The sequence below is a fragment of the Aulostomus chinensis genome, chromosome 6 (genome assembly GCF_037954235.1).
Source record: "Aulostomus chinensis isolate RoL2024-O1b breed Wild chromosome 6, RoL_Achi_v1.0, whole genome shotgun sequence".
Taxonomy (NCBI): Eukaryota; Metazoa; Chordata; class Actinopteri; order Syngnathiformes; family Aulostomidae; genus Aulostomus; species Aulostomus chinensis.
This window is the reverse complement of record NC_141325.1, coordinates 15,529,404-15,673,582: the sequence shown is the minus strand read 5'-3', so window position 1 is coordinate 15,673,582 and position 144,179 is coordinate 15,529,404. Positions and strand designations below refer to the sequence as shown.

The 144,179-nt window shown below is 40.4% G+C and overlaps 5 protein-coding genes across 6 annotated transcripts; 3 read left to right on the top strand and 2 right to left on the bottom strand.

Moving 5' to 3' along the window:
- Nucleotides 1-42,450: 42,450 nt before the first annotated feature.
- On the bottom strand, nt 42,451-49,560 carry hscb (HscB mitochondrial iron-sulfur cluster cochaperone). The gene is made up of 6 exons (XM_086206792.1): nt 48,799-49,560; nt 48,399-48,495; nt 44,543-44,632; nt 43,652-43,796; nt 42,874-42,921; nt 42,451-42,711 (listed from the first exon to the last, which is right to left on the bottom strand). The coding sequence occupies exons 1-6, from the start codon at nt 49,161-49,163 to the stop codon at nt 42,617-42,619; spliced, it is 840 nt and encodes a 279-aa protein (XP_086062918.1). The 5' UTR covers nt 49,164-49,560; the 3' UTR covers nt 42,451-42,616.
- Nucleotides 49,335-62,243, top strand: lrrc8ab (leucine rich repeat containing 8 VRAC subunit Ab). 2 transcript variants are annotated; one of them, XM_086206791.1, is made up of 5 exons: nt 49,335-49,464; nt 50,106-50,230; nt 50,469-50,557; nt 53,670-55,788; nt 55,936-62,243. In XM_086206791.1, exons 4-5 carry the CDS (start codon nt 53,677-53,679, stop codon nt 56,209-56,211), a joined length of 2,388 nt encoding a protein of 795 aa, XP_086062917.1. In that variant the 5' UTR covers nt 49,335-49,464; nt 50,106-50,230; nt 50,469-50,557; nt 53,670-53,676; the 3' UTR covers nt 56,212-62,243. The 2 variants fall into 2 exon arrangements, with proteins under 2 accessions (XP_086062917.1, XP_086062916.1); XM_086206790.1 differs by lacking the exon at nt 50,469-50,557.
- Nucleotides 62,244-63,588: 1,345 nt separating this feature from the next.
- ppil3 (peptidylprolyl isomerase (cyclophilin)-like 3) lies at nt 63,589-65,783 on the top strand. The gene is made up of 6 exons (XM_086205401.1): nt 63,589-63,666; nt 63,923-63,997; nt 64,641-64,734; nt 64,826-64,893; nt 64,969-65,087; nt 65,195-65,783. Exons 1-6 carry the CDS (start codon nt 63,607-63,609, stop codon nt 65,319-65,321), a joined length of 543 nt encoding a protein of 180 aa, XP_086061527.1. The 5' UTR covers nt 63,589-63,606; the 3' UTR covers nt 65,322-65,783.
- A 467-nt stretch (nt 65,784-66,250) lies between these two features.
- On the top strand, nt 66,251-71,437 carry LOC147260277 (uncharacterized). Its single transcript, XM_086206789.1, has 8 exons — nt 66,251-66,326; nt 66,434-66,604; nt 67,208-67,386; nt 69,376-69,469; nt 69,555-69,624; nt 69,710-69,746; nt 69,840-69,903; nt 70,450-71,437. Exons 1-8 carry the CDS (start codon nt 66,303-66,305, stop codon nt 70,606-70,608), a joined length of 798 nt encoding a protein of 265 aa, XP_086062915.1. The 5' UTR covers nt 66,251-66,302; the 3' UTR covers nt 70,609-71,437.
- Nucleotides 71,043-143,475, bottom strand: col27a1b (collagen, type XXVII, alpha 1b). Its single transcript, XM_086206788.1, has 61 exons — nt 142,965-143,475; nt 140,440-140,504; nt 132,124-133,400; nt 127,830-127,883; nt 123,036-123,089; nt 118,361-118,414; nt 118,225-118,278; nt 110,915-110,959; nt 106,784-106,837; nt 105,489-105,533; nt 104,674-104,727; nt 103,596-103,640; nt 101,644-101,697; nt 100,557-100,601; nt 100,249-100,302; nt 100,042-100,086; nt 99,793-99,846; nt 99,500-99,553; nt 98,183-98,236; nt 98,021-98,074; nt 97,898-97,951; nt 97,755-97,799; nt 95,988-96,041; nt 95,640-95,684; nt 95,406-95,459; nt 94,313-94,366; nt 93,772-93,825; nt 91,955-92,008; nt 91,319-91,372; nt 90,762-90,806; nt 89,381-89,425; nt 89,155-89,208; nt 88,526-88,579; nt 88,382-88,435; nt 88,212-88,265; nt 87,315-87,368; nt 85,289-85,396; nt 85,144-85,197; nt 84,805-84,912; nt 84,667-84,720; nt 83,115-83,168; nt 81,450-81,506; nt 81,298-81,351; nt 81,149-81,202; nt 80,699-80,752; nt 80,496-80,549; nt 80,278-80,385; nt 80,080-80,187; nt 78,061-78,168; nt 77,908-77,961; nt 76,441-76,503; nt 76,225-76,278; nt 76,088-76,123; nt 75,607-75,624; nt 75,419-75,454; nt 74,257-74,283; nt 74,066-74,131; nt 73,780-73,951; nt 73,582-73,691; nt 72,537-72,755; nt 71,043-72,099 (listed from the first exon to the last, which is right to left on the bottom strand). Exons 1-61 carry the CDS (start codon nt 143,015-143,017, stop codon nt 71,953-71,955), a joined length of 5,073 nt encoding a protein of 1,690 aa, XP_086062914.1. The 5' UTR covers nt 143,018-143,475; the 3' UTR covers nt 71,043-71,952.
- Nucleotides 143,476-144,179: the final 704 nt, after the last annotated feature.

The following is a 144,179-nucleotide window of genomic DNA, read 5'->3' as shown; positions in this document are numbered from 1 at the left end:
AGTCATCCGATTATAACATTCCCTCTCTGATATCCCTTCTCTAATTAAATTCAAACACGAGTACTTTTCATTCTCACACAAATGAAGATACCATTACCTCCCACGACCTACGGGTTGGAGTTACTGCTGCTCTAAATTTCTCTGTCAGCGAACATCTCACTCACCCTGAGAATATTTGTGACCATCTGAATGAATTTTTAACCTCTGGTCCTGGAGAGGAACATTTATTCCAAACAAGCCCTCGAAGCTGTCTTCTCTGGCACTCTCGCTGGCTGCCACCACTAATCACAATACCAATACGATGTGGACGGCTACATTTCCTGCTGTGCAGACTGAGTGTGAGAATGTGATTCAGTGACAGACAGTGTTTCAATGTGAATATGTCCTTGACTGTCTGTGCCTAAGGTCTCTTTGAACACATAGTGCATCTACTTCTTTGTGGCCTTGTGAAAAGAACTTTAATTCTCTGTTTATCAGAAAGTTGCAAGAAGTGAAATTGAGACAGAGGCAACACGGCCGACTCCCTTATTATTTAAGACATGTCTGTTGAATATGCAATGATCCCTCGGGCCACATTCAATCAAATTGCCTCCTTGAATCGCAAGTGATGTCAAGACTTATTTCTCTTCTTTTACAAGAGTGAACTGGAAATTGTATGCATCTTTTACATATGAAGCTTAGGAGGTATATATACATTCACAGAACATTTCAAAGCAGTGCAGGGCTTGGGCTTATTGAGAACCCTGACCTATTGTTCATGGCAATTTTTTTTTCAGAGGCAATTAAAGTGAGGCCTGATAAATTATAGCAAGGGTCTATTGTTGATTGTATTTTGACTTTCTAACAAGGCACAGGCTTTCAGACGGCTGGGCATTTTCATTAAGTCTGTTTTAAAACAGAATGGGAATGGAGGAGCAAGTCTTTAACACTCACCCACATAATTGACTGGAAAGAACCTCAACATTTAAGAAATTTTTCATTGGCCACCTCTACCAAATGTTTGGTCAGGGAGGCAATGCCTAGTAATTAAGAAACAGTGATTGCTGTTTTAATGACTTCCTTCTAGTGCTCAATATACTGGCATTGAGTGACAGACACAGCGGTGTGTGTGTGTGTGTGTGTGTGTGTGTGTGTGTGTGTGTGTGTGTGTGTGTGAAGAAGTCTGACTATGAAGCAGCCATTGTGACAGGCTCTCTGGGGAGTCGAGATGTCATTCTCGGCCCATTATCAAACTGGATCCTTTTTATTTCCAGCTCTATTTCTGTTATTTCTCTCTCTCTCTCTCACTCTCTCTCAGACACACACACCTCATAAATTCTGAGAGTACATTTTGGCAAAATGCTACCTGTCTATACAATCAATCCAAAGAACGAGAAATGAAAATGAGGCTGTATAGCATGTTTATCGAAAGCTCCCGAGATTGCAGCAAAACACAAAAACTACAAATGCTATGGAGCAAGATCTAAAAATAAAGATAACGCAGTTTATTTTTCCAGAGGAGGATGAAGTCCTTCATCAGCTGGTTGCTGCAGATATTCTATAAGTCGGCAGGCGTCTTTACCATCATGTGCTTGGGTTGCATCATCAGAGGAGGTGATGCTGAAAGGCTCAACAAGCCGGTGAGAAAGAGCGGCTTTGCTGTTGGGCTTGAAGGAGGCTGAGGGTGAAGATCATTCTGAAGAACTCCACTGTGTACCATATAAGCACAGCAAACTGCACATGGCACACACTGCGACTGCACGTTAATATCACTGCACATTAAGCCTCATACACGAATGATATTTTAATTCCTTGTATTTGCCCCAGCAGTGCACAGTAAACCAAGAAAAATCTGCATGGGAATTATGGAATATGAGAAATAGCCACCGGCATATTTGATGAACTGCTTTTGATCTTAAATTGGAAGTGTGTGAATTACTATAAGGAAACCCAGCCAATAAATGTATATCTAAAGCTTGCTGCGGCAAACCACAACTTAAGAAAACAAAAGAAAAAATGAAGGGGAGCAGAAAGAAATACGAATTTCTTCTCAAATTATTTTTTTCTTGATGAAACTGCATAATTTTGCAGGGTCAGTAGTGGTCCAGAAAGTGAAAAGCACAGTCAAAGGATAAATAGACTGCCTGCTGCTGGTGGGAGGGGACAGAACAAAACCACACACATTGATGTAGGTATGGAGTCATTATTGGAGAGTTGTCTTTGTCCATAGTGTAGCCTTGACAGCTAGGAAACCCCTTGTCATTAGCAAACAGCGTACAAACAGCGTACGTCAGGAGCAATTACCTGAAGATAATGGTGAACATTTATCTCCAGTACAAATATTCATATTTTGCAAACCATTTTTGTGATTGAAATTTGGCAAACTTCTGCTTTGACAGCCTTTGTATTTGCACATTGTATACCACTGAGTGAGTGTATGTCAGTTCCTGGTTATGGCTCTCCCTGATGCTGGTGCTAAAGGTTAGTTTGTGGGGTAAAAAATGCTCTAAAAACCAAACTACACGTACCGTTGGGTTCTTTGGGAAGTGCCCTAGAACAGAAGACTGCCATAGGCTACCAAAGAGATGTGTTTTTGTTAACAAACCTGAAAGTTAACAATGCATTGAGATTCCTCGATAAAATCTGACGTCAAAATTCCCATTGGCATGTTCATGATTTCTGAAAAAAGGCTCTGTCACAAAGGTTTTTGTTGTTGTTATTGTTTTATCTTCACAAATGAATGCAATGGATACTCTAAATTGACCGTAGGTGTGACTGTGAGTGTGAATGGTTGTCTGTCTCTATGTGTTGGCCCTGCGATGGGTGAACCCTGCCTCTCACACGTAGCTGCTGGGATAGGCTCCACCCCGTGACCCTTTACAGGATAAGCAGAAGAAAATGGATGGAATGCAGATGCAACCCCTAGCTAACGTTATATATGCTTCTAACAGATGCATGACTTCAACGTCCCCACAAGTAAGGTTTATGCTTCTTCTGTGCGCTATAACAAGATGTCACAGTCCTTATTTTAGGAATTCAACTACCCATTCTAAAAAACTCACTGACTTTCAGACAAGGGAACCAGACCTTTAAAAATACGAACTTATTTCTTGGTTTTGGGACTCCTTTCTACACCATTCTATAAACAAAACCCCTCACTATCTCTTCCAGTTGCCAGGAAACAGATAGCAACGAGCACTTGCCGCTGAGGTGGAGTGGGATTTGATCATTTTTGTCTCCGATCTCCAAGAGGCGATGCTTCAGAAAGTGACAGGTTTTGAAAAATCTGCCTAGGTAATCGAAAAACAGCTTATGAGCAACTGAATTCATCATCGGGGACTACTGCTACCGTATTATCTAACGAATGTTTCTCCATCATTCCTGATTTATGTCTCAATCACAATGGCTACTCTTAAATCTTAACCTGGAGAAGCTAACACCTCTCCCTCCCCTCATCCCAAAATAAGACCCCTCTGGGTGCTGAGCCAGTGTGTCTTATAATTGTTGTTAGACCGGCAACAAGGTAGCTTGAAACTCACGAGTCTATTTTGCACCAATTATGTGAAGAAAACAAGTACCGTTTGACTCATGGGTTTAATTGTTAAAAGATCAACATGGAATATATAAAAATAGATAAAAGAATCACTTGAATGTTTTATTTGCTTGTTAAACATCGTCTATTTCTTCTCACACTGAGGTTGCATTTATGAGTGTCACTGTTCTTTAAATGTAACCTCTTTCTTTAGGCATCACTGCACATTTTGAAGGATTAACCAAAAAAAATGTAATTATTTTGCTGTTTGCACAAAGCTGTCACATGTTCTAAGACTGAATGACAATGGTAAAAAAAAAAAAAAGTCTTGACAGATTTACCTAGGCAGAAGGTGAAAAGTGATTTTCACTCTAATTACCTCCACCGTGGACGTCATCTTTTCATTGTTGTTTGTTGATTAGTTTTTTTGTTTCTTTTTATCATTTGTTTTACTGTTTGTCAGCAGGATTATGTAAAACATACCGAGATGATTTTCATGAAGCTTAGTGATGCATGCAGCCGAGGAAGAACGCATTAAACTTTTGGGCAAACCCTGATCATATACAAGCCCTTTTTTTTTTTCTTTCTTCAACACTGCAAGATATTGTTCTTAAGCTGTATTCATTGACATCCACATATCTACAGAAAGTAATGTGCTATAACTCACAATTGAACTACTGTGAGCTAGGAGATATCAGGTCTTTTGCAGCATGATGTCAAGTCAAGTCAATTTTATTTGTATAGCGCCAAATCACAACCAAAGTTATCTCATGATACTTTACAAGTAGAGCAGGTCTAGTACCACACTCCTTCAATGAATTTACACCCAACAATTCTCCATCAGCAAGCACATCAGGCAACAGCAGTGACAAAAACCTTCCTTTTAACTGGCAGGAATGTCAAACAGATCCAGGCTCAATGGGGACGGCCTTCTGCTTCGACCGGTTGGGGGGAAAGAGAGCAGGAGAGCGGGGCAGAGACAAAGACAGATAATGGAGGAAGACAGATATACAGAAGGAAAGAGAGGTACAGAGATTAAGACAGAGAGAAAGGGAAGAGACTGATGGACAGACGTAGACGTGAGCCATCATGACAGACGTTAGGTCCAGCAGCACCAGGATCTGGGATGAGGGGAGCCCGAAGGCTCCAGAGAAGAGGGCGAGTTCGTAACACGTATGAGTATGATTTATATATGACAAATATAGGAGGACAGAGAGGAGTAGAGAGAAGCCCAGTGCACTATGGGAGATCCCCCAGCAGCCTAAGCCTATAGCAGCATATCTAAGGGCCAGCCTAAGCAGCCCAACTATAAGCCTGATCAAGAAGGAAGGTCTTAAGTCTGCTCTTAAAGGTAGAGAGGGTGTCTGCATCCTGGACCGAAACTGGGAGACGGTTCCACAGGAGGGGAGCCTGATAGCTGAAGGCTCTGGCTCCCATTCTACTTTTAGAAACTCTAGGAACCACCAGTAACCCTGCATCCTGGGAGCGCAGGGTTCTAGCTGGATAATAGGGGACTATGAGCTCTGTCAAATATGAAGGTGCCTGACTGTTGAGGACTTTGTATGTTAGAAGAAGAATTTTGAGTTCTGTTCTGAATTTGACAGGGAGCCAATGCAGAGAAGCCAGTACAGGAGAGACATGGTCTCTTCTACTAGTTCCAGTCAACACACAGGCAGCAGCGTTCTGGACCAGCTGGAGAGTCTTTAGGGACCTACTGGTACAGCCTGATAGGAGGGAATTGCAGTAATCCAGCCTGGAAGTGACAAAAGCATGGACTAGTTTTTCTGCATCCTTTTGAGACAGGATGTGCCTGATCTTAGCAATGTTTCGAAAATGAAAGAAAGCAGTCCTAGAGATTTGCTTCATGTGGGAGTTAAAGGACCGATCTAGCAACAAAACTGTATGTTTGTTTTTTTCTTGTTTTGTTCTTTTTCTGAGATGTTAATATACATATGTAATTGACTTTTATTCAACTGACTCTTATTCAAGACACAGGAAGGTCCATAAAAACTCAATGTAACAATTCTTTTGAGAATAAAAGGAATGTCCAGTGCTTGTGTTTGTTCTCACTGCAGCTGCACTGAAATGGATATATGATCAAAATTACAATAAAAAAGGGCATGCATCATTTATCCAGTGTAGCAATAATATTTAGTATTGATTTTGAGAAGCTGGAACACATGACATAGAAGCTTTTGAAGAATGAATTCCAGTGATGTATTTATATAAGGCGGCACGGTGGTGCAGTGGTCAGCACTGTCGCCTCACAGCAAGAAGGTTCCAGGTTTGAGTCCCGGCTCCAGCACGGGATCTTTCTGTGTGGAGTCTGCATGTTCTCCCTGTTCCTGTGTGGGTTCTCTCTGGTACTCCGGCTTCCTCCCACAGTCCAAAGACATCAAGAGGGGACGAGGCTGACTGATACTCTAAATTGACTGTAGCTGTGACTGTGAATGGTTGTCTGTCCATACGTGTTGACCCTGTCCAGGGTGAACCCCACCTCTTGCCTGTGGCCGCTGGGATAGGCTCCAGCCCCACCCTTAACAGGAATAAGCGGAAGAAAATGGATGGTATTTATATAAAATTAAAATTAAAAAAAGAGGTGTCTCTAATTTGTCTAGTGATAAAATGTTTTATTGAAAATTTATAATTTTGAGTGATAAATAACACATACATATTAATAGGTAAGAAAATATCTGGTACAGCAGTTTCAAAGTAGCTATTTAAAAGAAGACAATTAATTTTCTTGTAAAATGTTCATATAATATCGAAATACCAGTAAAATTGCAATAAAACAGGTAGGGTGGCCATTTTTGGAATTATGCATAAAATTTAGTGCATAATCCCAAACATCACCACCCCCTTATTTATATATATATATATATATATATATATATATATATATATATATATATATATATATATATATATATATTCAGGCATAAGTGAAAGTTCAGTTGTGGCTTTTGATATACAGTTAGAGATAAGTGGTCTTGATATCTGCACTCTACAAATGCCCTTCTGCATAATGAACACAGCTTTGGAGCCTTGTATACTTCTGACAGGAAATCTTTTAATGACTCATCTGCAAACTAATTTATTCAAATGCTACAATTATTTGCTTAAATGTGCTGAAGCTTAAATGGGACCATGAGCCAGTTATCTCACCGGAGATCATGCTGCTTTTAGCCATGTACTGCTGTACTGCATGTTCCAGGTTTTCTGTTGATCCCACCTGTGAAACAAAGATGATTTAATGAATTAATTAGGCTTACAACACAACGATGATCTAAATACTAAATATAAACCTATTAAAAAAACAACAACGCATGAACAGCTTGTCACACAGAGGTGGGACACTCGCTCAGTTCAACTGAAACGTCTCTAGCTTCCTTTAAGAAGTACAGCAGCAGATATTTACTGTAAACGGAAGTGCAAACAATCCCCAAAACAGGTTGTGTTCCTCTTCACACAGTACATGACATTAGCCTTGATGAGCAAGGTTACAGGGAGATTTGCCAAAAGAGGCACTGGGTGGATCAGACCCAATTTCAAGGCATTATCTGTTTTATCTTCATTATCCCGCCTGTATCACCACTGTTTCCTGGCGAGTGTTGCGTGCTGCTCAGTGGTGTTAGCTTATTCCAATAAATGTGCAGCTGAGGCAGATAATGCTGCAGGTCTGTTGAAAATTAACTGCCTCCTGTAGACTGTCAGAGGTTTTAATGCACTGTGCTGTATCATCCGTCATCTCCTCTCAGGTCAATGCTGTGTGTACTCAGCTGGGATTATTTTGCTCTAAAAATGTTCTGAGAATATTGGATGCAATGTTCTAGTAAAGTTTTCAGCTGGAAGTTCTCAGAATGTTCCTCTTCAAGGTTGGATAACATCAGCGTAATCATTGGTAATAACCGTTTTAAAATGTTAGAACACCATCATTCTTTTTTCGAACGACCACTCTGCTACTGCGTCACGCTATGCCTTCCCCTGTTACTTCTAAAATCATTTCAGGTGCATGTTTTTTTTCAAAATGTAGAGTAAATATATATATTTAAAAAAAAAAAAAACAGACATTACTATAACAAAATTTAAAAATTCTTCTTTGACCCAACATATTCAATTCAGAGCTGCGACACTTGTCACACTGCCGGGACGTTCCTGCAACACTAGTTATTGCACAAGTTCTAATCATGTTTTAAAGAAAGAGTTTTAATCTTATGAGCATTTTGATGATGTTCATCATGACAAACGATTAGAGATATTGTGTTTTTTTTTCATATTATCTTCAAAAACATTCATTATGAACATATTCTGCATCATACAATCGTAGCCGAGTGGCTTCAACTCCGCGCAGGCCTCCATGTGGAGAGTAAAACCAAGCAGCATCTTTTTAAGTTTGCCTGCATTCACATGTTGTGCCTTACAACTATTGTTATAGATCACTAACCATTTGGAGCTGCCAAACTGACCTACTTTTTATTTGACCAGCAACAATGCAGTCCTCCAGGCGTATATGTCAGAATCAACGAAGAACTGTGTCAAAGACTTCATTCAAATTCAAAATGAACACCTGATGTGACAGAGCAAATGTGTCATAGCAGAGAAACCTTGTGGGTTCCTTCTATATATGTATGATCAAATGGTACATGCAGACCGGCTCACAATGTCCTTCAAGGTTCAGTCCTTGGACATCTCCTCTTCACCGTTCGTATCCTTGGACAGATACTCCTCCATCATGGCCTCCGCTTTCTCTATTGTACAGACAACATTCAGCTTTACCTCTCTGCCGAGACTATCAATGCAGATACTCATTCCCTCCATCGCCCTCAGCCATTAAAATCTGTATGTAAAAGAACTTTTTTTCAAATCTAACAGTGATAAATCAGAATTCTCATCCTTGGACCAAACTGCTTCAACCATTACTCAAAAGATTTTTCTTTTTTTTCTTTTTGTATTTAATAGCTCCACTGTCCCGCCTCATGTCCTCAACCAATCTTCCCCGACCTCACTCTCTCTTTCCTCCCACCCTTTCTGTCGTTTTCTGCCTTTTAAACATTGATCTATAAATAGATGACATCTGAATTATTGTAACATCACTGTATATCTCCACCGAAAAATGTCCTCCAAATTTCCATCCTCCGTCACCACGCCATTATCCATCGCCTCAGGTCTGCTGGTAGTAATACACTTCAAAAACGGGACTAAGTACCCGACCTGGGGTGACAGCGCCTTCCCTGCTACTGCTCTCCTGGGTGAGGTTTGTGAATCCATACCCCTCTACACCCAAAAACCTTTCTGATAGCTATCTTGGCTGTTAATGCATATTTGTATTATTATTATTGTTGTTGTTGTTTTTAATGGCTGTGGAAAATACTGACAGCACTGGGTATCCTGCTTGATATCTCCTTAGAAAACTTCTTGGCAAGGCTGCAACAAGCAACACGAGCTGGTGCAGCAGGTAAAAAGTCTTGCTCCGCTCTTCCAATGTGATACTGGTGTATTTTAAGCATAAAGCTGTGAAAAACAATCCAGTCATAGATGCCGTCTTTCAACTCCATTTTCCCATCTCAAGCTGCTAATTGGACCATAAACAATGAATGGGGGCAGAGAAAGTCTTGGCCTAGATATCTGCTGGTCATACCGGAAGAAGAGATTGTTTCCCATATAAGAGGAAAACATCACAACCAATCATGTCATAGGTGCTGGTCCCCCAGATAACCTCCAACTTCTTTACCCTGTCTATAGCCCTGAGCCCTAAGCCCAGCCAGCATTTCCTAGGAATATATGGGGCAATTTTATCAAGTTCTCTTTAAACATCCATGACCCACAGTACCCCTACTGGTTTTCTGACCCGGGCTAAGACCTTCCTCCCTCTGCCTTGAATCCAGAGAACGAGAACCCCGAGACCCTGAATGTGATTAAACCAAAGCAACGCAGCTTCACATAGAGAGTCGAGTGTTTGTATTGGAATTAGTACACATATTACACATCTGGAGACAGGACTGCTTCAGTCCAGTCTTTGAAGATGCAAGAGAGCATTTGGAATCATTTGACCTAAACAAGAAACTACATTGCAGGCACAGAATACTTGTAAAATGAAAACATACAGAGTGGATTTTACCCTTTTCACATATGTATGAATAAACAATGCACCACAGCTGAAAATGACCTGATATTTTATTGAGGTTTCACACCTGTAACACCTAACACTAATTCCATGAAATTTCTAACATATATGAAACATACACCAGATGAAACCCATCATCCGCTGGAGAAAATAATACTCTTGACAGTGAAATATTTTTGAATTAGGTCAGTTGTGGAGTCAGTTTATAACAACAGGATCTTTGAAGGTTACCCTGATTTGTTCATGTAGGGCAGATAAAGTGCTGGGCTTTATTTCCAGAGCTGACTGGCAGATACAGTACAATGCTTCATTGCGCTCAGAGCACTTTACTCTGGGCCCGAGCATGTGGCCTTGATTTAGGTGAATGAGCACATCCCATTTATATTCAAGCAATCAGCAATCGCTCAGAAAGACAGAATCACGTCGCCTCTCACTCTTTCTCTCTCCTCTCCAACCAGCCAGCAATGCTCATTACACACTGAGACGAGTAAGAGGAGAAAGGCAGAGACAGAGAGACACCAGGCACAGGGGAGATCTACTCCCACAACGGGCTGTTCACTCCACACCAGCAGTCAGAGAGTCAGTGATCCTGGCAGCAGCATCCTTTCCTCATTGCCATGGAGGTCTGAGGTAGCAGGACTCCAGACAAGCCAGCCCGCCTGCTTGTGCTGTCCACAACAGCTGCAGGATAGAGAAGGTAACAAGGAGCGGTATCATTCCTCCAAGGGTGGTTGAATTAAATCCTTCTGTGCTTGATTGTAGATACTTGAAGATCTTCTAATGCAAGATGCATCTTCAGTTGACTGTGTGAAGGGGAGTCCCATTTAGCCTCTGTAGAGTTGTTATCAAGATAATTGATACCACTTGGTTTGTTTCTGCTCCAGGCTGTTGTAGAGAGTCGTTGGAGTCTCCTGAGGCCGACTGTAAATGACAGACATAGCACTTCTTTGAGATGTGAATGTTTGTTACATTTCTGGGCAAGGAAAGGAACAGCATCAAAGTAGGTTGACCTCTACATCTGGTGGGAGAAGCATGTACTGTATCGTTAACAGATGTCCCAAACTACTGCATTTGTAGCTTTAGCAAATTGGCAATATAACAAGGCTGAACAAGAAATCCACATGTAGAACACAACAGTACTCAAAACAACAAATCCAAACTTAAAACTCCAACAGACTGAACCTAACAAGACACTGACTGACTGTTAAGACTGCATTATGAAATTATTTACCTAAAAAATGTAAATTTGAGGTTAATTCTTGACTGTGAAGTGGTTTTCTGTCTGCAAAAAATTAGCCTCCAAAATCTTATTAATTCCAAATATCAGCCTCTGACAAACGTCAGTCCAAAATTCCCTCTCTGTTTGCCCTCTATACCAACTCTTGAGCTAAATGTTGGTTAACCAGCATCTTTACTGCTGACTGCAGTGGTGGAGACATTCTATTTTGTACAGACTGCTGAGCGCTCCAGCTGCCAGGGATGTGGTGGGTGATGCCCTGTGAATCAGCAGTGCTTGGCTTTGGCTTGACTGATTTCAACAAGGCTGTCAGGCCACAGGTAACTTATTTTACAGCTACACATACAGTACACTAAAATGTGTTTCTGAAAATCTTGCTTCATATTGGAGTAACATCTTCTCCGGTACTTGGTAAAAGACAGAAATCATAAAATGTCAGGACGGTGACATGATTGTAATGTGAAATCCCGCCACTCAGCAGGAACGTGTATTGTTTCAAGGCTGTGGATTGGAGGGTCAGCGTGACACTTGAAGTAGATGAGAAAGCAAAGTTTTATCGCTTCGATCTCTGGAGTTTTTCTACATTTAAACCTGAGCCACTTCATGCAAGAAAGATAACATCTCATTAATTTTGTTTTTTGTTTTTTACAGACTGGTTTCAGTGCGTGGCATCAACAGATATGCAAGTTCACGTCAGAATCCGTATTGGGAGGAAAATGACCGGAACATCTCAACATTTACATGAAGCAGAGATTGAGTTGTGATTATTTAAACTCCGCAGCGCCTGCTCTCAGTAGGAAAAGACAACCTCACATCAGCTGTCATGCTCACTGGTCGGCACCATAACATCTGGACGTTGGTAGGTCCAGATGTTGGACAAGTGTAAATGCCATGTTGGCAACACTCTAACAAGAGTAACGACAGTCAATCCAATGGCACAGAATCTCTTTTAGACTTATTAAAGAAATCTAATCCTTCTGTGCCACTGCTGAGTTGTTGCTATAATTATTTTCTGGTAAAATTTGATAGCAGTAGGATCAGAATTTTTTTTCCTTCTTTTGACTCACTCCAATTCCTGCAGCTGTCTTTCAAGATGGGCACTTCACTCAAAGAGACAGGATTATTATAGGGAGCTGTCATTATGGAGGATTATGTTAACAGCTTAATTAGACTATTTGCTTGCCATGTTGATAATAGTGGTGTGTGCGTGGGTGTGGGTGTGGGTGTGTGTGTGTGTGTGTGTAATTGTATCCGATGATCAATTCAATCATCTATTATTTGGTTTCACAGAATCACACTTATTCCATTTCTTTTGGAAATCACTGGCGTGTTGCACTGATAACAATTATATCACATCAGATGTAATAATAACTGCAATATATATGTCCAACCATGACACAAATTATAGGTAAAGCAATAAGGATGGCAAAGAATGGATACACAGGCAGGGATTGGAAGAGATGATAAACCCATCAGTGGGAAGTCAAGGCTGCATGTGGCCTGAGGGTCTTATCTAACCTTCAATATGCGCTTGTTTGCCATTCAAAGACGCAACACACAATGACACAATACCTGACAATACTGCAGTTCAGACAAAACAAAAAAGCACAATGATTCGATGATTAGAAATTGTAATTCTTTCTCTGAAACCCGGGATTTTGTTTCGATCTTCCTATGTGAACACGGGGACGTTAACATCTTTAAGGATATTTAAGCAGAGGAGAAAAAAATTGAAAATAACGTATTATTTTTAAAATTAGATTGAATTAACTGACATGATGATTTCAATTGACTCCATTGCATTTGCTGATTTTTTTTTTTCTTTAAAATGTCCTTGGACTGCTGCCATCGTCGGAGAGCTCCAGAACGACCCTGATCTGCAAGATTGTTGAAGTGTGCAAGTGGAAGACTGATTAATACAGCTGAAGAAAACAGATATTCCGTCTTGAAGACTGCAAACACTCATCTGTGATAACAGACATCCAGAGGACATGCAGCTCTCACGTATTCTGGTCCCTGCGGCCCTCCTGCTGTTGCCTATGCAGACGTACTGGTGAGCAAGTGGCATCTCCTATCAACATGCTAACACATGTCAGCACGTCAGTAAAGGCTGTCAGCAGCAATACTACGGTCTCATGGTGTACCGATGAGTGTCAGAGGAAATGGAAAATATCATCAAGACCATCCTAACTGTCTGCATGCCGAAACACCCAGCAACATGTTAGCAGGACAGATGACAATGCAACAAGGATTTCTTGTAAAATAGAAATGAGACTAATTTTGAGAATCCTATGTTTTATCAGATTTTATTTTTTTGGTGCTTTTTTTGTTTGTTTGTTTGTTTTGGGGGGGGGGGTTTTGGCCCTGGAAAGTTCATGGAGGGTCTTGGAAAAACTTTTCACAGAGCTGCAGTTCTAATCTGCACTGTCACATCGATGTACAGCCTGGAGCTGCTCCATTAACTATGATAACAGGGAGCGACAAACTCTTTCCTCTTGTTTCTGTCTATGTAAGACAGCACTCACTCTACAGGCTGAACTCTCTCAGGGCGACGGGATGACATATTTCAAACATCAATCCAGTGGTTCTCCACTTTGTATTTCTACCTCTGAGGATTTAACACGTTCACTATGGAATATTGTTTCAGGTTTTAATCACATAGTGAGATTTCCAGGGAAAACCATTCTAGTTAATGCCTATAATTTATGAGTGTGCTTTTTTAAAGAGCATTCAAAGTAAGCTCTCCTGCCCAGACTGGCAGCTTATATAGTAAGATCTTGTGTCTAATCTTCTGTCCCAGCGGCTCCTCAGAGAAATGACTCAGCAAAGCAACCTTTTCCTCAACTCTCTGCTTTAAGTTGTCTCCTATTTTCTTTAGCCTACTCTCATTCCACGGGCACAAAGCTTTATCCAAAAATGTCTGGCAATTCTCTAAGACATTCTGCATTGATATTTACTGCAAAGGTATTTCATAAAATAAACTCTCTGCTGTAACAGTTAAAAATGTGAGTCCATACTGTCTAAAATCCATCCATCCATCCATTTTCTACCACTTATCCTGATAAGGGTCACGGGGGCTGGAGTCTATCCTAGCTAACTTGCGTAGGGTGAGAGGCAGGGTTCTCCCTGGACAGGTCACCAGTCCATCACAGGGCCAACACATAGAGACAGACAACCATTCACACTCACAGTCACACCTACGGTCAGTTTAGAGCAGGGGTGTCCAAACTGGTCCAGTAAGGGCCGGTGTGGCTGCAGGTTTTCATTCCAACCAAGCAAAAGCAACACCTGATCCAACAAATGAGCTGTGTGGACACAGCTTAGTTGATTTAAGTGGAATCAGGTGTTGCTTTTGCTCGGCTGGAATGTAAACCTGCAGCCACACCGGCCCTTACTGGACCAGTTTGGACACCCCTGGTTTAGAGTATCAATCAGCCTCGTCCCCTCTTGATGTAAAGTTACAGACCAGCTGTTTCCGTTATTGCCATCTCCCCAAACTATTACTAAATTCTGTTGTCATTTTCTCTGGATAACATGCAACATGACCAAGAAAATATGGCACAAAAGAATAATTAAAATTACCCAACTGTAAGCGTTTCATTAGTCTTTTTTGCAGGCACCACATACAGAACAGTAACTGCCAAAGTGCCAAACATAAACAGTGCAATACGTGCAATATGTACAAGATCCATAATTGGGTATTCTATCAGGGAAATATGTATTGTGGAACCAGTTTTTGCTCCAAAGCAGTAAGTAGAAACTTAGAAATCATGTTTTCCTTTTTCTGCTCCATTTTCCTAATTTGCTTAAAATTGGCTCAACAATTACGTGGAAAGATGTTTATTGATCTCCTCTTGTTCTCCAACAGCGACACAAAAAGATTAGATGTGCGTCAATCACGACATGATGTCTTTCAACAGATTCTGCATATAAATACAGAATCACCAGGTAAGTGAAAAAACATGTCGAGACAAGGATTGCATTTTCGGTTGGAGTAGCTTTGACCAAGTCACATCTGAGCGGGCCTTGGTTGCGTCCACGGAAAAACAATCCATGTGGAGTGTAAAAGAGACAGTGGCCAAAATGCAAGGTCAGAAAAACGGCTGTAGCGGTGCTGATGTGCAGCACCAATGCTGTGAACATACCAGCAGATTTCACAGTCACAACACACACGACTCGTGCTTTTAACCGAGACCTTCTGTTTAAAGAGAGCAGCCAATACATGCTCTGTGTCTGATGTTATCCTCCCCTCCCCCCTTTTCTCTGTCCAACTCTGCTTCTCTCCACACACTAACACCCATCCCTTTATCTCCTTTTCCGGCTTGTTGTGCTGTTTCCCTTAGCTTATGCCTTTCCTCTTTCCATCTCTTTCTTCTTTTATCTTCCTCAATCTCCTTCTCCTTCTCCTTCTCCTTTACCTCTGCCTCACCTGTCAATCTCTCCCTCAGTCATCACACTTCTAGTCTTGAGCAAAATTCCAGGCTTCCATCTTATCTCCAGCCTCTCTGTAGCAACGCCAGCCATGACCACTAAACAGTGAAGACTTACATTACCTTGGCTGGTTGCCATCTTCTCTGCCCCTCTCCTTCCCCACAGCTTCAACTGAGTTATGTATTTGCCTGCCAGCGAGTGCAGGGTTGCAAGAGGGAGGAAAAAAAAAACTACAGGGAAAGAGTTTGCTTTACTTCGCCCTGAGTTGGTAAATTAGCACTTTCAACACCTTATCTCTTCAGAAGTTTCAGCAGTTGAATATAAAAAAGTACAGCCCGGCTTTTGGTGACCTGGGGACAAATTCCAAAAAAGTATTTTTGTTTTCTTCGTGTTCTTTAGAATTCCACGAATATTTAAAAGAATACTACTACTACTACTACTACAACTACTATTACTATTACTACTACTACTACTACAACAAAATAAGAGTTTCCTTTTTTCAAACTTTACCTCAAAATCCAAAGAAATCCAGGGCAAAGGCAGAGTAAAAGGTTTACCTTGTTACCATGGATGACAATCGTGTTTCTTCATGCTGTTATCATGACAACAGTATGCACTGACAGACTCAGAACAAATAGTAGCACAGGCATAAGAAATTTAGAAAAACAAAAGGATGAGACATTATCAAATGACAATAACATCACAGTATGGTCTATTTCCTCATCAAAAATAATGTTGAGCCAAAAGTCATTCTTCCACTGAATTATCAAATAGTTTGAAAACACTGCAAAAAGGGAAGTGGGAATCCACCATGTTCCTGTCAACTAGTGTGGGGCAAATAAAGTAAGCTATACAGCATTGCCATTTAGCAGTACAGGCAACATTACGCACAGAGTGAAAGAAGGCACAGGACTTGAAAACGACCAAGTTACAACTGTTTTTTTGTGCCGACTATTTGGCATGTCAAGCGCTGTCATGAGATAGAGACAAATTAGGGAATATCATGAGAGATGGCAGCAAAAAGTTTAAGATTTCATCGTATCGAAGCTTTTAAAAAATAAAAAATCCCTTTCCGTTCCGCATGTGCTCATTTTTTTTAGGCAAAAACCATCTTGACGGACTTATTTTACAGCTTCTGTCCAAACTTTTGCAAAGCCATCTTCAAAATGTGTCTCGAAATAAGTTGATTAAAACATGATGATTGATATGCAAGTACGATAAAGGTTTTGATCCTTACTTGCTTTGTCACTAAACACAAATGGCACTTTGCTTTTTTTAAGTGGTAAAGAAAGCTGTCAAACATAAGACGTGATGAGATATGAATATCCTTTATTAGTTCCAAGACTAGGAAATGTATGATGCTGCTGCAGCAGCAGTAATAAATAATTTAACAAGCACTATAAAAGGATTAAAAAATTATAATAAGAATAATGATCGCCGCGGAGAGATATGTAAATATGTAGATTTTCTCCCAGTGGTTTATATACAGTATGTGAGGGGTTCCATATTGGACAGGTATAAACTATTGCAAGGGTTTGTTAATAATCCTCAATTTGTTCACATGCCAGTCACACAATTTAGAGGATTTTAGTGATCCTGCAGCCAGCATACTTCAGTTTAAGCATTGGATGAAATATCTATCCCAATTTTGCTGAGAATGATAAAAAAAAAAATTCTGAATGGATCAAAATGGATCAATCAACCAAGAGCAGAAGTTATAAATAAAAGCTATTCATTTACAAAAAAAAAAAAAAAGAAAGAGGCGCCAATAACATTAATTTTAATTTGACCAAAGGAATCAGAAACACTCCAACTGGCTTCAACCTCATATAGGAGGTATTGATCTTCATCTGAGTCTTCTTCATCTAACTATTGACAAGAAAGCAATTTACCATTCTTGCAAGAACGTCGAACTATTCCTTGAAATTGCTTACACATTAATCTTTCCTTTCGCGACCTTATTACACCCACAGAAGCCACCTTTGGGACACTTTGTGCTTCGTGTTCAATGATTTTTTTTTTTTTGTGCCTTTTTAAATCATTATTTTTCACAGATTTAAAAGCTGCATTTAATGCATATATAAAATTCCTTCCCAAAAACTTTAGTCTCAAAATTGGAACGGACATGCTTATTATTTTAAGAGTTATTTCTCAATTGCTCAATGACTATCTACAGCAAGAACCTGAAAAATAAGACCAAATCCTAGCAACACTAAAAGCTAACACAAAGCTTCTTAGCTCCGACGATGGCTCCTAAGGTGAAAAACTTGTTAAAAGCAAGAAGGATTCCTATGAAGCTAAAGAGTTTCTTAAGCAAATCTCTACAGGAAGCGGAGACGAGAGTAAAGAACTCAAAACTCTGGAAAACGGGGAGTTTGAGATGTCATTGGAGATATGTTTGCGCTACTCAGACGCTGAGGTAAGCCGATCATTTCATTAGAAACTATTTTAGCCCCAGTTTCACCTGACAGGAGTAAATTCTGAACAAAATACTATAAATGGTTGGAACTTCCCGCTCTTACGTTACTGGGGTCAGTGATGGGACACATTTACATCATCACAAATCTGCAGCCCTGTTTATTGAGCTTTTTTAAACCAACATTCATTATACCCTTTGATTTTTACATATTAGAGCATCACAATTCAATATGCCTGTAGTCTAAATTGTGATACTATAGGATTTCTCTAATATTGGGGTTTTAAGGTACCCCAAAACACGTTAGTCAAACTAAAACCGTCCTTTGTTCATCTTTTTTGCTGGACTAACATACCTAAATGTTCCAGTTGGGGATCAATTTACTCATGCTTGTTGTTATGTTTCAAACTGCTTGAAACTGGCTTCCACGTTTGGAAATGTTCCTTAGGTTCTGCCGTGGTATTTCACCTAGAAGCCGCACAGTCAAGGAGGAACTTGCAGTGCTGTAAGGTCATATACATTTCTGCTTTTGCAATGGGGAGAGCTTGAGGCTGAACGAGTTGTGTTTTTAGGTTGTCCATCCACATGTGCCATTCTCTGCTCAATATCTTTACAACGCCACGAAGGAATTCTTTCAAATTTGGCTCAAATGTCCACTGGTTCTCGAGAATGAACTGCACAGATTTGGGGGTTTCAAAGGTCAACGTCACCGCATATAAACACAATATCTCAGGAGTTCATTGAGGAAATATCAATATCACTTACACAAAATAATGAGTAGTTTCTGTGGAAGAAATAAGAACAAGCAAATTAAGAGCTTACTGCTACTTTCTCATGAGTTAAAGAGTAACTCCTACTCATAATTTTTAAGAGTAGTTCATGATTAGTTAATTAAGAAACAGAGTAAACTACAAATCAGGACCAACTTGATATTTGATGATTTGTTAATGAGTTCTTCACTAGTATTTATACCTCATACACTGGGGCTTGTTACAGGCTAATCACAAGGCTTTGGAGAAAATAATGAAGTAATGTTTTGTTAAAATCTGATCTCTCAGTTTCCTCTCCATTAACTCATCATCATCAACTCTTTCATCCTCCATTAGGAAAGATTAGGGAACAGCTTACTTATGAGTCATCAAATATCAAGTATTTCCTGATTCCTTTCATACCATGTTTCTCTGTTAACTATTTATTGAAAAATCATTAGCTTCTGTTAGAAACTTTTATGAAAGTTACTCATTAACTGATGATAGCAGTTCGTTTAATTCTTGCAAACTTTTTTATGGATCGTGAAGCGTTACTGAAATGTCTTAGAACATAGCACAGACATCCACTGAGTCTCAAGGATAACCTGAACAAACTTTGGCGATCAAAGGTGAAGGTCACTGTGATAGCCACACCTCATCGAGGCATACAACCACAATGCTTTATTCCTAGTTATTTAATAGTCTTCGTATTAACTTGTTGGTATCTGATGCAAACCATGAGAAAGTGATCGCATCCAGCTATAAGGGTGCAAGCCACCACCCGCTGTCCTGGAGGCAGACATATCATCATCAATAAGTCATTTTTCCCCCCTAGTTATTGTAAACTGGAATGACAGTATTCCAATTAAATTGCCTGATTTGCATTAAACATATCCTCTATTGCAAATGCGCACGTAAGCCCACTGACTCATACACTGGGACTCAGCAAACTGACAAACTGGCATCATGTTTCTATTCCCTATTAGTACTCAAAGCAATGACAAACATTCCTCTGGCGGCATGCGGAAAGCATCATTCGTCTTCACCATGGAGATCCCTGGCAGGCCGTAATGATCAATATATGTATTTACTATGGGTGCTGAGTGACTCACGCACTTAGCATAGATAGAACGTTCCTTCCTAAAGTCAATATGTCATTATGAATAATTCTTTGCAATTGAAATCTTCCTCTCTCTCCCTCTCTCTCAAAAAAAAAGCATGAATGGAAGGTAATATGAATCTGTAGCCTGGTGGACTGGGAACATGTTGGATAATATATTGACAGATGTCCATTCCAAGCAGGCCACTGACAGATATAGTATTAAAGATTCTGTCAGTTATCGGTGAAATAATGCAATGTGCAGCCTGGCTATCATAGCCTCGACACACTGCAAACAAATGTGTGGAATTCAAGAGCACAAACTGCAACACACAGCCAATACCTTTTCTGTGTGTTTGTATCAGAACATAATTATGACACCCACACACACATTATTGCTACCCAGGTCTCTATTCTAACCAAACATTGTGAGTCTCAGCATTATAAATAATAAACAAAACTGTGAGGGGAAAAAAAAGAAGAGACATAGAAAAGCCAAACCATATTTGCACTGGAAATGATGAATAATTGAATCTGGGAGGCATACACAGATGCAGACACAGACGTGTTTGCATGCATGCACACAGATGCAGACACAGACGTGTTTGCATGCATGCACGCACGCTCCCTCTCACACACACACACACACACACACACACACACGGGGGAATAATCTACTGTGTCTCCAGTGCCATCTAGGGTTGGTTTGCAGAAAATTTTTTTTTTAAATGTATTAACATTCCAATATTGTCATTATCATTATGTAAGTAATGATTGGGGCTCACTGCAAGAAGATGAAGCATGAGAGCATTTTCCCTGTTTGTGTCTGTGTTTTCCTCTCACATATACGAGTTATTCATCATCAATTATTTGCATGTAAATGTGTGAATAATGGATTAGTGGCAGTTGTTTCTTCCATGATCTAAAGCTGTAGCCATTTATGGTCCTGAGGAGAAAAAGGAACATGTTGAAAAGTGTTTTGAAAAAAGAAAAAAAAGATATATATATATATATATATGTAAATATATATATTTTTTTTTTTTTTTTGAACAATCCTTGTTCAACCTTTGTGCTCGACACAGAGTTGTGTTGTTGCTCAGCCTCAGCTTTGGCCCTGCAGAGGACTTGTCGAGAGCAACCATACACCGGCCTTGTGTCTGGCAGCTTCACATTCTCCCATATGTTCTCCACAATAATGAGTAAATGTGTCAGTCTTCCAGCTGGCTGCTACTGACAAAGCAAGAAGCCATGCATTTTATCAGCGTGTCGACACCAGCAAAGTGATTATCCCTTAGTGCATTGGTGATGTTACACGGATTTACTTTCTCTGCTCCTTTTTTTTTTTCTTTTTTCTTTTTTGAGGGTGGCAGCAGCCTCCACTAGCATCATTTGACACTGTGCTGGATTTATACTGTCTCTCAGCACTTGTCTCTCTCCAGTTGTCTCTGCAAAAGCATGTCTCTTTCTCCTGAATCTTATCAAAATGAACTGTGCGTGGCAGGGAAATGTTCCCTTCATTTCAAATGTTATTTCAGTTTCTGATCATTATTTTTTGTGTTGAAAGTATTTTTACTGTTGAATAGCTTATAGAAACATCATGGCATTGTGTACTTAAAGGGATAGGCCATCCAAAACAATTCAGTCATTATCTTCTCGCCCCTATGCTGACTGAAAACTTCTCCTGACCTTCCATCAGCATGAGAATGAGTAAATAATGACTGAATTTTCATTTTTGGATGAACTATCCGTTTAAGTAGCTGAATATTCACATGTAGTAATGCAGAAAATCAAGAGGGAAGTTAGATGTTGCTAAAAAAGTCTAAATATAAGACAGTGAATTCAAAAATCTGGTTAGAATGACACATTAACCTTATAATACACAATATATGAAGCATGAAAATGCCAATCCAAACATATCGTCAAGTCCAAACTCATATAACAAAAAAGAACTCTTAATATGGTGATACACAATAATATAAATTCACTGTAACACTTTCATCACACTAAACTGTGTACTGCATCTTCCACCGCTGTTGTCTGGACTGTGATTAATGGACTGCATTTCACATTTTTCTAGTCTATCGACCTCTCAAAGCCCTTTACACACTCACATGCACCCATTCAGACACACTAATGTTCATACAGTGTTGTCAGAAGCTGCTATACAAGGTGGCAAGTCGCTAACACATGCACACGTTTATACACTTATGGCGAAGACAGCAAGAGCAGGTTCAGGGTCTTATTCGAGGACTCTTTAACACAGCTTCTAGAGGAGCACTCCAGCCACCCCATATATGTGTCTATTAGCACACATAAACACGTTTCATAAGCCCACACCATATCTGACATTTCCCTGTGGGTATTGGCACAGGAACATACAATACGAGCAGCTGTTGTTCTTTTCACCGCTATAGTCATTAATGTTGTGATTCCCATTGGTTGAACTTCAGATGCCACTGGCAGAACCAGTGCTCTGAACATGGCTCCACTCCAGATGCTTTCCATCCCCCTCCCTTGTCATTTACTGCACTCCCAGGTCAGGGTCATTTGTCCCTCACAGGGGATCGACTCCACTGCAGAGTAGAGTAGGTGCAGGAGTTTGTTAAATAAAATCGCTGATGCCTTGCTTTGGATGTTCTCCTCTATCTTCTGATCCTTTTTCTTGCAAAGAAGTGTCGAAGCTGTAAAAAAATAAAAAATAAAAAAACAGCCGATACTGAGAGGCAAAGAGGTGGAAGGGAAACTTTTAATTGGCCACACAGAACACAGCTGTGTTTTGTTGTTCCATTTCCAAATTCCATTTGTCAGAAGTGCAGGACACTGTAATAGGGAAGCAGCACCTGAAACGAATATTTACTGTAAACACTGGTGACAGAATTTATAGGAAGGAGTCATCTTCCGCTGGTATCCATCCAGTTTTCTGTGTAAGCTAATTAACCAATATCGTATGAGAGCAGTTATTCAAATTGTAATTCTGAAAATGACAGGGAATATGTAACTGCTGAATGTTTGAAGGAGACCGGCCCTAGATATCAGCACAGGCAGCGTTCCACAGTAACATTTATCAAGTCTCCATGGCAGTGACAGTCACAAGGCCGAAGGCATTATGTTTTCAAGTTGTCTGCCTTGTCCGTCCCATTCTCGCTGATGCAATATCTCGGGAACGCCTCGAGGGAATTTCCTCAGATTCAGCACAAACATCCACTGGGACGCGAGGATGAAATGATGAGAATTTGCTCGTCAAAGGTTAAGGTTACCTCGCATGAATACTTCAAAGAATTCTTCAAGAACATCTTAAGGGAATAACTTCAAATGTGATGAAGCCAAGTTTTCACTGGACTAGATAGTGGAAGATATTGGTGGTAAAAGGTCAAAGGTCATTGTGACTACATAAATAATGTGTCTACATAACTGTAAAACACACACACACACACACCATACTCCATACTACACACACCAACATCTCTGACCAAGTTTAGCTTTGCCTTGATGTGCTACCTACTGTCTCCCATGGACAGCAAGTCCTTTGGCTGACGTTTCTCTCTGTTGTTCTGAAGCTGTTTTCTCACACGTCCAATTGGACACTTTACAATCATCGCTTGTGTTCACAAATGTCTAATAGCATGAAGTGATGAAAAATCCTGTTGGGTATAAAATGATACATTACGTCTTAAAGGTCAAAGTTTAATTCCAGCCATAAACATTCCACTTATCATCACTAAAATGAGATTGATTTTCTTCTCTGACCCTCACCTATTACGATGGTTTACAGCGGAGCCTCAGAGAAGGATCTGTATCACACAGCCTGCTGAATAACAGTTGAAGAGTCCCCAAGTTCTTAACAATAAACTCATGAATACTGAAGAAGTATTTTATTTTTCTCTGCCTACCTCTATTCTAGTCACTGTCATAAAAGAAATGAAATACACTTGAAAAGGAGGTCTTTTGGATCATTTGCATGCAAGCTTGGACTCAGTAATGGAATGAAATATGACACACCAATTTAATTACTGCTTGAGAATTGTCTCACCTCACAGTCTAAATATTGATTCAGGCATCTCCTTCCTCGCTGTCCCTTCCACTATCCCTCTCACTTCCCCTTTCCAATATTTTCTCCTTCTAAAACATTCCCTCCCTTTTTTCTTTGTGACAACTATTCAGAGCTGCAGCCTCCCCCTCAAATTTCCCTCTCAGTCCATCCACCTTTCATCTCCTTTCCCCAGCTGCCTGCCCCCAGTCTGTCCATTCCTTATTCTGCTACCATCAGGTGATGCATGTCATGTTGTAAAGACAGATTCTGCCCTGGGTGATCTTCTGCTCCACTGTGATGATACTAGCGCTCTATATGCATGCCAGAACTCTCACCGTTAACGGTCCCTGAAATTACACACAATTTCCATAGCAATAGACTTTATAGAAGGCAAATGGTTCCTGAGGGAGACGCAGACACGCCTTTACAGGGCAAGACAGCACAAGAAAAGTGAAGATAGGCAGCGTGTACAAAAGCACAGACAAGGAGTAGAAGAGATAATTTCAGTGCAGTCATTTCCCATGTTAACTTCAACAAACTCTGGCCCCATCGCTTCTCCTCCAGTGTGTGATGGGTCAGCCTCATGGCAATCCTCAGAGCTCCCAGCGGGAGTGATACCAACCCAGAGATGTGGCCCTGACTGTAAATTCATGGCTTGTGTTGTAGCTGTCTGCCCAGCCAACCGGTGCCATGAGGCAGCAGAAGAAAGAAGTCGAAAAATGGTGTTAAAGTCAAACATAAAGGGAGGCTCTAATGAATTAAACACATCAAGCTAAAGATGCCCTTTAAAGCATTTAAATGGAGAAGATCAGAGAGTGGTGCTCTAAGCTCCTTGGACCTATTTTCCCCAAAGCTTTTTTGAGTCAAAAGAAAAAAGACACAGCATCCTTAAAAGCCCAGGCATTTTGTAAACAACACATCCCTCCTCACAAGGACTAAGTGTTTTCACAGAGCTCTTAACAGGCTGAATGCCTAACAGGGATGTCCAAACACGAGATGGAGAATTGAATCCTTGTCTGAGGGTTGAGCCGTGAAAAGTGAAGCATCAATATCCTTGTAACAGCTCTCTTATTTATAGTAAATGGATTTCATTTTTACAAGTCACCGTAAAGACATACACGTTTTCAATAAGTCAGTCGCAAATAAAAGTCTAACGACAATTAAGGAGATGGGTCCGTCAGAATGTTAATGTACGATATGCGCCTGACACGCATACAGTGGCGAGGGTATATGGGCTATTAGGACGCCTGCCTTTCAGAAAGCCTGCACTTTCAACCCACTCGCTCTCCTCCTCACAGGGACATGAAAACATCAATTTCCTAATGGCCCACTCATGTGAATCATCGCAATACAGCCTAAAGAAATTGTGACAGTGCTGCTCAGGCTGATGCATCGTTAACATTGTAGAGCAAAAGGGAAGGCAGAGACATGACCAGCCGGCACATTAATCCCACCAAACAATGAAGCCTCAGACACAAGCACCACTAATCACTGGTTCTGACAGGCAAACATAATATGACTAGAGTTGTTGTTTGTGTGAAATGAAAAGGTTTTAGCAATACCGGTGTGAAAACAGGGGAACGTGAAGTCACAGCAGATGTTTGGCTGCTTTGATTAACTGTCTAAATCTGCAGGGATCTCACCAGTAATGATTATGTAATGACTGCACGGCAGTCCCTGATTTTTGTCTTCCTGTCAGCTTATTAGGTCTCAGGTTGATGTGTTGCATTTGATCTTTCAATTAGCTTTTCCGCATGTGCAATTAGCTCATGAAATTGGAACCGAGGTATATTTTTCAACAATTCGATGAGCCAAATCTAATGCGCCACACAAACACAAAAAGTCCTTGCAGCAGGGACACCTCGGTACTCCTTAAGCAGGGACATGGAAACTTTAGTAATACGATTTTCTGCATTCTGCTGGATTTTTAGTGCGTATGAATCATGAAGTAATGACCCGACAACTGAAGCTCTGGTTCTTTTTTGTCATGTGTTTGATATTCATGAGTTCATGAGGAAATTCAAACAGACTTTTCTCGCTATTACTTTGTTGCACAAACAAACGACTAGAATCATTAGAAAGCTCAGGTTGTGATTTTTTCATTTCATACACTATGGGCTGCACTTTGTAAAGTGGGCTGAATAAAAAGACGGGGTGTGAATTTTGAGGCAAATTCCGCCTGTTAGGCTCTTCTGTAATTGGTCTTTTGACATAGGATGATAATGTGGCATCAGTGACATTCACTATGTTAGTCTGCTAGCATTTTTATTTTCATAACTGACTAACATGGAAGTACCTTGTATGAAAACAGTCAGTTTTGGTATTTGGCAGCTTCTGCAAAGACCTTTACTCTCTTGTTTCTCCTTCTCTGATCTACCTTTTCTTTTTTTTCCCTCCATTACTCATACACCACCCAGTAATGCTTGAGTCTTTCAGGCCTCTGTGTCTGACTGTGAAGTTCCTTGTTTCTATTGTAAGTATGTGTCATAGCAGTCACGATACGGAACTCAAAAATGTTCTTATTTTTTTGGCCATATATGCAGGCCAGGCCGCCAGAAAAACTCTGTGTGTACCTGATGGGCGGTCTGGGCCGTCCATTGCAGTCCATTTGTAAGGCACTTGTATTTATTTTTCCTCATTAAAGTATTGAAATTGTATCTACAGCGTGTGCGCGATTCATGTTTGTTGTGCACAATTGACAAAAATCTGTATTTTTTTTCATTCTTTTTTCCAAAATAGACCTTCACTTATCTCAGCTGCTGCTACGGAGAATTCATACTGGCCAGAAAAGAATCCTAGCTCGTGAAAAATAAATACTGTCCTATCCCACAAATCATGCATATCTGCAAAGGGTTAAAAACACCAGGTTTTCTGGCTTATTTTTGAAGTATCCTGAGATTTCATTTTCTCAAACTATCATTATTTCCACTGGTTAATTTTTATTGCAATATCTTAAAGCAGTGCATGTTGTTTCTGTGGAACACAAAAATTACCTAGCTTACAGGAATGAATGTTTGTGTCTATTCAAGATGAATCCCCCAAAGGGTTTGAGATAGATTTTCGGGAGTGGGTGTCCCATCAAGTACTAGACTGTGTTCTCTTAAGCAGTTTTTAGCGTCTGATGAAATCCACATTTGGAACAAGATCAAGCCAATCAAATTTCAACAGTGCCAATAACACGCTCGTGCAAATACGGATGGAAATAGCTTGTTACAGATTATTCCCCGAGGTAAAGATCTCATGAATTTGTGTGTGAAAAGAATGTTAAAGTCTTACGAACATCAGTGCATTGTTTACCAAATCTTTCCAAATGTTTTGTGGCTCCAGTCTTAAAAACAGCTGCATGAACAGAAGGCTAGTAAATATGCTGGCCAGCCATGAGTCAGGACACTCTTTGGGTCTCTGTGCGTCTATTGCACTCAATCTTGTTAGTTATAGCGGAATGTAAAAGCTGAATACACGCTATTGTGTGATTTAAGTAAACATGCGTATAATAAAATTGAGGATTTCTGCCCAGCCACATTGTAAAATTGCTAATTCATATTTTCCATACAGTCCAGTGGGATGCAATAAATAAAAATGTGTTCAATCATTTGCATTTTAATAGAGCAGAGGTGAGGCGTTGCATCATTTTGTTCAGTCCCAGAAGAGCAGAGAGAAAGAGAGCAGAGAGCAAATATTTAAAGTCCATAAACTGAAACAAATTCTCTTTATTCACATTGAGACATAGGGCACCTTAACCCTAATGAATATTTAATTTTTCTATTCAGATTTATTAGCGGACTTGCTGCGAAGAATAATAAATAAGTATTGGTTTAAAAACTCGCAGGTGGAAGGAACAACTTACCAGGACATTCCTAGTAATTTCACACGTAGGAAATACATCTTGCAGCATACGGAGTAGCAAGTTTTTTTATTGATTATGATGAAACCTGTGCAGAATAATATCCACAGCAGGGTCTGCAGGAATGGTTGATCTATGTGGACAGCATATCCTCATCTTGGTAGACGGTATATGTCTCAGTCAAACCCTTAGCCCTGAAACCTGCCAAGGAGTATTAAATATTTGATTAAATGTCTCCGTGTTGACTTTGTGACTTGTTTCTCACTTCTGTAACATATTGTCTTATCAATTTTCAAAATTTGACAACCCACCATCCAGTGTGTGATGAAAAGTTTTCGTTGTAATTCAGGTTTTTCTATATCTTATTTGTGCTCTTATTAGATGCTCCTAAATTGACAGTAAGACTGGCTGAGGTCAACCCAGGCAGTCAAACTCTGCAGGTCTGATAGACTGTCACACCCGAACAAACCAATACTCTGTCTTTAAAATGTGTGAGCACTGGGTAGAAAATATACTTTGGCAAGCAAGTCAGAAAGCTTGTCTGGGACATAATGAAGCAGGCAACATTCTTAAGCCTCCTAGTTACCAGTGCAGAGCAGTTCTCTCTCTCTCTCTCTGAACAGCATGTTGTCCCGTGCAGGCTAAGGCTGTTACATCTGCCCAGGCTCTCCAAATCTCCTCTTTAATTCATTCAGCAGACAGACAAGGTGATATGCCAAGGAGCGGGCGATAGCCTCACAGTCATTCAAAAACCCTGCATATATTTTCCAAAAGTCGCCAGCTCCACAATAAAGTCTCATTTGTAACTCATTTTTAAAAAATGATTCTCTGTTCAGTAATATATAAAAGGCCACTATCTGAGATTTTAATGGTTATTGCATATCTTTGTAAGAATGTGTGAAGGATATGCTGGCTACAGCACTTGCATTTACTCTGCCAGGGGGACGAGCCAGCATCAGAAAATACATCAGTGGAGGAACGTTTAAGAGATTTCAGGGAGAGCTGTGAAGATAAGGGTAATGGCTGTAATAGTACACTAATCCAATTACAGATATTACATTACATTAAATTACAAAACTTCCCTTTTATATTGAGGTATTACCGAGGCAGGGGTCACAGTGCAGCTGGGTTGCCATGGCTACAAAATGCCACAGTTAAATGAAACGCAGAGTGAAATGTAAGACCCACACGTACATCACAGCTACAAGCCCGAAATATTTCCTCCATCATCAGACATGTGATAGTCAGGCTGAGAGAGCAGATGGAGTCACGCTGATCAGAAGCACAGCACAAGCTCATGACTGTTGATGGATAGGTACATGATGAGATGTGTCTAAACAGGCAGGTATTAACTGAACAGCTAGATAAAGGAAATGAAGTCACACTTTGCTGTCATGTTCTTGTGGAGGGAGGGATGCAGTAAGCAACCTGATCTCATGGAAAAATGCAGGATTACCACAAAACTTACCACGAACACTACACATCAAGAGGCAGCATGGTGGTGCAGTGGTCAGCACTGTCACCTCACAGCAAGGAGGTTCCGGGTTGGAGTCCCAGCTCGGGCACGGGATCTTTCTGTGTGGAGTCTCCATGTTCTCCCTGTTCCTGCGTGGGTTCTCTCTGGTACTCCAGCTTCCTCCCACAGTCCAAAGACATCAAGAGGGGACGAGGCTGATTGATACTCTAAATTGACTGTAGGTGTGACTGTGAGTGTGAATGGTTGTCTGTCTCTATGTGTTGGCCCTGCGATGGACTGGCGACCTGTCCAGGGTGAACCCCGCCTCTCGCCCGTAGCCGCTGGGATAGGCTCCAGCCCCCTGTGACCCTTAACAGGAATAAAAGTGGATGGATGGATGGATGGATGGACTACACATCACATTATGCAGATATTCGTAGTTTTATTTTATCTCTGTCACTGCCAATTGCATCTTGTAGTCACAATGGTCTAGTTAGGTTAAGAACACTTGCATTAGGAGGGCTAATGTTCCTCTTGCTTTATTCATTTTCTCAATGTGTCCTCTGGACTGAGTGGTGAGAAGGGGTGTGGCGAAACTTTTTTTGGTCAAATGGGCATCACCAGGAAGTTTATGTGTGCTTGGCTGCAGCTATTAACTACTGACGAGGCTCAGGTGTGTCAGGGGGGCTAATGTTGATGTCAGTGAGACCCCTTTATGTATCATCACCTGAGAACTCCTGTCAGCCATTCAGACAAACTCTCTAACCACGATGAACTGGTCTTGTTTTAGCACAAACCTTTAGCCTGAACTGAAACCCGTGTACAGACTCAAGTCTCCCAGGAGCAGCGACCTTTTTACTCAGCAGGGGAGTGACAACGCCACCAGTGGGCTAAACCCCACTCTCTTGTCACTCATTTTGTCCACTTTTCACTTCAACAGTGCACCAGTCCATCGGTGCAGCACCAATCGACTTTCATACAGGATTTTAGGATTCACCATTCCGCTGTCTGTTTTATAGTCTGCATCAGTTTGCACTCTGTTGAGCCAGTAGGTACAAAAATGTGTGAGCAGGCAAGTGTGTGTAGAGGCAGATGTTCAGCATGTTTGTTAACTCTGCAAGCTTGCATTCTAGCAAGTTTTTTTGTGAGAGTTTGCATTCACTTCACAGTTTTTGAACCATCTTTATAAAAAAAAAAAAAATCTGTTGAAGCCTGACATTTAGTGTGTTCACGCAGTGTTTTCAGGTTATTTCATGTATTCACAGCTTCACTTGAACTGTGCTGCCACCTTGGAATGTGGTTTTGAGACACCATGGTCATGACACATATTTCTATGAAAATGGATGGGCAGAATGCGAAAGAAAGATCCAATAACAAAACACGTAAAAAATTTCTGTAAGATACACAAAACAAACCAGCTTCATTTACTTAAATTCCCTGGGATGTGAATGACTTCTATTCTGCTTTTTATTGGGTCCAGTTCCTCCTTCCACCATATTTTGAGACCAATTAAATTCAATAGCTTGCAGAAACTGAGCTTGAATTTTGACAGGTTGACAAGGTTTAGTATTTCTTTTTTCAAAAAAATAAAAATTTGAATACAACCAAATTAATGAAGCAATGATTTTTACTGCATTTCTTTTAATGAGTTCCACAAAAAAATGTATTCAGTCAATTAAAATAAATATGTGAAGGTCACATCACTAAAACAAGGTATTTTAAGACATGTACTGTATTGTTATACACTGAAAATGGAAAAAAAAAATGAAAAAAAGAGTCCATCATACATCTCGTTTTCCTTTTTCATTGACATTTCAATATACTATTAACACAATTCTTCATCTCAATATTTTCCTCAGTTAAGATAATAACACATTTGTGTCTAAGTTAAGATTCAATTGTTTCAGCCTCATAGATTCAACTGTGAGGAAGATAGCAGTCACTGATTGCTCAGCATGGTGAAAAGATGTCATGTGGAGAGATGTGCAAAGACAACACCCTGGAAAGCAGTATTTCATTCTGAGCTGTCAAATAAAAAATGTGTTGTTTGCCTTGATATAAACATTACATTTACGCCTCCAAAAAAAAAAGGCAAAACAAAACAACATATCAGGTGAAGGGTGCAACATGTGGAACGACACCTTGTGATAGTCTTTTTCAGGTGGAACTTTTTGGATGTGCGCCGCAACATTGTTAGCTTGAGATACGTCAGCGGTTTTGCTCTAGCAGCATGACTGAAGCTGATCTGAGCACACAGTCAGCCTGCGCTGGCAAAACAAAAACAACGGGGAAAAAAAAAAAAACTAATCTTCAATCAGTTACACCTTCCGAAAACACAGAGGGTGCAGCAAAAATCTGTTGTTTAAGCTGACAGTGCAGCTTGGTGGACAGGTCCGTGCTCAAACAGTGATATATCACCACAGTCATGGCTATGCCACTAAGCTGTATTGTCTTTTTTACAGGAGCCTAATCATTGTAAAGTTTGAGAGCCAAGGAATTACAGGATACAAGCATAATCAATCTGTCAAACTCTCTGAACCCCTGCTCTCCTGGCAGAGATTCAGGCAGTGAATTAATCAAAGGAACCTTTATTGCCAAATTACTGACGTGGGTTTACAGATAAATTTCTCCTGGCTGATGCCAAACGACAACCCTGAGAGTGATTAATTTCACTCTACTCTGGTGATTGGCAAGACACTCCAACTGAGGATGGCGTATTACCATTGTGCCACGCACCATCACGTGTTGCTCATTTCTCGGGAGTACAGAAATTCTTCCTTTTCCAGCTGAGGCAGAAGGGGGAGGCGATGACATCGTCTTGGGTGATTCTAACTGAAAGAGGCACTGAGTGACGCCCCAAGGGTCGGTGGCCCAGTAAAGCCCTCAATTTGAGCAGGTGACAGGATTGAGTTATGTGGTCACTGTCCTGTCAAATGCAATAAGAAAAGCAAGGGAGAGAAAAGCCCGAGGTTTACTTGTGTCTGACCCAAGCTTCATGTAACACAGAGATCCAATAGCTGCTTCAGGAAATAATGCAGCCATGTTGGAATTAAATGAAAGGCTGGTATATATCCCCTCCTTAGCTGAATATGTGCTTGGAGCTCCCTGCAAATATTCTAATGCACATCCACTGCAATAGGAAAGATAATCATAATCCTACCACACTGCTCAAAAACTGCTACAAATTTGTAAGTGGAGCTCAAACATTACTACCTTTTGATCTTTGCCTGTTAGCCTAAACACCCTTATCACGCTTGATATCAGTCCCGCGGAGAGAAGCGAGATCAATCAAATCCATTATCTGGCTTTTGTGTTTATCACTCTTTAAAGTTGCAGCAGGGGCTGGTGTTGTCATAGAAACCGCTGCAGTGGGGAAAAAAAGGTTAGATTGTTGTTGAACCTGGTAGGATGCATGGAGTAATGAGAGTCATCATTATGTGAGATACCAGCAGCAAAGGAGAAGAGACCATTGTTTATTTTGTTTGCTTGAAAAGCAAGGCCTTATAAATTAATGTGCAGCGGTGACTGCAAATTGTCTTAATCCTCTATGAAAATGCAGGGGACGATGTTGAGGCTCACCGGTAATATTGAGCTAAGGCAATATACTGCCACAGGTGCAGGGATTTGGCTGAATTCCTGCATAGTAATAATAGTCAATGACAGAATTTTGTTTTCAGAGAGCGGCATTGGTTTATACCCACACCACAATACAATCATCCTGCCTTCCTTCAATTGAGTCTGGCCCACCTGCAGTAAAGCTGAGGCACGGTGTGATGTTTCTTGAGGACTGCACATTAGCTTTCACACCAACCGGGGAGCTTACTGAGCATCCCCAATAGTGCTTACAAGCTCTAAGACATCAGGCTATTTGTAACAAGTGTTTGCACTCCAATTTTACAGAGACGTGACCATGAGAGATCTCCTATGTGCAGAGCCATTTTCATGCGTTGGTTTTTTTTGTTTGTTTGGTTTTTTTTTTTGGTACATTTATCAGGGAAAGGAAGGACTTTTTGTTGATGAAAAAACAAATATTCCTTTCCGTTGTTCATGGTGTGTTTTGTAGAAATTCTTAAAGCTATAAAATTGCATACTTCCCAGGGGTGAGTGGAGTATAAAGCATAAAGTATTGAATCCATGACAAGTGGAGAGGGCTGGGGGGTGCTTCCTCAGAGGAATGTAAAAAGAAAATAACAATGCAAATAACCTGACTTCTGGTGAAATTTTATTGAATACATTACTGCCTTAGAGTATGATATAAACTTGTTCCCACTGATAATTGTCAATGAAAACCAAAATTCACTGCTACAAAATACATAGGACATTCACATGAAGGGGTGAATTCGTCAAATGTTGTTGTTGTTCTGAACAGTTTTAGTGGATTTGTTCGCCCCATAGCAGGTGAAGATAACCCGACCCCCTGGTCCAGATTTCGGGGCTGCAGGGTTCTGGCTAACTTGTGCTTATGCAGTGTTTAGCTTAGAGAAAGGGTGGTAATCCTGTCAGCCATATTGATGGAGATCCTTATCGCAATCTCTCTCATTTTTGTCGTAGTTTAGTTGTTTTAATCCATGGAATATCAAGTAAACCTGTACTACTAAATGGGGGCCCACAGTGTCGTGACTGAACATTTTATTTTACCAGGCCTACTCAAGCATCTTTACATGTGAATGAATGTGCAAGGACACAAATAATTTGAGGCAATATTCACACTATTTGACATCGGGCCAATGGGGGACACATTTTTCATGTTCTAGACCCCCAAGTTGACTTTCAAGAAGCAACAGATGCACGCGAGATGAGGTTTTAGCCAATCGGGCCCTTTGTGGCTGGAGACATTTAGTTTGAGGCTGCAATCAGATTCCCTTCACTAAGAGCTCTGATCAATCATCATGCTTGATGCAATTTTAAATGATTTCATGATTTTTTTTTTGGTTTTAAGGTTTGTTTTTTTTGTTTGTTTTGTCTTTTGTTTTTTGTTTGCATTTTTACAAATTTCCACAAATCCACAATTTAAGTGGCCTGCAGGAACTGTGACATCACAGGTATAGAAAGACAATCCTGACCCAATCTTCAGCACTTACTGTGTGACGCCAAAGTGTCTGATGCACTGAAAATGGACTTTATATTAAAGCTCCATGCATTCCATGTGCAGCAGTCAAACTTATGATATGAAAATATTTGCATATTTATATATTCCAGAATTTTTTAACTAGGGAGAAGGAGTACGTGGGATTTTTAGGAATTTAATGTGGCTGTTATGATTTTTTTTCCCCCCATAAAATCCATGTCAGACACATTATAGACATTATTAAATATTTTTATGAGTGGGACATGTGTGTGGAGAGTGGGGGGAACTTTAAGTGCAGCACAGTGAAAGAGATTTAAATTGTCATCGGCAGCACACACAGACAGGCATCAGTCGTCCCTACATCACCATAAAAGATTAAATCATGGAGCAGGAGGACAGTGAGAAATGGCTCTCTTTATTCTGTCTTAGTAGCTGGATTGACTATTTTTAATAACAAATTTACTACTACTTTTTATTATTATCATTAATGTTACAACTAAGAAGTTAATGGAAGTTTCTTTTCAGTAGTTTTCAGATGTTTTTGAGGTATTCTGATGTGACGAGATGAGGCACCAACAGTGGACCGGGGGTTATTACTGTGAGATCATCGGCCGCTGGGAAGGCTAGTGGTTTGTACTCAGCTGAAACTGAGCGGCTTTGTTCTTGAAAACTGGTTCTCCTTTGAAAGTTTTTCCAAACTCAAGAACCACAAACATGTCCTTAGAAGTAATATTGGGTTTCAATGGGACAAAAAAAATATCCCTCTTAAAATACAAATAGACCAACAGCCTGCGGCTTCACAGCTATACTTAATTAAAACTGGACTGTTCGCTCTCCTGAGGGATTACTCCTCGGAGCAGAGAAATAGTAAACATTGCCGATTTTTGTTCTTATTGGATTATTTGAGTTTGTAGATGCACACATCAATTTGCCACATATCTTTTTTGTTTGAGTCTCTTGATAGCCAAAAGCAATAACAAGAAATAGCAGCTGTAAAATGTTACATCTTTTTGTTTGTTTTGTTTCAAATATGTTCCTTGTACAGTTCTGGACTGTTAGGTTTAAATTTGTTTTTGTATCTGGGGGTACTCAGACATTTGACATGGCTGTGGGGGAGGGGGTATTAAGTAGGCGTACTTTAAATCCTGACGAACATTGAGTGGGATGAAAGAAGTACACGGGTAATGTGACTTCATGCTGACATTAAAAATCATGTATCAAAACCTAAAATGGCCACAGGTGGTGAGTGTCACTGTTTTTTTCAAAGTTGATCATACTTTAACATGAATTTGTTTTGGAAAATATTGTTTTTTTATGGACATATTAAAGAAAGTAGCTAGGTAATTGTTTTAGATTATGTTATTTTTGTCTTTTCTTCAAATTTGTCAGTAATTTATTTTTCCAAAATTTGCCCATATAAGGGCTAGGTTTGTGGAATTAATTATTAAAAAACATCCTATATATATATATGGAGAGAGAGAGAGAGAGAGAGAGAGAGAGAGAGAGAGAGAGAGAGAGAGACTAAAAAGCTGCATTATGGTTTGTTTTTCTGAATAGTATTAGAAGTGGCATCGAGTGGCAAACCAGTTAAAATGACTGGAATAAAAATATAAAGACAGACAGCCAAAACCACCTCCCACACTCCTGAAGTATGCATCTGGCTGCAGGACACAATACATGAATGCTGTACACAAGCAGGTATTTTAATTGGTACAGTGTTCCAGATCAAAACCACTTGGAGCAAAAAGTGATAAAATGTTCAAGGAAAGGATTATTTTAGTCCTTACTGGTGGGCCGATTTCTCGTTCTGAAATGACGAAAGGATCTGAAGATGCCCCTCGATACTGGTCACAATCAAATCATGAGTACACCCACCCCAAAACACGCTGTGTCTTCGTACGCAGGTCTTTTGCACATTTTGCTGACAAGCAGAGATTCCACCCAGAAATCTCTCAGCAGGGTCCGTATCAAAGAGGAAGGACGGGCCTCCCGCAGCGAAGCACACACCTCTTTTGAACCTTCCCGTGCACATGTATACAACGAACACGGTCTGATGTCAAAGTGCTTCATTTTGACTCGCAGTTATTGTTATCGCTGACGTTCGTAATATTTACATGTAACAAATGAAAAAGAAGGCAATCTGAAGGGCATTAGACATCCAGTTCCATAGCTTTGATAATTCTCCAATCTGTTTTATGCTGCTCACCTTGAATCCCCAGTATGCACATTGTATCACATCAGCAGACATATGGCATGTGTTGTTGTCACAGTCAATGTAAATAACACATTTGTTAGTTCTCATGTTAGAGGAGCGTCAATTGGAATTACCAAGTTATGTTTAAATCCTCTGAAAAAGCTTTATTTCCAAAAAAAAAAAGACTCTTTTTTTTTTTTTTTTTTTTACCTGAAACATGAGAATTTAGCTTTTCATGTTCTAATTCATGTTTAAACTATGTAGCGACGTCGACAGATGCATACACTTTGCTTCAAGAGTATCCAACTACCCCACAGATCCTGTTAGGTGAGATTTTCAAGAGTGAAACCAAAAAGGTTTTAGATTTAAAACCCCCGACAGCATCATCACAGGTATTTGCTGATGAGGGAGCTAGCAACACTGCAATGGCTCCCTTTTTACTTTTGTTTAGTGTTCAGTTATTTTTTTCTAGTCTTTTGATAGATTCAGTATGTGGCTGTATGAACATTTATTCCCATGACACCTTTTTCCGACACCCAAGGGGGCCCACTTCTGCTTTCACCCGCCTGAGTGCGGTGTTTCTGTTAGTGCCCCGCATCGTGACCCATGATGTAAGATTTTGTCTTCTGGGAAAATATAACATTTCTTTCATTTTTGACACAAAAAAATTATATGGCTATATCCTGCGGAGTCTTCTGACTTTCAAACCTTGCTTTTGGGCTGGAGCGAGTAACAAATATGTCTTCTTTCATACAAAAGAACAAAAAACCTTTTTCGTAGGGGCGTAACCTCAAACTGCCCACAGATTCACTCCCAAAATGAGGAAGGGATTTTCAGGAAGAACACTACAAAAGAACTGTATCCATCACAGACAATACCGCAAATAATTGATGTCACTGGTCAATGGTCTTTCAAGATGTAAAACTAAAACTTGTGGTCAGGGGTTTCTCAGGTTACTCATTTTTATCTCAATGATGGCACCTTTACCCTGTGAATGAAGATATTGCTGCTCCTCTCGTTAAAACACCGGGTCATAATCTGATGATGTATTCAATATGTAATGACTCTTGGTGGAGGTCAGTTCTCTCCAAGTGCACTAAGAACTGTCAGGATCTTTTTCTTTTTTTTTTTAACCCATGATATTTACCAAAGAATCTCACAGAAAGCCAAAATGATTATACAATTCCACCATATACACCAAAAAAATATAAATGGTTTAATTCACCTTGACGGACGAATGCAGGGCGCAAATCAAACCTTTATTAACCATGCATGCATCGGTTGAATAAGTAACTTGTATGAAAAGACTGAATTAATGAGGAATTGTAAAAGCAGAGCCACAAAAACAGCAACTACAAACACTGCAAACAACAGTTCGAGCCACAGAAATTATGCACGGGAGAGGAGAGCGATTACCACTTTCAGATTATTTGCAGTTTGTGATCAATTACATGATCTGCTTAATATCCGAATGCTAAATTTCATTGCACTCATAAATGGAAATAAAGATTCTAATCACAGGTTTTTCAGAGAAGAGTTTTAAAAGACACTAGAGACGCCTTGTCAGCTTGTTTGATCTCTATAGGGAATGTGTTCCACAGTTTGTGAGCTGTAACAGTAAAAGCCAGGTCACCTTTGATCACTAGTCAAGACCGCATAATCACCAGAACACCATCCGCCAATCTAACAACACCCCGGCACATGGGGGGGAGGGATTAATACGTCCTTGATGTAATTTAGAGCAAGGCCATTTAATGCTTCAAAAGGTGATAAGTTGAATTTTAAAGTTAATGTAACAGGCAGCGAGTGTAACTTGGCAAATGCAGGATTTATATGTTCATATTTCTTAGTGCCAATTAAAATCTGGGCAGTGGTGTTGTGTTGGAGTCGGGCGAAGGGAACTCTGACTGATGCTGGCATCAAGTCTACTGCAGTAGTCAAGTTGGGAGAAAACAAATGCATGTATGACCTTATGTAAATGAGATTGCTCTCAACGTGCATTTATTCAACAAGAATCGTGGGCCACAATAAACAATAAAACTAAATTACTTTCTCTCACAAAAGATTAACCTTTTGCAAATACTATACATTTATTTCTGCTCTGAGGTAGAATGCTAAATATGATTGTTCTGGAACTACAACGACAGGCACAATATCTCCCCCTCTAATTACACTCCCATATCACCCACTGCAGTGGTTCTAAAGTCCTGTACAGCCTGAAACCTTCTGAGTTTGCAATATATTTGTTTGCCTGCTACAAATTAAAGAGGTAATAAACATAAAGAAGGCCTATTATATGAAGACACCAGTGCTGACAGTGTAGTGCAAGCTTGGTTAGTACCGCTAACATTGATGCTCTGTCAGGCGCCACTGGAAACTGAGATAGTTTCAACTTTTGGAGCTCTTCAGCTGAAGCGTTGCATCCACTGATAGCTGCTCCCATGGATGTGGGGCGAGAGCTGTTCAAACATGAAGCATAGTTACATAGTTAAGCCGGTAAGGCAACATTTTGATTGCTAAATGAACTTAATTTTACCAAGGAGGAAATAGACATACTGGGGATGTATCCCAGAAGACCTGCCCGCAGCTCTAATTGGCTTGTACTTGGTGTCTGGTTCAGGCTCTGAGTGAGATCTCACTCCTCACTCCTCAGAAAGTTGATGGGATAAAACTTAAAACTCAGGTTTGTTTTTGATGGTGGATTGTGACAGGATACTGCAGGATTTTTTTTTTTGACGTAACTGTGCATACCCCTATGGCTAAGCAGATCTCCGTTCGGAAATCACAGATCTACTGAATATCCATGCAAATGTCTTAATGTTGACACCGGGTAATACAATTTAAATGTTAGAGTACTACGAGATTCACTTTTTTAAACTAAATATGACCCAAATATTCAAACAAGCCAGAAAATTCAAATAAAATACATCCCACATTGCTTATCAAAGCTTGTGTGCTCGGGGAGATAAATACGACAATGGATGCTTTTCAACACTGAGGGTTGTGCAGCCTTACAGCAGTTCAGTAACTCACTGTCCTTTACTGTGCAAATCAGCTGATGAAACTGCTACTTGGCAATGTTACGGGTAAAAATGTAGTTCCCTCCAGGACGGAGATTCTCCTGTCACCGGCGTTGCTCTCTGTCAGTCTCTCCTGATACCACATGTTCTCAAAAAGGTGCTAACAGCTGTCGCATGGTAGCAAGTTTGCGTAAGCATCCAAGTTTGATTACACTCCGGTAAGAAGGTCATGTGATGCAATGGTTCGTCTGTTAGCAGTTGAACGCATAGAATGATGCATGGACTTGAATAATGACTTGCTGAAACTTGATAAGATTCTAGAATTTAGATTGTGGAAAAAATCGATACGATTTGGGACGTTATCCAGATCTGAAGACATTACACTGCCTTAAAAGAAGCATGTGCTGGAAATAATGCACACATGTAAAACCACATCCCTCATACACAGTTTGAGGATTTCAGGCATATCGATAATTGGTGAAGGATGCATGAGTGATTTCAACCTTTAAACTGTATCAAAATATATGTAACTATGCAGAGGGATGGCAAGAAGAAAACATTCAGAGAGCGTAGTTGTAAAGCTGCAGATCTCCGTTAAAGAGATGAAGTAAACAACATAAAAAAACAAGGATTAGGGGATGTGAGAGAGCCTAATAGTAGTCGATTATAATGGCATTAGTACCTGGTGTGACATGAGTCCACACCGCATGCATGCAGCCTTGAGATGTTTGTGGGATGATGGCAGTGACTCAGGGTTGAATCACACAGGCTGAGCACAGGGCTAAAGATCATTAAGAGCGCTACTCCACTGTGAGGGGAAAAAGACCTCCACTCCAGTAAATCATTTTCCATTAGTTTTGACCTTTGTCAATCAGATCGTTCACTGGCTAGAGCTTATATCCATTAGGTGGTGTTGCTGATCCTTCATTAAAAGCATAAGAGCCCATAATGAGGTATTTTTCCATTAGGTTTCTGTCAAGAGCACTTCAATATTGTTTCAGTGGCCCACCAGCAGTCTTAATGTTATTATGGAAACATTATGATTAAGACATGGGTCACAAGAAGGAATTAATCTCATTATGATATTTATGTTAAAACCATATGAAGATTATTAAAACTGCACATATTACATGCACCATTAGTCACACTGGTGGAGACATATTGACACCCTAATCCAGGTGAAGTAGTTCCTGGCAATTTTCCAGTTTACAGCACTAATACTCAACATTCCTTGAATGGTGTAATTACTTCCAGACCTATGTGTCCACTTTTCATAGAAACGTTGTTTGCTCATTTTGGTACATGTGAAACAAATGGCGTGATTTATTTTGTGAGATTTACAAGCGCTGTCTTTACATGATGACACTAGATATTATGGAAGTTCCACCCTGACAGAAAAAAAAAGGATTCAATGCATCCTTGATAATTAAGGAAAAACATGAGGAAAGAACTCATACTGGTGAAATAAGAAATCTAAGTTGTGAGAGTCAAATCCGAAAGAAGAAATGTTCAAATTATGAGACAAAAAGTCAAAATTGATAAAAAAAACATCCAAATTAAAAGTTGTACTTAAAAGTCATTATTCAATTCAAATATTTCATAGCTTCAACTTTCCCTCAAATTAGGATTTCACTGAAGGGAAATTTTGAATAGCAAAGAGACACATTTTATGCATTCCTGCAGAAATGGACTTCCATAAATCTCTGCTCTCAAGCTTCATACTTAGAGACAGGAGAAGCAGCATCAATCCCTCTTCTCTCTTTCTCTCTTCAGGACATGAAAAGGTAGGTATTTCTTCTAAATGCTGGATTCAGCAATTGTTTGCTCAGAAAAAAAATGGAGAAATCCTGTTTACTGAGTCATAGATCTTTGAAAAAAAAGAGAGAATTAACTCAGCACATCTTGACTGGTAAACCAAAGTAAACACTCTTAACAGTAGCAGTAGATTGCATGGTGTTCCAGAAGCAACATGGTAGTCACATGTACCGACTTCATTTGCCAGACTTTCTCATCCAAGTCAATTTCACAGACTGGTTGAAGTGAGTTTTTTTTTTTTTTCCCTTTGTGTCTTTCAAATTCTATTTCAAAGAGCCGTGGAAGAAAGCAGCGGCCTAAGTGTTGGTCGATCACATTTTCTCATTAGTTTAAGGGTGCCGGAAATGCCTTGTGATTAACACATGAATAATAAATAGGCCTGCTAGCCTCCTTGTGGTGGGAGAATCCCTGTTTAATTCAGGAGGTGCTTTTCCACAGTGAAACTGCCACAGAGACATGACATTGTTGTTCCAGACTTCATAAACAACCAGTCAGGATGTGTTACAGTGGAATGCTACAATGTACCTGACAGCACACAGAAATGTACTGCAGTGTAAAACTACAGGTAAACACCATGGGCTTCATTCAGGAAATGTGTTCAACTTTAACCCTCAATTTACCCTCACAGATGTGAAGCAAAGCCTGATTTGTAACTCCTTGCTTCTGACAACTATTGTGTTCCTCTCGTAACAGGCAATCACTCAGGCTTGCAATGACTTTATACTTATATTTTCAAGCAATATGATGCTTTCCTTTCAGATTAAGTGACACCACTCCTGACACTTTGGTGAGATTATACCTGTATCGGTTACTCGCATCAAAAGCCTCGATGCGATTCCACCTCCAATTTGCAAAGTAATTAAATTTTTGTAATTATTGGAAGTTTCCTCAACGGTATTGGGTGGAGAAAAAAATGTGGATTAATTTACATTCTGCTGCATGCGTCATTGTGCTGCGGGCACAGGTTTACTGAGGGTCAATCAATTTATGAGCTACAAATTACACAGACCACAGATCTTTGACTCATCAAGTCATCGCCATTCAGCGGTGTCTTCCTGATTATCATAGCATTAATGCTACATATGAAGGAGCCAATATAAATAATTCAAAAGGATGTCTACCTTAACAAAAAGGACTTCCTCCTGGACTCCACTGTGTACAACATGTCTTGTTCCCCTTCCTGAGAATTGTCTAGGAGTAATGTCTCCACCTAAAGGAGACCAGAGGTACTGCGGTGTCTGTGTGAGAGGCCTGCGTGACAAAATGCTGAACTGATAGGCAGGCTAATCATATAAACACTCTGAGCAGCATTTTAATCAGAAGCAATTACAGGTCTCTGTCATACTTAATAATACATTAGGTACAAGTGGGTGTTATTAGGCTTGTGAAATTAGTGGAATATAAGGAGATGGCATATGTGTTCAATTAAAATCTAATATCGATACAGTTATTCATCAAACACAAAAGATTAAGAACAGACCAAGACTTTATTTATTCTGAAAATTACATTATATAAGACAAATACATATCCATTATGGTTAATCTTGTACAAAACTTGGGTTTTTAAAGTGGCTTAAAATATAAAGTGATCCAAAAATTGAGGGGTGGGGAGCCGGGTAGAATTACATAAATTCAGACAGTTTTTCTTTCACTTTCTCTTCAATGTTTGCAAAGTATTTCATTTGGGCGAGAAGTGCTTTAGCAGCTTGGAGCTCTCCTGATAAAAAAAAAGAAGAAGAAGAAAAGAGTGCAAAAAGAAGTTCAATCAGTGACTCATTCTGCGACTTAAAGGAAAGCTTCAGAGTAGATTAGACAACAAACAATAGAATGAGTGGGAGGAGTAGAGAAAGTTTCAATCCAAAGTCTGGATATATAATACCTTTACGAAGGGCAGCATCTATCTCCGCCGTCAAGTCTGACAGTTTCTCTGCAAGTGAGGAAAGTTCATACACCCCACACATTAATACATCAGAAAAGAGACCAGAAACTTAAAAGCATCAGAGAGAAATTGCATGATTTGAAGTTGAAAACACTGCAAAGAAAACATTTACATGAAAGACATTTATTGTGTTAGTGTGGTTTGATGTGCATCCAATCCATCGCGTGGAGAAAATTAAATATTGTCCTGATTCGTTTTTCATGTCATTGTGCAGGTACAAGCAGAAAAATCACAAACAATGCACGCTGTTGAACTTGTGCTTGTATAACTGTGCTGAATTAGTGCTTGCCATTCCTGAGCACCCACACAACGCCACAAGGACGTCTCAACAGGACATTCTGTAAGCACCAGGTTGTGTTTCTGATTAGAATTAACTGCTTTTCACGTCACGTGTATAAACACAGTTGTAAGTGCACTGAGGGGCACGCAGGCGAAGGAGAAATTACTGCATCTGTGTGTGTGTGTGTGTGTGCGTGTTTGTATTTATGTGTGTGTTGCGTCTTGCTCTAGCAGTAAATTCACTGTTGCAAAGAGATTTACTTGTCTGAATCCTCTGCTAAATGGCCTGGCAAAGAAGTTGCCATGACAGATCGTAAAGGAAAATATAAGCCTCTGTTTTACACAACTACCAATAAACAAGTGGCATCCATATTAACTCGTGATCAAATCCCTCATGAGACTTTCACTCAATAAACTGAGACATACAGTATTCATTTACCTTTTGTGTTCTGGCCAATCTTACTGGCCTCCTCTGGAGTCTGGGCTTCGTCAAGGGCTTCATTGATCTCCATCAGCTCCATTAGAAACTCCGAGTCAGTGCCGGAGTCAGTGCCATCTTCGATAGTCACCCCCTTCAGCTCAAGCTGCAACGTACACAATAGGACTTCTATTTGTAAGACGGTGCATCTATAAAGTGATCCTCCCCTCACAAAGCTTGTTTTGCCTTTCAAGAACTCACAAGTAAGTATGTTGTGCTCAAAAGGACACCCCCCCCCCACTGATGCATCTCCTTTCTGTGACTCTAGAATGCAGAAAGAGCTAGCCACGTATATTTGGCTTGAATCTTATGGTAACCAATGACAGACAACACCAAAACTAACCAGAATTGGCCAATTATACACCCAAGTGTATCCACTGGTACAATCCATTACCTCTGTATTCAGCCATATGCTCAGTAATCCACAAACACCTGGATTTAATCTAAAAAAACAAACAAACAAAAAACTACAACCATTCTGGCTCGATGCTCATTCACAACTGCTCAAAACAAGAAACGTTATAGTTTGATGGTTTTTGGCTGAAATGAAAGTGAAGAGGAGGTGAATTACACTGAATGATGCACTTCTGGGACAGGTTTGTAGTTGATAGCCATGAGGCACCTTTAGCCTCAAGCTAATTATACGTGGCTGGCTCTTACTACATTCTGAGGAAACAAACCAGCAATGCTGAAGTAAGAAAAAGTCTTTGTGAGCTCCAGACAACTATTTCAGTACTTGAAAGGCAAAATACAATTTTTGGATGAAGTATTGCTTTAAAACAAATGATCATACAGACAGTGTGCAGTTAGGGAAATAAACCATTCATTACAAGTTGGGGAGTACAAACTCACCATATAAAGACCACGACTCAAAGGCTTAAGCAGAGTCTTGTAGGCTTTGTTCACAAGAGCTGACTGATGTTCAGAATACTCCCGTTCTCTCTGCAAAAGAAGATTTTCTTTTAGGTTTCCGTCTAACGATGCCAGGTTTAATCCATATCCATTCATTGGATATGGAAAAACAAATCTGTGTTGTTGTGACTTTTGACTAACACCCTGTGCTTCAGCATTGCAGCACAAAGGGGGGGGGGGTTAACATCTGAGGTGTTTTGCACCTTGCCATTCCAATCTATATCTCCGTCAATTTGTAAAACAGCAAGTCCTTGTGGAGATGCTGAAAATTAGGTGTACGACATCCAGCTACTCTTTTGTTGTCGAGCAAGCTGGGACCCTGAGAGGGAATGCAGGTGTAGTTTTGACACAGCAGATGCGTAGAAACAAGACGGGGAAGAAAATATCTTGGCAGATCTGAGCACATTTTTGCAGCCATCAAGTCTGTCAACTCCTGTGAAAATCAATAATCTCAAGGACTAGCCCACGGGCCCATCGTGCGGAACCATTTCTGTAATAACCAGTGCAATAGGTGGCTGCCTTGTAGCCCTGTATAAGTAATGAGTTTTCAGTATATGCTGAAAACCCCTGAGGCTAGAGGATGTCTAATTAAGAAAAAAAAGGCCAGAGGTGCTGATAAATAAAACAGAGTCAGTACAATATTAGACAGGTTCTGTTGTAGAAACCATTTAAGCTTCCTCTCCTCCCTCACATTCTGCTGAATGACTTAAGCTTTCATTTTATATCACGACAACTTTCTGCATTATGCGTTTCCACCTGAGTGTACACAATAAATGACGCTCTGAGCAACACTCCTCCCCTGCTCCACGTACTCATAATGCCTATTCTTCTGCCATGACATTTCCTTTAATCAGCTAAAGGGGAGGGAAACTGGATAATTTGGACACTTTTGTCAACAGTTTACCATTCTCCTACAAAAACCCATAGGCACATTCAACTTTAAACTCCTCAATACTTTGAGACAAGACATTTTTGTGACATTTTTAAAGCTTCACAAGTCACTGATTTTGATGTAAAAATGTAGGCTGGCTGTCTCCTCAACCTAACGGTGCTTTGGGCTGATTCATCTTGTAGCTCAAACTTTTTTTTTTTTTTTCCAGTGAAAATTCTGAACGCTAGAAAAACAAAGTACACTCGACTGTCAGCGAGAAGTGACAAATAAAGGGTGAAGAGGAAGAAAAGGCCAAATATATTTCCATAACAGCAGTAAGAGAGGGCTCAATCAAAGACGAGTGGATTAACCAATATTAGGCGGATTTCCTCTCCCTAAACCATCACGCTGAGTTTGAGTTTATTTGAAGGATGTCATGCAATAAAAGTTTCTTTGCATTAGAGGTCAGTTAAAGGAACAGAGTTTCTTTTGGAAATGGATCCCCCTTCTCCTCTCTGTATGAAAATAAGGGAGCTGAGACTGGCTGACCGCTAGCTAGCTTAGCACACTAAATGCAAGTGAATGGGACGGTTAGCATACCTCCATCAAATGTCAAATGACATGAGATTTTAATTTAAGAATCAGAAAACATGTCTGGTTCTAGCGATGGATGGCAAATAAGCATATTTCCCAAAAAGGTTTCCTTGATTCTACAGTAGTTGGATTCTTCTTGCATGACCATACCTGACTGTAAGTCCTGTTTTATGACTTCACCATGCACACTTTGCTCTGCTAGTTCCTGACTGTATATCAATAACCATATGTAGATATGTCCGCTTGAGCCATATCCAGTATTTTTTATTTTTACCATATTTGCATTTTATCTTAGTTTATTCTTAAAATTCCTATTCATTGAGAGTTTTATGTGAGCAAACTGTAGTGACATGATTACACCCTGGGATCAGTAAAGTTAGTTCTATTCTATTCATTTGTCAGTTTATGCTAAGTACAGTTTTCACACGATTTATTTTCTACCGCAGTTCATTCATTAAGCAAAATCGATTACACTGGCATATCCACTGTTTATAATAAGCATAAGAATACTTTTTTAATCCCACACAGGGGAGATTTAAATAGTATCAGCAGCATTTACAGAGGGAAGAAGACAGGAAAATATAAATGAAGAGAGAGAAACTATTTATGAAATAAGAAAAGAACAAAAGTAAAATAAAGGAATATTAACATTGATATTGGCCAATTTACATCAAGTATTTATATGAAGTATGAAAAATAGGAATATGTCATTGCACCATTAATTGCACAACTATGCAAGTCTTCGAGTTGATTTGGTCAAGTTTCTGGTCAAATCTAAACTTGGATTTCCAATTTCACCACATAATTTGTCTGGAGAGCAATTTTATTTAATATCATACATCATTCAGGTGAGTAATTAATCTGCATGGATGATGCAACACATGGGAAACTATTGTATTTTCACCCTGCTCCACTTACTTAACCCTGCAGCAAAAAAATTACATCTAGAACTTCTCAGAGGCAAGATAAGAATCCAATCAGCCTCGTCCCCTCTTGATGTCTTTGGACTGTGGGAGGAAGCTGGAGTACCAGAGAGAACCCACACAGGAACAGGGAGAACATGCAGACTCCACACAGAAAGATCCCTGTGCTTGAGCTTGAACCCACAACGTCATTGCTGTGAGGCGACAGTGCTAACCACTGTAGCACCGTGCTGCCCTTCGGAAATGACATAAACCAGGAAAAAAAGCACCTACCGGTACTTGCATTAGAGCAGCTACAACCAGACCACTACTTTTATTGATGATTGATTGAAACAGTTTATAGTTTATCAAAACTGCTACTAATGAATTTGTCAAAAATGTGCTTAATTAACATAATTGTGCAGTTTGTACTCAAAACTATATTTGCAAGGGTTTCAATAGTACCAGAAGTCACATTTGAAATCGTAATATAATGCATTCATTACAACAGATAAGGATATACAGTATTTTAAACATGTCTTCCAAATGACTGTTATCATTCACACACAGAGGAAAAGAGGAGGGATGATTCATGTTGGATGGGTTCTATTTATACTGTGCCTCCTCACCTTGATGGCACTCAAAGAGCTTTACAATGCCTCATTCACACTCACACAATGGAGGCGGAGGCTGCCATCTAAGGTGCCAACCTGCTCAACAGGACCACTGAAAGCTCGGCAGCTTCTTCAAGGACACTTGGACATGGTTGCTGAAGGTGCTGGGAATCAAACCAGTACCTTCTGATTACTAAACTGCCACTCTAGCTGTTGCACCATGATGGCCATTAATAACATCAGTGACCCGAGCCAGTTCCTCTCCTGATCTGTGGTTGGCTCACTAGAATTAATGAAACAGACCTGTATATAGTGTTCATGTAGTTCAAGATGTAGTACTCATGTAGTCCAGCATGCATTACTTGTGTGGTCCTGCATGTAGGAGGCAGTCTTGCATGTAGTACCCAAATAGCAGCTATGTACTACGATGTGTAGTACCCAGGTTGCCCACCATGTTCTACTCATGGAGTCCTGCATGCAGCAGTTGTGTAATCTGACATCTCGTACTCCTGCATGTAGGACTTATCTAGTCCAACATGTAGTACCAATGAAGTCTTGTATGTAGCATTAATGTACTATTTAGTACTTATGTGGTCCTAAATGTACTTAAGCATGTAAAAGTCATGAAGTCCTGTTTATGGTGTGCATGTGGCCCTACATTCAGGACTCATTTAGTCCTGCATATAGTAGTCATGTAATCCAGCATAGAAGTCATTTTGCCCTACAGGAAGTAATTATGTTTCCTGAATGTAATATTCATGTGGTCCTGACTGTAGTCCAACGTGTTCAGATTTGACTTATAAACCACTGCTTACCACAGATCTTTGGCTGAAGTTGTCCGGATGCAGAGACCGTTGGAGCTGTAAGTATCTTTTCTGCAGTTTTTGAGTGTCCAGTGCGAATGTGCAGTCACTGAAGGACACGATACATAGGAATATGATACATTTGCTCACAGACATATTAGATATATAAATTAGCCAAACCATTAAAACCACTATCAGTTTTTGTATATATTATAATGCAAAAGCCCTGGAATAAATCCCTCTTCATGACAGGGAAGCTGATCTGAAGGGCTTTCATTATAGGTGCTGAACTTTACTGCTGGGCTATTGTACATTACTCAAAACAAAACAATTGTTAGTGGTGTTAATTATTTAGCTGAGTGGTGTTTGTTTATACATCGTAGTAGACACTGGGCAACAGAGAGATACTTACCAATCCATAATCTTGAAGTAGGACGTTCCTTCATCAGAGGGCTGCACTACTTTACATGACAAGCAGAAGAATGCTAGTGTTTTTTCAAGAGGCTCCTTGCAGTTCCAGCAGTTCAGTGCGACTGTGCCAGCACAGAAACTCCTATTTGAATTAATCCGTCTGGCACAACAAATCAGCTCTCGTTCCTTTCCCAGTGTTCCGAGTTTAATGTGGTTAAACCATGTGTCCTCCTTTGGGAAGCTGACGGACATCCAACGTGATGAACAGTTAACAGCCTTAAAACAAGGCTGTCGGTTCGTCAACTGCCAGTTTGGGTGCAGCACTGCCCGAAATGAGCACCCTATCCGCAAAAGGTTCACTGGCATAATTTCTGAATTCAAAATAAACCACTTTGTTCTTTTTGCAATAGCGACATACAACTGCGTTCCTCACATGACATTTCTTACAAAACAGACTCACATTCATGAAGGAGAAGAAGACATCTTCCTCTACGTTTGTTGATAAAAACACAGCGCCACTGCTCGGCCTGGTGGAGAATGGTCTCAAATGTGTATAATGTGTTGTGAAAAACAACAGCTAGCATGATGAGCTGCTAGCAGCTAACTACCACAACTAAGCAAATATACGTTTTACAGTACCGCTGGATTCAGTTACTGCTCACCAAAGGTAGTAAGTTGAACATTCTAGGACTTTGACAAAGGTTGCCAATGTACCACTGTCATATTAATGTCGGTGTTTGCCAGAATGTAACGTTAAGTTAAACTTAAGATGACACAAAGCCGGTGGACAACGTGTAGCTAACGAGCTAACGGGACCCTAGCTTAGTTTGCTAACGGTATTTGTGATAGTAAACGGTCTTGCCAAGTAGTTAATTATTTCTTTATTTATAGCTCTCGTGTCTACATATAATTGTGTAAAACGTGGACGTATGCTTTAATTAATGAACGATGTCAGGTGAAAAATACGTACTTAGTAAGTTCAGAAGCTTGCTTAGATATCAAGTCAATTGACAAAGACATCCCATATTATTGTTACCACTGATTATCTGGAGTCGGTGGTACAGACATATACCGTCAGTACAGTCAAAATAACAGTCGTCTTGATGTATCACAATGCTTAATATGATAAGTATTTAATATAAATGTATTTTTCCCGAGTTACGATTTTTTTAATACGTAAGTTGGATTAGTTAACGCTCATCACGTTGCAAATGAACTTGTAGTGTTGCTTGCGAACCTATGCTATTCACTGCCATGTCAGAAAACAGCTCCAAACATGATTCAGATTACCCACTTTGTGTCTTTCAGATATCATATTCAACTCATGGCAAAGAGTGGGGCAGTGGTCCATGAAGACTCATGGACACACAGAAAGTGGCTTGTCCACCAGTTACAGCATCAGGCATTGGAGCACAGATAACGCTTTCACCTCGGTTAGTATTTTTTATTTACTTGTTCTAAGACAATGGCAAGACACACTTTTGGTGAAGCAGTTATGTGTGCAATAAGTGCTCTGATGTTGAGCCAGTCTAAATATGCTCGTTTGGCCGAGGATCAGACTGGGCGTCCTCCCCTTAACAATTTCCTAACAAAGTACAAGCAGTGATGAATGCCAACTCCCCATTCTTGTGGTGTGTGTGCGTGCATATGTGTGTGTGTGTGTGTGTGTAGGTGTGTGATCTGGGGGGAGGTGGGGGTACAAAAGGTGACGGTTGAGTATTCCAGAGAGACAACTGGTTGGAGACAGCAGCTTCTATAAGGTAAACAGGATCTCCTCCTGAAGGTCAAGGGAGGTGCTTCTCAAGGCCCCCACAGACAATACTCTGGGTATTATTAACGGAAATGGCTAAGAATAGAGAGCCATAGAGCAAGGTGGCTCCTCTGGTGGTTGTGTTGTTTGGGTTAAACAAGCCAAAACGGAACATCATCTTTAGAAGAGTGACTTCTCAAGCTACATGCTGGGTGTGTCTCACACACACAAGGTTACTGGTTTATTTGGAAGGCTTTATCTGGCGCTGATGAACAGCGACAGAGTAGCTGTGGATTCCTCTTCACTGTTTATGTATGAAGCTACTAAATTTTACCATTGGGATGTGTAAGTATAACCCTTTTCAGTTCTATTTTATAGAGCATGTTACTTATCTTTGCACACTAATTGAGATTTATCTGCATTTTTAGTCACGTTATATTTCATGGGAATGAACAACTACTTTGTTGGATCTTATTACCTGTGTGTCAGTTGTAGAGCTGTGATCATATAGATACATAAAAGACAAGGCCCTACTTAAGCAATGCAGAAAAAAGTATGAAGCTGTTTCACAGTATATATTAATAGCGTGTTGTTTTTGAATCATTTGAATATTAAGATTTAAGTTATAAGACACTGTAATGCACTACCAATATTCTTACCAAAAAAAAATCAACATACACCACCAGTCAAAAAGTTGGGCCTACCTTCTCATTCAAAGTTTTTTCTTTATTTATTACTTTCTACATTGTAGATTCATACTGAAGGCATCAAATATATGAAGCAAGATATGTGGAATTATGTAGCAAAGAAAAAAATGTTGCTAAATTTGCAAATGCAACTAAATATGTCCTATATTTTAGATTCCTCAAAGTAGCCACCCTTTTCTTTGATGACAGCGCTGCAAACCCTCAGCCTTCTCTCAATGAACTTCATGATGTCATCACCTGAGATGGTTTTCACTTCGCAGGTTCACCTTGTCAGTGTTCATTTGTGGAATTTCTTGCCTTCTTAATGGGGTTGGGACCATCAGTTGTGTTGTGCAGAAGTCAGGTTGGTACACAGCTGACAGCTCTATTTACAACTGGTAGAATTCATATTCTGGTAAGAACCAATCAGCTGAGCAAAGAGAAACAACAGTCCATCATTACTTTAAGAACTGAGGGTCAGTCAGTCAGCAAAATTGGGAATGTGTCCCCAAGTGCAGTCACAAAAACCATCAAGTGCTACATCGAAACTGGCTCACATGAGGACCTCCCCAGGAAAGGAAGACCAAGACTCTCCTCTGCTGGTGAGGATAAGTTCATCCAATTCATCCATTCTAGTAGCAGACACATCTCTGCATCAACTGTTCAGAGGAGACTCCACCAATCAGGCCTTTATGGTTGAATAGCTGCTAAGAAACCACTACTAAGGAAAAGCAACCAGCAGAAGAGATTTGTTTGGGCCAAGAAAAACAAGGAATGGACATTAAACCAGTAGAAATCTGTGCTTTGGTCTGATGAGTCCAAATTTGAGATCTTTGGTTCCACCCGCCGTGTCTTGGTGTGACACAGAAAAGGTGAACGGATGGTCTCTACTGCATGGTTCCCACCATGAAGCATGGAGGAGGGGTGATGGTGTGGGGGTGCTTTGCTGGTGACAGTGTTGGGGATTTATTCAAAACTGAAGGCACACTGAACCAGCATGGCTCCCACAGCGTCCTGCAGCGACATGTCATCCCATCCGGTTTGCATTTGCACCTCCAGGCTGTGTAAAGGCTATTTGACCAAGAAGGAGAGTGATGGTGTGCTGCACCAGATGACCTGGCCTCTGCTGTCACCTGACCTAAACCCAATCCAGATGGTTTGGGATGAGATGAACTGTAGAATGAAGACAAAAGGGCCAACAAGTGCTTTGTATCTCTGGGAACTCCTTCAAGACTGTTGGAAAACCATTTGTCTTCATGAAGCTCATCAAGAGAATGTCAAGAGTGTGAAAAGCAGTAATCAAAGCAAAGGGTGGCTGTTTTGAAGAATCTAAAATATAAAACATGTTTTGAGTTATTTCACACTTTTTTGTGTACTATATAATTCCAAATGTTTTCACTCATAGTTTTGATGCCTTCAGTGAGAATCTACAATGTGAATAGTAATGAAAAAAATAAAGAAAAAACATTAAATGAGAAGGTGTGTCCAAACTTTTGACTGGTAGTGTACATATATAAACAAGTCAAAAGAGACAAACTAAGCCTGAACATTTAATTGAAATGTGCAATACACTGTAATATCCAAGAAATCCCAGCATGTTCCATCTTTCCAAATTATTCAGTCCTATTGTAAACCAGGTTATTTCTTTGTGCAAGACTCTTCAAAAATTCCAATTTTTCCATGAATGTGTTCTCTATGTTGATATTTACCATGGCCTGTTACAATTGTGGCTATTAAGCAACTGTCACATCAATTTCTTGGTAGCCCATCCAGTGAAGTCCAGCAGGGCATCTTTATTTTATTACTTGGCAGCTATATCAACCATCATGAATATGCCCAAATGTGTGTCCTGGTTTGTTAGCTACATAGTGTTTATTTTATTTGTTAGCTTTGGAGGCAGTAATAGGGTGGTCCTTTTTGTGTGTTGTAACTTCTATTTTTTGTAGAGAAGGTCACCTGATGTTGGTTTATCGCAGACAAGATCCATGTATGCATTTATCAGGAAATATTTTCTGGTGTCTGTCTGTCCGTCTGTGTGTTTTATTGAAGTGACATGCAGTAAGAGATGTTTGAGGTAGTTTAACTATGCTGTTGTCACAAAGTTGAGTCCAGCAGATGCAAATGCACTTTTTACACCAGTGTGTCCAGAAATGTAACAGCCCCCTCACTAGATGAGTACAAACATAACAAATGGTAGCATAACTATGAACAGCATTACCATGTAGTCTTCAAAGATGGGTGAATTTCAAAATATAAAGAATGTTGTCTGATACTGATACATGGATTTCTTCACTATAAAACCAACACTGGATTGGTATCATAAGTTCAGTATTGATTAGGCTTAATCATGTAACGATTCACTATCTCACTGTACTTGACTGTGATTATTTTGTCAAATCTGATTTTTTTTTTTTTTGATGTGTTGTTTTTCTTCAGATAAACCATGATCCCCATCACTGAGCTGCGGTACTTTGTGGACACACAGCCAGCTTACCGCATCCTGAAACCTTGGTGGGACGTATTCACAGACTACATCTCCATTGTTATGCTCATGATTTCTGTGTTCGGGGGAACACTTCAGGTCACCCAGGACAAGATGATCTGCCTGCCCTGCAAATGGGTAGTCAACCAGACCTGCAAGAAGAGCTTAAATTCCACCTCGTCCGCATCTCTCTTCTTGGAGCCCAAAGGGATCCAGTACGATCTGGATCGTCACCAATACAACTACGTGGATGCTGTGTGCTATGAAAATAGATTGCACTGGTTTGCCAAATATTTCCCTTACCTAGTACTACTTCACACCCTTATTTTCCTAGCATGCAGCAACTTTTGGTTCAAGTTCCCTCGGACTAGCTCCAAATTAGAGCACTTTGTATCCATTTTGCTGAAATGTTTTGACTCCCCTTGGACCACCAGAGCACTGTCAGAGACAGTGGTTGAAGAAAGTGATCCAAAACCAATGAAAATGAATGGTTCAATGGAGCACAAGGAGTCTGTTATCAGTGAGGATGTTGAAGCAAGTGTTCCTATGCTTCAAAGGACAAAGACACGCTTTGAGCAGGGCATTGTAGATCGAACAGAAACAGGGGTTTTAGACAAGAAAGAGGGTGAACAAGCAAAAGCTCTGTTTGAAAAAGTGAAGAAATTCCGAATACATGTGGAAGAAGGAGACATTGTGTACAGGCTGTACATTCGTCAGACTATCATCAAGGTCATCAAATTCATTTTGATAATCTGCTATACAGGGTATTATGTACACGATATTAAGTTCAGCGTTGACTGTTCTGTAGATATAGAGAGTCTGACAGGATACAGTGTTTACCGTTGTGCTCATCCGCTGGCTACACTTTTTAAAATCTTGGCCTGTTTTTACATTAGCTTAGTAGTGGTATACGGTTTGATCTGTATGTACACGCTTTGCTGGATGCTTCGACGCTCTCTGAAGAAGTACTCCTTTGAGTCAATACGGGAAGAGAGCAGCTACAGTGACATACCAGATGTTAAGAATGACTTTGCATTTATGTTGCACATGATAGACCAGTATGACCCTCTGTACTCAAAGCGCTTCGCTGTGTTCCTCTCAGAAGTAAGCGAAAATAAGCTAAGGCAGCTCAACCTCAATAATGAGTGGACACTGGACAAGCTCAGGCAGAGGATAACCAAGAACTCTCAGGAGAAGTTGGAGTTGCACCTTTTCATGCTAAGTGGCATTCCGGATACAGTATTTGATCTTATGGAGCTGGAGGTTCTTAAACTGGAGCTTATCCCCGATGTAACCATCCCCCCGATCATCGCTCAGCTGGTCAACCTCCGAGAGATGTGGCTTTACCACACTCCAGCCAAAATAGAAGCTCCAGCATTGGCTTTTTTGCGGGAGAATTTGAAATCTCTACACATCAAGTTCACTGACATTAAAGAGATTCCCTTGTGGATTTACAGTCTGAAGAATCTCAGTGAGCTTCACCTAACAGGGAACCTCAGCGCCGAGAACAACCGTTACATTGTTATTGACGGGCTCCGCGAGCTCAAGAGGCTCAAGGTTCTACGTCTGAAGAGCAATCTCACCAAGCTACCTCAGGTTGTGACTGATGTGGGTATGCACCTCCAGAAGCTTTCCATCAATAATGAAGGCACCAAGCTGATCGTGCTCAACAGCCTGAAGAAGATGGTCAATCTGACAGAACTGGAGCTCATTCGCTGCGATCTTGAACGCATACCTCACTCAATCTTCAGCTTACACAACTTGCAGGAGATTGATCTGAAGGACAACAATCTGAAGACGATTGAGGAGATCATCAGTTTCCAGCACCTTCATAGGCTGGTTTGCCTTAAGCTCTGGTACAACCAGATTGCCTACATTCCCATCCAGATCGGCACACTGACCAACTTGGAGAAACTGTACCTGAACAGAAACAAGATTGAGAAGATTCCCAGCCAGTTGTTTTATTGTCGCAAGCTTCGTTTCCTGGATCTGAGCCATAACAACCTAACCTATATCCCTGCCGACATTGGCTTCCTTCAGAATCTTCAGTACCTGGCAGTAACAGCCAATAGAGTGAGTACCTGGAGCTTAAATTTTTGTAGTTGTGATTCATGCGTAATCTGTGTGGTTTGTTTAAAACACATTTAATGAAATATTTTAAACCTGCAAATCCTAACGTGTCTCCTTTTTGTTCCCCATACTACCTCCCTTATAACAAAGATCGAGAGCCTGCCCAATGAGCTGTTCCAGTGCAAGAAACTTCGCACTTTGAACTTAGGAAACAATTGCCTGCAGTCAGTGCCATCACGCTTTGGGGAGCTGACCGGGCTGACCCAGCTAGAGCTTCGAGGCAACCGTCTGGAGTGTCTACCAGTAGAGCTAGGCGAGTGCCGACAGCTGAAGAGAACTGGCCTCGTGGTGGAAGAGGACCTCTTCAGCACCCTGCCTACAGAGGTTAAGGAACAGTTATGGAAGGCTGACAAAGAACAGGCTTGAGCAGACCTGTAGCTGTGAGTAGAACCAGATACTCACCAACTGGGCCCTGACACAGGAGGAATTCACCTGCTATCACAGATGGTTTGTGGATGCAAGCTTCTGCAGTGTAAGCCTGGGTATCATAGACCAGTGCCAGTCCGGCAGAACCACAATCACTCATGAGCCACTAATTGTTCTCATAGTTCTAAAATTGTCTGGCTGGTTTTCCAGTCTTCAGAAACACCTTATCAGATCTTTCCATTATGACCCAACAATCATGCTTTGTAGCAATAATGAAACAGTGCCATAGTGATCAGCAATGTGTGTTTACATTTAATGCTTTTCAAATATGGTTAAGAACAGGGATGTTTGTTTTGTTCAGTTTGCATTCAATAGCGTGACACTCATTAACATGTTAAAAAAATATATATTGGGACGTGAGAGAGGTGCTTCCAGTCCAATGGGCATGCGTGACAGAGTTTGATCTTGGATGTGGGCCTCAGTACGGCTGCAGCAGTCAGCTTCTTAGCGAGGTTTTCAGAGTGACTAGCACACTGGGCTGCATCTTGTGCTCGGCATGGATGAAGCCACAGCTAGTTGTGTGCCAGCAATCGGGTCAGAGCTAGCTTGCGCTGGCTAACCTGACTTTAATTCACCCTCCTTGTAGCACTTTTGAGTTTAGTCACAGTAGCTCTTGATGACAGCATGTAGTTGGATTCCAGGTACCAAACTTGCTCTTTGAATCCCCCACCATCACCACACTAATTGGCAGCACAGACAGACAGCGCTGGGTGTTTTTTCCTAATGTATTACACCATAGTGCTAGTACTACACTAAGCTGAAGAGAAGCAGCACCAAAAAAAATTGACATTTGACTTTGATGCCTTTCAGGATGAAATGGTTCCGTATCAAGTTTCTCTACATTTTTACCTCAGGCTGCTCACGAGCGACGCCTCGAGCGGAGTGTTTGCAGTTTAAATAATCAACTGACTGCATAACCAGTCAAAAATTCTCCTTGCAGCTAACCCTTGACACCCTAGTAGAGAACTTATTTAAGCATGCACAAATATGTGCCAACCTCGCTTCATGCCAGACTTCAGTAGATTTTGAGCAGTTGTTGTCTAACGCAAAAACTATTATTTTGTTGGCACAAATTCAATAGCAAGGTGACCTGCAGGGTCTCATTTATTATTTTCTCTCTGTAGAGAAAACCCAAACCACCACAATGGCTTGCACCAGTCGTGTAGGTTTGTATTTAACTCCCAGTTATAACATTGAATAGAATTTTATCAATAAATCATGACAGGCAAAAGCAGGTAAGGCTGTCTTTGTTTTTGAGGACAAAATCATTTAAAGGCTCATGTAAACAGCTTATCATATCCTTTATAAGAGAGCATGCAACAGATGTCATTTAACGGGCAGTGAAATGAGACCAAGTTTTATGATTTAGTTTTCAAGCTGGTAGCCATTCAGAAAACTTTCCTGAGAACTGTAAATAGAAGTCAGTAATTTTTTTCTTACGTCATATCCTGCATTGGAATGGGAATTGTTCAGAAATGGTAAATCAGCCATTCCAACAAACTTGATTTCGAAGGCACCTTTTTTCACAAAATTGCAATGCAAGATGCTTCAAACAAAACAACAACACATAAAAGAATACAGCAATACAGTGAAAATATTCAAGGAAAAGTGTAACAGAGGCCCTTGTACATCAGTAGGGTTGATCACAATTAAATGGGTGTTAAGCTAAAAAGGTATGTTTGAAGGTTTCTTTTAAAAGACTGGTATTGGAGGATTTGAATAAGCAAGAGGGAAGCGTACATTGAAAGCACGTCTGACAAATATTCAGCCTCTCGTTCGTGGACTGGAGGGATTTAAACACAAAGAATCTTAATATCATGTTTGGAACTGACAAGAGCGGCAATGCAGAGATCTTACCTTGGTCACTTCATCTGCAGCTCTATTGAATGATCGGTAACTCATCAGAAGTTCATTACCTTCTTACTGCCGTTAATTACAAAAGCATGCATACGTCGTTTAGTATCTACCTGGAAGAGAAATAGTTGAACTTAGGAAACATTTCTTAGGTGATGAAAGGCAGTTTTGGTGACATTGCAGATTGAAAATTCAGTTTGAGGAACATGCTGTTGTCACCTGACGTATAGTGCCAGGGGTTTTAAACTAGTGCCCAGTATTTGCACACATAATTAAACCTCAGTCTTACCTTTGTTTAAATACTGGAAGTGATTTGACATCAGTGACACTGACATTGGCTCTCTTTTTTTTTTTTTTTCCTTTTTCACTTCCCCCTTTGTTTTTAATCAGATTTTTTTTTCGTGGAAGGTTTGCGTCATGCCCACACCTCACCTCTTTGTCATGTTCATGATTTCTGAGTCTGAACACTGTAAAAACCAGGCCTGCATGTGAGACAAAGCAACATAGCCTGAGTCGTTGTCATCTATTCATTTGCTTTTAGGTTTTCAAAATCGACAAAAAACAACTAAGCTAACTCTGTTAGCGCAGCACTGATGTTATAGGATATTTAAGAAGCTTTGACACCGAGTTAATGGCGTTCCATTTTGAAAGATGTTACAGCATGTTGATGGCCTTTCCTATGTACTTGAAATGATCATTTTACAGATATTACAATAAGCACTCGCAGCCACACTTCAGACTGTTTTCTTTCTGCCTGCCAATATGTCTGGTATGTGCAAGTTTCCAGGAGTGTAGACATGAGTTTGATGTCATTGTTTTGCAGCGCCGTCTGATAAACATGCCGGCATTGGTAAAAGGAAATGATACACTCAGGGGCAAACTGTTCCAATGAATTGGGCAATTAGAAAGGGGGTTCTCAGCTTGAGCTGCTTGATGATCCCCAACATTTATGGTGCATGCTTGATTTGAAACTGAAAAGCTTGTGAAAATACGATTCAAAATTACAAAAAGTCTGGGACAATCACTGAGAAGGAGCAGAGTTGTCTCTGGTAGTCTTGGACACGTCTCGTATCGGACAAGAGAATGCAATAAATCCTCATATAGAACCTGTCTGACAGAATGAGATATACATTTTGCTTTTGAGCAAAACCAATTGATATAATTGAATTGATTAACTGGAATTCTGTTCAGTGGATAAACATTACAAATCAACAGTCCATCCTTGTAAACTGGAGAATCTTCTTTTTTTTAAATCAGTGCTGATTGTGAGTTTACTATCCAGTGGGCCAGTAAACCATTAAGCAGCTTAAATCTATCACACGTCCATGCTGCATTCACATTATTGTTTGCAATGACTTGCACCAAAAAAAACCACAGCTTTCTGAGAAAATGCTGTTAGTATTCAGAATGGTGCGATTCTTGTCAGCATTTGACAGAAGTTTATGTCGAAGACAATGCTGTTGATATGAAAATGTCGGTAATTTGTCCTTCAAAGGAAACATTCTGCAAACAGGCTGCTCACGCTCTTTAGACCTAGAGGCTTTTCTGGAATGCTACATTTGTTTGCTGAAGTGAATAAGAAGTATTTCATTTGAATTCCCTAATAGTTGAGTTGTTATTGTTTGTCACCAGTTAATGGAACAAAAAAAAAAGTCAATTTCTCAGTGGCAAAACGGATTAGGGATTAGGAGGTGTGTCTATATTTGAGAGAGACGCGTCTGTCAGGCCAGTTGCCTTAACCACAGTTCTTCACTATGTTTTTGTATTTATGTTCTGTTGTTAATATTTTTGTGGTTGTACTCTCTGTGGGCAGTTTAGTTAGGGTGGTCTGGTGTATCCTGGAGGGAAAAGTCTCGGCAGAGATGGCAAGGTTTCTGTCCCATTTTATGTTCTGCTTCATTTCATCTTCACTTTTTAGCCGAGTGATCATAGTTGACACCGGTAATTTAATTTGGATGACTATGTGAGTGACTGTGATGGCGGAGACGTGCTGGTTTGTTCTGATGTTAGCTGTGCTAACTTGGGTTTTTAACAGGGCCGTGTCAAGCCCCTGTCCCAGTTTCTTATTTTCATCGTAGTGATCTTTTTACCAACGTGAGTGTGTATATATGTATGTATGTAAGATCTCTCCTAGCCCCGCCTCTACAGGTTATGAACCCCCGCCACTTTACTAAGTCGCTCTCAGAAACCGACTGTTTGTGTCTCCCCACCACCTTCACAACAAAGACCCATTTGATGTGTGTGTGTGTGTGTGTGTGGCCAGCTGCTGTGTGTTGGAAATGTCACACCCCCCTAGTTTACCCTCAACATGGACTCATAAAACATGCAGAGGTTGTTACAGGTTCAGTGAAGCCCCTCGTGGTGTTTTAAGGGGCCTCCGATCTGAAAAATGTAAGGTCCTCTAAGTCTGTTATTTTAGAGCAATAAATCACACTATGAGAGATCCAAACTTTTGGACTGTTCTTATTAAATATCAATCATAAAGTTTGACTTAGTCAAATTGTGACAAAATATGATACTATTTATTATCCTTTTTCAAAGTCATCGATGAACTTTCAGGAATGAAACAGACATTTTTCAGGTCAGGTCCTCTCATTGTTGTGATTTATCTCTGGAAAGTGGAGAGAGAAAGATTTAATACTTCTTGCACTCCGGTGACTTCTCTGTACTTGTGTTTTGCTACAGTAAGCAGCCCAGTGCTAAAGATGTGGACCTCTGAGTTCAAGATCGATGCGCAGCTCTGACGCAGCACAACACACAATACCGGTATTGGTGTTTATCTTCAGAAATACTTACATAGCAATATGTAGTACAGGAACTGTGTAGAGAAGCATAGGAATACTGACTGAGTTTAAACTATGTACATTTATTTCAGTACCATAATATCTATGCTATATTGTGCAATATCGCCTTTATTTAAACTATGTTTAAGGGTAGCAGTGATTTAGTTCTAATGTGCATGGGCATTTTTTTATTTTTTTTGTCACATTCAGTTATAAAAACTGGGATTTTGATCCAAGTTGCTTGGTTTTGGGAGGAATGCTTTTGCACTATAGCTCCTTTTCCAGATTTTTTTTTTTTTTTTTTAACGGCAGTAACGTTACACACTTTGATGAATACGTTAAATGAACCAGTATGGAAACTGAATGAGTGCGAGCTATGAGATTAGAAGGTTCTAGTAATTTTCACAATTTCATGTGAAGACACAAAAATATTGGTCCTACGTTCAGTTTCACCTGGAACATCTCAGCAATACGATCAAGACAATCAACTGTTCTAATTAAGAGTGACGGAGGAATCTGTTCAGCATTGCGGCGTGCTCGAATGGTCAGTACATAGCAGTAGATTGTTATCTCCTCAGTATTTTATGTTGTCCAACAGTATTGTGTTTTTTTTATATTTCCTTTTGTTATTTTGATCTCTTATTTGTTTCCATTTGGACAGCTCTTAGTAGTACTACTAAATTTCTCAGGAAAACAAGTACTCCCTTTTTTTTTAGTTGATCGCCTTTTTTTTTTTTTATTACTCCTGGTATATTTTTTTTATTGATAATTTAAACAGTTGTGATAACACTTTTATATGCATTTCTAGACCTTATTTTTCTAGTTTAATGTATGAATATTGAGTGCTGGTTATAATTGTTGGGGTTTTTTTGTGCTTTTAAAGGAACTGCTTGGTTTTTACCTTGATTCTGTGTTTTCATCAATGATCTAAAAAAAATAATTGTCCGTCTCCTTTGTGATTAGCTCAGATTAGGTGTGTGTCGATGTTTGATGCAGTGTGTGTCCGCACGATGGGATTTTCTCCCCCTTTGATGTTCATTTTTATTGTTCCTTGTCTTGGGTACAATTTAAAAAAAAAACAAAAAAAACAAAAACCATTTCCCTCCTCAAATCTAACCACAAGTGATGAACAATTTTGGTCACATGCAGTGTTTCTTTCTTTTTGTTCTTGTTTTTTTTTGTTTGTTTGTTTGTTTTGCCAAATGTTCAAAATTCACCAAATAGGAAATCAACAGCACATCAGTATTGACGTGGATGAAGTGAGTGGGTGTTCAGTTTCAGTATGTGTTAGTCTCATCCTCATTGTACACCCTCCATTAAAGAGAAAAATAAACTTGGTTGATCAAATACATTTGGTTTTGTCTTCCTGCTTTTGGATGTATGTCATGTTCTCTGCTCACTTAGAAAAAGGCCGTCATTCTGTTCAACCCTGACAATTTTTTAGCAGGATGTCAATGTAGAGTTACATGAAGAATAGAAGATTTTAAATCTTCCACAACTGTAGGCCACACCTCCAGCCTGCTACCTCTCAGATTTTGTCATTCCTGAATGTCTCATCAGTGTTCATTTAGACTGACATGAAGGTTTCCAACCAGCCCTTAAAAAGAAACATGACTTTTAGATGACATAAGAGCAAGAGTCATGCTGAATGATGTCAGTGTCGCTCATTCAGCTGAAGCATACATTCTGCTCTTTTATAAAATGGTGCATCTTCTCTTAATAAATGATATGTCAAGGCAAATTATATCAGTTACCAGTGGTGATTTTAAAAAAAACTTACCAAAAGGTTATTTTTGTTTCCAAAGAACTATTTGGTGATCCCTAGAGAGTAATCTTGAAAACTGCAAGTTAAGTGGTAAGTGCCATTCCAAAATATCCCATTTGTGTTAAATTAGACTGACATTAACGTCTCCAACCATCGCTTGAAATACGAATGCATTGAGTTTTAAAGACTCTAAGACTTGCCACTTGACAGCTGATGTGCTTTTTCATGTTCTTGTTTTTTTTTCCAATTTAGGGTAAATATTATTTGCATCTCACATAACAAGGAAGCTAATGGAAAAATTAAGTATCTTGCAATACATGAAAAAGGAAAACATTTGGCAAAAATTATATATATAATAAAATTCTGTCTAGTACAAATATTTAGCTAATTTTGGAGTCTCCAGGTCATATCCAATGGAAGATACTGAAATTATGAAAATAATAACACACTAAAATATGATATATCCAAAACTGGCTATAAATTTTGGACCATAAATTCATATAGACAATGGGAGGCAATAAAATCCATCAAAAGATGTGTGTCCTACATTTACAGTTTAGAACTCAGTGATTAATAGCATTGATTTGCAGAGTCACCTTGTCACTTGACTGCTGATGCCTTTCCAAAACAATAAACTGAGTATTTCCTTACATTTACCAGTCAGGTTTCATGGATGACTTCATTGGAAGACACTGAAAATCTTAGGGATTGGGCAATTTATTACCAGGAGTCAAGAGAATTTTACATACCATTTTGCTCACCCTCCATCATTTTTTCTAGCAACAAAACCTCAAGGTTTTGTTATAGCATTTTAACAGCAAATTGCACTGCCTCTATAATATCTTTTGAATCAGTAAATTGATCTTCTTTGACGGTAGCAAATGTAGCTGTACGGCGACTGTACAATTTGCGGAACCCTTCAGCGTCCGGTAAATGTTTCTTGACGGGCGTAGGAGTCCTACGCCCTCGTTCGCTGACGCACCATTTGAAATGGTAAAGTTTATTCATTGTTACCATATCGTACAGGGGACTGTCATCATTAAATAGGGCATGGGTTATTTATTCATTTTTCTAATGTAATAGATTCACGTAGCTGATCTATTTATCTGTTTGTTCCGTTAGCTTCCGGTTTATTATGCGCTAACTACTGGATGTTTTCCATCGGGGCTAACAGGCTAAGCTAACACGAAGGGACTTTCTTTGACGTGAATCTTCAATGTTTTTTATTCTTCGTCTCCCATTTGTGTAGGCTGTTACCCTTCACACAGACGTAGGAGACTTCAAAATAGAGCTGTTTTGTGAACGAGCACCTAAAACGTGTGAGGTGAGTGCGATTCGTTATGAATGAATTTCGTTGCAGAACTTAAAATATGTTAGCAATTGTGTGTTCCATTATTTTCAAATGTTGTAACTTTAGTTATCAACTTAAAGGGACTTCACCCACTTTATTGTAATGGCTTAACTGTATTCAGGGGAAAATCAATCCATGTATTCATTCAAAATCAATCCCTGCAAATACCCTACAAAAATAATTTGTAAAACAAAAATGACAAAGACGTGTAAAAGCAATAACGTTATGTAGCATAGAAAAGACACTGTTTAGTGAACGAAATAAGAAAAAAGGATAACTCTCTGATGATCTAAGTTATAACAGAAACTTAAAATGTTATAAGTTTAAAATTAGTGTAGCCTAAGAGAGTCTTGAAACACATTTCACCAGAGGATTACAAGATGTAAATGCAGCTTTTCATATCCTAAAAAATGAAATAGATTTCATACAATGACTTGATCAAATAAAAAAGGCAGTGTTCCCTCTGAATAAAAAGCAATTCCACCCTGACCTACTCAATGGTGGGATTAGAAAACTGTCATCAACAGCATCACAGGGCTTGAAGGTATAAACAGCAGCATGCATGTACATTAGTCTGTCCAATATTGAGAAAAGTAATGTGTTTTATTTTTTTCAGAACTTCCTCGCCTTGTGTGCCAGTGGGTTTTACAAAGGATGCATCTTCCACCGTAATATTAAAGGCTTCATGGTTCAGACTGGAGACCCTACAGGTACAATATTGTGGTATTTAATGATGCCAGAAACTACAGAATTCACCCCATCTCACTTCTGCCTTTCCTGTGTTCTGATTAAATCGCTTAGGCACAGGCAAGGGGGGGACAAGTATATGGGGTCGGAAATTTGAAGACGAATTCAGTGAACATTTAAAAGTGAGTGGTGTAAATTTTACACAAGTGATTTAACAGGGTTCTGTGTTTAAACTTTCAACTTTTTCTTTCCCCCAGCATAATGTTAGAGGAGTGGTCTCCATGGCAAACAATGGCCCCAACACCAATGGCTCACAGTTTTTCTTCACTTATGCCAAACAACCGCATCTTGACATGAAGTATACAGTGTTTGGAAAGTATGCAGCTTTTGTTCACACACAAGTGTAAAGTTATATGAAAGAGATGATGCGTTCGATTTTGCTTTGAGAGTATCAGCTCTAATGTCTTTCATCTTTGTGCGTAGAATCATCGACGGCTTGGAAGCTCTGGATGAACTGGAGAAACTGCCTGTAAATGAGAAAAATTTTCGGCCACTGACTGAAACCCGGATTAAAGATGTGACCCTCCATGCAAACCCTTTTGCTGGATAGTGAGCTCAGGCAAAACGACAAAAAGGTCACGGGTTCATTATTTGACACCTTGGTCGAGTCTGAGATCATCCTGGCGTGATCATATCGGTCACGCTCGTGCGATGCTACAAATGTCAAATTGAAAAAGTGATTTATAAGATGTAATTTGTTTTTTTTAATTTAGGTTTTGAATGTCTTTTTGTTATAAAGAAAAAAAAACTAAGGAGTCCAAGTGTTATTACCACCATAACCCATATTCAGCCTTCATTTGTTCAATTCAGTGCTTTCCATTTAAATTCAGTCCAGCAATAAAGCGTCTTATTACAGCATTGCTTCACAGATTGTTTTTTTTTTTTTGTTTTTGTTTGGTAAGCCATGTAAATAATTTGTCAATGTTTTTGTACTAAATAAAACTTTTGTTATAATTTTGTTTTACGTTTCTTCCTTTCTTTCTTTCTTTCTTTTTTACATGATTTTTCTAGAAGTAAATCCCTCAGTTGTAGAAAGAACCCACTGAAGTTGTGGAGTCTAGAAAACCAGCGTCTTGATATATGAAGCCCAGGAATGAAACATTAAAGAAATATTAAATACATGTAGTTCATTCCACTGACAGGAACTTTGACTCATTAAAAGAAAAATAATAATAAATTGAATTTATCTGCTTGTAGTAATTAAGAAAATCTGGCTGGAACAATGAAACTATACTCAATACTATACTCCATGTTGGAAAAAGAGTCTATTACACCCTCATATCCTGCTGAGATGTCACTCATTAAACATTTCTGTTGTATTCAGTATAATTCAAAAAGATTATTATAATGTGGGCAAATATACTGGCAAGATTGGATTTCATAATTCATTTTTAATGAGTGCGAATTGCACAGTAATAATCAAATTGTCAGAGCAGGAAAGTAAATCAGGCCTGCCTACGTCATCACTAGTGGCCCGTGTGTAGACCAGTGTTTTTTGGACTTGCCAGTCCAGACTACACGACTATCAGTCATGGCTTCGGATGATGCTTTTAAAGTGAGTCTCCTTGCATGCCTCGTTTGATTCTCGCGTTACACTGGAAGGAAATGACCGGCAGGATCATTTGTTAAAGACAATGTGGATGTTTCATTTGGTGGCTGTAGGTTTCTGCCCTGAAGGGGAAAGTGACCCTGATTACGGGTGCTAGCTCCGGGATCGGGGCAGGTACGAGCGTCCTGTTCGCTAAACTTGGAGCCCTGCTGGCTCTCAACGGCCGAGACGTGGACAACCTGGAGAAAGTAGCCCAGCAGTGTCGAGAGAGCGGGGCTGCAGAGGTACGAAGGGCTCTGAGAAGCCTGGCTGTAGCCGGGCTGGTGGGAGGAATGTGGGAGAGTGTGCCTGCTGTTGGTCTGAAACAGATGGACGGAGAGGAAACAGCGTTGTGGTCGCGACCCGTTCTCTCAGTTTAGTTCGTTTGTTGTGATGTAATACACTGTTGTTCCCTCAGCGTATTTATTTCAGGGTCGCAAGGTCTAACTTTCTTTCTTCATTTAATTTTTAGATATATTTGAGTTATTTCAGACCTATAAAAATGTATTTAACACAGCCCAGTTTGAAATTATTATGAACGTTAAAGTTTGGACAGGGTTGCTCGTTTGGAATGAATTCAAAGAAAACTCCAGTTGGTTCGGTCAAAGTTGACTTCATATTGTCACAATAATGTACATTCGAGTCAAAACTTTCACAATATTTGTTGGAGATATAAAACTGCCTTTTATTTTCACTTACACGTCCAAGCTCATCGGTCATTTTAGGCCACTCCTATAATGAAGTAGAATTCTTATAGTTTATCATTGTCTTATATCTTCCTATGGTCGAGCGATCAGATGAATTTTTAAAATAATCCTGAGTGGTAAATATATGTCTGACATGTGCAGCCCTTGCTGGTCCCTGGAGACTTGACGGACGAGGACAAAGTAAAGACGACTGTGGACCAGATCGTCAGCCACTTTGGCCGACTGGATGTCCTGGTGAACAGCGCCGGTATCCTGGCCATGGGCAGCATCGAGACCGCAGACCTGGCCCAGTACGACCGGGTCATGAACATCAATGTGAGGTTGGTGTCCGAATAATGTAGACTTGACTGCTGCCGGGAGTCCGAAGAGATTTTCTGGAATACAGTTTCAGATATGAAGAAGATAACAAAACAAACAAACAAAAAAAAAACAACCAACACACTTAAGTTGACGTTACATGCGGACTGAATGAAATCCTTTATTTCTACCAAAACTAAAATTATTCATTTTTTTACTTTTCGATTCCAACATATTCTTGTTACGTCTGTAGCATCAATGAGCGCTTAAGCGGATGGACTGCATAGTAGCCCAGTATGCTAGCTAAAGCGTTTTTGCAGTCATAAGCCTGGTTTTCATCTCAATTTGAAGCAAATCTTTTGAAAGTTTGCACAAAAAAATAAAGAAGTAAAAAATAAGGTACGTTTCCATCAAGTGGTTTGAGTGGATAAACTACACCCATTTTGCCAGAAGGTGGCGGTACAGGCAACGCACCTCAACATGGCTGTAAACAACTATCGAAGAAGTGGAAGTTACACACTGGGAAAACACCCAATTAGTTTCCCTGGCAATGTTCGAATTTTTATTTTTATTTTTTTCCACGTATGGAACCAAGCAGTATTTTGGTCTCCTCTTCAGTCCGCATGTATCTGTTGTCGTTAGCAGCCATGTTGTCATGTGTTTTGGGGAAACCAGAAAGACGCCGTCAGCACAAACAGTCACAACAGTCAAAACTTACTTGACAAATGTTTTCGACTCCTTGTTTCACACTCTGTTCTGGTGTTGTCACGATACTGGATTTCACACTTCGATACGATATTTTGAAAAATATTGATATTCAATTCGATTTTCGATACTACGCAACCGCGCAAAAACGTTTTTTTAATTTAAAGAAAAATGAAGAACTTTATTCTCCAGGTAGAGAACTTTTTCAAGTTATTCTTTACACATTAACAGCATGCAAAGAAGTTTTAATATATGTAACCTACCGTCCATGAGCTTTAGCTACCGCTCGCTAACAAGACGACACGTTACAGTAAACACTGATAGATGTGATAACTCTAGGGAAAACATACTTCAAGTTCTACTGTTACCAACCTCTATACCTCTAAATCTACACAGGTCCGGTGTCTGTCTTACAGGTGCTTTGCTACATTCGTCGTGTCCACTCCTTTTGTCGGCACAGTTCTGTTGCATCTCTTGCACATCGGCTTGCTGCTCTCCTTTGGCTTTCCTTGTTCATCTGACTCAAATCCAAAGAACCTCCAAACAGCAGTGTGTGTGTGTGTGTGTGTGTGTGTTGGCAGCGGCGCATGTGTAAACTAAGGAGGCAGGTATCGATACTATGGAAAAGTCATTAAGTGCCGTTTTATTTTTCAAAATCGATATTTAATCGATAAATCGATAGTTTTGACAACCCTACTCAGGTTTATAGAGGTCAAAACCACCTCGGGTGAGAGCAAAAACATTTTTGCAAATAAGAGGATTTTTTTTTCTTCTTTTTAATATTGTAGTTTCCATCTCTCTTTTCTTTTCTGATGAAGTATTTCAAAATCTGCATTAAAAACAGGATGCCGGAACCCCAGCGATCGTATTCTGGGAAAATATTGAAAAGAATGATTGACCTGCGGTGCTTATCAGTGATTGTGATCGAAAGACATTGGTTAGCAAGGCCCCAGGTTGTGAAACACCAGCATTTTCTTTTGCAGTTAAAAAAAAAACAAACAGTTGAAACTGTCAAAATATTTCTTGACATTGTTGTAAGAGAAATTTCTATCTTTACCTGTAAGAAGAGAAGTGTATGAAGTCACTGGAATGTTAGTTATAGCATTTACTGTCACTGCCCAGCGATGCATTTGTTGGACTCACTTGGACATGAGTGCAGGTGAGTGAACATCAGGCTACGTCGTTATGAATCCACTTCATGAAGACTGAATGTGTTGGTGAAATGTGCAGAATCCAGCACTGATTTTCGGATGGAATTGTTCAACCGCGTGAAAGCAGAATTCTAATGGCTCTCTCCTCGACGACAGGTCCGTCTACCACCTGACTCAGCTCTGCGTGCCCCACCTGATCAAGACCAAAGGCTCCATCGTCAATGTTTCCAGCGTCAACGGACAGAGATCGGTGCGATATTACGGATCCACTCATTATTTTGTAAGAGCCTTCCACAAACGGGAGCTTAATTCACATCAGTCTTCACTCGCCATAGTTCCCTGGAGTCCTGCCCTACTGTATGTCCAAGGCTGCAATTGACCAGTTCACAAAGTGCATAGCGCTGGGTGAGTCAGCACTTTTCCCTATGTTCATCATTTCTGAAAGAAAAATACACGAAAGCACAAGAAATGCTCTGGTTTGTCATTTCAGAACTAGCACCGAAGCAAGTCAGAGTGAACTCGGTCTGGTAACGAAACATTTACCTGTTTTAATTTTCTTCAGCGATTAACCTACGGAACAGGAACATTTTATAGATTTTCTTTTTTTTTTTGCTACTTAGCCCTGGCGTGATCATCACCGACGTCCACAAGCGAGCAGGACTGGATGAGGATCAGTATACCCAGGTAGGTCATCACTAGAAGTCCCGCAGTGCTGGATGGAACGTGGCGGAATAATCCACTCTGAGGCTGCCGACAGATGTGAGCCCAGCTGAAGGAACTTGCAAGCTGGGTTGTCGACGCGCGGTTCTACGTTCCTGTTTCAAATTCTCATCAGCAGCATATCATCGCTGCACAATCAATCAAACAGAAATGACCACACCAGCCTTTAAACTTACACAACCACTCAAAACAACTAGTATTTTCCGGGATGCTGCGTAAATGTTGCAGAAATTGCTTTGTTCTTTGTAAGATGTTTTTTTTTTTTGTCATTGCTATTTCTTATTTGAAGTGGTTGTAATTCAAATGTTAAATCAACATGTCTACCGTATGTCTTCATTTAAAAAAAAGCTGCCCTATTTTCCATTTTATAGGTCAGCTGTTGCGCAACTTGTTTATTATTTAAACTTCATTTATGAAGATGAAGTACATTTCATACAGTTGGTGTGAGAACAGACCAAAACACAACTAAAGGTGCGTCCACAAATAAATGAATATTTGTTTCTCCACCAGTTTCTCTCGAGGTGTAAGCAGACACACGCCCTCGGTCGACCGGGTGAGGTGGACGAGGTGGCCCGCAGCATCGCCTTTCTGGCATCGGACGCTGCCAGCTTCATTACTGGAGTCAACCTACCGATTGATGGGGGCCGCCACGCCATGTGCCCCCGATAAGACAATGATTGTGCACGAAGAGGGGGCTGTAAACACAAGCTCTTTTCAAAGTACAAGTCTATTACCTTTGACAGAGCTATGATAACACTTCCTGCTCACTACCTTGAATAATGCTAAGCTAACGAGTGCTCAGCTGTTCTCATGTGGGTCTTAACTCCCTAATGCAGCACAGAGGAGAGAAGAGAATTTATCATCTTGTCTGGCTCTCAGGAGATTGCAAATACACGTCTTTCCCCAAAAGTTGGTGTGTTCCTTTTAGACGGGATTTAAAAATGTTCATATAATTAAATGTGTGCTAAAAGCAACTTATTCGGAATCTTAAAATAATCCACCGCAGTGAATAAAGCATAATTAAAAACAAGTACAACTGCACTCATACAAAGAATACTGAAAGCATTAAAAGCGCTACATTGAAAATATAATTTAATGAGTAGGTTTGGCCCGCGTGTACATATTTTATAATATTCCCTTTAAAGTAAAGAACAGACAGCTTGACTGAGAACTGGCAAGAGTTTTATCATGAGTGTCAACGGTTGCAGCACCAGGTTTCACCTCCCAGTAATTACAGATTGTAGCAGGTAACGTCTTGTTTGACGTGAGATGGGAGGTGCAGTACGAGGTAGTATCTTGACACACTTTTCTCAGTTCACACTGTGGAAACCGCACAGCAGTTGTTTGAAGATAAACATGGAGTCTCAGGACTGGACAGGTACTCAAGGCTCAAAAAAAAAAAAAAAAAGACTTACCTGCACCTGAAGGCGTACTGGATACCTGAATGAGTGATATACTGTAAGGGCTGCGACACAATAACTATTGCACTTTATATTACAATATACAGTACATATACATGTATAAATAAAACATTAAAACTGTAGTTATTGCATTTGTAAGTGTAACTATTCCTTATTTCTGTACACATCACCTCTATAAAATGATTTATGGTTTTTGCAAAACTCGACCGTGCAGGGAATATGATACAACATGGTCAGAAGAGATGACACAAATGACATATTACTTCCTTCCGTTCAGGAAATTCAGATCTTGTATCACACAAGTCTCTGAGGGGTGGGGGGTGGGTGGGGGGGGGAGCTTATTTATATATCCATAGGCTGATTAGTGCCACAAGTCTTTTCTCTGCATTTTCGATGGGCCATCCCTCTGCGGCACCCGCTCCTGTAGCTGCAGTCCAAGCATATTTTGTGGAGAGAAAATAAGCGTCTCTGCTGATGAGGGAGTCGCCAAAGCACCAGTCTCCCCTGTCCTTTATCTTCCTTGCAGTTACTCCTTTGAGGAGCACCGCACACGCACGCACGCACGCACACACATACGTTCACACACGCAGCCCTACAAGAAGCACACCAATCCAACCTCAAGGTGATAATGTGAACCAGCTTCTGTACTCGGTAGGTTGGACACATCCACGATGGGGAGTAGGTTTGGATCCTGGGTCTGAAAGATGAATTGGGTTTGATGCCAGCGGCCATCTTTGATCTGAAAGTCAAGTTTGAATAGGACCACACAATATCAATGTATATCAAAGGGTACAAATGGCAAAACCTGGACACATAAAAAAATAAAATAAATACTAGCTGGATTTGATCATTTGGAGGAGGCAAAATCATCTCATCCGCATTACCGTTTAACATAGTAATGTGATATATCAATGCAAATGCAAAAATGTTTTTCAAGGATACATGCAACACTCCAGGAAGTTACAAGCCAAGAAGCAGTTGCAGCGTGTAACTATGCTCAAAACTATGACTAACAACAATGACCAATAATTCCTTACTTATTATTGCTGCCTGGTCTTATTTTGAATCTTAATGCAGAGTTAATTACCCCATCGACCTGATTTTTATACCACACAAAAAGATTAAACTCTTCATTTTTTTTTACATAGTTTTATTATATAACACCGGTGTGCGTACCCAGCAGTCATCTCTGGGTATGAGCGGCTCCAGGAGATCTCCAGCCTGAATCTTGTCCCCTGTCCAGGTCTTGAAGCTCACAGCTTGGTTGGATGGCTGTAAGGAGGGTCCGGCTGCCCACACGGGTGTGTTGAGACAGTGAATGGTGATGTGCTGCACAGCCTCGGTGCTCAGAAGGTGGATGAAGTTCATCTGGATACGACCCACTCCTATCTCCAACTGTAAAGAAAGAGGAGTTTGTTTGTTTGTTTGTTTTATCTCATTCTGTTCATAGATTGAGTTCAATCCCCAGCTCCATCTGTCAATCTAGTGAACCGTGTGTGTGTGTGTGTGTGTGTGTGTGTGTGTGTGTGTGTATAAACAGTACAACACTTAAGATATAAGTGCAACATAAATGCAAGCTATTTACAAGCCACACTCGTGCGCTTACTAGTCACAAGTGTGTCATTTAGAACCAAGTCGCCATGGTTCCCATTTCATTACTGCAGTCATATTACATTTGGAACACATGATTGTTCCCTAAATTATAGATCAGTAAGGAAAAAACAAATCAATCATGCCTTCTCATATGCACTTTTACAGCAGAGATACATACATATACATGTATTGTGTGTGTGCTATAATAATTTTAGCGGTAGAGCTTGAACGTCTCCTCCTCATTGACTGTGTTGAAGTGTCCTTGAGCAAGCGACTGAAGACCCTAACTTGTCCACCATCATTGAGTGTGTGTGAGGCAACAATGTAAAAGCTTTGAGTGTTGCTTGAGTATAATATCCATTCCATCTTTTAAAAAAAACAAACGTTTTACCTATACAGATGCGTGCACATGCACACACACACACACACACACACACACACACACAACGTGATCACAGCCTGTACTTTTACAGTATATCCTTTCTGGATTTTTTCTCCTGTTATTGTATTTTCTGCAGGCTGCATTTGTGCTACATTAAGGTATTGTATGGAGCATTTAAACAATATGTTTGGGTTTCTTTTTCCTCAATTAGTCGAAGCAAATGGTTCATATCAAAGCAATCCTAACCTTGGACACTGTGACGGGTTTCAGGCAAGTCTGTCCTCCACCAGTGAAGTTACACGTCACCTCAATAGTGTCGGTGGAACAGCCCAGATTTGGATCAATCCAGTAAGTGCCTGCCACAGGACAGAATAAGACTACAGTGAGTGTGGTTGCAAACATGATGCAGCAGTGTCGCTGTGTGTTTTGATATTGCGTCCTCACCATCATGCATCCTTTGCTCACAGTTGTAAAGGTCTCGGCAGATTCTGGCGGGGTTATCGCGGGTTCCCAGCGGGTTCTTAAGACTCCTGATCAGAGTGCTGAGATACTGCAAGGTCTTAAATATCTCTGTGCCCTGATCCAAGATGGGAAGGTCCATACTCTGATAACTCAGCTGTAATCATAATAAGTTTAGTTGTTGATAAATCTATCAATACCTTTAGATTGTATCCAGTTCATACAACTTCACTCATACTGATGATCGCCGTTAAGACCCCCACAATCTCACCTCTGGCCTCAATGCAGCATGTGAATCGACAATGACTTGAAAAGCAGCACCAATAGCCTCATTTTTCTACCATAAAATTAAGGAAAGGGATAAGCGACCATCACCAAACTCATGTCCATGTTGCAGTTTGTAATATAACGTCATCATCATTACTAAGTCACTGAATTTAAAGTAAAAATAAATATACTTACAAATGAAATGGAAGAACTGGGTAGACCCTGGAAATGAAAAGTGACAAAAACAACATTATTAGCATCTTGTCCTGTGTAAAAATGTTTCTAATCAACACTTTTTGCTATGTTATTTTCATCCAACATGTAGATGCAAACAATCACAAATGCAACGGAATGAAGCATGAAAACACTTGTGACATCGAAGATGGATGAAAACTTCTTTATATAGATTAATACTGATGAAATCAGGTATGTTTTAAATTGAAACGGTATTTGTAAACTAGAGCAATCAGAGTCTACAGCCCATCAGAAAGGCTAATTTAAGAAAGGTTGTAATTTGCTTTCTTTAAAGCTACAGTGTGGCGCTTTTGTCTCCATCTACTGGCAGTGGGAGGTATTGAAAGTAACTGTTGACATGTTGCGGCCTACAATTCTACAATTTCATTTAGCAGACGCTTTTGTCCAAAGCGACGTACAACACAAGCAAGAATTTAGACTTAATTAAGGAAAAGTCCATAGGAAGCGCAAAAGTGCTTCAGTTGTGATTTGGTCACAGGTACTGCCATCTAGTGGCAGAAGAAGTGTCGCCTCCCCCCCCCCCCCTTTTTTTTTTTGACAGACATACAACATCACACGACACAGTTAGTGCTACATATCACTAAGTGCTGGGTCTTGGACCCTCTGACTTATTCTACCCCACAGGACAAAGAGGAGAAGAGTCAGGTTAAGTGCCTAGGTGCTCTCTGAACAATTGAGTCTTCAATTGTCTCTTAAAAGTAGAAAGGGACTCAGCAGAACGCACAGAGTTGGGTAGTTCGTTCCACCATTTGGGAACAACAGAAGAGAAGGTCTAACTTACTCAGCCAAAATTGAGCGATATTTAACTGCCTGTATGTGATTTCATCGTATGTTTAAATGTCGAAACTGTTGCTGCTGCTGCTGCAGAATATAAAAAAAAAACCAACATAAAAATTACCTGATGTGATGAACATTGTGTGACCCTGTTTGCAATGGCTTGAATATGAGAAACCTTCATTTATAAAAATGCTGCTCTGTAGCTTTAAATTCACAATGGGCCTGGTAGTCTGTGTGTAATCCCAGTCAGGCAAACAATCTCCACTGGCAACCGTATAGATAGATAGCGTATAGATGAAGTAAAGATATAAAATGAGCAACTTACTGGAGGTCCAGGTGGACCAAGAGGACCTGGAGAGCCCTGAAAAAATTGCATTGACACATTAGACTGATATTTATAAATTGACCTTTATAGAGGATGATTAAGTAGTTAATTTATTCTGCTAGTACTGAGCACACCACAGGTCCAAGTAGAGAATAATGATTAAGCTGCAGAGGTGGATAATTACTCACCCTTGGTCCTTGTAACCCCTGTTGGGGATAAAAGGAAAAAAAAAAGATTTAGTATTCGGAAATGAACAATCCCACACTAACAGTACGGATGGAACGCTATACTTGTGCTGGCCTGCTGAATTTCTATTCCACTCCTTACTTCTTATTAAATCTTATTCACAAAGAAAATCCTGTTTTCATACGCAAACTTTTATATGAAGATTTGTGTAGCAAGCTTGTGAATTACACCTGAGTATATGAGCACTCTTCAAACCTTTTAAGATGCTTGAGATGAGCATGTAACCATCATTTATCACTCTTACATGAATTCTGCAGAAGCTAAGTGTCGCTGTGAGTGTTACAACAAATAGTGGAGTACAATAGGAAATGGAAAGAGCTGAGGGAAAAGGAGGCCAGCTGGTGCACTGTCTCCATACTAAGTGTTTTCTACTGTGTTCACAGTAGAGAGAGGAAAAGGATTCATCACAACTGTGTCACGCACCGTCTCCCCCCGACTTCCTTTGTCACCCTGGGGTCCCTTATGGAGAGAAAGGAGACAGAGGATCACTCCATAACTGCCCCAAAAGCAGAGAGACGTCATATAAACTTGGCAGATAGGATGAGATATGAGGTACATACAGGATGCCCGCTGGGGCCAATGATGCCAACAGGGCCCAGAGCCCCCTCCATACCCTGGAAAGCAGAGGCGTGTTAGTGATGGAGGACACACATGATGGAGCAGCTGAAGAAGCGCTGCTTATTTTTCATGGGAAATGTGAAGTTTGGGAGAGTTTAGTGGCCTGGCACTGACTGAAATATGGCGCCATGTGACTTGTCCATTAATCTTCATCTTACCATCAAACCACGTGGTCCTTTTGGTCCCTGTATCCCTGCAGGGCCAATGTCTCCTGGGGGTCCCTGGAAAGAAACACAAATTTTGTATTTATTATGGAAGTTTAGTTTTAAGATTGAAGTTAAGTAATAAATTACATATTTGACAAATTACATATTATTTTAATCTGACAGATGATTCTGGTGTTTGTAAAGTGGCAGCTCGAGTTGAATGATGACCAGTGGAGATATGCCTCAAACTGTAATTCCACTAATGGCCACTAGGTGATGGATTCTTGAAAAAACTGAAAATGTCATGCACAAATTTGTTCTTACACACCACAGGATTTTTTTTAACCCTCAATTTAGTCTTTATCTTTTAGCAAAACTTGATGGCTATTTGTTAAGCCTGCTGATAGACCTGTGAACCCATGTCTGTGGGATAGGAACAAGTCTACAGATGATTATGGACTCACTCAAGCTCCATCGTACTACAACTGAGCTACGCTGTGTTGGCGTCCAGTGCAACCTGAACTACTGTCTATTTGGGGTGCCAGTATAACACCACGCCATTTGTCAATCATCAGAAAAATCGTAAAGGTCTTTGACCGACCTTACACTGACCCAAGCAGACATGCAAATTATTACTATTATGATCTTTTTGTAAAATTAAAGTCTTTGTAAGCCAGGGTGATCAGACTGACAGGAAGTACAAAGCAGATGTAAGGAGCAAGGAGTTACAAATGACCACCAGGCTTTGCTTCCTGTCTGTAAGACTAAACTGAGGGTTAAAAAAGTCCTAGAGAGACCACTTCATGATTGAGGCTCACTATGTCTCAATTTCACACTACATTAATACTGGAACAGTGTGTGGGCTTTATGCATAGTGTGATTTTCGCAGTTCAAATGTAAATGGGCAGCATTTGTAAACTTGCCTCTCTGTTTTAGTTTGACATTCACACCCACTTTCATCCACTGATGGTGGAGGCTGCAGTGTAATATGCAAACCAGCGAGAGAATATTAACCTTCTAATTCCCAGATAACCTCATTCTCAATACAGTCTACATCATTACCATGTTGGGTTGCTTTTTCTGTTAATGCTATAACTGATATTTACATCTTAAATACCTCATATAGGCCTGGCTGGATTTAAGAGCAACTAGTAAATCCGGCTCTCTCTCCACAGCTGGCTATTGTATATGATGCAGCAGCAGTGCAAGTAAATCAGACTAAAAGGATATATAGCAGATGTCATCACAGGGCATGTTACTATAAGTCCTAAAAGCTTTCCAGACAATACATTGTACAGAGACACTTCAATATGAATATAAATACAATATAAATGTAACTGAGATACCTTAAAAGTTGAGTCTGATTTGGGGTTATTCTGTCATTGTAAGTCTGGTCTAAGACGCAGGGATGGGATTCTGTCTGGAAAACGAATTCTGTACGATTGACCTGAATGTGAATGGACCTCGATGGGGTCTTACCTTTGGTCCAAAGAGACCCAACACCCCTGGAAATCCTGTTTCACCAGTATCCCCCTGAAAGAAAGTGAGAAGGGAAGCACAGACGTCTTATAAACTGCATCATTAAGGACGCAGCAGTGTAGATGAAGTTTAATTACAAAAATCACAGCTCACTGGTTGTCCTTTGGAACCCTGGTCTCCTTGTTTCCCCAGTAATCCCATCCCACCGAGGAAGCCTCTCTTTCCTGCGGGACCACTTTGGCCTGGGAGCCCCCTTTCACCCTAGAAGAGACACAAAAACCTGAAAATGTATGCCAATCTTGTTCTCATCCCACTCAACAACGGACACCCAGGTGATCCAGTTGAGGCTGACACTGCAGTGACACGCTCATGATCCCTCACTGGCTTCTCACCAGCAAACCCTGCCAAATTCATTCATGGGTGGTGGGGGAGAGGTGTGTGTGTGTGTGTGTGTGTGTGTGTGTGTGTGTGTGTGTGTGTGTGTGTGTGTGTGTGTGTGTGTGTGTGTGTGTGTGTGTGTGTGCGTGTGTGTGTGTGGTGGGGGGGCGCCTACTGTCTGGAACTGAAGTTTTTCAAAGATTTAAAAGTTGAGTGTCACAAAAGAAAACTCCAAAAATCCTCCCTGTTACACTTATGAACATTTTTATAGTACTGAGGTGGTTGTGAGGACCATTGTGTCAGCTCATTGCAACAGCGGCTTGTGAAAACTGCTGCTGCGAGGTCTGTTGAGAGATCCTGTAAAGACTCAATGCAGAGTTTGGCCTTTGAGATCAGAAAATGCTTGATATATTAAGGTAGAATTATGGTACCAGAGGACGCAGCTCTGAAAATTAGTCAAAGTTTTCACTTAATATTGATGTTTGCTTGATGGACAGCAACTGGTACCAGCAGGCCGGCAGGAGACAAAGCAGATGAACTTGTGCAAACAATGTGTTCGTAGCAGCGGTATGGAGTCTAACAATTTGAAACCAAAATAGGCAGGTTTTTTTTTTTTAATGTAGGTAAAACTACAAAAAATAGACAATTTACTAATTTCCTATTGCCAGTGTTTGAGTTTGTCTTTCTGTTTTTTCCCTGGTATGTCACATTGTGTGGCTCTTCCGCCATGAGCCTGTGTGGTGGCTAGCAGCTACTTAGCATAACATTAGCATTACTGGGCAGTGCCTTGAGTAGCAGTAGATAAAATAAGGGATGGCTGGCTTTAATCTTTTAACAGCGATGGTGAAAGGTGATGAGTGTGTTTACGGTGTTTGTTGGCATGATGTTGAAATGAGCGTGTCTGCCACTCAGGTGTCGCGATCGCATCACGGGGCCCTTTTAGGTGTGACCAATAAATGTATGTAGTGTTGTAACGGTATGGGATTTTCCCAGTTCGTTAATTGAATTGAAATTCCCAGAATAAATAGTGAAAGTAGATGCCAAAAGTAGATTCACAATTCTAACAACAATACATTCTATAAATCCATACAAGTACACAATCTATATGATGTTTGTGTATTCCAGTGCTTGGGGGTGTTTGGTCATGTGGAGTCATTTGACTTATAAATGTCATGTTCAAGGAGTGTATGTTCCAGCTGTGCAGCTTCAAATTTCAAAGTATAAAATCTTTATCATGTTTTCTGTGGAAAAAAAACCTTCCTCTTTAAAGTAACTAATGGGTTCAGATGAATGTAATGGAGTAAAAAAGTGGAATATGTCCTTTTAAAGGTAGTGGAATGAAGGGAAAATATCTCCAAAAATATAAAAAGTTACCAGGACATTTTATTTAGTACAGTACTTGAGTAAAACTACTTATACTCCACTAGTGGAAAAGGGTACAGCTGAACTGATTTAACTGCAGTAAGTTTTGTTCATAGTTATGTTTTACTTTTCCCAATTAATATTTGTTTTTCATAGTTCTTTCAGCAAGCTAAGGTACAGAATAAGACGTGTTATGCAATAATTCAATTAGATAAGAAGCAGACTGTAGCAAGAAAGTGAATGTGGGTTGTTGATCAAGGTCTGTCTGGCTCAGTGCGACCGTCTGCTCTGCCTACAGAACACCGACTTCACTGCTCAAGCTCACTTTGATTGGCTGTATAAAGAAAAATAATACATGTATCTGAAAGGAGAACACGGAGAAAGCATAGAATTCTACACTCAAGCAACTGTATTCACTTCCTTCAGATTCACCTTTGGTCCAAAGAATCCTTGAGCACCAGGAAGTCCTGTCTCACCAGTATTACCTCGCTGCCCAAGTTTGCCAGGCAAGCCCAACTCTCCATCATCTCCTTGCTCCCCCTATAAACACAAGAATGGGATTATTGGACAATAATCAAAGCTGAAATTTATGTCTCAGAGCAAAATCTGCACCACTGAACGTGTCCTCACCTTCACTCCTTTACTTCCATCTTTACCAGGAAGTCCATCCATTCCAGGTAACCCCTCAAAACCCTCCCTGCCCACAACGCCCCGTGGACCAGGAGGACCCTCCGGAGCCTTACAAATAAAAAAAAATAAAATATATTAAAAAAAAAAAACCTTAAAAATGCCATTACAATTAAGCAATAACATGTGAACTATTAAGGATAAAAATCTATCCAACTCACTGGTGGTCCTTTGGTTCCAGGTGCCCCTCTCAGACCTGATTTTCCTTTCTGACCCTGGAGCACAAACAGTTCATGTTCCAGAGCTCTAACATGGGTGCATGACAGGAAATACAGTCCCAACATACTGCATGAAATACTATAGAGAGAAAATGTAAAAACAACAAGAAAAGAAACACTCGTGCTGCTTTGATTTATGTCCTTACTTGATCACCTTTGGATCCTTTCAGCCCTGGTTGTCCCTTTGGCCCGGGATGTCCCTGAAATGATTTGATTAGAATCAAAGTGATTTCTAATTATCTTTCATAATCTCCCTCAAGCGTGACAAGTGTTAACTTAAAAAAAAAAAAAAAAATCACCAGTTGCATTTTTGTAAGCGACCTGAAGGTTTCTAGAAAACTTCCTGAAATTGTCATTGTCAACATAAATCTTTTTTCTCTGCTATTTTTCTGTGCAGATAGAAACAGCCGATAAAAACAAAACAAAATAACAGATTAGACCTTTGGCATTTGTGTAAATTGACTTGCCTTTGGCCAACTGTTCATGAAATATTCTCCAAAAAAAAAAAATCAATAAGAAACACCTAAACTTACATGGATCAGGTCTTAAAAGGAGAACAACCCATAAATGTTGCATCAGATAAATTCGGTACTTACAGGAATCCCCAGGCCTCCAGCTTCACCTCTTTCTCCATCGGCACCTATTTGACCCTAGAAAATGTCATTTTCTGCATTACAATGTACGGCGCATCACTAAATGGAAAAAAAAATAATCAAGAATCGCATTTGTTTGTTATTTCACTCACAAGGTATCCAAGGTCGCCTGGCTCTCCTCTGTCTCCTCTGTTTCCAGGAGGACCCTGGATTCACATGGGAATAAATAACAAATGCATCAAATGATTCTGGGCTGACAATGAGAAACAGCTCAGAAAGAATCAGGAACATGTCAGATACTCACTCTGTCACCTTGGGGACCTGGGGGACCTTCTACCTTGCTGTCTTCTCCCGGTTCACCCTAAAAAAGACAGCCGTAAATAGACATCCCCTCACACCCAATGATCCGTGCAAAAAAATCAATCCTTGTTTTGGTTGAGAGAATATAACCAAACACATTCATCCGCTTTATATGAAAAGTAAATCGTTACGTGGGCTATAACCCACAATGATCCCATTTCACATAAATGGAGCCAATCTCTTTTTAAGGGTCTTTATGGGAATCATTAAACAATCATCATAGATGTGTGTAGGGTTTTAATAGTCATGTGCTGCCCATGTGTCAGGGGAAATAAATAAGTGAAGAGGACAACAGGATTCGAAAATAAAAAATAATTAGCAGTGGCCACAGGCCCAGAAAAACTGACACTTACATGGAGGGAAATTAGTATATTGAAGCATTTATTCTATTATCACATCTGCACGGATCTGTTTTTATCAGCTATGTGTTAGCACTAGCATTACCTCTGTTGACAATCATGCACTTTTGCAGCAACCCATGTGATGGCATTACATTGATTTAATTAGAGAACCAGTGTTTCAGAGAAAATCACAAATATTCACATCCAGATGGCTCCTGTGCCCGCCAAAAAAACGACAACAACTACAACAACAAAAAAAACAGGCTACACTTTGATGTATTGTGTTGTGTGGTGTGCTGCTCCTGACAAATAAACACAAGTTATGGTTTTAATATCCCAGAATAAAGAGTAAAAAGGTCCAGGTGCTTGGCTTATTTTTCATATGTGACAACACAAGGTTGAAGCGATGGGTCTTAGTTCACATCAGTCACAAACAAACTGGCCAAAAATGCATCGAAATATCGAAAAATTAAGATATAATCGATAGTAATGTGGTGCACATTAGTTTAAAAAATGTAAAAGTGGAAAACAGACATTGTTTAGACTGCACACGGTTACTCTGACTGCTCTCATAGGATAGATAGATAGATAGATAGATAGATAGATAGATAGATAGATAGATAGATAGATAGATAGATAGATAGATAGATAGATAGATAGATAGATAGATAGATAGATAGATAGATAGATAGATAGATAGATAGATAGATTTTAGACCAGATTGTTGGTGTTGACAATATAATCAAAACAAAATAAAGAATGGCCCATATTTGTAATGATTCCTCAAAAGGATGCAGGATATTTTACAATTGCAATTTTTTGTCTTTTTGTCCAAAATGACATCAGTTTCTATCATTAATTGGGTATTTAATCCTGACCTCAAATCTTTTTTTGGGATGATTTTACATAGAAAAAGAAAGGTTTTCACACCATCATATATGCTGGTAACGATATATGAGTGAGAGGCCGATATAAGCCAGTATCATTCTATTACTTTGAGCACGCACCTGTACAGTACCTGAGCAGCACCAGTGTGAGTACTGTACTCACATTCACCAGATGGACAGAAAAAAAGAAAAATGAATGATAATGCTGCTTTCTAATAGGTCATGTGTACATGTAAATAAGTGACCACTTATGTGTAAAATCAAGGTGTTGAGTTCTTGCAGGTTTAAGCGATGAATTCATCACAGTGGACCAGACTTCATCAGACCGAATGTCTAGTAATGAACTGTAATGATTCACAGCAAATGAGATTGGGAATGTACCTTTTCACCTTTTGGCCCAGGGGGTCCCAGTGAGCCCTGTGGTCCCATGTGACCCTACAACAAGAAAAAGAGTTTGTTTCATTTTAGGACAGAAGACGAACAGTCCTCACTGTGTGACATATGTTCCTGATGTAGGGAAGCTGATTCATTGTGAAGACATTCTTTGGTTGCCATGAAGACAATAGTGTGATTCATTAGTCGAAGAAAGATTGTGTGTTTGAAATGTGTGCTGTGGTCTTAAATGTCCAATGAACGATTCCTCGTCTCATTTTATCCTGATATCTCACAGCGAGTGTACAGATTGCATTTTGTACACACTGTGAAGCCCCTGGAGGCGTAGTTTGAGTTGTAATTTTGGGCTTTAAACATACAATTTGATTTACTCAGTTTCAGTATTGTATCAGTAAAACCGATGGTTTGCCTTCAACATATTTGTTTTTTGATAATGTGAAATTTGTTGTATGAAATGAATCGGTGTAACAATGCATCGTAACGCTTCCTCTTTCCAGTGCTTGGTTTGTTTTTTTTTTCATTTTCACAGACACACTGTTGATACCTGTAAAATATATAACTGGAACAAAGAATGATGACTACAAACTTAATTTAGTGTCTAATTTCTGCCCTCTAGTGGCTACGTAAGCTATGAAACAAAATCAATTTCACTGGTCTTTGTCAGTAAGATCTCAAAAACTATCGGCTATGAAAGCCTCTGCAGGCAACAGCCAAAATTCTGGGGCTTCTGGTGTAGCTGGCAGATATTCAAGCCAATATTTCCTCTTCTGTTTGTTACCTCAGCCAAGGAGGTCATGTTTGTGGTGTTGTTTCTCTCGGTCTGTCTGACAGCAGGACCTGTACGGTTTGATTTAACACTTGAGACGTGAGGAGAGAGCGAATCCGTGATTGGATTGTTGAACACATTAAATGCTACATGAATTATGAAGCATTTTTACATGAATAGGTTTTGTGTCTTCTCCTCTGCGTACAAACTGTTTACCTGCATGGGGTCGAAGCTTGCTCAAACATTATTTCATCGATAGCCAATAACTCTGGTCGCGAATGTAAACCGGGTCAGGTCTGGTTTCAAAACGTGCCATTAACATGTAGTACCTGTAGATTGGTGGCAAAACTAACATTAAACATAAAGTGGTATTTTTCAAAGTTTTCTGGCCTGAGACACTGTGAGAGGGACAATGATTGAACTTATTTGACCCTGCAACACTGTGAACCAGTACTAGAGGGGATTCCCATGACTGCAGAGTGAATAGTCAGCACAAAACCAGCGGCCAGAGAGACTCAGCAGGAGATTCATCAACTCCTGAACAAACATAGCGCCCACTTACATCTCCATATTGTAATTCGATTAAATTCTGCATGAAATTCAAGCTGTTTTTGAAACTGAAGCTGGTGTGAAAACAAATGTGTTGTAAAAAAAAAAATTCAAAGCCTTCTTGAGGTTCAGAAAGAAAGATGGTTGTGTTCTGAAACAGGATGGATGGGAAGTACTTGGTGTGGTGTTACAGTTTCATTACACCATTACACCACAAGTGTTTACCTCATAGCCTGGTATGCCTGGATCTCCTTGTTGGCCCATTCTCCCTGGAGCACCCTTGGGAAATAAATATAAATTTTACCCTCATTCACCAAAACCCAATTAAGTCTCAGTCCTTAAGTACTTCAGTGAAAGACTTACCACCGGCCCAATTGTTCCCCTCGCTCCCTTGAGTCCAACAAACCCCGGTTCTCCCTGCTCGCCGATTGGCCCGGTCTCACCCAGGTGACCTTGGTGACCCTTGCTCCCCTGGAGAGAGGCCGTCAATAAGCAGGTATGTAGTGTACAAGCTGCCCTCTGTAATCAACAGCTGTGAGGCTAGTTTGACAATTCAACCATTTCATATTATCTCCTTCAAGGTTACCGACCCGGCTCATTGTTTGCTTCTACAGCAGAGAAAACTACTCCAACACGGGAGAGTAAACTGACAGACAGGAAAAGGGAGGTGGTTTTTAGCCTCCAGCAAGTTCACCGACAAACCTTTTCTCCCGGTTTTCCTCTTTCACCAATTTGTCCGGGTTTACCCTCCTGACCCTTTCAACAGAAAATTGAACAGGATGTTAAGTGGACTAAAAGAGATGTATTTTCATGGGAATTGAATGATATTAGCAGCAAAGACACACACCCTAACACCCGACAGTCCAGGAGGCCCCAGAGGTCCTTCTTTTCCTTTCTGGCCGATTTCCCCCCTTTCACCTTTAGCACCCTCAGGACCAGCATCCCCCTTTTCACCCTAAACAAAAAAAAAAAAATCAAACAGAAATTAAATACTTATCTCACATGCAGCTGGAATTTCATTCAAATCAAGTATTGTTGAATCACCGGGAAAAAAATATTTATGCGAGAAAGGATTAGAGCTGTGACCTTGAAGTAAACAAACTGAGAATGGTTTAGAGGTTATTATTGCTGAGGCTTGGCTGACTTTTGACAGCATGACCACCACTGAGGTCTGGTCAGATGTCCTAAAACAGATTGAGAATAGGAACTCAGTTGGGTTGAGTATCCAAGTAGCGTAACTACTGTACAGCACGCCAAAGAAGAATTGATTGAGATGTCACACGAGCCAGTGATAAGGCAATATTTTACACTGAAAATCTAACCAAAAAAACATGCACGTGTAGAGTATCAAGACAGTAGTTTGGAGTGGTGACTAACAAAGCAGTCATGCTTTATAACCTTTGTGTAGTTCCAAAACAATGATGAAATCATATCAGTTTCAATTGTTAAATAACAATAATCGTGTTTATTTCAACACACTGGAATCCGATTGGCGTTGGCCAAAAATGAAATCAGGACTCGTATCACAATAGCTGTCAAAAATAATCACAATATCATTGTATCTACGAAAAAAATAAGTCAGCCATCATTTCTAGTGAGGACTGTTTTGTCTTTCCAAAGTCGCGCTTTTGAATTTAAAAGTCATTTTTAAGCTACATCCAAAAAAAATGGGGTGAGGGGGCAGGACTAAAATGAATCGTACATTTTGAAATGAATGCGTTATTTTTGCCCAGCTTTATTTTATACACTGTTTCATTTGCCAAACAACATTCTCATCATGATTATTCTCCTAAACAATTATATGCCTACATCTCCACAAAAACCTACGAGCACAACTTTCTTATGTTCTGATTACACGTCTCGATGTATGTACATGTTGCATGCGATGGTGTTTTGAGCCACATTCTCAGAAGCTTCTTTTTTTTCCTTCCTGTAAACAAGTTTGTTAGTTTCCATATGCTCCTCCCCCCAGGGCTCCTTATTTGTCTGATACAGCCTCATGAGTTCTAGTGTACCGAGTGCTTTCTGATGCAACTGCAGATACATTACTTGATAGTCGAACGATGGCCTGACGACAGGAGTTTGGTATTTATCGAACCACAGGCTGCTGGGAAGGAGAATTGGAATTATGTCTGAATCCCTTTGACTATTTGCTGATTTTCTAATTCCGTTTCATGAAAGCGGACGACAATGAACCGTGACAGTGGACTGATTTTCATTCCTTTAACAGTCAACGGCACAAGAAGCAAATCCCTCTCGAGCTGCTGTTTCTATCCAAGCGCGTTGCAGTGGCCAAGACGCCCTCCAAGTAGTTTACTCTCCTGACTAACAGAAAATGTTGTGTACTGCGCAGAGCTGAAAAGACTCTCAGGTTGACTCACTTCTAATCCTCACTGTTCTCTGAGCTCATATTTTACCAATCTCTCAAAGCCAAAGTGGGTCTGTCAGCCATAATTCCAGCACTTTGGCTCTGGTGAATAGGTTTCTTTTTTAGCTTTCCATCTTCTTTTTCCTGTCACAATACTTGCCAGACAGTAGAGCTCTAGAAATTGCACCACTATCTGTTTCCACTAAGTATCAACACAGTGCAGCTCCAAATGTAGAAAAGGCCAGTACTTCACAAAAAATACTCGCCTTGCTCTAATTACAATAAGCTGCTACAGTAAAGCGGAGAGTTCAGTGGGTTCGGAGACGCACGGCTTTGGGACACAATTAATCCACGTTGGAATTATTGATAGTAATGGGATTACTGGCCAAAGTCTTGAATCCATCAGTCTTTCCATTTATTGTCAGTTTATCTTGTTAAAAACATATAACAAAGTGACAAATAATAAAAACTTTATATATGTGATGTCAAATATTTTCATATTTACCTTCACTCCATCATCTCCGCTTGGACCAGCCTCTCCGTGAATGCCTTGCTCACCCTGATAGATAAATGATTCAGATATTTGCGGTGTGTTTTCACTGTTAGGAAACAGTGTTTTCGTACTTTTTAAAGTTGAGCTCAAAATAAAAAAATCGTCCTTTATAACCCTTTCAGTTCAGATCCGCGGTTATACTGGTCATCCTAACAACAATACATGCTAAAATAAATGGCACAAAATTAATTTATTTGTATTTTCTATATCATTCTAATAGTATCCAAAGTTAATCTTTTTTCCCTTCCGACTACGCAAAATGTGATGCAGTAAGCCTGTAACAACCAATTTTAACCAACAATATAATGAAATCCACCTGTCAATCAATCTATGGTATACGTAACTGCATTGATTCGCTTGCTAGCAAAAATGGTATGCAGTGTCTTCAGCTCTTAACCACCTCAAACTCCCCAAAAATACAGGAAGTCAAATTTGTTAATGGCAAGGAAAGTTGTGACAACTCAAGGTACCTTATAAAGGACCGCAACAGCAACTAGATGGAGCATAAGATGGGCTATCTCGCTCTCTCTTTCTCTCTCCCTGACAGCGTATACCATCGATGCCTCATCTAACTTTATGTTATGACACGTTCTGGATATGCCCACTTTTCAGCATTCCTTCCAACAGTATTTCCCACCTATCTATCCTGTTTCTCGAAGAAATATGTCACGATACAGCAGTTACAGACTCTCGCAATGCCATTCCAGCTGGACTATAAAACCATTTTACCACTCAGTTAACTCTAAATTGCAAGCGACATGTTCCCTTTTCTACATTTTTTAAGGTTTGTCAAGTTAAATTGAATGTTCTTTCACTCAATCAGGCTGAACAGAAAGAAAATATTCTCACTCTGGGGCCAATCAAACCCTGCTCCCCGAAGATGCCGGGAGGGCCGACGCTACCCTGCGATTTAAAGAAACATAAATCCTCAATCAAAAGTCAAAAAAAAAATGTTTGATATCTTAAAGATAGATGTTTAGCACAAACTGTCTATCGTATTAATCAATCAACAACATTACCTTCTCTCCAGGTTCACCAGGCAGTCCTCTCTCTCCAGGTTTCCCTGGCAACCCCTGTCAGAAAAACAGACAACCTTCAGCATCAAGTGCTAATGCTAATGCTACAAGTCACAGTTCTTAGCCCAGCTGTTTTATCCGCCTCACCCTCTGACCCATCTCCCCCAGTGGCCCAACAGTTCCTGGTGGCCCTGCCGGTCCCTACAGAGACAAAGAAAGGCTTCAATAAAGAAAAAGTTTAAGAGTACTTTGTAATCTTGGTCAAACACCTCCGAATGTGACAGTGAAGGAAGAAAATTGCGAAAAGAAATAGGAACTGGGCAGAACGTGTGTGGATTTGTGGAGACAAGTTAATCTGCCGGGCAAAGAGCTTTCAAAACAGTGAGCCAGAGCTTCTGTCAGTGATGGAAATGGGCTTGCCGACACAGTCGGCCCTCTCCAGGAAGGAGATGGTGTAAATCAAATTGTCTCAAACTCACAACCTCTCTAATTGTGTCTGTGAGACTCACACAGGAGGAGAATTAAGTTGTTCAAGACTTTTGGACCATGATATAGGTTTCTAGGAAGCATTAAATAAAAAGGTGACAAAAAGGAATTTTATGAAACGAGGAGAAGGACTAAAGAACCACAGCTCATCTAACAGCAGGTGGTGCGATATTAGCTTCTGACGAATTCATTTAACCGAACCAGAAGACTACATAGCAAAAATAAAGCAATAAAGTTCTTTGTATTTGGGATTCTTCTCAAAATACCAACCTATGAAAATAACAACTCACTATGTCTCCTGCAATTCCTTTGGCCCCTGGAGGTCCGGAGGGTCCTTGGATACCCTAAAAATAACACAATTGTTTACGGCACACAAATCATAGCAAAATACGGCAACACTAAAGTAAGAGAGCACTGCCTGAGTCCTTTTTAACCACTACTGTTCCTCAAAATGTTTCCACCCCACAAAAAGTAAGAGGGATCTCAATGGGACCTCTGTTTGCCCCGATCACTTACTGGAAATCCCTTATAGCCAGCTTCACCGGGCTCGCCAAGCTTTCCCTGCGGCAACACGACACAAGCAGACAAATGAGTCCTTTTATTATAGGAGAACAGCAAGTTGACTTTTTACTGGTGTTGTGTGTGTTGAGGACTGAAGCAGTTACTTTCACTTTGTGCTGACTTTTTCGGCCCCTCTGGCCAAAAGCAGCAGGGTTTACCAGAATCTGACAGAATTTCTCATGTCCTCAAGATGGGTTTTTTTTGTTTGGTTTTTTTTTTTGCTTGGCTCAAGTCGTGCATTTAATTTTGATGTGAGTGAGTGACGAGACGAGCTTAAATGATAATAAAACATTAGCCAGATCGCGTACACGATGCATGTTTACTCTGTACAACGGTATTCTTAAGTGTGACTCTGGGGCCTGCATCCCCTCATGAGAAGGTATATGCCCTGTAACATAATCAAATATCAAATACATTACCAACATTCAACTGCAAACTAAATATCAGAGCTTTGAAAAACCGCAAGAATGACGAGAAAATAGAAAACAATATAAAACTAGAAGTACTGCATTCAAATTGTACGCCTGTCATAGCGACCTTTGCCCACCAAAATGGTTTAGTCCCAGTGGATGCTTGTACCAGATTTAAAGCCTCACGGTGTTCTGAGATTTTAGTGTTCTTGTGAGATGACAGCGATCTTTGATACTCGGTAGTCATTTAGTACATCCTTGAGTCCCACTGCCTGTATGTTGCAAATTTGGTTAAAACACCATTAAGCCGTTCTTGATCGCAGAAAACGTAAAGGGGACATGCCATTAGGGTTTCAATCACCGTACGGATTGCTATTGGGATTTTGTACTTGTGTCACTGTTCATTGAATGAATATATTGCTGCATGGCGATGCAATTTTCATCTCGAGACAAATTTACACTCATGGAAATGCTGTTTCCTACTGTTTTGTTCTTCTTTAGCGCCAATAAAAATCTCCTCTCTTTTATTCACAGTAGACAAGCAAATGTAAAGGCCTGCACTCAATGATAACCCCCGATGTACCACGCAGCCTGAATTAAAGCACCGTCATCATCATCCACAGCTCAGTTCTACAAGATTAAGAATTGTCCTATTCGATCTTGCATAGACTGCAAAATCAAGTGCAAAGTTAAAACTAAATGTAAAAAAAAAAAAGAAGTCATTCAGTGCATTTTTTATGAGACATAAGAAACCTCTTTTCACCAAGAAACAAGTTTATGACCCTTATTGACCTTTGATACTCCGGGGGTTTGAAAGGCCTCATGACCAAAAGTACTTAGATTTGTTACTAATCCCATTATAATCCCGCCACTACTCTTAGGCAAAGTACCGCTAAGTAAAGACCCTGATTGCTCTTTTTCCTTACCACATCCCCGGGGAGACCCAGTTTTCCTGGTGGACCATCGGGGCCCTGCAAAAAATAAATAAATAAATAAAAAATAAAAATAAAAAAAACATCCATTGCAGTTAACTGAGCTTTCGAAAATCCCTCCAGACTTAAAATGTTCCTGACTGCCAAACACTGCCAGCACCATCAATATTTTAGACCTCTTTGATGAAAGGTTCTGTTTTGTTGGATTTTCATTTAACAAATCAGTGTCCTCTAAAGATTCTTTAGATGTTAAAAATAGTGAATTAAAGATGGAAGAGCAAATAGCCGCTCGTAAAACTTCTCCTGGTTTTTTTCGTCTTTTTTTTTTTTTTTTTTGGAAATAGTTCAAGATTTATTATAAACACGTTGTTTGTCCTTGCTTTCTGCAGCGGTGCAGATTTGATGTGTGCAATTAAAAAGCTGGAGGCAAAATTAGGCATGAAAAGTAATCGACAAAAAAGCCTCACACTTGAATCGACATAAGCCTAGGAGTATGTTTTATTAACTCCTTGTAATTTTAATGGTTTTTGTCTGTTTGACCTTGGACTCACCTTTGCTCCGATAGACCCCTTCCCCCCTGCAGGGCCGTCAGGACCCCTCGGACCCTAAAGAGTGAGGGAAACTTGTGATTGATGAAGAGTTGTGGAAAACCTGGCCTTTCTCAGTCTCCGGGCATGTGTTGTTTAGCATATTAAGTCAATGAATTAGAGCAATTCATCTCCATTATTGTCATCCTGGTTTAGTAGAGCATAGAAGGTAGTTCTCCTGGATTTATTTGGTACTACAGTCAATCCCACACTAGAGACAAACAGTTGGCATGTGAAAATTAGCTCTGCACTAGACCTTTATATCCGCATCCCTCTCTGATCACACACTGTGATATTTGATTCTTGTACACTGGGTTCATTGTAAAGAATCACTGGGAGAACTTCAAAATCCTGAGTCATCCTGCCTTATTTAGTGTTCACTCATGGGAAATATTAAAGTACATCCTTTGTGGGTTGCTCATGTAAGTATTCCATGTAATTAGAACAAGAACCGCCGCAGAAATGGGTGGTTTTCAGCTACTGCTTCGTAATTACTTCGAAATTCATTCAGTTGGTCACTTATTTGTGTTATGTTGACTCAGTGAGAAGCAACTGACACTAATTCTGCTGACTTACTTTCCTACACTTTATTTTACTTACCCTCCTGCCTTTAGGTCCTCTGATGCCGTAAGATCCTCTGGAACCAGGTGGCCCCTGGTTGTGTGTGGGGAGAAAAAAAAATATTGGATTCCCTGCAGGTTGTGACATTGCACGGAGGAATTGCTTTGGGAGAGTGTTTCTTTCATACATTCATTCTCAGAAATCAGTTTTTTTTTTGTTGACATAAAAAGAAAATCTGCTTAACACTGATGTGTATTCAGGAAGTACAGTAGGGTCCTCGGGGCATGCTGACAGACAGGATGGACACTGCTTTATTGCACTGAGGAAACTATGAAAAAGAGGCTGCTGAACTGAACGATCTGGCAGGAGCTTCAGTCCTGCAGTGACCTATCGACTCACTTATCTAGCAACAAAGACAAACGTTGTAATAAAGAATGAAAGAAGCCAATAATCCATGATGCCTAAAATCACTCTGCGAATGCCCTGATCTATTGCTGTACATGGCTTATTGACAGAAGATAGCTACACCGACAAGCAGGGCACTGTTATACACAAATTTACTTTTACCATGCAGCAAAGACATGACTGGACTCCTTGCAGCATTGGAAATACCATCTATCCATCCTTCCATCCATCCATTTTCTTCTGCTTATCCTTTTAAGGGGGGTGGGGGGGTGGGGTGCATGCAGGCTCAGGAAGAACATGCAGACTCCACACAGAAAGATCCAGTGCCCGAGCCAGGACTCAAACCCGGAACCTTCTTGCTGTGAGGCAACAGCGCTGACCACTGCACCACCGTGTCACCCATTAGAAATACCATTCGTTAGAAATCAGTTTTTCAAGAATTTTCCTAAACTTAAAATTGCACGACTTTGCGGGGAATTAGAGAGTGATAGAAAAATACTGTTTCTGGTTGACATAATGAATCTGTTTCTCCTTCTCTCTCTCCCTTGCACACTTTCACGCCATCCGGTCAAGGCCATGGAGCAGCAAGTTCCCAAACCTGGAAGTAAGTTAACGTTGTATAACAACCAGTTGTATCAAAGTCTATGGGAGCGTTGAATTGGTTTTTGATTAAAAGCCTAATCAGTAGTTTAAATCAGGTTAACATATTTAACACATCTCGCTTTATGTTTTGTTCTGCTGCATAAAATTCAGCCACAGCAGATGGCATTTATGTGTCTTTGTAACAGGGCTTGCTAACAAGTGGCTGAACAAAACTAGAAAAGTCATCACGCTTAAAGCAGAAGAGCGTCAGAGTGTAGTCAGCATGTAGTTTATCCATAGCATAACGTTAGCTCTTTACTGCTAAAAGTTGCAATGAAATGAAATAAAAAATAAATAAAAGTGTTCATTTGTGAGGATTACCCTTATGAACAGAAGATATCAGTCTCATAAACCTCTGTTGGCAATACGATCGACCATCCTTTCAGTAATATTTGAAAATCCGATGTAAATATCTCACCGATGCTACCTTCTGTCTTGAAAAACTATGGTACTTGTAGATAACTTTTGTTGTTACTTGGCTTTATCGAAATAAAATTGACTTGTAGTTTTTTTTTTTCCATTGAAAAGCAAAATCACCTCAACTGAAAATCAAACATTGTCAAATTTAATTGGTTTATCTTTCATTTTTGCTGAGGCGACAGAGAACTGTCGTCACTGTTTGATGTGTTTTTGTGGTGCTTACTTGGCCAGTATGGGGAATTCTTGGAAACCCTTTAAGTGTCTCTTCAAGTTCCCAACTAGCCACTGTAGTCTCTCGGTTTCTTTTCTCCTCATACATCACATTTATAACAGAGCGCCCAGTAGTTTGACTGCACACAAAGTTATGAGGATGATAACAGTAAACTTACTGGGATGCCTTGCAGGCCAGGAAGTCCTGTCTCTCCAGGTATGCCAGTGTGACCCTGAAAGATAAAACTGTTACTCAAATGACACACATATATAGATTTTTATCAAATAAATAAAACAAAAGTGAAGAAAGGATGAATATTTTTACTATGCACATTTTTCAAACACTCATATTGGTCTCCCCAAACACACGACACGCCAGTGCCCTGCCTACCTACAGGTGGATGACAAATTGAATGACTAGCCTGACTGAATACATTAGTGAAGAATGGATTGATGGGTATGAAAATGATGTGAATAATAATCTATGGCTTTTGCAACAAGGATGAACAGCTATGGGAGACTATCAAAAAACTCAGGGAATATTTTTTTGGTAGAATGGTGTTCGTCCCTTGGGACCTGCAGAATCTATGCTGAAGCTGTTCTGATGGCTCATGATGGCCCAACACCTTATTACAGTATATTCCTTTAGTCTGTCACCCCTCTGTATAAATAGTAGAATGCCCCCTGGTGTGAGAGACGGGGTCCCGACTTACTCCTTACCATCGGACCCGGTTCCCCCGGCGGCCCAGGAGCGCCTGTTTTCCCACGATCCCCCTGGAGAAGCACACATAATTACAACATCACAAGCAGAGCTCTGATTGAAGCTTTTTTTTTTCCTTTTTCTTACATCAGTGATGAATGAATTCTCTTCCACATCAAATATGAGGCTTATTTACATGTATTTTGAAGCCAGTATATTTTCTCCGCCTCATGCCGCTACTTATTTACCTGCTTTTAATCACACGATAATCCAGACGGATTGAGGGAGGAGTATGAATATTACAATGCACACACTTGCATGATACCAGGCATGAGTGACTCAGACACATAGTGCAACCTTGCTTACAACCTGCATACAAAAACACATTGCTTCACTGTGAAAGCAATGATCGAAACTCCAACTGTATCAAAACATCAAAAAAAAATTGTCAATGTCCACCATATTGCATTCAGATTTCTTGTTTTGTCTAACAATGGTTAGTAGTTAGTATTTTGTTTAAAAAATGACCTGCAATCTTTATCAAATTTTAAACTTGTTCACTTATACCTTTTTTCCACTGGATGTACCCTCGTACAGTCAGGTTGTTAAAAGTAGACGTGCTTGATTCTTATTGCAAGAAGGCAACTTTCCTTCCAGATTTTTTCCTTTAGTAGTAGGTCACATTGGAAAACAGGGTAAACAAACAGTAGAGTAGAAAAGAGGGCAGTGGTGGTTTTTCAGGTATTACTTGTCTGTTTTTCTAACTCAATGCTGCATGAACAATGTTAGAACGCTGCTCGAATGGATTTGTAGCTGAGACGATGACAAGTTGCAGAAGCGAGCTGCAAATGCCCTTTTCACACATTGTTTACATCAGCGTGATCTGAGCTGTTAAATACTGCTTCGATTCCTTTTTTATTGCAGAAAAAAAAGTAAGCGGGTGTTTGCAGGTGTTCTTTGGCCAGTGGATTTAATTTTCTATCTGTTGATCAATTTGATGGATTCATCATGTCTTTTCAACACTAACCAGCAGTCACCTAAACAGAAATTGTCACTAGACTGAAACTGAAATTGAGCAAGACAGAAATTGTGATGAACAGAGATCGCGCTAACCTTTTCTCCGGCGATGCCCATCTCTCCAAAAGCCCCGATAAAACCAGGCAGTCCCTGAAAGGAATGAGAAGAAACACTGTCTCATTTTCTCATACCTCTCATAGTTGCATTGAAGATGTGAGTTTCATAATAGGCTGCACAGCTCGGCGCAACAACACCAATAAACACAAATGCAGGGAGACACAAAGTGAGCATCAAACAGGAATCATCAGAAAGAGGGAGAAAAGCCTTTACCCTGTCGCCAAGCTTTCCGACCTCACCAGTTATCCCCGTCTCGCCCTACAGCAGAGCAGCCAATTAGCATATCACAAAACGTATTCCTGCCTTTAGTGTTTTTTTTTTTTTTTTTAAGTTGGAATCAGTCAGAACGTGCTTGGAGGCCCAGCTCCCCTGTGGTAACAGAGAATTAACATCTAATTTACACATATTCAGATGATACATTATCATAAAAGAGAGCCACTGAGAATGTTCTGTTAAATATGACAGTAGTTCTGGGTGTGGGGTGTGGGGAAGGTGTGTGTGTGTGTGTGTGTGTGTGTGTGGGGGGGGGGGGGGCCATGTGTGCTGCTTGGTAGATCTGACCTTGAGTCCATCTGGGCCTGTAAGTCCAGGGAATCCCTGCCTCCCAGGCCTGCCCTGAACAGAAAGCAAGAATGACACAGAGAAGTGTACCGAAGCACAATAAACGCTCGTCTCATAAACACACATCTCCTGTAAAAGGTACAGCCGGCTGTCCCACGACAGACGGCGCGGCAAAACAAAACAACAAGGTTGATGCAGGAACAAAAAAACTTTAATGACTCGTGAAACAAAAGCTGTTTGTGGCATCAAAGACTTCTTATTACTCACAAAAGTCATTGGGTCATTTGTGTTTGTTTTCACAAATCACTTGTGGGTTACGCGTTTGGGAGATGGAGTCAGCCATTGCTAAACTAGAGAGTTTTCAAGTGGATTCATCTAGTCAGTTGTTTAGGCTGGGTTGACTCCAAGCCTGGGATGGATTATGATGGCGACTGTGGTTTCTATTTATACGGCAAACAGTTCAAAGGCTTCCCATTTGTCTAGTAATTCCCAAGTTTGTATCGTACGGCCCATTTACCAACTGTGCTCTATCTTCAGTCGAGGGATGAGTTCATTAAGTTTCAATGTGTTTTTAATCATTTTAATAACTTTTCACGAGTGTCAATAACTTTCACTGCTCATTAGACGTCCTTATAGATAATCAACTGTTGTGTTTTCATCCTTAAATGAAATCATTAATCACACAAAATCATATTAAGATTGATTGTCTGTTAGCTTGTGTGTGTGTGTGTGTGTGTGTGTGTGTGTGTGTGTGTGTGTGTGTGTGTGTGTGTGTGTGTGAGCGGGACTTTTGGGCACAGAAATCAGGTGGCATGTGCAACTGGAGACAAAATCAGTGTCTCCGATGGGGTAATGCTAATTTTGTGGTGTGTTTCCATTTGACTGTCAGGGGATTAAAAAAAAAAAAAAAAAAAAAAAGCAAATTATATGCGCTTCCACCAACTCGTTTTGAGCGAGAACACAAGGCAAAGCAATGCGTGTTTTTGTCAGAAGATGGCAGTATAAGCAACATTACGTATTGCGGTTACAAACAGAAGAATAAGAGGTCGTCCGCTCTTGGGAAATCACTTTCAGTGTGGCAAGCTGTAAGTGTTCGGTCATTGCGGGTAATATTTGCCATGTTGAATTCTCTCTGGACAAGAAGACAAAGTTTGGGAATCTCAGTAAAGGGAATTCAAGATTCGCCACGTCAGAGCTTATATGATAAAAGGACATTTCTTGAAGTTCAACTTTTTTTGGTCTTACAAATTTTTTTGCATAATTGGGAGCAATTTTTTTTCAAAAGGCTAAATTTCCCTAAACCTTTTCTGATGTGATACGTTCAAATGTGCATCAAAATATATTGATGGAAACCCAGTGTTTAAGGTTATTCTGCTGGAAATAAATACCTCAAAATTGACTCAAGTAAGTGTGTGTGTCTGAGGGAGAGAGACAGAGATTTTGATGACAGCAATTTGCCGACCAATCTGGTAATATGATTGTAAAGCGTCCAATTGGACGTCTGCGAAAACAGCTTTAGAACAATAGAGAAAAACGTCAGCCAAAGGACTTACGGTCCATGAGAGACAATAGGTAGCAAATCAAGGCAAAGCTAAACTTAGACAGAGATGCTGGAGTGTGTAGTATGGAGCGTGTGTATGTGTGTGTGTGTGTGTGTGTGTGTGTGTGTGTGTGTGTTTGTGTGTGGATTTGTGTGTATGCCTTCCACAGCATAACTGTTAGTCTAACTGGTCTTGAGCTGCAGGATTTTAACCAATCAGCCCTCACCTCGAGTCCAGCTGGTCCAATTGGCCCGAACAGTCCCTCATCCCCCTGATTTGAAAAATTGAAGCGAAAGGTCAGAGGAAGACAAGAAACTACCATGAGTATATATGATGCATAATTCAACCATTATAGTAACGTTAACCAACCTGAAGTCCAGGTGTTCCTCTTGGACCGGGTAAACCTCTTGTCCCTTGCTTCCCCTGTGAAAAAAACAAAATTAACTTCTGCGTCATTTCTCACCAGGACTCATCCAGAGGAGCTCTGCCTACCTTAGGTCCTTCGGGGCCGTTCTGTCCTGGTGGGCCAATGTCACCTGGAAAGCCCTTTGAAAATGCATCACAATAGGACTTCATCATTTCATGTGTTCATATAATTACACCCAGTGAATTATACTGTTTTAATCAACACATGCTAGTAAGGGTAGGTCCTACCTCTGGGCCAAAAGGGCCAGGTAAACCATCAGGGCCCTTTTCACCAGGTTTACCCTGAAATATACAGTTAATCAGTAAAGTGGAAGTGTCATCAAAGCAAAGACCTGCCTCTATAATAGAATTACATGTCTGTCTTCACAGAAATCTCTTATCAGGTAGGAGAGTAGCCGAGACATTAAGGACACTTGTGTGCACCCATGTGTTAACTCTGCTGGATTAGTCTTAAAGCCGTGGCAGCGTGTGCTTTGAGGGGTCGATAAGCATACATTTTTCAGACCAAGTGAAACCAGAGTGGTAATTAACACACAAGGGGCTGAACTTTCTCTTTGTTTGCCTATTAAGATTTAAACCCTTTTTCCTCGACGACATGAACATGTATTCTTGAATACATCTAAGGACTTCCTGGATCCTTTGAGGGCATAAAAGTGGGACATGTTTCCACAAGATCAAATCTTATTACCTCAACCAAGGATGGGATATTTTCATCTACATGTGTTGGTTTGTTTGTCTAATTTTAACAAAACTTAGTGGAGGGGTAAAAATAAATAATAGACATGCCTCAAAGCAGGAACATTTAAATGTTGGCCAGTTCTGTTCAACATAGAAGAAAACAACATTTTTCTTCCTTTTACATCAGCCTTATGGAGGTCGCCAGTCTCCGAGGGTCCTTTTGAAAAGGCCTCTTGCGATGCAATCAGCATTAGGCTGATTACATGAAAACTACTGCAAAGATTTTCCTAAAACTTGATGCAGGGATGTAGCATGAGCCAAGGAAGATAACATTTGGGAACATTTAATATAACAAAAATAGCATCTGTTTCCATTGGCTTTGGTAGAGGTATGCAGTCTGTAGACATGGGAACATACAAGAGACAAAAAAAAGTAGTTTGACTTGAAAAAGGAAAAGGATGAAGATTTAAAGAACAAACTAATGAATTGTAAACGTGCATTAAGACTAACGTATTGTTACACTAATGAAGAGACTATTTATTTATTGACTGCTGGGATTCTGTTGTGAAGTAGTGAAGTCGCGAAACCGTACTGCAAAAAACACAAACAAAAACGAGCCATTCAATAAAACCTAAGGTTCAGTACATGTATGACCCACAATTTTTGGATTCCACAGGGATAGGAATGTTATATCAGGTTGTGTGCATCTGGGTGTGCAGGAAACACACTCTGGTACCAGTACGGGTACTACAAATAATAGCAGCAGTAGTAATGTTTGGAGAGGTTTTTCTTCTCATTAATGTCCAAAAAAAAAAAAAAATCAAAACCGTGACCCTAAAAACTCCAGTACAATTATTCAGGACTCACCTGTGGTCCAGGTTTTCCACAGGAACCTGGTAAACCAGGTGAGCCTTGGATACCCTGTGAAATCAAGAATAACTTCAGCGTAAACAGTCCAACAACAAGCAAAGCACCAGGTGTAAGGAGAGAATGAAAATCAGATGTCAATATCTGCACACTCTGACTCTAAACACGCACATATGTCAAACACGTTGCTGGTGTACTAACAGGAAGGAAATCAGTGTCTTGCAGACTTTTTCATGCAGAGAGAAACAAGAGAGATTCATACCAATAAAAATACGAAATAAATTAATACATACTTTGTCCCCTTTGTATCCACACTCTCCTGGCTGTCCTGGTAAACCAACCTCCCCCTGAGACAAAACATGACGCATGCAATCAAAATGACATCAAAAATGAATCCATAAACCTGCAGTGGATGTCGTGCATTCAGGCAGTCTGTGTCTCCGGGTTGTTCGTTAGCTTCCCTACATTTTTCTTAGGATATCATCTCTAGCATGCTTGTACTTGCAGTGGTTAGTACTCTGAGAAATACATAATCAGGTCACCTTATCACCTTTCAGTCCTGGCTCACCGGAATTTCCTGGCACTCCCTTAGAAGCAAAAAAGAACAATATAACAAAGGTTTGTATTGTAAGGTGGTTTAAGGTGGCTACCATTCCCAGATTTCTAGTGTCTAGAAACTGGTGAAGTACGATAAGAACTAAACAAAAGTTTTCTTTTCACGAACAAATTCTTCTGCAGGTTTTTTTTACCTTCAGGCCTGGCGGTCCGGGTAAACCCATAATGCCAAAAGAGCCCATGTCACCCTTTCACCAAAAACACACACACACACACACACACAAGACATACACAATCAGCTGCAAGAGTCGAGATATATTTAATGATAGACATTTACAACTCACAATAGACAATCAACACTCCGACCCCCAAACAAGCTAACAAGCGGTAATACTTTTTGTCCAAGGGAAGAAAAGAAAAGAGGACATCGAGAAATAGAGAAGACAACAACAAAATAATGAGCCACAAATGTCAAGTGCTAAAGTCATTGAGAAAAACTCACAAGAAGACCGGGGACTCCACATGGGCCTGGGGCTCCCAGCTCACCCTTAGAGAAAAGAAAAGAGGGGAAGGAAGGATGGAAGGAAGAAAGAAAGAAAGAAGAGATTAAGTTAAAAACAAGATCTCCCTTGATGACTCTCATATGTAAGTGTACAGTATATTCTGTTTGGTTATTAGTTTCTCCTGCACTGGAAGCCTGAGAAATGCGTTTGTCTACTCAGTATACTGAGTGAGCACTTGGCACTTCACACACACAGACATTTGTTGACCAAATGATCTAGCCTGCAGACACATGCCATGCCTACATCCTCTCCAAGCTACACAGCCAGCCAGTTTAGAGATGGATGACAGCATGGCCTTCCTGTTGCCTCTTCTCTTTCTCTATGAATGAAAGGAGATGAATTCAGCCAAATGGAACATGCCCTCTTCCCTCTGGAGGACAGGATATGAAGCCTGGAGGAGGCTCTCAGAGGTCAGCCAATCACAATCTAACAGAGACCCCGTCAATCACGAGCCTTGAGGGTCAGGCTAAAGAAAGAGGAGAAAGTGCTGACACCGATCTCATATCAGTATGGATGATGGGAGAGAGAGAGACACTGAATGACCGCACCGATCTGCTTCATATCACAGGAATGTGCCGGATTAAAACGCTGTCACAGTCAAACAATATGCAGGTTTGCTCCAATAATCATATTCAAAATTGCAATTTTAATTGGGCATTGCTCTAATAGAGCTGAGGCAAAAGAAAGTTAACTGATGTCAGAGAATTGCTGCCATCCAGACACTTGTAAAATGAACGGTTCGTTGAGGAACGATAGACCGGAAACTGGATTTGCACCGAGCCAGTTGAGTTTCACATCAAAAAATGTCATATTTTGGCAGAAAATATTTTTTTTACTTATAGTTGAAATTTAACTGCACCAACAAGGTATTATGACAGGGTCTAGATAAAATGTTACTGTACACTGTACCAAGATTATTCTGTCTTGAAATCTGATTAAATCTCAGTGTTGTGGATTTCAGGGCTTGACATATTGACATTTAAGGTGGAGCCAGCATCATCATCATGTACATCTTACATCACTTACAGGGTTCCCATCAGGGCCAGGAGGTCCCCGCTCTCCAAAGTCACCAGGAAACCCCTGAGCACACAAACAGTAGAATTGAGGTTTTTTTTATATCAAGGTTATCTTGTTTAATTCATTTAGATATCACATGGTTCATAAGGGAAGTTATCACACCATTCACAGAGGGTCAACAGTGCTTCCCAAAACAGACGTTTGCAGAGCAAAGCCAAGCAAATCCCATCAAATGCGCTCCCAGCACTTCATTCCTGGGAGACTGGCAGGAAATTCCATGGCTGAGTGTTTCCAAGCGACCAAGAGTCTGTGTGTGTGCGCGCGCTGGCAGCGAGCACTGAGCAGCGAGCGCTCAGCAGCCCACGAACCAAACCCCCAGGACTTGCCTAAATGGCAGAATAAAGCTGCTTGGCCCAGAAACTGCTGACGGCATCCTTTTTTTTTGCTTGGTGCTTGTAATTCCATTATAGAGGCAGAACAAGAGGCGTGATGCAGCCGCGAGGCCACACGCTCAACGTGTGCTTGTCAGTGTGCCAAGGTCAACTGCACATCAGCGCACGGCTAGAGAAGGCAAGCACTACGGTGAGAAAAATGATAAATCTATTGTGTTCTTTCTGCAGACAGACATGGGGAGGATGAAATGTAATTAAAAAGACCTGAAGAGACGTTTGATAGGATTGTTTGTGTAGCAAACTGCTGATTTAGAACATTAGCCCAAATGTGGCTAAAGTAATAAAAAGTAATTGGTGCAACATGAAGCCCACAGGAAATGTGGAAAATGTGCCTCTTTCCAAAAATTGCCAATAACTGAGATGGTTTGATCAGAAACACATGCAACCTCAAGCTTTCAGCAAAGTTGGCGAGACCTTTTTTTATTATGGGATCCGACCCAGAAATTTCTGCCGTTCTGCTATTTGTAACATATAACTCACACTAGATATAAATATATAAAACGCCCCTTATCTACCTTCCATCTGTGTTACTAACAGCAGGGAAGACAAGCTGTGAAATAACAAAGAAAGCACAAACTTGCAGAATTTGCAAGTTGTTTTAGACTTTGAGGCACATAAAGCGCATGCATCTTAGGTTGGATCTTTGTTTCCACACTCGTTTTTTTTATTTTTTTTTGTTTTTGAACAGATTTACTGCTGACTCAGAGCGGAGAAGAAGAAACTTCTTACATAAGTGACTGAACTCACTTTTCACCACAGAGAAAGAGCTTGCTCATACCTCTGGACTTCAGTCTATGTCAGTAACCATTACAGCATATTAATAATAAAAAAAAACATGTACAACCAGACGTAGCCTTGGGAAAATATCAGATTTACACAAGCGGTTATGAGCACTGTTAGTATTTTCCATGTTAGTCCTCACGATGGAAAACTGACTTCCAGGCGCCATTGACGATAGACTTCCCTGGTCTGTGGGTAGAAACTCCAGAGAGCCAAACCAACAACTGACACATTACATTATCATATCAGCCTAATGCAAAACAAGGACTTTTAAAAAGGCCTCTGCATGGCATTCAATGTTTCCTGATCATCTTCAGCCAAAAGAAAATCAGTCACAGATGACTGCGAGGAAAGCAACTTCACTCACTTTAATATGACGGCAATAAGCTGTTATTTTATAAAGATATCCGATTGAGAATTAGAAACTAATCTGCTCAAATACAAATATTTGTTACTCTTTTGTTGGGGGGCGGGGGGGGGGGTACAATTTTCCCCTAAACAGAAACATCTAGACTTATCATAACAGCAGTTTGGAAGATACCACAACTTTATTCTCAGAGTTATTCATCCCCAGGAGAGGCTTCAGGCCAAGCACGTGATTAATGGTCAGTTGACAGACTTTAAAATGTAGCTCGTCACGACAGTAATACAACATAGATCAAGACAACTGGCTTTCATTATGCTTCATTGAAAATGTTTTCTGAGAAGTATGTTGAGAGAAAACTTTACCGGCCTACCCATCTTGCCCTTCTTCCCATGAACGCCAGGAATTCCCTAGAAAACAGAGTGAAACAAAAAGAAGTCAGTTTGCTGAACATCCTCTCTTTATGTTTAAGGATAGATGCAAAGTGAGTTTGCATTAAGATGACATGAGTTGGAATTTAACCTTCCAGACGGTAGCGAGAAAAGATGTAAAAAAAAAATTTAAAAAAAGAAGTCATCTGTTATATCCACCAAGGAGGTCATTTCTTCAGGGGAGGATGACACAAAAAATGATTTTCACCAAAATTGATAGAGAGGTTCGGCATGGGCCACTGAAGTGCCAGTTATATTTTGGACTAGATCTGTCTTACACTGGAGAAAAAAATGACATTTTTAGCTAAATCAAGGAGTTAAGGTGATCATACCAGCACAGGAGGCCACGTTTTCTGATGCGATTGCCTTTTTATCAGCGGGATTGCATTAAAACTATGAGGCCATGTAGCATAGGTAAAGAAAGAAGCTTTCTTTTTGGGAGTGATCCATTCATGGCTTTTTTTTTTTTTTTTTTTAATTGGGTTTGGCTGAGTTGGTGGGGGTTTGCGCTTCCTGAATGTCTTCTAGGTCCATGTGTAATCACCCTACTTCTCAGTAATATTTTAGTCTATTCAGCATGCATTTAAAAGATGCTAACTTGTCATGTTGGCATCTCAGACCGCACCAGACAGTCATAGTTTTCAGTGTAAAGAGCCTCCGTCCTTCTCTTTGCACCGCAATGCTTGTACTAACTTTAATGACAATCTAGCCACAAGTTCTCTGGATATTTTACTCAAACGGTGAGGCAACTGGCTAAAAAAGCACCTGCTGCGGTGTCCAATCCACCTCTTATATATATCACTCATATCCAAGAGAGAACTAGAGCTACTCGGTTAAGACCTCCTGCTAGATCCAATAAAAGTATGAGGGATCCTCCCACTTTGTGCATTTTATGGTGGATTGATGAAGTGTGCCTGCAGTATTTCATGAGTTTCAGTTCTGTCTGTTACATCACTTCGGTTCATATGATGCAACCCACTGGGAATTGACTGTCACAGCCACTTTTACTCACTCTCTCGCCATCAGGACCAGGAAGGCCAAAAAGCCCAGGGATGCCAATGTGCCCCTAAAGAGAGATTAAAAAAGATGGAATGGGAGGACGAGATAAGGCAAAGAAAGACGGATCAGGAGAGGACGGTGGACAATAATGGGACATTCACATGTCATGATATTCTCCACAAAGCCTTTAGCTGTGATTCTTTGATCTGTTAAAGGGTGAAGTGAAGAGCCAAGCCTTGAGGCAAGTGTATATGCCCATGGACTGCATGGTGCTGGCTTCCACGATGTAGTCCAAGGGCACATACCCTCGCATCAGGGATCTCTGAAGATCTCTCTGCCAAACCTGCTCAGTGGAAGTGGAGGCGCGAGCCGGCAGAAAAAACAAGACATTACAGTGACATTAAACGACAAGCTACTGGCTGAATGCTTTACTGTTACATTTGGCAAGGCAGTTTTATGATATTTGGCTAACGTTAACAAGAAAAGCAAGCACAGAAAAGACTGTGGAGTAAATTACTCCTACAGAACTATAAATGTCCAAACAAAACTATTTGTCATTGTCATCTTAACAAGGGCAGACGATTGGTGTTTATGACGTTGGCCTTTTATGTGCCCACACTGGTGAAGTAAATCACTGAGCATGCATTCTGCAGTTCATTCGCGAGAGGGGAAAGTTCAACAACTTTGCTGCAAGAAAAGAAACTTTCTTCTTTGGAAGCAGAGCAAAGAGTGCAGGAAAAAGAACAAATGAATAAACAAAACAGGAGAGATCTAACCTTGATGAATTTCCTATTAAAAAAAGAACTCTTTATTTCAACATTTACTCACCCTGATTCCTTTTGGCCCCATTTGTCCTAATGGCCCAGGAAAACCCTAAATGTAAAAAAAAAAATATGACAAAACACATTCCAGTGGTTATGACTAGAACTTTGATTGTGTTTCTCTCTGAAAAGAAAAAAAAATATGAGAAGAAAAACAGGTACAGTAAAACTAGTCCAATGTTGTTGTTTTTTAACCTTTAGGAAATTAGCCTTTTGCCAAATTAATACTTCAGTAGCGTTCACATTAATTTCTCAGAAAAAAAACACCCCCACCCCCATCCAAACCCCCAAGCTCCCCCCACCGCCGCCCCCAGCCCCACCTTGCAACTATAAAGATCAACTTCTGAGCTCCCTACAGCAGAATGCAAAGTCTTGACTTAAACCTACAGCCCAGAGTGATTCACAGCCTGCAGATGGTAGGGGGTGCTAAAGCCTAATCCATCACACACCCTTAGGTGTCTATCAGACTTCTGACATAAGAAGTGTGCTAAAGCATAGAGGCGAACCCTGAGACCCTCGCTTGAACTTTAAGTGATCATAAACATTCAGGGAGCGCAGAGGAGTGAGCATCTGTCCAGCTGTTTTTGGAGTTTAAATTTGCTTAAAGAGAAACCAGATTTCGAAACCCAAAGACAACCTGTTAACCTCCATCTTTGACTCAAACAATATTCGTAAACACAGGGTAAAAATGGGTTTGCAGTCTGGGCAGACAAAGCTTATTTGAAGGCAGAGTGCAGCAGCATTAGTCACACTTTCCTTAGCTTTTCTATCCCCTGGGCAGTGATTACTATGGAAACCTATTGACATTTTATTTCCTTGCTAGACAGGGGGTATTGGAAGCTGAAATCCCACCACAGGTGGTTCTCAGCTACAGTTTAAAGCTTGCTTGCGCTTTCTGAGGTTTTTTCTTTTATTCAAATGCAAAAAACTTGGATATAACAAATGAACGCATTCATAGGCCGATGCTGAGACGTCAAGGACTGTTTTTGCTGACATTTTTACACATACATAAACATTCATAAATCCCATTTTATTCATCGCTCTGACAGTGAGGTTCATAAGGTGGTAAAAAAAAAGTGAACAATTTATTCATTAAAAGGCTAAAATCACCCCTCAGGTTTTCAGAGAGCTGATCCAGATTAAATTTCTATTTATTGTTTTGTCTGACTTGATGTGAGTCTGCATGTGTGTGTTGCTATGTGTGTGTGTGTGTGTGTGTGTGTGTGTGTGTGTGTGTGTGTGTGTGTGTGTGTGTGTGTGTGGCCCTGCTCAACCAGCACCGCAACACTAGATTTACTGCACCTGCCTGCCAGGATAGCCTTTGACCCCGGGGCTTCCATCATCTCCCCGTTCACCCTGTGGAGAGGAAGAGAGGACAGGAATTAGCATGAGAGAAGAACAAAAAAGTGAAAGGGAAGGAAGAGAGGACTAAAGGATGGAGGGCGGAAGCAATATTTCTGTAGGAAATAGGTTTTTTTTATGCACATGTGGTTTCTGTTGGAGCCACGCTGATTGCAATAATCTTGGAGAGACTAATGAATCTAGAAAACAAGCAGCATTTATGAAGTCATAAACAACAGCCAGTTGGTCCTCATGATGAATTTCAATGTCCCTGTTTAATAAAAGCACTTTTGTTTAGTCGAGTGACTGTTGAGGAAAGAGGCGCCACTGCAGACATCACCACTCGAAAAGGTCAATTACTGCTATTATGATGTGGTCCAACTATTTGCTGTTAAGACTACTGTGGACAAAGTATTTACTTAATATGTTTACGCACATTATGATACATGAGTCATTTCTTCCTGCTGCAACTAAATTCCTCCCGCCAAGAGAGGGAGAAATGCTTAATTCTACCAACTGTATATGGGAAGACTTACACAGGATTAATAATGAATGGATGCAAGAAATTACAGGCTTAGAATAAACTGAAAACTAACCACATTATTACACACTGGCCACAGTTATGTCTGCGGATCATCAATATGCAAGGAGAGAGCAAAAATGTTCACGTTTAATTGAAAGTGAGAAGTGTTGTAAATCACCACAGACGAACACAAGTTATAGTAGTAGTGGAGGCTGGTATTATTACTGCAACATAAGTAAATGATATTGTGCAGAAAGCAGGTTGTTCTTGAAGAAACATTCCAAAACTGGTTATTACTTCATGTGCATTTATCGAACAGCTGCTAAATGAGCACATGTGGACTTTAAAAGATACACCTGAGACAACTAGAGGAGTTCTTTGGAACTGTGGGTGCATTGTTTATTCGTGTCTCGTGAATATGGGAGGTGATATTTAGATTGTGATCATTCCAGTGTGTCATGCTTTTGGTGGTAAAACACTCGAAGACTTTCACCAGTTACAAGTAACGAGCAGGGAAGGTTACTGCGGTTTCGCGGTGATTCAAATGTGCTTTTTCGTGATGATTGATAAAGAGGACTGTCTGTTCAGCCTGTGTTTTTGGTTCAAGTGATATAAAACAATATAATGTGGTATAAGACAGAACTCCACAGAGTCTGGTGACTGCTAACGTTCCACTATTCAACATCGGTGTCAAACGGGAGGAGTGTCTTTAGTAATCTGATAGTTAGCTTTACTAAAATAGAAATAAAAAAGGAACTAAAGACGTCAAATAGTAGGAATGCATGATTATCTGAAGAAAAACTAGTTGATATAATACTTACAGTCTCCAAAACATTGTTTATGTGTAAAATATTTTTCTTGATGTCCAAACATTTTTTTTAAAGCCCATCATTTATATACGTCCCGCATGGTTTCTTCATGCTAAATGACACATGATGAGGAAAGATGAAGTGACTCAAGCAAACTGTGCTGGTGTAAATATTGCGATACTGATATTGTCTTTAATGGAGCCTTCCTTGGCCGACCTTGAAATATCCTGCTGTCAAACAAACTGCGGGAAAAAAAAAAATCCTGGATCCACACCCTTTATTTAGACCTTCCTTGGCCCATGTGTCACCCTCCCACGAAGTTTCAAGAAAACTGGCCTGCTAACGATCAGAGAAACACTACAGAGATAAGAGGACTTAGAATGTTGAGGTCATTAATGAGGCCAAAAGCACAACAAGGAAGAACCTTTCCTCCTACAAGGAATTCCTGTCTCATATCATTTGCCCCACCCTGTCCACCCTGCCTGTCCACCCTCCATCCATCCATCCATCCATCCATTTTCTATACCACTTATCAATTAAGGGTAGCGGTGGGTGGGGGGCTATCCCAGCTGACATTGGTCGGGAGGCGGGGTTCACCCTGGATGAGTCGCCAGTCCGTCATAGGGCCGTCAGGAGCAATTAGGGGTTCAGCATCTTGCTCAAGGACACTTCAACATGGTCCCCGGGGGAAGTGAGGATCGAACCAGTGACTCTTTGGTTGCTAGACAGCCACTCTACCTATTAATATCATTACTTCTGTCCACACCTGTGGTTCTTTAAATATCACAGTCCCCACTCTTCAAACACCAACCATCCGAACACTAGTTGGTTCTGGTATCTGACGGATCCCCTCCACGGAACACACCTCCTTCCCTTCACACATCTGTTATTCCTGTTGTTCCTGGTGATCCATCTGAGAGGTTCCATCTCCATCTACTGGCTCTACTTCAACACCTCTAACGATGTTACTGCAGTGTGGACTAATCGCCAAACTCGTCTTGTAACAGTGTTCTCTCTACAAATGAATATAAATGTTGTACTATTTGAACTGGCTGGCCAACATCTTAGGCCGAGTGATTTTCCACAGAGGACTCAAGAGAGAAAGTGCTGGCTGGGACGAGGATCTTTCTTTTCTTTTTTTGTGACACAGCACATTCTTCCCAGAGATAGAGCAAAGGATTTGAAATCTGAAAGAAAGGAGGAGGAGGAAGAATGACCTTGTGTCCAACCTTTTTTTTAACCCACATTTGCCAAATATCTCCCTCTCTCTTTTCCCGCCAAAATTCCGAAACGGCTCTTATCTCTCCTCCTCTAAACCTTCCCACCGTCCCCACCCCTCTTTTTTTAAATCATCCCACTGTCTCTGTTAATATTTTCTTTCTACTGTTCCCGCCCTTTCTCCTTTGTTGTAACTATAAATGGAAAGACGTGCTGATGTTTTATGGGAACGGTCTCTGCTCTTTTATTCAATGAGTAAACATACAATGACGTACAGCGAACACACAGGGGAGACAGCAGTGGGTCTAGTCAGGGTGCAACAACCGGAGGGAGTTGAATTCACACTTTTTTTTCACTTTTTTTTCTAGATGCCGCTCCTATCCTACTCGTTAGCCTCATGGTTGTTGTTTTAATCCCCCATGACATTCCCTCGCCCTCAGACATTCGTGATCACATTCCAGTATAATTGAGCAATGATGCAGAGTTTATTGCAAACCAAAAGGGCGGCGTCTGCAATTACAGGCTTTGCACTTTCTGATTTACTGATTTGTTGTTGTTTTTTCTACTGAAAGGCACCTTATAGACTTGTTGACTTATAGACTAGATAGTAGAAAGAGGAACACAGTAGCTCCTACTCCTCTTATTATATGAAAATAAAGCAAAAATATACCGAACACAGACAGTAGGTGGAATCAAGGTCCCACCCTCAAACAATCACCAATCCCAATACAGTATCTGTACAATCTTAATTCTTGTTTTACCCTTCAATATGGTGTTTTGGTATATCCCTATGTGTTCTCTGAATCTTAATCTTATCTTTATTATAGTAGCTGCTATTTGTTGTTGTTGTGCATCTTAGTCCCTCTGTCTCTCTCTCTCTCTCTCTGCGTCCTTCCGTCTTTCCGTCTATCAATCTCTCCCTTTCTCTCTCTCTCGCCCACATAGAGCCCAATGATTCATAATGATTTGTGATGTTAAAAGTTAGTCTTCAGTCACCTCTGTCACAGATGTGCTTGCTTATGGGGAATTGTTTCGTCCCTTTAAATTAAATTTGATGTGTGGTTCTAGACCTGCTCTATTTTTACAGCGTCATGAGAAAACTTTTGCTGTGATTTGTCGCTGTATAAATAACAACACTGACTTGAATACAGTGGAAATAGCAGTCTATGAGATAGACTTTTCTATGTAGAGGACGCTTGTGTGAGGTGCAATGTCACAAGAACAGATCAGCCATGATTAATGTGACCTTGACCTTTGACCATCGTTAATCTTCTTCTTCATCCAAGTGGATGTTTGCGCCACATTTGAAGAAAATCCCTTTACGTTTTCCTAATAGATTGTGTTAAAAACAGTAAGGCCAACAACACGAACGCACCTGGTCCTCGCAGCACAAAGGAATGTTTAATAATTCAATTTTATTTTAATTGAAGTTATTCTTAATAACTTTTTTGAAATCATAGACCTGCAGCTAATGCAGTAAATGTTCTAGGTAGGTTATCATGTGCATTCAGTATGTCAATAAATGATGAGAGGAATACTCACGGGTTCACCTGGGAGACCAGCGGGACCAGGATGACCTTTTTGTCCCTGTTGACGGAGAAACAATTAGTTTGAATTTTGCACGTACAATAAAAATATTATCTCATAAACTACTTAGTCTGATCACAAAGCCACAGAGAAAATGCCAAATAATGGGCCTTAGAGAAAGAGATAAACCGGGAAACCAACAGTTGTATTTAATCAGTGTTTTTCCTTCTCGATGTAGTATTCAAAATCCTCCCATGTTGAGGGATTTTCTAGTTTTAGTTTAATATGATCTGCAATATCTGACTAATACCTGTGACAGCAAGAGACAACAGTACTTGTTTACCGGCGACTCGCTAGAAAAACATGTTCTGTATTCAGCAAGGATTCTTGGCTGCGACTTTATCTCATCGTTGCCAACATGACACACTAAAAAAACAAAAAAAAAAAAAACAAAACAAAAACCATGGCATTAATTAAGCCAAGAAAAAATAAATTAAAGTAACAAGTGAATCCCAGAAGAGTAATTAACGGTCACCTTCACGCCCTGTAGTCTCAAATGAGTGTATCAGCTGGCTACAAAATGTATTAATCTTTTCAAAATAAAGGCCACGAGACCTACGGTGGACACGAAGACGTCTCAAAGGGATGAACAAGTGTGAAGTCATTAGCCACCAGCTGTCGGCAGCAGAAGAAGTAAATCACAGGCTGCAAAAGGCCAGTGTTTAAAAAACTAATATCAGTATAACTAAACACCATCAATACACCCTTGCACTCTCCACCCTGCAGCCAGAGTGTTTACACCAGGATTAAAATCTGCAAAAATTCTGAGACATTTGGTGAATCACGGATGACCCTTGAAGGCTTGTAAGCATCACGATGTAGAAGTGGGAAAGAAAATATTTGAATTAGATTTACTTAAGAATTTGGAACACAGTTTATAATGTTATTTTTGTGCAAATGTGCAGTCTGTTCATTTCTATGAATTTCACTCAAACTTCATTTAGAGCACAGTGTGACTCCAGAAGAGGCTTTTTAATGCGCACACAGATTTCACTCAAAATCTTGTCTTGAGCATAAGTAATGACGTAAATTGATTTGTCATTTTTGTTTCCTAAATATGAAACCATATTGTGGAAATGATTTGCTTTGCTTTAGCATCAAAATGGAGAGGACAGAAAACCTGGCTCTGCTTAAAAGCACCTCCCACACTCATAAAAATCATCATCTCAGTCTTCTCATCATCAACATCCAATCACCTTTTGAACTTCTTTAATCTTAACTACAGCATTAAAGTACGAAGGCTAATAATAATAATGTTAATGTTTAACACTTACCAAACTTTTACAACTAGAGAGTTCTAAGATAGACCTTTCCCACTCCCTCGTATTTTGAGCACTCACTGGATAGAACCCTGGTTTAGAACGGCCATTCAAGAACCTGCACCAATTTGGAGGGAAAAGAGCTTACGAGTCTGCAGCGAGGAAGCTCCGTTGATACAGAGTATGAACATTTTATCATCAAATCTCTGGAGTATAGTACTAATCTAATTAAAAAAACACGGCCTCAATAAAAAATGAATTTAATGAGGTAATATCAACCATCATACGTCTTCTGGATCATCAATCCAGAATATGATCGAGATGATTTCCAGAAGCTGAAATTTTCTTCATTTCATGTCTTGCGATATCCTCATTATAGAACAGTCTTCAGGATCTACAATTTGATCCAGATTGCTTACATAAGTACTCATCCCTTAAAATATTACTCAAAGTATCCATCCATTTTCTACCACTTATCCTGTGGTGACAGTGCTGACCACTGCACCACCGTCCCGCCTACTTAAGAGTATCATTTCCCCAAATTTCAGTCAAATTTGTCCATTCGAACAAAAAATAACCCTAGTTATCACATTCCCTCCATGGAAAAAATGATGAAAAAACACAAATAAAACAAGATTATAATAAAAAAAAATCTGTTTGATAATACTGAATCTTCAAGAGGAAGTCCTAATACAGCGTTCCCAGAGTTCTTCAGGTCTGTTCCACATGTCATTAGGCATTTAGTCACACATCACACCCCGAATAAAACAGGAAAACCTACTGCACTATGTTTTTCAAACAGGAATACCCTTTTAATGATGTGTGTAATTTCAGCACATGTTTTGCTGTTACAGTGCCTGGCGTGTTTGGTGAAAGACAGCGGTCTTGATGAGGTCGACTTGTTTGAAAAACATTTGATTGCTCAACATGAGTTGAAACTGAAAGGACAAGCCAGTGGGTCAGATGGGGCTGCAAGGATGATGCTGAGCGATACTGGCAGACTGGAAGTCCCATGGTGATCTGAAGGCCAATATCAGACCGGTGTATTATCAAAACTCAGAGGAATGTATTATTAACACGCCAGAAAGAGTTTAGCTGATTTAAATGAAAACAGATCAACAGTAAATTGTAACTCAAGCATGTGATGTCATTATAGTGTGCAACTGCTCTATTAACCATCAGAAGGGAGTTGAATTTGTGAATCAGCCTCGCAATTGAAACGGAAATTCACTTGTGGTGCAATACATGGTAAGTATCAGGGTGCCTAGGTAGCCTCCGACTTGTTTGGGGGTCAGATCAGACTCAGTCAGCCCTGTGTGCAGGTGGAAAGCCTGATTAGGGTATGTGCCCTGGTTCCTCTGGTCATGGCGCCTGTTCATGGAGGGGAACTGGGGGGGTAGAGCATGATCCTCCCAAGCACTTGCGTCAGGTGAAAAGATGCAGCTGGCATTCCAACATGAGACAGAGAATGCATAAGCACAACCAGAACAGCTTGGTATGGTGAACTTAGCAGAGGTACAGTTGAGGATAAAATGGCAAAAAACCAAAAACAAATAAACAAACCAAAAAAAACCCCAAACCATTCTTTTTTTTTTAAACATTCAATTATTCTGTCAGGTCTCCTGGAGCTTCCCAGAGTAAAGCCAGATGCTGGTCATAGTAATTCGCTGCAAGGTGCAGGTCATAGTAATTCGCTGCAAGATGCAGCTAAACTCCGCTTGTGTCAAACTCCTGATAATTTGTCTATATATCTGCAGACAGGCGACCATGTGCTTTGAATTGAAAAGAACTGACAGGATTTGGGGGGAGTAGATGAGTCTCTTGCAAGAGCCAAAACTCTGCAGCCAGGACCAAAAGAATGTGTCTGGGCCCTCGGACCAGGCCAGTACAGCTGAGTACAGTAAGGAGTGGAGATAAGGAGTCTTAAGAACAGCTTTAACTGTTTTATTCATTCCATTGTGTGACACGAAGATGGCGAATGATCACATTCTCCTTTAGTTCTCCCTCCCTATGAGGAGCAAACTGTTTTAATTAGTGTAACTGACACCAAAGCAGCACTGCAGCAGCAGGAGCAGCACTGAGAATGTCACCCATTTACAGAATGAGGAACAGATTTCGGAAAATATGATGTTCTTTCCATAGGTTTTTTTTTTAAGTATATTTTCATTTTTCATTATGAAACATTAACTTATTTCTCAGACAAGTCAGCAAATAAAAGTTTGAGAATGTTATTATGCAACACTGAGGAGCAAGAAAGAAAAATCTTGAGGGTTCCACAGTTAATAAAAATCGAGGCAATATTCCAGTGTGCCATGATCGGAGCTGGCTGCGTTAAAAAAAAGCGAAGGCTGGTAATTCTCTCCACGGAGTGTCACTTTCAAGCACACATACTCGAGTTCCTTCTTACTTTTCAGAGGAGACCGCTGACTGACTCCCAGGCAACCTTCCCATTACATCTTTACACATTTCCCGCAGTGAGAAAGGCTTTCTCTGGCAGTCGGCCAGGGCCTGAGCACAAAAAGTGTCCAGTGTGAGTTTTACTGGCTGGTTTGACAGGAGCAGACAAGAGCATGAACCCTGAACTGTATCTGTGGCATATTTAATGTACTTTTGATACAAACTAAAGGCTTTTGGCTTCAATGGCCAGGATATGATGAAGACAATCTGGGTTAGTTGAGAACAGCTGCGTGCAATGAGGTGCCTGGTGGCCTTCAGCAGAGCCAAACCGATCGCTTGCTCTTATTAGCTGGGTACATTTTAATACTTAGCTGTCAGCAGTTACCGGTGTGTCTTTCAAGTTAACACATATGTGATCTTTTTTTGAGGGGGGTGGGTTGGGGTGAGGGGGATCTTTTTGAACCACTTAACCTCTTGCCAGGTTACGGTGCACGCCCAACAAAGATCTACAATTACCATAAATAAGCAGGAAGAATATCAGCTTTTTCCCATGACTCCATGTTCTATGACTCACAAGGCAACAAGAGGTCTTCCTTTTTTTTTTTTAGCTTTTCTACTACTACACTGAATGAAGGAACATTGAGAGCACCAGATGGTTTTTCACAGTCCGCACTGTCCGATTGCATAACGGATCACTGCAGCTGCTGCCAAAGCGTTATATATTGCACTCCTACAATTGTGTCCCAAAGGAGGACAGGGGTGTGTTTGTGTGTGCAAGTTGCAATAACTGGGTCTCAATGTGTGTGACAGTCCTTTTAGCATTCTTACAGCCTTCTAAAATTGACCTTACTGCACCCTTTTTTTTTTCCCTGTACCAATTGGTTTCTTGCTATCGTCTCCACCACAGAAATCTGACAGGAGTAGTATGATGATAAAGTGTTAAGCGTGATTTTGGTTTGGGGTGGTTTTTTTTTTTTGTTGTTGTTGTTTTTTTTTTTCCTCCCCGCAACTTTTTACGAGTTTGTTTTTCTAAACAGATGCAGCTGCTCCTCTCAGGTGACTGTCTTTGAAAACTTTCTTCTCTAACTTCTCATTTCATCCATGAAAACACTCAGTAAAACGCAATTAGACTGAGATGTATTTGAGCACCGTATTGATCCAGTACCTCATTTAAATCTCCACGAGAGTGAATCCCCCCACCACCCCTTCTTAAAGAGTGGATACGCCCTGATGAATATCAAACTTTTGCAGCTCACTGGAGAGTTGTAGAGCTCCATAAAGGTTTACGTGTTATTTTCTGGGGGTTTCCACCCCTGACTTTGGAAAAATAGCTGACTATGTGAAAAAAAAAAAAAATTGGCAAAGGAATTAACTCCACATTGTCACCCTCTCCAGATGTGATAGTCCAACTGGAGCAAAGATGCTAGAGATCTTATGAAAGGTTTTATGGGAGTCTGTCATCTGTTGGAATCTGCCATTAATAAACAACTACACTTGTGCAAACATGCAGTGAGACACAGTCCACTGGCTAAGATCTGGACAACATGTATGATTATTATTACTCTGAATCAAACTTTGGGAAAAACCAGATTTCTCACTATAAAGAGTCGAATCGTGGCAAGAGAATGAAGCCAAGAGTATCATTTTCTATCAAAAAGACCATGAAAAGGTTTAAAAATGATACCGGAAAGTTTTAAGAGCACATCAGATGTGCAAAAAATTGTCCCAAATAATGCATTATTTACTCATGGGGAATGATAAAATTGTCTAAAAATCGGAGTGTTTTACCAAATGACAAACACAATGTATTCCCTGGAAAAAGACTTGAGATGAATACAGAACAACAATAACAATACTTTAGAACAGCAATAATAAAGACCAGACAAATTATACATCCTGCATATCCCTCAAACATTTTTTAATCAACTTGAAGAATTCCATAATAAAACACTGACTTGCAGATAGTCAAGGGCGTGTTACAACTCAGCATGAGACAGAGATGAAACAAGTTCGATGAAGGTTTATGCTGTGGTTGACTAGTTTAGTACTAAATCAACAGAGTCAATAAGGCCTTTACGCTACGACGATAGGGGGTGTGCACAGATTTGATGAAAGGATGATATAAAATGATCTTTCTGATCCCAAATACAGAAAAGACAAGTGAAAAGTTGAGCTAATACAAGTTAATCTAAATTAAGCAGCGCTAAGCTAGGTTAAATTTCAGTGCATTTTCTCTCTAGCCTGATGTTCCAACCTTGCTATGCAGCGCATCACTTGATCTGAGAGTGTTTTGCTTAGTCACTAGCGTATTACAGCTCTGTGCTCCGTGTCTGTGCTTGACTAAAGTGAGAGTGAAATATAACTGTTTAAAAAACTTGATAAACACCGGTGTGCAGCAGCGTTCATGCGCTCATATGGGCACAAAATGATACTTTCCAGTAGGAACATCTGTGGTGACCAACTGCACACAATATAAGAAGATGACAACGTTATTCTCTAAGTCAAGAGGTCCTGTATTCATTTAATATATACATATAATGATAGACAGTGTATAGCATGAAATCTGAGGGAACCTATTTGAATATAGCTCATCAAACTAATAAGTTTCAAAAAATATGGTGGTGTGTCGCTAAATCCAAGAGAGAGACGTTCTTTTTGGGACACACTGAATTCAGGAAAAAAAAACAACCCATTAGCATAGATGTGTGCTATACTTTACAAGTGTTATGCTCTGTTTGCATAGAGAGGATCATTACGCTTAGACACTCATGAAGGTCTAGATCGACTGATAAAACGATGCCCTGCTGTCACAGACCACCAAACCAGAAGTAAAACCTGTGGGAAACACTTGGACAGGAAATACAACTGTGTCTGGCCCACTAGTGGCGTGTAATCAGAGCGAGGGGGAAACAGGCTTTGGGAAAGGGCCAAGGCTAAAATGTGCAAGGCTAAAATGAGAGCTGCTAACCATCATTCTTTTTGAGGCTAACAAGCACAGTGGCAGGTGAAGAACTCAAATAAGGAGAATGAGAACAACATCACACTCCATTAATAATTCGTACAACTTTCAGAACAGTTCCCCAGACAGAACATGAATTTAAAGGATGACCCTCTCTCAACATGAGGTTCACCCACTGAACTTTAGCTTTAACCGCACCACCTTCATCATTTCAGAGGCCGATGATTGAAATGATGCAACTGCCCCAATATTTAAACCTGAAGTATTTCAACCACACAGGGAAGCCGGGACGCAGGTGTGCTCCTTGACGCCTGTGTTATGTTAGGCTACTCTCCAAACAAGCTCAAACATTCATTTTTGGCTAGACCCACTAAACACTTCAAGGATTCACCCCTCTAAGTGCTTTCAGAGTGGGCCAGGATGGAGAGTGAATGTTTGATTTACTGATCCTCAATATGGAATCACTCACTGATTCTGATTGGTGTTTGAAAACATTTTGAGAAGACGATCAGTCACATTCACCTACTACACGAGCACTCATTCCTGTGCCCGTAATATCTGGAAACTATAACTTAACCTCATGAAGATTTGAATCATACATAAATAAAAATATGTACGTTTGAATATGTGAGACAAAACACATGTTCTACCTTTCGTCCATCTTGGCCAGGCAGTCCAGGGGGGCCCATGACACCAGGCTCTCCCTAAAAGGACAAACTGGGTCACAAAGTACACCAACATATCTGGAAATAACCACCAAGGAGGGAGAGATGACATTATGCATACTTTTTGTCCTTTGGGGGCTTGACCAGGGGACAGACCAGGGTCTCCTTTTTGCCCCTGGAACATAAAAAAACAGCATTTTACATTTTAGGAGAGACTTAAACATTAAATGTATCCTAGTTTGCAAAAGTGTATGCTATATATTAACTGTACTGCCACAACATTCCACCTCACTGGGCCCGGAAGAGTGTTCTGTTTACGTTTACACTATCACAGAGTAATTAGTTCGTCCTCCTGCTTAGTGAGATGAGCTGTTGTATTTACACGAGCGTGCAGTCCATTTATGCCCTCCAGTGACTCGGTTTACATCAAGCCAGTGAGAAGTGATGGGGAGTGACTATGAACATTCTTCTGCCTTTTCGGGCAGTGAGAACACTGTCAGTACATTTGTGGGTCAGTATCTGGGGTCTAATTGCACCACTGAAAGACCGACGCAGTAATCTATGCAATAATAATGTAATAGATCCACTGAGGAATACTTGCTTTTTATATTTGCTGATCGTGAAAAGAATCGTGAAGAATGGCAGCAACTATCATCTCTCATGCATTTCATTAAACAAATGGAAGTCTCAAAAGGTGAAGAAGTGTGTGTGTGTGTGTGTGTGTGTTTGTATATATAGACAAAAAGATTACAAAATATACACATTTTTCTAGCCACAAGTTGTAACTTGTTTCGCTTTTTATAGGCCAAAAGCTATAATTACTTTGAAGTTACCAGATTTAACTTTATTCCTCATTTTTTTCTAATATTGTAGCCACAACATTTAACTTGTTTCTATCCATCCATCCATTTTCTACTGCCAATCCTGTTAAGGGTCATGGGGGGGTGGAGCCTATCCCAGCTGACTTTGGGCGAGAGGCAGGGTTCACCCTGGACAGGTCACCAGTCCATCACAGGGCCAACACATAGAGACAGACAACCATTCACACTCACAGTCACACCTACGGTCAATTTAGAGTATCAATCAGCCTCGTCCCCTCTTGATGTCTTTGGACTGTGGGAGGAAGCTGGAGTACCAGAGAGAACCCACACAGGAACAGGAGAACATGGAGACTCCACACAGGAAGATCCCGTGCTCGAGCTGGGGTTAGAACCCGGAACCTTCTTGCTGTGAGGCAACAGTGCTGACCACTGCACCACCGTGCAGCCCTCACTTTTTTCATCAATTTAATAATTTTCAGCCTCAAGATAGATCATGGTCCATCAGTTTAGTCATTCTGCAGCTGCAAGATATAACTTCTTCCATCAATGTAGTTTTTTTGAAGCCACATATTATGATGCATTACCTCAAATTTTTCTTAAAACACAAGCTACAACTCGTTCCCTTCCTTTGAGTATTTTGAGGCAACAATATATAACTTGTTCCTTAAATTAAGTGAACTTGTGGCCACAGTATATAACTTGTTCCCTCACTTTAATTATTTTAAGACCATGAGAAACTCACTACCTCAACTTTGCTTTTTTTTTTTTTTTGGGTGGGCTACAATTTATAACTTGTTCATTTAATCCCACATTATAGCTCATGACCTCAAAATCTCTAATTTGAGGAAACAAGTTATATCTTGTGGGCTCAAAATAATGCAATTGAGGGAATAAGTTGGCCTCTCTATTGCCACTTCAGGGCTCCATTGTTAACACCTTGTTTTGATGGAGGCATATTTACAAAACCTGTGGGTGCAAAAGGAAACCGGACATTATCAACCTCATCGACTGTTTTATTTCTCTGATTTGATGTCAAACATTCACTCTTACATCAGCTCATTTTAGCCTACATGTTCGTGTCAGCAACGACTTGGTATTAAAAAGTCTCTGTGGGAATTTTCTCCTGAGTGGTTTTTGTACCGAGCTAGGAGTGCATCTCCAGCCAAGAGCAACATACACACAGTGTCTATTCACTGTCTGAGCATTTTAATATCAGCGAGAGAAAAAATGAGGTAATTTCTTTTGAAAACCTTAATAAGCACTTCTACTTTCCAAAAATTAAACTCATATTCTATATGCTAATGATAACTGATCATCTTGTCTCAATCTATCAGAATTAAATCCAGATACTGTAAAATGACATACTGAAAAAACACAATCAGTTTGTTTTCATCAACTTGTTCCTTTGTCTTGAGTCAGTAAAGAGTGCCAGGCCAGTCTGTTTGAGGTTTGTGTTAAAGTGGGTCAAGATGGACCAGTCCAGGTTTGGTTCTAGGTTTCAGCTTCCACATATGCCATATTAGAGTGAAGGTTTTTTTCCAGGTTAAAGCAAGCCAAAGCCATTTTTATGTTGAAATTCAATTTGTCCTTGCAGATTTGACTTGAACTATGAGCAATTTTCTTTTATTCCAACGAATGACTTAGCAATATTCAACTGACATATTAAAGAGCAGAACAACCCGTTCTGTTGACAAATCAAATCAGCTGGAACACAGGTTGATGTCGAAGCCTGTAAATTAGTGAGTCAGTTAAGCTTAAAACTGCTGCTCTCTCCTGAAGGCAAACAAATGGCTTTTTAAGAGGCTTGGTGAATTATATTGTGAAGCCAAGACGATCTGATACATCCCAGACACACAAACTAAGTCAAGGAGCAAAGAAAGGTAATGCTGCTGAGGAAAAAAAAACCACCAGAGATGCCTAAATTTGTATTGTATAAATGTCATAAATCTGTGAGATATAGACCATAAAAGAACAAAACGTGTGTGTACGTGTGTGTGTGTGTGAGTGTACTCTATCAAGCTCGGCAGTGTATTTTTTCTGTTTAATCCATTATGTGCACATTTCTACTTGTATCCCAGAAGAGAGATTCAGATTATTGGCATCCCATATCTACAAAGCCCAGCAGTGAGTGAGGACTGGCACTGAAGTTCTTAGAGTATCTGTCTTTCTTGTTCCCTTAATCATCTATCATGTTTGAGATATGTCTAAAAGTGTCATAATTGAATATCATCTTGAAAAATGACTTTAACTGAGAATGAATATAAATTTTAATGGAGAGCACCTTACTGAAAAAGCCCAGCCTCTTATTTTTCTACTCTTATAAAAAGAAGGGTTTAACATAAATATGATATGCAGTATATCATTTATTTAACTGTCAACTGAACATATTTTAAACCCCTGACCTGTTTGTGTGCACATATTTGATGCAAACAAGGAGTCAGAACACACTGAATGATATGACTGCTTGTATTTTTGTCTTTCTTCTATACGGTCAACAAATCCCATGAAAAGAGTGTTTTCATCTGCAGATTTAGTGTAGCACTGAACATTTACACCAAGAGGATGGTGTAAGTAGGTTCCAAATGAAGTGCAGGCTTTGGTGGTCAACATTTCACTTGAAGGAACAGAGTTTTCCTCCTTTTGATTCACAAACGAATTAGCAGCATCAATTCAGTGATGGAGGGCGGAACGGTGGTGCAGTGGTCAGCACTGTCGCCTCATAGTAAGAAGGTTCTGGGTTCAAGCCCCGCTCTCAGCATGAGGTCGTTCTGTGTGGAGTCTCCATGTTCTCCCTGTGCCTGTGTGGGTTCTCTCTGGTACTCCAGCTTCCTCCCACAGTCCAAAGACATCAAGAGGGGACGAGGCTGACTGATACTCTAAATTGACCGTAGGTGTGAATGTGAGTGTGAATGGTTGTCTGTCTCTATGTGTTGGCCCTGTGATGGACTGGTGACCTGTCCAGGGTGAACCCCACCTCTCGCCCGAAGGCTGCTGGGATGGGCTCCAGTGCCCTCGTCACCCTTAACAGGATAAGCAGTAGAAAATGGATGGATGGAATTCAGTGGTGGATTCTTTGGATTATTGCCAACCTCGTCCTTCAGTAATTTAGAAGTAGGTGCAGTCTAGTGTTAGTGGATTAAAATAAATTATCCATTATAATGTGATAGTATATTTCAATTTAGGTTCTGGGGTCTGCGGTTATGGATTGTGGTTTTAACACTGTCGCTTACAAAAGGAGTTGATCACAGTGCCCATGCTCTCTCAGTGTGTCACGCTTCGGTTTGGTTGGTGCTTTTGACAGTACAGACTCAATCATCTCAGTCGTACTGAGTACAAATCACTGTAAAATCATAAGGTACCAAGTTTCAGTACCTGAAAACATCATGATGACTGGGAGAGAATATGGAGAAAGAGAGAAGATGTTTCCATCTATCTTGAAAACAACACACGGCGCAATTACAGGAAGCTGTAATGACGAGCCAAAAGTAACCGAATAACTTGACAGACAATACTCACTGTAATATTATGCAAAGCCAGCCAGGGCAATACATCTAACAATCTGTAATCCAACAACTGCACTGGTTTCGATAGCTTCAAAGCTACGTCTCCCACAGTAAGGTTAGCTTGACGTGCTAGCAGCATGTCATTCTGGTCTTACTTCCATATAATTTGAAATTGATTGATTGTCAATCATTCTCGTATATGACCTCAATCAGGATCACACATTTTCTTCAGCAGATGTTTGCAGTTAATATCGTGAATTGTTGTAATGGCATATCCTTGCGGATACCGTATTCTCCTCTTTTGGTTTATCGCAAAGAAAACATGGTGTTGTGACATGATAAACTAAACAAAGTTGTCACAGGTGAATTGATGACTTGTACCCACGTAGGCTTCCTGGCAGAGCTATCCACTGTCATAGTGCCCCCTCGAATGCTTATTTTATTTAAAATTGTTCATTTGTTAATACTGCACCTTCAATCCAGGAGATCCAGAGAGACCAGGGTTTCCATGTGGGCCAGGAGGACCCTGAGAGAGAGAGAGAGAGACAGACAGACACACACACACACACACACACACACACACACACACACAGGATTAAGGAGGACACCAAGTAAAGATGATCATCAGGGTCATTGAGCAGCTTTCGGCTACAAAGAGAGGGGGAGGTTAGTACAATATGTGAGGCATTCACACATGTGTGCACATATTATTCCCTTTCCACTGCCCGTCTGAGTTCTGGGACGGGTCAGAGGTGCCCTGAGGTCCCTCTGTTTGTGTATAGGTGCTGTGTGAGACCCACTGTGTCTCCCGCCTGTCTTTCCTGTCTGTCTGCCTGCCTGTCCAAGTTATGACATATGGATGTGATTTTCCTTGTGCCTACATTTTTCCACTGGTTTATGGGGTCCCACAAAGTGAAGGCCACTCATCCATCACATCATATTCCTTAATCGCTTTGTGCCACAAACGGTAGGCATCTGTGATATATAATGTGCTTCGCTGTAATTGATTGAGCTACCCTCAACAAATCTTTCCTAGAAAACCGACCATCCCTACCACGTCGGTCCGGGTGGGTAGTTGAACGGTAGAAAAAAAAAACATCTATTCTTTTCTAGTTGTGGAGATCATAAATTAATGCAACCTACAGAGAAGGACTGCTTGGAAAAATAAAGCCACAAGTTCTCTAGCCATCCATGTGAAGAGAGTTCAGTGCAACTGTGAGGGGTCTAAGTGCTGAGCATAGAAAATCCACAGCAGCAGAATTGAAACATGTTCAAAGGCCTGAACAGGAAGCTACTGTGTCTTCGGCACTTTCTTTGAGCTCTTCAGACTTTCCATGCAGAGAGACCTTTTCCCCTGAGCTGGAAGTGAAAGTGACGGATAGGATTACTCAAACAGTCAAACAGACACAGGATTCCAAGAGGTGCAAGTGTACGGTGGGGTGATCCAGCCCACCTCTAACTCTGTTATTTATCTGCACTCTATTGTCAGACTGTGGAGAAGAGTCAAGCAGCTCAGGCAGCTCTCTCCCTCCCACTCCAACTGGCCATACCTCTCCCCCTAGCAGGCAATGGACATATGGAGACACTTAACAGAAGCTCATCTACAGATTTCCTCCTTCTTCTCTATTCAGAGCATTCCCCTTTCCACTAGCGCAATATTAAAACGTATGGAAGACATTATCTCCGGCTAAGGAGCGAAGGGAGGAGAAGGCGTGGAGAATAAAAGGAGGTACAAATTGTGTTATCGCAGTACATAAGATGAGGATGCCTCCTCATGCTAATGACAAGGTGGGTGGGCGCTGCCCCGTTGGAGATATGGTAATGGGGGGGGGGGGATGAGTCAGTTCGTCCATCTGTATTTGCGTGGGCAAGAAGAGGAATGAAGATCCTCTCTGCGGTAGTGCTGTCAAGAGACCATTTAAAAAGCAGTTAAACAACATTTAAACATGCACTAAGTTGAACCGAGTCAGCTCCTACACAAACACACACAGTCACACCTGAGGCCTGTTATGAAGGGCACCTGTATGCCAGAGCTGGGACCAGGTTTACGATGTGGGCTGATGACTTTTACAGGGGTGACACTTTGGGTGTTACTGGTTTTAAAGGCTGTTAACCGGCAACAGACCCCGCTGACAACTTTGATTAACTACACAGGGGCAAACACTGTGTCTTTAATAGGATGATTTTGACATACAATGTACAGCACAGGTTCTGCTGTTAATTATTTATTGCGTCTCATATATCAAAACCTGGAGATCTCTTTAAATATATCTCTGTGTCTTAACAACTCATACTTTATTTTTTGAGAGGCAGCCCGTTTCATTAAGGTCATGGTAGAAACCATCTTCAAGTAATACGTTGGTATCACAGTGGTTCGACCAATCAGAATCCTTAAAGGATAAGGGCGCAGTTTAAGTGTATTGACAGCGACTGGCGGCTCCTCGGGAGTTCAGGAGGTCCTCAAGATGGTCGGGGTGGCGAGAGGGGCTTTGTGTGAGGACGGCCCTTGATCTCAGACTTTGAAAACCCCTGATTTAATCAATTATCATCATTGTAGTACATTAATTGTCTATAGTGCAGCTTTGATGAACCACATTTATGTGTCTGTTTGCGTGTTGCTTTTATTTTATGCATCTGTTTAAAACAAACAACTGTTACCGCAGATGGAAATATAAAATGTGTCACCCCCTGTGCACCAGAGATAATGTGGGACACGTAGACCTGCCATATGTTGTGAGTTTAGACCAGCAGGTAAATGTTTTCATCTCCTGAATTGGTGAAGTTAAGTGGTGCTTTACATGAACAGGCATTTATAAATATAACAGATTAAATGTTTACATATTTATAGATTTGCATATACTAGCAGATTCTCATCATGCTGGGGGACAATTTTACATACAAGGGATGAATAAACAGAAACTGCTGCCACTTCATTTCAACTCCCTAAAATATTAAGTACAAAGGACATGTCTCTAACCAGCCATAATAGAGAAAAAGCAAATGCAGCCTCCCAGGGACCACACAATTACAATTAATTCAATCATGTCAACAAATTCTTTTAATCACACAAATGTTTTCAATTTCACAGGGACCCTGTGTCACATACTGACTGCACGCTGGCAGGTTTCTTTGCACAAAGCCCTCTTTGATCCACGCTCAATCCACCCCTGCAGGGTCAGGTGAACTCAGGCACTCTGCTGGGCTTATGGCTGGATCGAGGAACGTGGACACTGTCACGTGTTTGGATGCTGTTCTGCGTTAGCGGCCGGGAAACTGTCCACCCAGACAGACATGACACTTTCCTGTCAAAAGCCCTTATGCTGCTTCGTCATTCCACCTGCTGCGAAGACTTTATGAGTAAGAACACCTACATTTGTTCGAGACAAGTTGCCTCACATCACGCATTCCAACAACTTTCTCTAACTTCAAAGGAGAAAATGACATGAAGTCCTTCCCAAAGATTAAAGTAACTCAGACAATGCTTAGAACAACAAATGTTGCCTTGATTTTTTATTGGAGTCTTTACAAATTCACAAGACAGAAGTGACTAGCTCTTGCTGAACCATCTTGAATCGGACAGAGTAACAATGGAATTTTGTTCTTTAAACGTATCCACATCCGTCAACCATCAGCAGTACACAGAATCCCTTTACATTTTACGTTCATTCCACACAAGTTACCTTCAAACTAGAAATATCACATTAAGGCTGTACGCAATGTGTGCCAGTCACTGTGACCTAAACCAGTAACATCCCTTCAGTTCATCGTTGACTCTACGAGGACATTTGTGCCTCATTTGGAGAACTTACCTGAGATATCATATCAACAAGAATGAGCTGGAGGGAAAGGACCTGAAAACATGCAACTTTGAATTTCAGTAAAAAGGTTGATAAAATGTTTAGAATTTTACTTTTCAGTATGAAAAATATGGGTGTGGGAAAGTGTGTAAAAATGAAATAAACAGGGGCATTTTTGCTCTTCCCCGTAGTCTAAAAAAAATAAACATGTACCTTAATGAATTTGACTTAAAATCCCAGTGTCTTGCCTAGACCAGAATCCACTTTGTTGATCATGTATGTAGGGTTGAAGTTGTTCCATTTCTAAGCTGTCCCGGAATATTACGTTAGGTCAGGAAAACAATTGGTTAGGACGTGAATGGCAGTGGTTTATGGTTGGTTCTCAAGAGCTTGATGATGAATGAACTCAAAGACGTTGGTGTAGGAGTGGATAGACCTGCTGAGCTCCAGACGGGGTCTTAAATACCTTTAATAAGATGGGGACAAAGCCCTCTTTCTTTCTTGTTTAAAGAGATTGGATTCCCACAGCCCACCCCTCTGAGGCCCGACCACAGGGCACAGAGTGACGGGCTGAGGCAGGTAGCTCACACACACACACACACACACACACACACACACACACACACACACACACAATACCCCAAACAGTATGCAAGAATAGTGCAGCGAGAGCTCTGCAAAAGAGTGAGTTTCTCACCATCTTTTCAGTGTGTGCAGTTCACTCTCGAGCTTCATCTGCTTCAGTCATTGCCATATAAAGGAGGTCAAGAGGAAGTTAAAATGGCCAAAACTATAAACACAACCACCAGTAGTAAATTTTTAATAAGAAACTGTCCCGTTTCCCTGTGTTTCTCATTTCTCATTATATGGGTGAAAACACAATGTTAAAATATAGAGACTGTGCTAAGTCCATTTGGTCCCATCATGATTTGTAGACTGATAGAGGTTCAGACTGAAAAAACGAACACACTAGGAGCATTCCTTCATGTTAACATGGGATCTATTCCTAATTTAGGTGCTGATACTGTTTATGTACGAGATAAAATCGCTTGTTCTGGAAATATATGTGCAAGTTCTGCATATTTTCTATTCTAATTCTTCAACTTTTAATACCTACCTCATGTGTTCAATTCATTTTCCATTGGTAACCCACCATTTCTACTCCAGTAAAGCAAATGGACCTTGGCAGCGGAGAAGCACAGCTTGATCAAACCCAGAGCCAAAGCAAACTGAAGTCTGGCTGAATAACACTCCGCAATCCAAAGATGTCGCTGAGTACTTTATCACTACACTCAGAGGTCTTCCATACCACTGCACCCTTAATGCTTGTTCAGGCATGGTTATGGCATCAGAGGTCACCGTGTAATACACATAGAGTATTCTAGAGGGAAATCGAGGAGTGGAAATGGAAGAAAGAGGAAGTATAGGATGATAAAGCTGGTCATTGGAATGGAGCAGGACAAACTCACCCGTGGACCTCTCTTCCCTGGCTTTCCAGGCAACCCTGGAAGTCCATGAAAGCCCTGGAAGTAAAATGGTAAAAGGTATCAGTGATCGAGGGAAACAACTGTATAAATACAAAAGAGGAAACAACAGCTGTCCCACTGTGTCATATTTCAAGGTATGAACTATCATATTTTAAATATGTAAAATGAAGAAGTCAGCTTGTAATGAAGTTCACAAGACAGTAGTCATGTTCCCTGGCAAATTTGGGGAAATGTTACAATACGATGCAAGCTAGTACTGTGCAAAGGTTGGGAACATGTGGGGAGACACGGGCAGGAGAAACAGCTGGTTAAAAGATTTGCTACGTCAGAGCACATGTAAAAAGGAGTTTCATGCATTTAATCTTTTGAAAAAAGCGAAAAACCAACTAAACAAGCGTTAAATATAGCGTATGAAGGCAAAGGAGAAAATGTAGGGACAGGGAGGTCTCTGGTCTCTGTTTTGTGTTTGAGTTGCTTTGAACAATCCAATTTAAGTGGGCATCTATGTAAACAGTCCATGTGGAGTGTGAAAGGGACCGACTGTGTTGGCTGTGTACTTTTCATCAGTCCTCCAAGCCATCAGCTATGCTTGCTGACGTATTAAAACTGGCTACTTTTGAAACAGTCCACTCTTATTTGTCGTCTACTTTGTCTGTCCTATACAGACTGAGTACAATTAGCCGCAGATGTAAAAAGGAAGTACCAGATATTCAATGGCTTCACTTGAAACATTGAAATCTTTGCCTTTGTTCCCAGAGGTCATCAGACATAGCCAATGGGTTCAAAGATTGAGCTAGCGCCAAAACATTTTTGGAAAATTGAGGGACTTGTATTGTTTTGAATATTTCCATTTCCTTCAACCTAAACTAATGTGACACCTGCGAAAGTTCACCCAAATATGTTGGGGGGGGGGGGGCGACGACACAATAGCGAGGCATGAGAATGTGCTGTTAGAGGCGCGAGCCACCCTGTGCCTCTGCAAACAGGATTATTTCAGCCCAAAGGCAATAAAGTGCACGGACTGCAAGTCTGACTCATTGCACTGGCAGGGAGATCAGTGCTGGTTCCAGCCGCAGCCAATCACATTAATTATGGGCATCAGCTAGCTTTAAAACAATTTCATAGATGGATTAACAAAGCTCCGAAAGGTCGAATCTAATGAGGGGTCAATCTGTGGGACCTGAGTTTCTTTGAGATGTTAGGAGTGTTCCCATGGCTCCAGAAGTTTAAAGAAAGAAAGAAAATTGGAAAAAATAGCCTCAAATAAGCTAGAGGCCGTCCAACTGAGAGTGGGCTACTGTAATAACATCTGATTTTACACAGCGTTTTTGTCTGACTTCAACATAACCAATACTCTTTAGCCAGCATACTCTCTAAAGCTGGAGGGCTTTCAGCAACACTCAGATTCTCAAGAGTGGAACCATCAGACACATGATGAGCAGTCCGAGGTGCACTCGCCTGCTGGGTTAGGAGCCAACGAGGCAGGAATGGAGCTCAGCTCAACACAAATGGATCTTTCCATAAATTTGCATAAGTAAATCTGTCCCAATTCATGCAAGAAAGGCTGATGTAAAACCTGAGCTGAACTCGTGGTCTGTCATGAATACTTCAGTGAGCTTTGAGGTTTTAAAGAAATGATTCTTTCCTTTCTAAAGTAAACAATAAAATATTCACATGTGGATAAATAACAATGATTTTACTGCACTAAAGCTTAAAATAATAAAAGCTTAAATCGTCTTTACTATAAGGCAGTAATGCTGATTATTTTCACGATTACTTAATCTACCACTTAATCTTTCTATAAATTTTTTTAGTTGTGCATGCCAGGGTCCCATAACAAAAGACACTTTTATTTACCAGAACATAAGAGAAGGATAAACTGCAAATTTTCCAATTAAGAAGCTGGAGCTATTAAGTCTTTAGCTTAATTCCTTCACCATTTGCAATGAAAAAAAAATTATCAATTGGCTATAAACGATTAATTAAATAATCGCCGAGGTGCTGCTTTAGCATTCAGTTCAATAAGTTGCACTTGACTGTCCAATCATTGATCTTGATCCGCCTCCAGAGCTTAAACCAGTGGAACAAATTGTCAGCACTTATGTAATCTATTATAGCTGAAACCCAGCAGACCATCATATTTACTTTAAAAAGAATTCCCAGTCTTGTGAGGAGCTGAATCTTACGACATCTAAAATAGACCACGGCCCAGAAATGTCAACTGGCCGAATGGGAACCACATTAGCAAAATGGTTGTGAAGACAATATAATACCGTGTAATTTTAGATTCCATACCTGACTCAGCAGTTTGTTTAGACTCCAGAATCAAACATATATTAGCAAGCTAAACACCAGTGCAAATCATCCGGAAGGTAACCTTCAGAGCACACCAGGGATTGACTGGCATTGGTTACTGCTCTCTCAGAGAAATGTGCTGAGTGGCTTCAGGAGCACGCACAGCTGCGGTTTCCCTCACTGCCCAAGCAGGAAAGCTTTACTTAAAACATTCTTTATGGTCAAACATGTCCTAATACTAGACAGAGAAGTCATTTTAACAATGGAAAATGTGGAAAACCATTTTGTGTTTAACAGAGTTCAACTGAGGATCAGCGATTTAGACTGCACGGTCACTGGGAATTTGCAGTCTACAATCAACACTGCGGTTTTTAAATGTCAATGCCCCGAACTGAGAAAGGTCAGTTATTAACATTTATATTTCTCTCGATTACAAGGACAATTTTTAAGCATGAGGACAAGCTAGTATCATCTATCTTGTCTCATAAGACCACTCTTATCCTCAGGAGGAGAGAGTGAGTCACCAGAGTGCTGTGCTAATGCTCATCTGAAGTTACAGTATGTAACTAACTCTCTCTGAAGCTCTCCACCCAGCAATAGTCAGACACCAGCCACTCTACAGGGACAGCTTGTATGGACATTCTCATTCCGTCGTCCTAAAAAATCTTGTGAATGTAGCCTAAAATCAAACAGTAAGTAGTAACACTGCCACCTATGGATCTGGCCGGTGTAATACGAAGTGCTAGCTTGTCCAGATCACTTAAAAACTGTAAAGTTATTTTAAAGTCTCGCTTTTTGATACTGGAGATTGTGGTGAGGTGAGCAAACAAATAAGAACTCCAACTGAACTCCATTCATCCTTTTTCTACCGTCTATCCTGTTAAGGGTTGCGGGAGGGCTGGAGCCTATCCCAGAGGCTACGGGCGAGAGGTGAGGTTCACCCTGGATGGGTCGCCAGTCCATCGCAGGGTCAACACATATAGATAAAGTTTACATAAAGTAAATGTTGAAGTATTTCACTGAACAAGACCTTTCGCTGGCCAGGCAGAGGAACACCATAGTCATAAAGACTTCTTGGAGATGAGATAAAGAGATGCTTTCATTTACTTTGAACCATAAAGGTCAACTGAATGGGGTTTCCTCAGTAGGGTTCTTCCTGTGTGGACCGTGAATGTTTCATCCCAATCTCACGCAACAAGTGATGAAATATTCCAATCTGGATGCATGACCAAAACTAACATTTCTGACATGACTAAAAATGCAACAGATGTCAGCACGTAAGGCACCGCAGACCTGTTCTTAAAGGTATTGTTAGTCTAAATTGTTCAAAAAAAAAAAAAGCACACTGTCTTTTTTTCCTTTTGACCCTTCTTTAAAAAAGTATCCATTCTCTCAGCAGTCACACACCCTCTCAGGGAATCTAACACCTCACTGCCAGCTCCTTCATTCAGACAACAAACTGGCCAACAGCCAGTTCGGGGCCTGGCTATTTCTACCACAGCTGCTGAAAAGGAAATCACACATTATTCAGCACCAATTGGACAAGGATGGAAAACCTTGGACAATGCAAGTAGTTCATGCTTAGTAGAAAATAAATTGAGTAAAGAAAACCAAAACATTCAAAAGCAGAATCATTAACTCGACCAATAACTCCGCTTCCAGACCGTCATGTGATTTCCAGGTTTACAAAGCCACACAACCAAGAAACACATCAGTATCCACGTCAGCAGCAGCTCCGCACATCAAAGCAACATTTGATACCTCTATATCATTGTGATCCACAGATGTATTCAAGAGTTGGCCAGCATTCATTGAAATGTGGCAGCCAAGAGGTAAGAAATACCTTAATTTGAAACATTCATTCATTAAATAAACACTAACATACAATACTGTAAACAAGTCATGGAATAAAGGAATATTCCTGCAGCACATGAATAAAGAGCTTTTTTGACTGATAGATTTGAAATGTTCACACACTCACCGGCGGTCCTGGTTCTCCCTTTAGTCCAGGTAGTCCAGCTAACAGTGAGAACTGTGTCGGCTCCAGGTCAAATGTTTGGAAACCATCTGTGGCAGCTGGGGTGACTAGAATTAATGAGGTGGGTTCATCGTTCTCCATACCGGTCTCTTTTGGCTCGGGTTTCTCTGGAGCTACTGTCGTTTTAGAGTGACGCTGGGCTTCCCGTACGGGAGCAGATGTGGGCTGGGGGTCTGGCTGCGTCTCTGATGGTCTCGTGGAAGCTGGTATAGCCATACATTTCACCGGAAGTACCTGAGAATTGGCGTCTTCTTGCGTCGCGTTCTTTCCAGCACTACAGCTCTCAGTTGGGTTCTGGGATGGTGGTGTTACACTGATCCTTAAAGATGGAGTAACAGTTGGAGTCCGGAACTCTGATGGGTTTTCTAAGCCTGAATGAACTGGTGGAGGAGCAGAAATAGCACCAGGTTTCGAAGTCTGATAAACAGATGTTTTGTTCAGTATTAGCAAGCAGTCAGTTGGAACAACAGTTGTACTGCTGGTGTTTATAGTAGGTGTCTGAGCCTTTTTGGATAATTCCGTCATTGACAGCGGAGTTATATGAGTAACAGTCATGTTTGGATCTGTGGAAATTAGAGGTAGCAGGGGTGGAAACACCGGCCGATACGTGTCGGCTTCTCTGCAATGTTTCTTAATGTAATCACAATAGTTATGAGCTGCCTCTGCAGAGGGATAGATGTCAAACTGACAGATGGCACCTTCGAATGGCACCGAGTTGTGGTTCATTTTCCCCAGCAGGAATGAGCCGTCTGGATCCAGAGTCTCTTCTTTTTTAGAATGCAAATCTGCATCCACACTTTTCTTTCCACAAGATGTGTGCAAGAACACCTGATGGCCTCGGATATCCAAGGCCAGACTATGCCACCGGCCATCGTGTATATCATAGTCAAATGTCACAGAGCTGCTCGGCCCCACGTGTACCAGGATCTTCCCCGGTACAAGCTGCACTCCAAGCTGCACTTTCCTTTTTTTAGACAGAACTGAGAATAGAAAAGCGCTGTTGACGCGGTGAAGAGACAGGCTGAGGATCAGGGAGAGGTTGGTGGGGCTGTAGGTAGCCGGGATAACAGTGTGGACAGGCACCTGGATACGCGCCCTCGGGGTGAGAATAACTCCAGACTTGAAGGGGATGACGCCATTAGGGATGGCTCGAGCGCCTGAAGATGACGACCCGCTTGCCCTCCGTCCAGAAAGTCCGAGCTGCTGCAGAACATCTACATCTTCAGAGAAACAGAGAAGAAAGTTAGCTTTGTACAACACAACCATCTCCAAATGCAGAACAGCATTATATTTGATGATGAGCGCATTATGGCTTTTTGCAACTCCACAAAGTTTAATCAAGTGGTTTTTAAGTGCACTTTGTTAGCAATATATACAAATAAGATACTGCATTAGTTTGTGGAGTGATGACCTTCCACTGAAGTGCAATGATTTACATCATTCTGTGCGCCCACACTGAGAAACAGGTGAGAAATATAAATATATTTCATATTTCATATTTCTAAGTCATCAGGAGTTCAAAAGTTTAAAATTAAAACAATAATAAAATAAAGGAAAAACCTGCAGGAAGTGTTATTTCAGAAGGCTGTATAAAACATTCATTAGGGCAACTCATCAAATCCAGTTTTGGGAATTGCTGAAAGTGATGTAATTGTTACATCCGTCTTAATTAGAAAAATCTCTGAAAACAGAGGCTGAACTGGTCCCATGAGAGGTGAACGCTGGTGCTTTTAGAGGTATATTAGCGCCGAGCGAGGAAAGCCAACCAGTTTTATCTGCTAATGTCTGCTGTTTAAAGATGACAGCTTTGACAGCGGCCGAGCTCAAGAGAACACGCTGCAGACTGTTTTCTGCAGCATTTAATTGCTACCTGCATCTCATGGGAGTAAAGTATAGATGATTTTCACTCGCTGAAGTGTTCTGTTTATTGTATACTGCTCCTAATTGGATCTGCACCTTTGTTAAGAGATTAATTAAATCTATATCTCAGTATAGAAACAGTTTATTAGAGTATCTTTTTCCATAAATGTCATGGTTTCTAGCTTGCCCCGAGTAGAACGGTTATTACCCCTCTGTTTTGTTTCTTTGCATAAATTATTGGTGGATTTCAAGAGGTCATTACACATCCAAACAATGCATTCTCTGCCTGCCAAAAACTTTTTAAAAATGATGAGAAGTGAGTATTTATGCCAGAAATATTAGAATTTCCTCCACATAATCTAGATGTGAAGACACAGTGATCCTTGACCTTTGACCTCTGGATTTTTTTTTTCTCTTCCTTTCCGGACTCAAAGTGAACGTTTGTGCTTCATTTGAAGATTTTCCCTCATGGCGTTGCTGAGACATCGTGTTATTGAGAATGAGAGGGAGAGACAACCCAAAAGCATGAAGCCTCCCACCCTCCAGTGAACCGGCATAAAGAAATTAAATTAAATTCGGAAGAAAGTCTTGTTTTCAATAAGCAATGAACTTAACAGCATCCACATGTAACCTGGTGATCCCCAAACCGAGCAAAGTGACATGAGCATCCAGATTATTTCCAAACTCGGACACCAACTTCCAAAGCATTTCAGCCCTGTTAGAAAATCTGAAGTGCTTTTGATTCCAACATTAAGAAAGCCTTGCAACGTAATCATACGACTGCTTGTTGTAGAGGACTTGTGCAAGTCATCAGTCCTGTCAAACAAAAGCGTTTTGTTTAGTTTAGCGAGGTTGGATGGTCATCTAAGGGGAATCTCAGGCCAATCTGAGTATCCTGGATACTGTATGTTAATCCCCTCAGTCCGTGCAATGTTGAAAATAAAAACTCACATATAAGTCTCAAATAACCTTGCTTTTCCAGATGAATAAAAAACAAATGTGCAGAACAACTGCTAAATAATGAATTGCAGTTCAGCAGAGGAGAAACAAATATAGACACTAGTTAGGAGGAGGGAAATCCTGCTCAGTGTGTGCAGGCAGTGGGGGGTCAGCTTTACTGAAACGAATCCACACATGGAAAAGAAACATCAAACAGAAACTGAGAGGAGAACAAAGACTTTCTTCTGCTGAATTTCCCGTATAGCGCTGATTTCAATTGTTAATGCGAAAATGTGAAAAGAAAAATTATTCTTTCATTTAATGATTTGTGATCTTCTTTCACAGCTTTCCTATCTCATACAAAGAGGGTTAGGCATGCCGCCCAGGGCTTTCTGTGACCTCCCGATGAGCTGAGAAAATACAATAGAAGTAGTATAACAACTTCTGCAGACCGAGAACTGCTGAGGAACAAGTGCAACAAACAACACAACTTTTCTAAAAAAAACAAAAAAACAAAAAACAAAAAAACAGGGTGGTATGTTGAAAAACCAAACACTTCCTGCGGCTGTTTCACACTCAAAGTATTCCAAGGATGACAACTCGAAACAAAGTAACAGACGAGGCATTTAACTCTTCCGCGGTACCGGATAAAATCGTTATTAACGCCTGATGTAAGCAGGTAAAACACAAACAGCATTCCTAAGAGGGTGATCGAGATGTTTTTGGGTTACATAGTGAATTGTTTACTTCTTGCTTGGCACATGAATGCATCTTCCATCAGTTTGCAAGCCTGTCCGAGCAAATCAGAACACATGCCAGAGATCTGGCAGTGATTTTAGACTCCAAGCTAAACTTTATTAGTCATTTTAACAAGGTTGTAAAACTTTTTTTTTTTAATCAAAGGAACACAGCTAAAATTAGATTTTTTTTTAACCGAGAATGACCCAGAAATGCTGATGCTTTTTTTTTTTTTTTTTTTTTAACAAACCCTCTAAGATCAGGACTCCGCAACATAAGGGTTGGGACACCTTTGTGAGTAAAACGATTGATATAGAGATGACCAACAAAAAAAAAAAATTAGAAATCATTTTAAAAATATGGCTTAATTGTTTTTTATAGTTTTAAAAATGTACCCTGACAATAGCCGCTGGATTTGAAATTTACAAGTTTGGCTGGGTTTGAATGAGCCTATTAGTGCATGTGTGTTAAACCTTCAACCCTCTCCAAAGATCGTAGGGGTCGCCAATATCCGGCGCCTTTATTTTAGGGGTCCTGAGCTGAAATGTTTGGAAACTCCTGGTCTGCATGACTACAAGTCTGTTTTTACTGTCTACCTAAAAAGTTTTTTAATGAAATTAATATTCTGAAGGCTGCTGGTCCTGCTGCTGGGATTTTTACCGCTCAGGGACCAGTCTAGGACCCACATTGTCCCTCTGATAACGTAGTTGGCCTGAACAGCACTGCATGATTACGCTTGTTCATGTGTTAACATTTCTGTTGGCTGTCTCCGCCCCTTCCTCTTTTGTTTCCAAGTCCCCCTTGCTGCAAGAAACAACAAATCTGGTGTTAGCTAGCTCGCGAGTAGCAACTTCTAGACAGAAAATGGCAAGTTTTGATGAATATTTGGATTGTTAGAGAGGTGTGTTGGGTAAACAGTTCAAAAGATATACAATGAATGGGAATATATTAAATCCAAACATTAGTTTGCAAAGGCCCCATCACATTCCTTAATAATTTTAAAAATAACCAGATCGCTGTGTTCTCTGTTTAATCTGGCTTTGAATTTGGGTTCATTTTTCTTAAATCTTGGTCAGTGTTTTATCATGTCATGTATGTTCATGTTGTTTTTGGTTGTTTGAGTTATTTTTTTGTGGAATCGCTGCAGGCTGCATTTTTGCATGAAAACGTACTTATTATTGTTATTACCTATCTGCTGATCAGTGCTGAGGCTGAATTGTTTTCTGACAGTTAAGTCTTTCCAAACAGTTTGTGAAAAAAAAAATTGTACTAACAGTATTGATTTATGTCTACTGGCTGGTGTAGCGTCAAGCGCGCAATCTGCAAGTCAACCAGTCCTCCGACACAAATGATGGTTGCAGCGATGTATCATTTTCAATGCAACAGGAGGGAGAATCTCACCAACTCATCTCTTCCTTGACTCTTATGGTCAGATGACTTTTTCCACATACTTCCATAACAAAAAAAAAAACAAGAGTTTCAGTCATAATAAAGCATTTGTTCAAAAAATAACCTGTCTCATTTAATGAATTTTTTGAGTCGTCGTAACTCAAGATAATAAAAATAATTGTGTAACACGAGGAAACCATGGTATCTTCTGAGGCAGTTATCATACCATTAAAGTCCCAAATGCAACTGTAGGTGTCGTACCCTCTGATACGACCCATTAGTGTGGTACCTAAATCAGGGTCAGATCGGGGTTTTCTGTACTATGCCAACAGTTGCAACAGTTGTAACCATGTATGGTCAACTGACCAGCTAGAGTGAGGATCTCTCAGGTGTTTGACAGACAAAATCTCTTGCTTTTCCCCAACAAGCGTGTCCTTAAGTCCTGGGTTGACCTTCCAAATTGATGACCACTGTCATGGTACCACTTAGCCCTGATGGTGGGTGTTTCGTTTGGTCAACCCAGGAAACATTAAGATACCCTGGACATGCTGAACTTGCTTCATAGTTCAGTCTCCAGGAAAGATGATGTGCATTCTGAAACCACTGCTGTTGGAAAATAATGTTTTATGATGTGTTAACGCTGTGGCCAAGGTCTGGTTAGGTCTGAGCAGAAATAAACACTTGGTTAGGCTTAGGAAAACACTGTGGCATGGATTTAAGTTACCACTTCCTTACAGTTAGGGGACCTACGTCGTAATGTTTGAAAAAACAAAAACAAAACAGGAAGCCATTCATCTGGGAAAGAGTTAGAGGACTATAATGGATTTTCAAAATCCAATGCTTTGTTAATTCAAGCATCCGCCGAAACAGCCTCTCTTTGTGGACTTCCTCTCTTTGCTCTAGTTATGTTAACTGCAACCACTAGAGGGTGTTTAAACATAAATATTAGTCGTTCTGGGGTACTTATAACCTTTCTGCTCATTTTCTTGGCAGGACAGTCTCCTGCAGGTTTTAACCCCAGCTGTGTTTCCAGTTAATCCTTCCTTAGTGAGGCCCAGATTCTTAGTGTCACTGCAAGTTGGCATGTTAGCACCTCCGTTAAAAATATACGTCTCTGGACACACATTACATATTAGTGATGAAAGGTAGTTTTGCAGAAATAGTTAAAACCGTTCATCATTGAGCAGAGGCGTTTGTCAGCTGGGGAAGAGCCGAAGAGAATTTGACTGACAGAAATATTAGACGTGTTCATCGGGATCTTTAAGATGTGAACAGAAGGCTGAGTGTGCCAGACATCAGCTGAATGTGGGTCGAAATGAGAAGGATCCCACTTCAATTGGCAGAGTTAGAAATCAGGTTGTGTAACACTTTGGAAACATTTAATAAGACATCAGGGGCGTGAGGTTTGCTTAAGATAACAGACAGCAGAAGTGCTTCCGAATGGCAGGAACAGTCTGGGTTTGCAGTTCTATGTGGGACATTTTAAGCAAAACAATATACCTCAGAATTCAAATTATTATAAAACTAGCAGGATATTTTTTTCTATAAAAAAAGATTATTGTATGACTCTTTATTTGGATAGTGATAGTGACAGAAAAGGCTGGGTGGGTATGACGAGGGGGAGCTGGATTTGATCCTAGAACTCTGTGGTAAGGACTCAGACTCAGTACATTTCCTACCAGGTGAGCAATAAAAATATTCTTGTCTAACATATCCAGATGAAATGTTAAAACACTCCATCAGTGCTCTTCCCATTAAGGATTAAAAATAATGTATTCAAAGTAACAGCATTTGAGGTAAACTTCAGATAGCCTCTGTTTGCAGGATCTATCCTGAGTCCATTCTTCTGAATGCGTTCAAGGAATATAGAACGAACAGAAGACCAGAAAAACTGTTAGCGAGCCTGCAGCCCACTACAAATGTTTGCTGATATACTTCATCATATCTCATTTGTGTGCAACTAGTGAACTGGGGGATACATTCCCCCACTGCATGAAAAAATTGGAATATACTGATACGCTGTGCTATATCAATTACTGTTTTTCTATTCATTAGCATATGGGTAGGCAGCTATGATTTTAGGAAGCGGTATACCACAGAAGTTTTAACAAAACAAACCTGCGGTAAAGAGAAAACGGAAGTAGAAGGAGCAAACATTCGATGGACTCATAGAGGGAAATCATTAACTTGTCCCATGTGTTGTGTTGATGTTCGTTACTTCATTGTTTGTCTGTGGTGAGCCTACAGAGTTTGTAGAGCTCATGGAGCTCCATATGCCGGGCAGGTTAGCGAGTAAGTTACCAGATTCCTTCGTCTCAAAGTCTATTTTTGAACGGGGTCGTGGATCAATGGCTGAAATAAGGTGAGCGGAATAAAATACATCAGGAAAAAAAAAGAGTTTGCGCATCTTCAAAACAGGGGTTGCTGACATGACTTTGAGAGCGGAAGAAAGAAAAAGCTAGTCGTGACAAAGTTGTGCAACTGTGGCGGAAATCGTAACATTTTCTGTGTACTTGTAATGATTGCTTTTACACTTTAAAAATCCCAAAAGTGGCATATTGATTAACATGAGTCTCATAAACTTGTTTGACACAAAGCTTATTTTCAGTATTGACTTAAAAACCAATGTAAAAATCAATTAGGCTTTTGGTCGAGAAAATCCATGATGCTGCTAGCTTCTGCACTGACCTACAAAAATAAGGTATCTTTGTGTTCTTTTACTGTATACACAACACACCCCTCTAAAACAGACTGAAGATTTTTCACTGCCATATCTTCAAGTAGATATGGAGTTGTACTAACCCCCAGTTCTTGTCCTCACATTCAACACTCAGTTCAAAGAAAAAAAATGGGGGATGGCTTCCAAGAAAGGTTAAACAAACTTAATCAGAGTTTTGGCCTTGATAGATCAAACAGCAGAGCTGACGAAGCTGTGAGAATGTAACTGCTGATCACCGTGGTCGCGGATAATCCCTGGATAACTGTGACTAGCATTTGTACAAGGGGCCATGTTGGGTTTAAATACTTTGAATACTTAGATACTTCCCTCCCTCCTTCGGTGGTCCTTTGCTATTTAGCTGCATGTAATCACATTTGTCTTCGGTTCAGTGTCTGAATGAGTATCAGAGTGGAAGGCAGCAAGCCCAGTGTATTCTGGTTATTGTAGGTTTTCTACCACTTTAAACTAACTGGACATTATTCTCATTTTTGTTGTTGTTTTTGTTTTATTTTGTTGTTTTTTTTCCTGGTAACATAGCACCAAGTTCAGTAATATCTGCACTTTCAATGAAACAGACTGCCCACTTTCACAAACTCAAATTTGCAGTTACTTACCTTGTGCTTGTGCCAGTCTTAGAGAGCAGGTGCAACACAGTACAGTCCAAAGAATCAGCACTTTCCTAGAAGGTCATAAAAGAGGTAAGACGCTATCAAGCAGATGACAGCCTGCAAGCTGGATGTCATTTAAAAGGAGCAAGACAGTAGCAGATGGCAATTGTACACAAAGTTAAAATATTACAACTTTTTGCCGTCCTCACCATGGAATTGACAACCGCATGTTACGAAGCACACAGGAGGAAATAGCTAGGAGCTAACAACACCTAGAGTTAGAAGACCAAAGTTTACAATCCTGCAAAGATATTAGAGGAAATGATGAATTATGTCAGGTGATCATTGCAATACTAGTTGGCTACGCTAACGTAACATTATCTTGGCTTAACAATACAAAATCACCATAGAAATGCATAGCCGTGCATTCGTTCTTTCTTGCCTGCTTCCTGCCGTTTTGTGCAAAGTGTTTTTGGCCGTGATGACAAGCAATGCTGTCCATCTGCCATTTACCTGATTCACGTGAGGGCAGCATCGTCGGGATTATCTATCAAATGTATTTAGTGTTTTGAAATGTCACTTGCAATGATAAATCAAACTTTACCCCCAGTTTAATCATCTCCTTTCTTGCTCATTCTGTTTCATTCAAATATACATAAAAAGGAATGCAATAAGGAAAAAAAACATCAGTATTTTGAGTTTCTTCCAGTGACCAGAACTTTTGCAGGACAGTTGGCGGGAACTCCTCTTTGTTAAAAGAGCGGAACATCTGTTTTGAGACAACAAGGATAATCTTATCTTGGGTTCTGACCAGATAAGCTACTGCTGGTCTGCCATTGAGCTACTGCTGGTCCGCCATTGACAACTACACCTTTCATACATCAACGCACCGCTTTATCCACAACATCTGACCTTTTCACACACCGAGGAACCGCAATGTTTGCTCCTAAAATGGAGGGAAAAAACTCATCTCGTAAAAGACTGTCAAATCCCTGCACAGATCTTTTCATATAGAGGGGTGACATTTATTATCCCTCTTCAGTGACCACAACACAGTTGTTGTTTTTTTATATATATCGAGCCAAGTGATAGCAATCATGTTGACTTCGGGGTTGAAATGGCTCTGACAGAAGCAGGCACCTCATCTATGGGGACAACCAATGAATGAGCATCGACTGAATGAGGCTAAAAAAAAAACATAGCAGGTTAGACCGAACGGGATGGAATGAACCGTTCACTTGAACTCAGACGTCTCTTCTCTGAGTCCTGCTGTCCACTTCAAATCAAATGACAAAACATGCATTTCAAAGCCAAGCGTAAACCAGCTCATAGTCATAGCACCACCTAGTGATGACCTGAGATCAGCCAGATCTAACAAATATTTAAAATATATAGCAAAATTACACTGTGTTGTCTTCACATGATGTACGGCGACATAATGTATAGTAAGAATGTGTTCTTTATCACCACCCGCTAGACACACAGACGTGCAGCAACAAAATATAGGAATTAGTCTTCTACTTTATGTAAAATCCAGATCTAACTAAACCATCTCGCTCAACTGAATAAAAACATACAGCGAGTGGGGTGGGGGGGGGTTGCTCATTGCTGCTTGCAGCTTTAATTAGGGCCAGAGCATGAAATGCAAAGTTCACCTTAGAGGAGTGGCTACAAGTTTAAATATGAACTTGACTTGGAAAACTTTGAACATGAAATGGTAAGAAAATACATGAAAGTTTTTTTGGGGAAAAAAATAGCCTATCGAAACACAACAGGTCCATAAAATGCAATAAATGTACATGTTAGCTACTCAAACGAGTAGGTCGGCCCACCGCTACACTGACGGGGCTTTAGTTAAAGGTTACCTGCTGCAGAGAACCACAGGTGGTGAACTACTGCTACCCTGACAGCCACTTTGAACATCTGACACTTTCCCTCCATTCACTTTAAATCACTGTTCTCTCTGTTCTGTTCTCTAACATTAATACAAAAAAGGGGGGGGGGTTGCAGTTTGTGACCAACTCTCACACTGTAAGCTAAGTAGAGCAGTGGGGTATGATGCAACATTTTGGCTTTTATTTCTCCTCCCTGAAGGATGACCAGCCAACGGGCTGACAGAGATGCACAGCAGGAGGAGAGAGAGGAGGGCTGTCTCCTCCTCTCATACATCTTCTTAAAAAAAAATATGAGTTCCAGATCGTTTGGCAGCTCATTCTGATACAAGCTGCAAAAGACACAACTTCTAGACCAGTACAGCAGCAGACAATACTGACTACTTCTCAACTGCAGGAAGAGCGGGGAAATGTGTTTCTACAAGCGACCCTGCAGCCCACTAAAGTACCTGTTGACACATGATTTTATCTCTCGAGATCTCTCAAGTTTTCCTGCAACCAACTACCTTTAAGACACAAAAGAGGGAACATTTACACTATGTTGCACACACAGGTGATGTTCAGTCGCACATGAAGGACTCTCCCTTCCATCTGTAAACATAAACAGTAAATGCACAGGATAAAGAGAGGGAGACTTACCCCCCGACTCCAGTGGTTTTGAGTTTGGAGTGCGGGGCATTGTCCGGCTCCATAGCGGTTACTTCATTCTTTCTTGGGATTTGTTGCTACAGTCCAGACGAAGCAGATAAGGTTTTTCCATTCCAGGTGTTCCTTGAGGAGTAAACGTGCCAGGAAGCAGAAACAAAACAAATCAAAGACTGTAACAAGAGGAAAGGCTGCTTTCTGTCATTGTCTCCTTGTCCCTGTAGAGTCCTTCCAGAGGATGACACAATTTAAAAAAAAAAAAAAAAAAAGACGCTCCACCTGTGCGCTCCTTTTACGCTTTTGGCGTCTTCCTCGTGCGCGTTTTGAAAATGAAGTCTTGCTTTCCCGGGGAACCGTTGCAGGACAAGATGACGAGCGAGTGTGTGTGTGTGTGTGTGTGTGTAAGTGTGCGTGAGTATATATGTGTGCGTGTGTAAGTGTGTACTGTGTACGTGAGTGTGTGTGTGTATGTATGCGTGTGTATGCGTGTGTATGTATGTGTGTGTGTGTGTGTGTGTGTGTGTGTGTGTGTGTGTGTGTGTGTGTGTGTGTGTGTGTGTGCGTCGACTTCCCAAAATGAAAGTTTATTGTGGAGTGAGGGGAATCTGGAGAACTGGGAGGGGAACACCTCCCTCTGTCGCCCTCAGCTGACATCGAGGGAAACAGATTTTGGAGCTGGGACGGTGCAGCGCTCTTTCAGTTGAAGGTAGGTCTTTTCAGAATAAAGTTAGACTCAGATTGCACCGTAGAACGTGTATGTGTATGTGTGTGTGTGTGTGTGTGTGCGCGCGCGCGCGCGTGTGTGCAGACCTGCGGTTCAGTAAATAACAGTTTATCATGGGCAGTAATACACAACCGAAAACTTCCGAAAGTGAAATATATATTTGTAAATATTTGCACATTCACTCCAAATGAAGCTGAGTGTTGTATTTGGAGTCCTTCCAGGGCCTCAGCAAAGATTTTAGAAGAGACCAAACCCCTTCAGTCCCTGACTCCTCTGAAAAAACTACTGACAACACTAAAAGTGTGAGAAAAGAAAATAAACTAGAGGGTTAATAGATTGGTAGTAAGCACCAGGAAGTAAGCTAACCCCTCTCAAAGGTCAGTGAGATGTTTTAATGTTGTTGTCATTTTAAATGCCTGAAATAAGATTAGTGGTTAGCACAATTATATATTTGAACATTCTACAGAAGAATGGATGAAAATACA

What these genes read in the sequence shown, in the direction of transcription:
- LOC147260277 (XM_086206789.1), top strand. Translation starts at nt 66,303, where the DNA reads ATGGCTTCGGATGATGCTTTTAAA. An exon ending in GAGAGAGCGGGGCTGCAGAG is followed by an intron (nt 66,605 to 67,207) that starts GTACGAAGGGCT and finishes TGACATGTGCAG; the next exon opens with CCCTTGCTGGTCCCTGGAGA. An exon ending in GTCAGAGTGAACTCGGTCTG is followed by an intron (nt 69,747 to 69,839) that starts GTAACGAAACAT and finishes TTTGCTACTTAG; the next exon opens with CCCTGGCGTGATCATCACCG.
- col27a1b (XM_086206788.1), bottom strand. Translation starts at nt 143,017, where the DNA reads ATGGAGCCGGACAATGCCCCGCACTCCAAACTCAAAACCACTGGAGTC. An exon ending in CTGGATCTCCTGGATTGAAG is followed by an intron (nt 118,415 to 123,035) that starts GTGCAGTATTAA and finishes TTTATGTTCCAG; the next exon opens with GGGCAAAAAGGAGACCCTGG. An exon ending in GAGGAACACCTGGACTTCAG is followed by an intron (nt 97,800 to 97,897) that starts GTTGGTTAACGT and finishes TTTTCAAATCAG; the next exon opens with GGGGATGAGGGACTGTTCGG.
- hscb (XM_086206792.1), bottom strand. Translation starts at nt 49,163, where the DNA reads ATGCCAGTGAACCTTTTGCGGATAGGGTGCTCATTTCGGGCAGTGCTG. An exon ending in TACTTCAAGATTATGGATTG is followed by an intron (nt 48,496 to 48,798) that starts GTAAGTATCTCT and finishes CGTGTCCTTCAG; the next exon opens with TGACTGCACATTCGCACTGG. An exon ending in AGATGCTGCCCTTCGTAAAG is followed by an intron (nt 42,712 to 42,873) that starts GTATTATATATC and finishes TTTTTTTATCAG; the next exon opens with GAGAGCTCCAAGCTGCTAAA.
- ppil3 (XM_086205401.1), top strand. Translation starts at nt 63,607, where the DNA reads ATGTTTCTTGACGGGCGTAGGAGTCCTACGCCCTCGTTCGCTGACGCA. An exon ending in GAGCACCTAAAACGTGTGAG is followed by an intron (nt 63,998 to 64,640) that starts GTGAGTGCGATT and finishes TATTTTTTTCAG; the next exon opens with AACTTCCTCGCCTTGTGTGC. An exon ending in AATTCAGTGAACATTTAAAA is followed by an intron (nt 64,894 to 64,968) that starts GTGAGTGGTGTA and finishes TCTTTCCCCCAG; the next exon opens with CATAATGTTAGAGGAGTGGT.
- lrrc8ab (XM_086206790.1), top strand. Translation starts at nt 53,677, where the DNA reads ATGATCCCCATCACTGAGCTGCGGTACTTTGTGGACACACAGCCAGCT. An exon ending in TGGCAGTAACAGCCAATAGA is followed by an intron (nt 55,789 to 55,935) that starts GTGAGTACCTGG and finishes CTTATAACAAAG; the next exon opens with ATCGAGAGCCTGCCCAATGA.